Here is a 144,179-nt window from a genome sequence, read left to right as displayed (position 1 = left end):
TGTGAAACATCTTCCCTTGCAGCCATCCATCAGGATCTTCTGAAGACTCTCGAGTGCACATGCTCACTGGTCCTTTCATCAGGAAATAAAGCGTGTCTGTAATGACACTGTGGAACACATGTAAAGTGTAGAGCCTCAGTATTATGGCATGGCATACATAACATAAAAAGTACCACTTCTGGTACATGTAGTTTATTTAACCCATGCTTTACATATTCCATGCAATGCCAACCTGTAATTTTTCTTTTTTTTTTGACAATCAATGGTATTTAAGATAACTCTTGCTTTTAGTGTTTTAGGAGTGGATAGCTCAAGCGCAACATGCCTGCGAACAGGGTGCTGCCATGTGACATGCGTTCAATACACCTTTCAGGTCAATCATGCCTTCATCCTCCTGAGGTTGATAATTAAACGGGCAAAGAGGATGACAGTGATTATTGCAATACTTAGAAACTGCACAAATCCATTATGAAGTGCTTTTTAAGTCACCAAATGATAATACCTGTTGTGATGCACCACATGTGCATGCCAGGGAGATGAATACAGGAGTTCTGTTGTTTAGCTATTAAGAAGATGGGTTTCATCCCTGGAGAGGGCTTTATTGTGGGGATGCACATCTATGGCTGCTTGAGTTTAATTCACAGCAAACTCAGCACAAAGGCTGGCAACGTTGTGGCCTGGTAGCCGCCAGTTGACCATGTTGGACCTATGAATTGGACAGTTTCTAGACTAACGACTTGGTACACATTTTCTCCTCTTTTCACCACGCTGTTTTTTCTGGCTGCATGTTTAGTGGTTTGTTCTAAGTCCCCAGGAAGTAGGACCACAAGTGGAAACACAACTAAAGTGTCCTCTGCGTGTGAACAACCTGGAGGCAGCCCTTCCCCCACTGCATTTACAAAAGTATAAGGTTTAGCAGATACTATGTGCATGGGCTAATCAGGAACAAGGGGTCTTTTTTCTCTAGAACCAGGGTACAGATAGTACAGTTAGTACTTTATCTGTTATTGTCTAGGAAGAAGGTAAAACGTATTTGATTAGTAGACTAGGGGATAAAGTGCCAGGAGGAGCTATCTGGCAGGGTTCAGATACTAGATTGAAGAGTACGTGTAGACCCCAGAGTAGACTCAGTTGAGTACATCCTTATTCTTGTTGCCTGGTCCTGTACTCCTCGGATACTGGCATGGTGATAGGTAGAATGTCTGGCATCCCAAAGCTTGAAAGCGGTGCTCGCAAAATAAAGAAAGCGCTCTACTACCACAGGCACAAAGAGGGCTGCCTTTCAGTAATTCGAGATGACGTCATTGATGCCCACAAGTTAGAAAAAAAGATGGGCACCACCGTTAAATTCTTATTAACGTGACTTAATTAGTTCACTTCAATTAATATAGGAACTGATTCATGGAATTATTTGCGCCGAAAAACGTGGATTTGTGCGCCATTCTGCCAGCAAATCGCTATTTGACAAATGGGGATTTGCGGGCAGAATGGCGCACAAATCCCCGCTTTTTGGCGCAAAAATTCCATGAATTACCCCCATAATCTAACATGCTACAATATAAGGGCAGTTCCCCTAAAGTAACTGTAAAATCAAGAGAACATTTTTTGCAGAAAAAGACCCCACAACCATTTCCTTCTTTAGCATACATACCTAGAGACTCCCCTCAGAATTGTACAATTATGCCGATTATTAATAAACACGGCCATATTTTGACTTGTGATGAAAAAACGGACACCTTTAGTACTTTACCAGTGTTTGTGAACACAAGAAGTAGTAATTTAAAGGATCTGTTAGTAAACACTGATTACAGAACCTGTCAAACTAATTGTGTAGCCAGGACAGGTACATATCCATGCCTTCACTGCATCAATTGTACTAACATTGCGAAAGGGGGCACATTTTTTATCCTAGAACATGGAAACGTATTCCACTCAGACATACCGCTACATGCACTACTTTCAATAAAGTTATTGGTGAGGTGCCCATGTGCATGCAGACACTTCAATGAGAGAAGAAATCAGATCAATCCGATGTGATTCCACATTTTGGAGGTAGTAGATACAGGGGCAAAAAGTAATGGTTACAGAGAGAGGCATTTTGGATAGACAGGCTTGACTCTGTTATCCTAGGAGGCATAAACGAAGAGTGCAACATACATTGTTACTTATGAGTTTCTTTGAACACTTTCATCAACAGTTCTTACACTTCTTCACTATAATGTCAAGATAGAATTTGATCACATAGGATTGAATAGGCTTTCCTAGTTAAGGTATACATACGATCGATTGATCTGTGTTAAAAATATATATGTTGAGTAAGTCATCTGTTTAACAGAATGTATTGATGTACAACTTTTCTCTTTTCCTTGGTATTGGCACTTTCAAATGTGACATAGATATATTCTGCTATATAGTTACTTGAGTTTGTTTGCAATATGTGTGCAGACAGGTATTTGTGATGTACTATGGATTATGGCTACAAAGGAATGTGCCGCACTGCTGATGGTCTAATTACATTCTTAAATGCAGAGAGTCTGCTGACGCAGAAAGCCACAATATAGTATTTGAGTTGAAAGCTGTAATTATCGTACAAATAAGATTTTGGAATTAGAGGCTCATGCATCCATTGTTATATAACAAGCTATGTGATATAGACTACTTTATGTAAACTGCATCGTTTTTGTGTTAGAATAGAAGAGTGCACATTTAATAAGCTTTTCTTTTTTTTCGTAATTATATGTTTTTTGCGTTACAGACCCCGCAATGATGTCATCATGCCATTAGGTGGTGGCGTCATGGTGGGTAACGCGTGCTGACTCATCTTGATCTCTTTGGCGTCCTTCTGTGCGCCAATTCAGTTTTTACTCAACGACCATAGCAGAATACCAGCAAATGTGTCCCAGTGTATTGGTAAGTGTTCTTAACACTGGCAACATTAGTTGCACTTTATGGAAACACGGTAGTTTGTAACTGCTAACTGACATGAGAGAAATACATGTTATTTATGTTATTTTCAGCCCCGCCCTGTTGTTGCTGTGTTGCTGCACAATTGCTGTGAATTTATGAGGGTTGACAAATTGATCTCTTTACTGAATGGTAACGTATATACAAGGTATGATCTTAACTTACATTCAAATTGATATTTTTGCTGGTATATTCAGATTAAGTGTTTACTCCTTCAATTGTGACTTTATCTTTTATATTATTATTATTTGTAGTCATTTTTGAACTACAGACCATCCACACAGGTATGTGTGTTCACTTATTTCTTGGTGGTTTTGATGACATAGTTTATACGGATGTTGCTTTGGGTTTTCTAGTGATATATTGTTATGTATGTCCTCTGGAGTCTGCCCTGATGAAGGACTATCTGGTCCGAAATCGATTGGCCAAACTTCCACCTTCCTCTTTGTAATTTGGATGCAGACAATAAGAAGAAATCAATAAGGGATAAGAATACATATGTTGTTAAAAACATTGTATTTTTTGTTTTGAGGAATTGCCTGTATAGTGCAGCATTTATTTTGCTTTGTGTGCAATCAATTTCTAGGCATTTCTCTGTGGCCCTCGTCTCAGTCAAAGGTAAGAGGATGTCTCTTCCTCCCTCCAAGTGATTAAAGTAGTTTCAACTCACAAGACCTTGTCATTTCGCTGGCAGTCCAAAAAATGTTAAACGCTGACCCAACCACCAGGTCCAGGTTCCAGTCAAGACAGTGTAATTTTGTGTCTATGGATCATCACAGACATAAAGGAATTTCCCCTACGGCGACCTAGGACATACTAGAGGTAAGTTATTTAATTGTAACCCCAAAAAATGAACAATAAGATTTAATTTCCCTGGATATTCAGATTTGACCTCCATCTGCTGATCCCCCTCGAAACAGCTGTAATTGTAATTGTAATTGTAATTGCTTATGTATACAGAACTTATGCACAATGAAGTGCTTCAAAGCGTTTTAAGGTGGAAAGGGAGCAAGGGTATTTGAATGATCTAACAAAAAAGTAACTAGTGTACTAGGCGTGATGGCCTTTCTCCTCGTTCAAGTGCATGAAGTGTTTCAGGCTCAACCAAACTAGCGAGGGGAGACAATGGGGACTGGTCAGAACTTACTAGCCTAGTAAATTCAGGTCATGCATGTGTACAGACGGAAGTGCATGGGAGCGGGGGTGAAGTGTGGCTAGTCCAGAGGGGCCTTGGGATAAGGGCAGAGAGGTTTCCCCTCTCATGGAAAATATGCTGAAAGTGCAGTAGTCCTGAGCATAGTGCAGAAGACCAGAGGCAAATGCAAAAGACTGGCGGGAGAGCCTGGGACCTCAAAGGCTCTGGAAGTGAACCAGGAAACCAGTCAGCAAAAACTGAACAGGGTTAGGGAAGAGAAGGAGTGAGGCTGGAAGAAAAAGAGAGGATGTTAGCAGGGGAGAGGGAGAGAGAAAGAGGAAAATAAGAGGAAGGTCTTGAGGAGTTTTTGAAACTCAAGGCAGAGAGAGGCAGGGAGGCTGTTCCAGAGGGAGGCATCTGCAGAGGATAAAGATCTAGCCCCAAATCTCTGCTTGGAAAAACGGCTCACCCGCAAAGAGTTGGAGGACGACGAGCGGAGGGCTCTTGAAGGGGACGATTTTGGAAGAGGGCGTAATAGATAGTGTGGCCCTGGCCCCAGAATGCATTCTGGATTATGCAGAGGGTCTTGAACTTCATCCTGGCAGCCATAGGGAGCCAGCAGAAGGATGTCAGCACCTGAAAGATGTGTCCCTGGGCTTGAGGCCAAGGATAAATCTTACGGTTCTGTTCTGGATGAGTTGTAGCGGACGGAGAGTAGAAGTAGGAAGATTGAGAAAGAGGCTGTTGCAGTAGTCCAGCGTCGAGAGAACCAGGGCTCTGGAGATGGGGAGCCTTTGAGGGAAAGTGAGAAAAGGTAGCATACCTCTGAGGAGGTGCAGCTAGTAGTGTGACGCTTTGGAGATGTCTGAGATGTGAGAAGAGGAGAGAGTGGAGTTGAAAATGACCCCCAGATTTTTTGCCTTAATAGCAGGTGGGGTGCAGGGCCAAGCGAGGCTGAACACTGAGAAATCAAGGGCAGGGGTTCCAATGAGGACAATCTCTGTATTACTGGCATTGAGGCCGAATCATTAACAGCACAGCAAGACTGAATTGCCGACAGACAGTCAGGAATGAGCGAGGAGGAGGAAGAGGCTGAGAGTAGCCTGAAAGAGAGCTGCGTGTTATCCACATAGCACGGAATGTTAGACGTGAAGGTAGAGATCCTGTGGGCCAGAGGAGCCATGTAGACATTGAAGAACCAAGGGGATAGGTTAGATCCCTGGGGGACACCACAAGTAGAGAGAGTGATGGAGGAGAGAAAGGACCCAAGTACCACCTGGGAAGGACGGTCAGAGAGAAAGAAAGCAAGCCACGGCAGGGCCAGATCTGTGATGCCCAGGGTATCATGGAGACGGGGGATCAGGATGTTGTAGTTTACTGTGTCGAAGGCAGAAGAGAGATCGAGAAGAATGAGGACAGAAGGAGAGTTAGAATCAAGATTAGAGAGCAGGTCTTCAAGGGTGTTCATAAGAGCCGTTTCCGTGCCTAAAGCCAGATTGATGGTCAGAGAGACAGCCAACAGATTCAGTTTGCCGAGTAAGCTGAGAGATAGCTAATTTCTTCAAGAGTTTGACCAGGAAAGGAGTAATAGAGATCAGGCGATAGTTTCCCAGGTTAGAAGGGTCAGCAGAGGGTGCACAAGAAAGTGCTTGAGAGAAGTGGGGAAAACTCCAGTGGTGAAAGAGAGGTTGCAGAGGTTGGCAAAGGCTGTAGCAAGAGAATCAATGTTTTCCTTGATGGTTTTAGGAGGACATGGGCAACCTGTTTGGAGGAGGATTTCATGGACCGGACTTGTCTAGAGACCTCCTCAGGTGTTACAAGGGAGAGGGAGGAGAGAAGAGGAAGGGATTGCCGAGCGGCGCTCAAGAGATGTGGGTGCAGAAGAAAATGCGAGTGATAGAGAGGCCCTGTTTTTGGCAGTGAAATTTGCAGCCAGGGCCGAGAAAAAGGCCTGGGTGGGTTCAGTAGAGGAAGAGGCTGCAGTAGGATTGGCGAGTTCCTTGCAGACTTTAAAGAGTTCAGCCCTGTTGTTAGATGCCGCTGAGATGCAGGCTTGAATATAAACTCTTTTCTTGTAGTGGATGCAGCGTCTATATTGCCTTTGAAGAAGGCGGCAGGCCAGTTTGTCAGATGGTGCATCAGAAGATCCCCATTTCCTTTCCGCTGCTCTGCACTTTCATTTAAGAACAGCCAGCTCGGAGTCGTACCAAGAGTTGAACTTTTTGGAAGGCTTCAAACTGACCCTCATGACAGGGACAAGAATGTCAAAAGTGTTTGAGATGGAGTGGTGAAAGTTAGAGAGGGCTGTGTCAGGTTGGGTGTCAGCTGCAGGAGTAGAAGGAGGAGAGTAAGTAGAGGCAAAGGCAGTCACTGTCACTCTTTTCATGGGTCGGATGACCTTGAAGGTAGAAGGCAGTGGAGGGTGTGCCAGTGGAAGAGGAGAAGAGAGCTTCAAGTGGGAGAAGAGAAGAGAATTATCAGTCCAGAAGAGTGAGGTAGTGAGAGGGATAGAGAGAATGATGTCTGTAGAGATAAGAGCATCTAAGGTGTGGCCAGTGGTGTGCGTCGGGCTAGAAGGAACAATGGAGGGAGATAGAGAGTCTCACAGGTTGCAGAAAGGACTTGAAGACTCAGGAGAATCCAGATGGATGTTAAGATCCACCAGAAGGAGGAGTTGAGAGGAGGAGGAAAGGAGAGAGGAGGCCAAGTCAGCCAATTCAGAGAGGAAGATGGTGGACTGGCCCGGCTGCCGATAGAAAGTGGCCGGGGTAAGAGAGGAGACAGGAGAGAGTGAGAGCCTGCAAACCAGACATTCAACAGTATACCTGAGTGGGAATAATGGAAACAGGGATCCACACAGGAAAGATCAGGCCTACTCCTCCTCCAGTTAGGCCTGGGTACAGAGAAGATCTTGTAGCCTTCAGGGAGAAGTGTGTCAAAAATTCGTGACAGAGCTGTCCTTGAACCATGTCTCAGTAATGGCAAGGATATCAAAATCCAAGAGTTCAAGGAGGTGGCAGATATCAGAGCAGTGCTTCACAGCAAAGCAAGAGCTAAGCAAGGCAACGTGGAGCAGATTGCTGTTTTTGAAAGTATGAGGAGGTGGGTTACAGGGGATAGTGGTCGCCCCAGTAAGCGGTGAGAGTGCCTGAGAGATAGAGGTCAGAAAGGACAGAGGGGCCAAGGCTGACAAGGATGTCAGTGAGTGAAGTGTAGGCAAGGGAGCCATAACAGTAATAGATAACAATGGGGCTAGTGTAGGAAGGGCCACAGGGGGCATGGAGCCCCTGAAGCAGCGGCAGTGAGTGTCAAGGGCATCAGAGTGGTGGAGGCTGACAAGGTTGTCAGAGCAGTGTGTGTAGGCAACAGAGCCTGCACAGATGCAAGCGACAACGGAGCAGTTGTGAAAGAGGCGGTGAGGTTAGACGGAGGCAAGGTAGCCAAGGTGTGCATAGCTGGCAAGAGAGCCTGGGTGGCCATAGAAACAGATGGCAAGGCAACCCGTGTGGCGGAAAGTGGAAAGTTGATAAGGTGAGGGAGAAGCCTATCAAAAAGTAAGAGGTTGGGTTGAGGACCTTGTACCATGATGGTACCATTTCGATAGACATTTATGATGATCCTGGAGGAGGATAAGGAGGCAAGAAAGACCTCCCACTGTGTGAAGAAGAGTGAGGAGAGAGCAGAGTGACCATATGAAGAGTCCATAGGTCAGGGGAGGGAACGACAAAGAGGATGTCACTGAGAATCTCTCTGGTGGACGCACTGACGTAGGTGTCAGCGATAGGCAGGCCTGGGTTGGATCCCAGTGTGTCCTACTTAAGTTTCTTCTTGCCAGACCTAGTGAGAGGAGAAGGATAGGAAATAGAGAAGCAGTTAGAGAAAATAGGAGATGTAAAATGCCCCATAGTGAGGGGCACACTTAACCCAGGCAAAGCTGCTGAGGTCCATGGGAGGAAGACGGCAAGAAGGGAGCAGGTGCACAAGGAGACACAACAGGACTGTGAAGAATCAGTGGGAGCTAAAGAGGCTGAGGGAACAGAAAACTGCCCAGAGAAGAGGGCAAAGGGAGTAACAAGTCAACGCAGTCCCAGGAAAATGCAGGATGAGCACACACCTAAAATCAATGTTTAGCTAGCAGCAAAACAATGTAAGATGAGCACACACCTAAATTTGATTTTTCACTGTGTGGGATGTTTTTACCCATGCATCCAAGCCCTACCATAAAACTGTGCAGTACTGGCATGGAAAACATCATGATGACCAGAACTCCCCAGGTAGTGCACAGGGAAAACATGAAGAATAGGCTGCCACCCATTTTTGCCTATGTTGTGAGCACAGGAGGGCACTGCCTAAAACCACCATTGGGCTACACACACAGTAGCCTGAAACCATTGGGAATGGCAATGCTGATTGCCAAAAAGCAATTCAGAACTGTGGGAAATTAATTTTCTTAATCCCAAAAATGGTTGCATTACCAGTACTCACCACTATCAGAAAGCCGGCGTTTTAAAACCACCAGACTTTTGTGTAAAACTGAACAAATGAAACAAAACCAGACCAAGGAAAGACTTGCTAAGAGGTGGATACAATGTAAACTATATTCTGAAATGACTTGAAGGAAGTAATTTTTTAATGTACATGTAAAAATTGTAAGTTTTGATTTAAACTGGGAACTAAAGTGACATTTAGCTGAAACCTGGCTTAATGAAACTGGATTCTGCCTGACAACTACCCCCGACAGGAGTTGAAACTGGATCAACAGCCACTCTTCCCAGGCCTAGCTGCATCCTGCTGCCCCTTGCCAAAAAGAGTTCACCTCTCTGATTAGATCAGGGGTGGAGCACCTGGGAACTGGAAGGGACAGAACAATGCAACTTCCTTGACTCAGGCAAATGTTATATTGGGGGCGTCGTAAAATAGCTTCCTCTTGGGAGAAACTGGGGGGCAGCTGTGCCTTTGTGAACAAGCTGGCTTGGGGGAAGTGGATAAACCAGTTATTCCACCATGTGATGTGGGAAGCCACACCCCTTTTTGACCAGGGCATAATTAAAAAAAAGATGGATAATTCATAGTACGGACTTGTCAGAATTATATAAGTAATACCATTATTCTTGTGATTTTTCGGTGCACATTTTAAGAGGCGTTAGGACCCTGTGGTGTATTCTGGGGGGTTGCTAGCGGAAAATAGGGTCTTACTCCAAATGTCTGCATGTTAAAAATCTGACACTTCAACAATTAATGTCCATACACCTTGCGCACATGTGTGTAATTTTGGGTAAATGTCCGATATTGCAAAACCAGTTAAAAAGCGCAAATTGTTGTCATTTTTTAATGCAAGCCCCCAGGAAGATCAGAGGCGGACAAGCATGGACCATAAGGAATATATAATGTGTACATGTAATTTCAACAAATTGTGTATCCGGGAAAGATGTATTTGAATCAAATATAGATTTGTGGGCAAACTGACCAGGGGAGGATCCTCTGACCCATAAACAGACCTCATCATGATGACAATCCATTTTCCTTCTCCCAATCATGGGAGAGGGGAGAATTGGGCCAATGACAAGCAGAGAGGGGCAGGCTTAGCTAGGCCCAGGCACACACCCATTTTCAAAACACATAAAAAGAGACTGGTGGGACAGGTAGAGACATTCAATTCCATTTGCTGCGGAGCATGCTGACCGACGACTTCACATCCAGAGATCCAGACTTCAAATCCATCAATCTCCAGAACATGTAGCAGAAATTAACTCCAGAAATTGTAGCAGAGAGGCCTGAATCCACCAGCTGAATCCTCTTCAGCAGGCCTCAAAACCAACCAAACTATTCAACAGCCGGGCGAGCTGTTTGAATTTTTGCCGAGAATTTTTGCAAGAACATGTAGCAGTACCCAGAAAGCAGTGTTACATCCAGAATCCAGAGAGGCTAGACCAGCAGAGCTGACCCAGATCGCTGTGAGCAGAACCGGTGCCTGATTGACTCGCCGAGCAGACAGAACCACAGCCGGACGAGTTGACCAGATCCGTGACGAGGCCTGGTTCAAATTTATATTGTGACTACCTAGCAGAACTGTGCAGAACCAATCTCTTAGTTAAAATAATCTAATCCAAACTATTTTAACCTAAGTAGAACTGCCTCCTAGAAATCGTGTCATCTGTCATTTTTAAAGCTGCACAACTGTCACCTGTCAATTCTGCAGCTCCAAGCTGTCACCTGTCATTTTGAGTTTACTTTAAATCCGAAAAACTACCTTTATTTAATCGTCCGTATCTCTGGAACCGTTTGGGCTAGGAACGGAATTTAACTTTCCCACCGACTCCTTATACTTTTTCCGCAATCACGATTTACGCACTCGCGAAATTTACTGCGATTTGCGATTTTGGCTCAATTTCTCCACTTGTCAAAATAGCAGCTCCATTCTTTCTTTTGTTAAAATTCGTTTGCAACTTGGTAATAACTCATAGAGCATCGCTAAAGTGAGCCTGAACTAATACCAACACGCATCTCCCACTCACCCTGAATCTCTAGAGGGAATTAAAATCAGTTGGCACATTTTCCCATCCATTGCCATCACATTTAAAAAGCATTTTGGGCCTGTGTTTCAAACTCCTACCTGTTTCCTCTAATCTTGCTGGGGGGAACTGAATTTCGTATTGTATTTGATTGCATTCCTGAGAACTGTGTGCTCCTCTTTCCATCTCCTTCCATTTCTTACATTGCATAGGGGAGGGGGGTGAATTGCCAGAGAAAAAGTGATTATCTTATTTTTTGCTAAAATCATATCAAGTATTTCTGTACTGAATTTTATTGCATTTCCTTGAAACCATAAAGCATTCTCAGCTACCTCATCCTCTATACTACTCCTAAGTAATCAAGTGTACCACTGTAACATTACCCATTGTGGATCCACATCATATGTCTCAGTGTACTATCAGATATTAATATATTATAAAAGTGTGATAGATATATATTGTTGAATTGTCCAAATAAACCTTTTAATTTGCCAAACAAACCTACTTCTTGGCTCAGTGGGGTCAGGGGGATTCTAAGAGGGGGGTGTTATACAAGGGTTGTCATCCAGAGTACTGAACTGGATATAAAAATACATCAATAAGGGTTTTCCTCAGCATCCCAGACTAGGCATTGACTTAGCTGTAGTGTTGATTGAATATCGCTTACAACTGACAGCAGAACAATGCAAGATGAGCACCCACCTAATTCGATTTTTAACCAGCAGCAGAACAATGCAAGATGAGCACACTCCTAATTCGATTTTTTTTAACTGGCAGCAGAACAATGCATGTTGAGCACAGACCTAATTAAATTTTCAACTAGCAGCAGAACAATGCAAGACAAGCACACACCTAAATTAGTTTTTTAAGTGGCAGAAGAACAATGCAAGATGAGCACACATCTAATTTGATTTTAAGTAGCAGCAAAACAAAACAATGCAAGATGAGCGCACATCTAAATTCGATTTTTTATTTGTTTCTATTTTTTTAGTAAAAAGGTATTGCAGCAGCAGCAGTACAAATGTGTAGGCAGTGGAAAGGTGAGCACATGAAGGTAGACAAAGTTAGTGTTTGTGACCATGTGGAACTGGGAAGAAATGCCTGAGATGAATTAGAGAGAGTGTCAGGAGTGGCACAGGCAAAGAGTCAGGAGCGGTGCAGCAGGCAAACGTGCAACAGTCAAAACTCACGTGATAGCCAGGGGGGGAACACATAGACCCAGGGCTCATGGATGAGGTACCAAGCCTCAAGGTGCATATTGCTGATTGTAGAATCCAAAGGGCCCACAGAGCCCAGCCAGGCCCAGACAGGCTCACACAGGGCCTTAGCTGTGGGCTTGGAGTGGGGCCGGCTTCCTTGCCAGCTGGCCTCCCTGATTCGACCTATTCCAAGGTGCTGGCCAATCAGATCGACTGCCAGAGTGGGAAGGCAGGCCCACTGAGGATCCCTCAGATGGTGGCCATGCTGGAGGGGGCACAACCATACTGCCCAAATGGGTTTACAGGCAAAAAAGTATAATAAAAAGGTGCACACACGTGTTGGTATGCTGCTGCCTGCATGGATGGTAAGGTTTGCAGGTGAATGCAATACAAATTTGCAAATCACAGTTTTCACAGATGATGTGTACCTGTTCACCTCATTAAAGCCCGACTGGGTTTATGGACGTGCCATGGTGCGAGCGCTGCTCCTGCAGCCTCGTGGGGAGGTTAGAAGGCCTCTGCTGTGCATCGAGTGGTGCCACTGATAGAAAGAGGAAGCAGCTGATGATCAGGGCCTAGCTTTTGTCCTTGAGTGGGACCCGGCTTACTCTCCAATCGGCTTCCCTGATTGGCCATATCCGGAGGTGCTGGGCAATATGATCAGCGGCCAGAGTGGGAAGGCAGGCCCACGGATGATCCCTCTGGTGGCAGCCATGCTGCAGGGGGCACAATCATACTGCCCAAATGGGCTTACAGGCAAAAAAGTATCATTAAAAGGTGCGCACACGTGTTGGTATGCCGCGACCTGCATGGATGGCAAGATTTGCAGGCAGATGGAATAAAAATGTGCAAATTGCAGTCTTCGCAGAGGATATGCGCTTATTCAGCTCATAATAGCCCAACTGGGCTGATGGACATGCCTCGGTGCGAGTGCTGCTCCTGCAGCCTCCCGGGAAGGTTAGAAGGCGTCTGCTGTGCATCGAGTGCTGCTGCCGATAGAAAGAGGAAGCAGCTAATGATCAGGGCCTACCTGTGGGCCTGGAATGGGGGCTGGCTTCCTCGCCAGCCAGCTTTCCTGATTTGCCCTATCCAGAGTTTGCATGTAATCTATTTCCAATAATTTATTAATCGGAAAGGATTCATTGCATTTTCTCTCTTGGAATATAGCCAGGTTAGGCAATAGCTACCAAACTCTGACTGGCATCATTTTGTTTGGCTATCCTATTTGAAATGTTTAAAAAATTGTGTTCCTTAGAGCCTGATTTTAAAGTGAATTATGTCACATTTCCCCAAACAGCTGTCAACGTCCCAAAGGGGAGAGTGAGTGAGGGCTGCTTATATTTTGTTACTGTCGAGATACCACTAGATAACACATTAAATTGGTTCTATGAATATGCGGCTGTTGAAATGTGCTCTGGTTAAACATTTGGTATTTTCTGTGCTGAATGTCTGCACCAGGACTGGAAAACCAGCTAGAAGTAAATTGGTATCTGTGCTGTCATCCCTCGAGGATACTTGTATTTCATCTTGATCAGTTCATATTATTGAATGGGTGATTTAAATGCACAATTTGAGCCTCTATCAGCTTTTAATAGTTTTCAATAAGAATACAATGGGCCACATTACGGGTCCGGCGGTAACCATGCCGGTGATACTGGCAGGTTGCCACCGGACCCGTAAATATTTACCGGCGCCTGACAATTACGGCAGACCGGAAAGTCAGGCGCCAGCAAATTGTAAGTCCCCATTCCCATAGAGTCCAACAGGACTCTATGGGAATGGGGACCACGGAGGCACCAGCACCGTTGTTAACAATGCCGGTGCTTCCGTGAAAACTCTGCGGGCGGGACGGCACCAACCTGCAGAGTTGTAGTATCCCGGTCCGGAAACTACGGTGCAGGTAAGGTCACTGACACCATTGTTTCCAGACCAGCACACTTAGAACGAGGCTTAATGTCTGGGGTATTCCGATTCTCCAATCATGCTAATGATTTTGTTTCAGCTTCGGTTGTGAAAAATGCTTGGTTATGAGCCTGCAATGGTCGGCTAAAGAGGGGTACCATAACAAAACCCACTTTTATATATCGTTTCAAATCTAATCATACAGACTGGGGTCCTCATTAAGACCCTGCCGGTCCAGAAATAACGGTGGTGGTAAAAACGCTGCCACCGTTCTTTCGGACATGTCTGACCTGGCGGGAGTAACGCCACTCGCCTGCAGGCGCAAATGCAAGCAATGGCTCCGTCATAGACGGAACAGGTGTTTCCATTGTCCCATCCCCATGGAGTCCTATGGGACTCCATGGGAATGGGGACTTACAGAAGTCTGTCTCTGGAATTCCCGGGTCACCGGGGTCGCAATGCCCCGGTGTTTCCGGGAATCACGGAGACGGAATGGTAATACGGGTCCGGCAGTAGCCTGCCGTTTTTTCCAGCACGGTTACTGCTGGACTCGTAATGAGGCCCTATGTGTTTTTTAACATAGCAGTTTGGGGTCTATTTAAGTACTTTCATGCCATGCCTAGAGAGGAGAGTGATCATGACTCTCATATTCTGTCCACTAACATAACTTGGAAGCAGAATTTGTTGGTCACAATTACTTTAAGTGAGATCTGTTCCCTTTTATATAAAGACCTAATGCCCATGCTAGAAGATTTTCTTACAACACCTTATAGCACGTGAGACTTAGATCCATGTGTTATGTATGGTATTATTAATGAAGCCTTATTCAGATAACAAATACATATCCATAAAATACTAGCAACACCGCCACATTACACAATTATAAAACTATTAAAACCAGTAATTCATAGGTCAAATTTGGTTGTGTATGAGCAGTTGCTGGCCTTGTTTAAGCGCCATGTCAACATAGCTTTTAGAGCATGAAGAGAATGAGCATTCAAAACCAATTGTTGGTTTCACATGGAATGCAAAAATAATTAGAATGAGCTAATGAAAGTTATACACAACTCTACTGCAGTAACAGGTGACACCCTTAAGTAAGCTAAGAAAACATCCATTATTTGTGGCTAGGAAAAAGAGTAAAGAGCAGGCTCGCACTTGGGAAATTCTCTTGGAGGCAGTGGCCACTAAAAATCAGCATGCCTCCTGGCAGGTATTTAAGAGTGGCACATTTCTGGCTACAAACCCTCACAGATGCAATATTATGAAACACTAATGGGATATTCATTATAGGTTGTTGTATTCCTATGAATCCGATATCTCTTTCGATGTGACATGTTATTGTATTTTGTATTTATATTTATTTATATTTATTTTTAGAACAAGGATGTCAATTTTGATGAGAAATGATTAACAATAAGACATTAACAGGTGGCGGAGGAATTACCTAGAAGAGCGACTAGTACAATAGCACAAAGATTAGAATAAATAAAGAGTAAATTTAGGAGCGTGTGATGTGATGGATTTTATGATGTCATCACTCCTTTCCCAGTTGTAGCCCCTCCTCATGTGACCAGGGGACTGCACCCGCTACCTTATCCTGACCCTAGGGGTGGCTAGTTGAGGGAGGATCACATGGGGGAGGCGACCCTCAGGGGGATGACATGACATCATCAGGTGAGGCACAATATCCCTCTTTCCCTTTTAGGGATATTCCCTCCATCACTCATGCACTAATAGCATATTGCAATCGTATCCTCTTCAACAACTTGGTCATTTTACTGACAGTAGCCCTCAATATCAGAAAGCAAATGAAGGAACAAAAACTGAGACAAGGAAGAGGTGAGGAGCAATGATGATTACTCCTAATACGAACCAATGCCAGCAGTCTAGTGGAAGAATGCAATTGGCCCGACATGGTTTAAAACCATGCTGGGAAAAATGGCTTGGAGTTCATCCGCTTACCCAACTGGGGTCAGGATAGCCGGGGAGAGAGACCGAGATTACGTCAACTGATGGCACAGAAGATTCTCTGCTTCTGACTTGGGTCGGAGCAGCCAGAGGAAGCAATACGGTCTTGTCGGGTCATGGAAGGCCTGGGAATGTTGTCCAGCTAAGCTCACGGGTCAGAGCACTGCCACTGAGACGCCGAGAAGAGGAAAGGCTGCCAAGGGGAGCCAGAGGTGTGGTGAAAGCTGACGAGTGTACAACGCGCTCTGCAGACCCGACAAGCCGCAGACCAACACAGGAGACATGAGGGTGTACTGCATATTAAAGGAAAAACAGTGTAAGAGCTGGGGGGAGCCTAAAAAAAGATAACAGGGCCTCTGGGACATTTGATAACAAAATGAGAAGTCCATGGAAAAGGGTCTGGGACCCATAGCCATATTATGAAATACATGTGGGAAAAAAACAGTTTGGCAGAAAAGTCTGAAATGTAATGAATTTTAAAAGTCCTGGCAGGAGAGTATAGCAGACAAAGCCAAGTGGGTGAAGCAAATTACAGTGAATGTGAAAAGGTACCTGGCAGTATACCAGGTGGTTTTGTGAGTTAAAGAATTCCAAGGAAAACCCATGCACTAAGGATTCTGAACTACAGTGAATGTGTAAAGAGAAGGAACCTGGCAGGAGAGTATACCATGTGTTTCTGCGAGTCTGGGACCTGCACCTAAATTGTATCAGCGAATCATATGAAAGAGCCTTGCAGGGAAGTATACGTGATGTTGTTGTGTGCGTAAGAGACCCAAAGGAAGATTCATGCCCTTAGGTTTTCTGAATTACATTGAATGTGAAAAGGGCTTGGGGAAGGGCAATGTTTCCCCTGGAATAAGTTGCCACATCAAGAGATGGGGAGATATCCTCTTGAGCTAAAAAGAGCTTGGTTATTTTTTTGAACTTCTGTTTTGGTGGAGAGGACCCTGGGAAAGGGAGTCCTTCCCTGCAGCTATGAACATTATTCATGTGGAACTTTTGTTGGATTTACCCAATTATTTTACTTGAACATTTGTGCACTTTACAAGTCAGAGACATTACCCTTAGCACCTTAGAGTTACTTTTAGAGTATGAGGGCTAGGATATGATTTCGGACACAGACCCATGTGTCACAAAAGAACTGGTGTCACACTGAAAAAAATGCTCTCTTTCCTGCAAGCTGGATTCAGGAAAGGTGTAGCACGATGGAGAGAGTTATGAACCAATCAGGATGCGTGAAACACAAACATGAACTGACAGTGACAGCCTGCATCCATATCATCCTTGGCCACTCCCCCAAGTCTGACATTTTGTGTCCCTGTACCCCGGGCCTTCATTTCCTCCTCTTGTAACATTCCATCCTCCATCCCTGCACATCCTTTTTCAGCCCACCCTATCCCTTTACTTATTTTTGTTTCACAACAAACTGTTTCCTCACCAACTCCTCTCAGCTGGCTGCCTGCACTCTGCATAGAAAACAGAGAAGTCAACGGTTTTCATCACCGGTGGACATATTTAGTTGATAGCTTTTTTTAAAGCGAACCAGGCACACATACACTGCATGGCCCATTTCCCCTTTAAAAACACTATTTGAACCCCCAGACTAAAGGCCCTTGTGCTGATAACATTAACTCCCTACAGATAGTGTTTAGGTGGCCATGTATTGCCCTGAGCCCTTACTCTGTCCTTGCTTCACTTGGCACTGCCTGGCTTGGGCTGGCAGGCCATTAACAGGCACGTAAACTGGGGATTAATGCTACATTGATTTAGTGGTCTGATTCCATCTTATTGCAGAAATATGTCCTGTTTAGCAATCAATCTCTCATTTGGTATATGGTATGTTATTAGGGTGTGTACTGTATAGTACAATTATTTGCATGTTCTCTGGGCACTCTTGTGGATATGGAATAGAGAAGGTGGTTTAGGTTAGTTGGGAGGAGAAGGACAAAGAACAGGAAGATGCAGAGCTTTGTGTTGAGATTGCAGGTAGTAAGTACCCTGAACTTGGTGTGCTTGTAAGCATTCTAGATGATAAGTGTAGGAGGCATTGAAGCTTTGTGTCCAGGGGGGCAGACTTGTGCTTTTAGTATGGGCATGTGCTGGCCAGGGGCTTAGTATGTTGGTTGTAGTTAGAGTTGTAAGTTTGTGATGTTCAAAGTTTGGGGAGAGGTTTTTGTTAAATGCCATTTTTGAGTGGTTGGTTTGTATTTGTGTGGCGATCATGGTGGAGAGAAATTGAGGGTTAGTCAAAAGGTAGGAAGTATTCTTGGGATTTCCATAGTGCTTTCATATTATTGGTTCTTCTATCAGGTGTGTTATGTTCAGAGGTGTTTGGCGTTAGTGGTTGATGTGTGACGATGTCCTCTGTTGAGGTTTAGATATTCTGGCAGACAGGGAATGTGCTCTCTAGTGGTTCTAGCAGTGCCTTGATGTGATGTCTTCTAATCAATATATATCACTGTATTTCATGATTTGGTTCTAGGTGGATATTTGGGAGTCACTATAGTGTTGTGTCTGTGCATGACAGTGACATTATTGAGGTTTGTCATTTCTGCAGCTTGGTGAGTGTAGGTTGAAGTGTATGTTCAGAATTGAAGAGTCAGGTTTTTAGACATTGTCTGCATTTCAGGTGGTCCTCCACGGTGCAGATTTCCCTTGGTAGTGTGATCCAGTATTGGGCCACCACAGTGGAAGAGGCAGATCATCAATGTCTTTCTCTGCAAAGTCCTCTGCCTTCTGTATGTTGTTTCTTGATCTTATGTCTCTGGTTGGTTGGTAGAGTGAGATTTTGTTTTAGAGGAATTCTGCACCTTGACCTTCAAGTGCTCTGTGGGCCATGCAGAGGCCTTGAATTGGATCCTTTTTGGATTAGTAGCCAGTGGAGTTCTAAGATAGCTTTTGATTTGTGTTTCCTACTGTTCAGTCTGAGTTGCAGTCTAGATGTTATCTTAAGCCAGCTTTTGACTAATTTCCCTATTTGCTGAGTTAGCCTTAGCTAAGAAGGGTATCTACAGCCATACCTAAGCTGTGGTCCTATGGGGACCAGGAGATGAAACTACTCACCCGTTTGCCACCACAAAGGGCATTATACTGGGGTGTGTGTTAGCACCATCACTGGCTTGACAAAAATGTAACAATTTAAATTGACCAATCATTTGACCGCCAAGCCAAGTAACTTTTTAGCGCCCAGGTATTATCATTGGATGTATATGGGTGTGATGTCTGTATTTGCTGCTAATTTAATCAGGAAGAATGCATGTATGTTCTTGACATATATTTGAGTTCTCCTGCATTATACTCTGTAAAATGCTATTTTCTTGAAATTGGTTCACGCTGAAGTTACATATCATACTAAACTAAAGATCCTGTCAGACTGTGGAGTACAATGGAGCAGCCTTTTTATTGAAAACCCCTACAAGATTAACAGTCTCTTGAGGGCACATGCGCTAGAATGGTTCTGTTTTGAACGTTAGTATGAACTAGATGTAAGGAGTTTATGGGATTGTCCAGAAACAATTTCCTCCTGAGATAGTGTTGCTTTGAGCAACATCAGAGTAATTGGTATATGAGGGAACTTATTCTTTATTCTTGCCCTTGCGGTCTTTCTAGTAACTATTTAGTATCTAAGAAACCAACTAACTGAGGCTTACTTAGATCACTTGCAAGGGCATTATATATTTAAGATGGGTGGCTATCTAGACAAAAAGTAAAATTGTTTTTTGTCCTCCTATAACTCGAGTTAAAGATGCCAAGCCTCGTATAAAACAACTCATTGACCCTATTATTGAGTAAGCCCTAAATGAGGGCTATATCAGCCAAAAATAACATGAGTTTTTAAGCTCTTCTTATCCAGTATGTCCCGTGTCTTAAGCACTTCCAAAGGTCCACATGTGGATTAACCCGCCACCTGGATGTCCATTTGTATCTGGGATAGTATCTATTTGAAAGGGGAAGTAGTCAAGATGCAGTCCTATATAAAGGGTATCAGGTATTAATATCCCCAACAAAAATATCACCGTAAGTATGGCTGTTTGGTTCACCATAGGCAATATTTTTATTGGGGATATCATGTGGGAGCAGGGGTTGTGGGGGTGTCCCCCGCAGGGTCCATTGTGCATTTCACCGCAAAAATATGGCGATATTTTTGTATCGCGATATTTTTGCGCCGGAATTATCCCATGGAACCATATAAAGGACATGACAGCCATACTCTAACTGGTTCCGAACATGCCCTGCTCCATGGAGAGACAATATTTTGACACTTTTGACATCGAGGCCCTTTATACAAAGATACCACAAGAATAAACATTTGTGGTCATCGATAGATTCCTACAGGAGAGAGATATTCCAGTGGAGATTCCAGTAACATTCATAATGCAGTTAGCGTAGATAGCCTTAACAAGAAATGTCTTTATCTTTGAAAAATAGTATTTTGAACAAATATCGGCCTCTGCCATAGGGGCCACATTTGCTCCCAGACTGGCAAATCTCTATGTTGCTGAATTTGAAAAAGCAACCATCATTTACGTGCGGAGCCCCTTTGCCAATAACATAAAAAAGGGTACTTTACATAGTTGATGTTTTAATAGTCTTTGAGAGAATAAAAGACACTCTTGGAGCCTTTGTGACATGGTTAAACCAACAAAACAGGTATCTGAATTTTTCCATCAGCTACAACAAGTTGAAGGTCAACATTATGGATGTAACTCTGATTACCAGCAATGGTAGGCTGGGCACGACTATCTACCAAAAATCCACTGATAGAAATTCATTACTAGAATTTGAGAGTTATCATCCTAAAAATCTTAAACATAATTTACCATTCGGACAATTCCTGAGGTATCAGAAAATTGCTCCAACCTGTGGGAATATGACATACAGTTGAAGCATCTAACACAGAAATTACAGACGCAGGGTATCCAAAGGAAGTTGTCTGCCATGCATGGAAACATGCCAAGAACATCCCAAGAGACGTTAGCCTTGTCCAGAATGTTTCCAGAAAAGAGACCACTGATAAAATCACAGCAGTCCTAAATTAATCTCCACTCGTTAATCAAAGTAAAAGAGAGATCTTAAAGATGTGGCCTGTCCTAAATGTAGGTAAGACAAGCATTGAGGTCCCCAGATTTGCTTTTAAATGCAGGAGAAACCTGAGGGGCTATTTAGTAACAAAAACTGTCATAATAGAGTAGATGTTACGCAACATACCTTGTGGACAAAAACAAGACCAACAGGACACACTCCCTGTGGATAATGTTCAGTCTGTGCCCAAACCAAGTGAAGCACATTGATTCACATCAGCTGGCAAACACCCTGGGTACAATGTCCGTTTACCAACTGCTGATTTCATTTATCTTATTATGTACCTATGTGGTTTAAAATATGTGGGCATCTTGCCCAGTAAAGATAAGAATCTGTGAACAAAGATCCTGCATAAGGACAAAACATCTAACAACACCCATGGTGGAACATTTTTCCCACTTCCAACATACACACAATGAATTTACTGGGCCGGTACTTGAGAACGTTCATATCCCTAGGAGGGGGGGTGAATTTTCATCCCTCCTCTTTAGAAGAGAACAGTCATGGATCTTTTGGCTGAGGACTGACACTGCAGGCCTCCTTGCTACTCTCTAATATGACTCTAATATGACTTAAACATTTTTAAAGACGGGTAGAGACTCTTTACTCCCTAATATCATGTGGCTGTGATTAAAACAGCTCATGGTTTTTTCAATAAGATTCCCATATCGCAGCCCTTGCTTCGAAAATCTGTTGGTAATATTTGAATGTATTAATATACAAACCCTGTATATTGTTACAATGTGTAGATATCCCTCTGTGACGATTGAGGATGCTGTTTCTCTATGAGCTTGGCAAAATTATGCATTGATACCTCCGGCTTAGTATCTTGCAACAGGTATACCCCCGATAGGGACTGAGGACACTGTATACACAATGGGCTCATTTTTACTTCTTTGAAGCCGTTACTGATCAACACAAAAACGTATGATATAGAACAGTACAAAGTAAAATGAAATCAACTGGTTAATGCAGTAGCTGAGTTGCAAATGCCTGCTGGCACGCACATATTAGCTTACAACTTCTGTGTCCACCAGCATGAATAAACATAGTGAGGTAGTCCATTTAACTAAGGTGTTGCCATGAGATTCAAGTACATTGCCAAGCTGACCTTGGATGTAACACGTCCCTACGTCACTACACCAATACGCCAATGCAATGTTTACGTGTTTCTGGAAAACACTGAGACACTTGCGCTCAGTGGACAGCAAATCCAGTATTTCAGCCCATGAGGCATCAAACATGAATAAAGTAAGAGAAAAAATTGGCTGTGTCTTTTTTGGGAGGTTTCGAAATTGATGCGGTTTAAGTGTGACACCTCTGATTCACCATGTGTCATACATTTTGTATAGGTGCACAAGGAGCCCCGTGCATTATAGCTGGTCTACCCCAAATGGGATACAATTAGTCAGCCACTTGGTGAGTAGGAACTACTATTGCTAAACGGTAATTATATAGTGCCTGCTTAATATTTATATTGGCCTAAGCCTAGTCGCGCTACACGGAAAACCGCATAGCAAAGTTCTGATTTTAGGTTAACATCGCAGCCATTCTAAGATTCGTCCACCATTTTGATTTCTACTTGTGTGTTCTTCATTCTAAAATGGTGGACTATGTTTTGAACTTGCAACCAAGCCTCCCGACCTTTGAGTTCTGTTAATGTTTAGGCTGTCCAAGAGCCTACTGTTTAGACTAGGCAATGAGACCTTGTGCTGCATATGAACTGTTGTTTAAGTGTTGTCTGCGCTCACAAGACTCATCCTTGTATACACATTGAGACAATGTAGAACAAACTCAGACCGTGTGTTTTTGCTGAACTGCGTTGTAGCGATTCTTGAAACAAGGCTTACCGCGGGATTCGAGAACATACATCACCATTGTGCCTCCATGGAAATGCAAACCTATGTAATCCTTTGCATAATATTGTGTAATCTGTACTTTAACTAGGCACGAACTCTAGACCATGAATTGTTAATGTGAAGAGAGGCTGGACAATAATACACAAAATTGTATAAAAGCACGAATGTTTAGATGTCCAGCACTCTCTCACCTCTCTCTGTTGGGGTGGTACACATTGTGGGGTGTTGGGAGCCAGATAGCTATCTGTGTTGCTTTGTAAACTGTACAGTAATAAAAGTTCTGTGAATCTTTTTAGCCCGTGATTGGTTTATTTCCTTTGTGCTACTCAGCCTCGATATTTCCTTGTTCTTTCAGATGGCGCCCGAATAGGGACCCTCAAGATTGATGCCACCTCGTTGAAGAGTTGACGGGGCTATCGGACCGGAATTGGACGGTGAGAAGGGGGGCCCCTTCTTGGATGAGATGTGACACCTCAACAGTACTGCACGACCCGATCCCTGGACGGTGAGCTCGCGGTCGAGACGGCATCTTGTTGAGGGTCCATATATCGAGGCGGGCAGTTTTGCTGAAATCACCAACCACAAGGGTCCTTTGTTGTCCTTTGTAATCCGATCGGACCTCCCTTAGTCCTTTGAATCAGGTGAGTCGTGCCCTTATTCCTAAGTATCCTGATATTTGGTTGCAGTATTGTTTTCGCAAGCGCAATCGGTGCCAGGTAACACGAGTAATCTGATATGTCTGGGAAATTGTCTGCCTGTTTCAGGGCGTTATTCTGCAGAGACAGACAATCTTTGGAATTTGGCCTCCGGCACCACAGGAGGAGTCGCCGGCATTTACTATGTACTGTAAGTACGGCATTGGTAGTATAGTATTCATTGATATTTGGCACAGACAAACTAGACATGCTTCCGAACTTCAGTGGCCAATCAATGGTAGTTTTTTTCCCGAATAGTGTATTTAGAATCCATATTGTTAAAGAAAAAAGCTAGACCTGCAGAATTTGATGTAATACAAAATTGGAAAAAGGAAGCTATACAGCAATTTAAGAGTAAAAAGAACCATGCACGACGGCATATGTCAAACTCTGAAAGGCATTATTATATGACCAACAAAAACAGTCATAGTCTGTTAGAAACATGGATAGGGCTTTTCAACTTGGTATACAGAAAATATATCCATCTAAAGATTTTCATGCATCAAATGAACTAATTGATAAACTCTTAAAAGAGCTTAGGCCTGGTGCAACTGCACCACCTCCTTATGTACCTATTCCTGCTGTCTTACCTATTCTTGCTGTCGTTCCTCCTCCCGTAGCTATTCCTGTTCTTCCTGTTGCTCCTCCGCCACCAGTTATTGCTCGGCTTCCTGTTGTTGTTCCTTTACCTGTACCTCCAACTTTACCAACTATTACTGTTCCAATAGATTTGTCTGTGTCGCCAGTAGTAGTGTCTCCACTACCTGCTGTACAGGATTTGTCTACACTTTCTTTCCCAAGCGGTTCTGCTCCGTTTGTAGCTGATAAAGGAGCGAGTGTTGAATCAAAAGTTGCAACTCAAAATACAGTTTCCAAAGAGAGAAAGAGAGACTTTAATGCATGGGCTAGACAATGTGTAGAGAAAGGTGAACAATCTGCTGTTAGCTACACTCTCTAATCTAGAAAGTATTCCTGATCAGAATGTTTTTATTGAAGGGATGGGGATACATTTGACTGTAATGTGGAATAGTCTGACAGACACAGATATCCCACAAGGGTTGAGGGATTTGAATGTTTTAGCTTATTCAAGAGATACTGCGGAGAAAGTACATGAGCATGTCTAGAGGGTTTTTGAGTTTAGAAGGGAGTTAAAAAGGTTGCAGAATGATGAAATAGATGGTGATAGTTTGGATGCTCTTTATGTACAGAAGCTGTTCCTTCCTCTTTGTAAGTCGATGAGCGAAGAAACGCGAATTTGCACGAGAGATGCACTTAGGTGGATTTCAGATATGTCGATATCTCCCGTAGAAGTATATGATACGTATAGTCAGTAAACTCCAGAAATGCAGAGGAAAATTATACAGGTAATGGTAGAATACCTGCAGGATGAATGTATAAAGAAAAAGATTTGTTGTCCCGCAGAATTATTGAATATCTATAAGAGAGCTTTTGCGTCTAACACTACTTCTACCACTTTAGCGCTTGATTTTGCTCTGTTGCTTAGTTAACATTTGGAGTTGCCTACTTCTCAGCTGCCTATGAGAGAGGTTCCTCTAACATTTGTTCCCAAAGTTGAGGTTCTGCATAATGTTGTATCGGGTGCAGCAGCCTATGATATTGAAGCTCACTACGTATCACAGTTTGTTCATGTCCCATTCTCAAGACAGGAAGTGAATACTGTCAGACAATCGATTCAAGACATTAGGAAAAATCCAACAGGGTTTTACAAAGAAATATAATCTGTCTTGCATTCGTCAGTTTTTACTCTGGGTGATATAGACTTGTTGTTTCCCGTGATCCTACCTGCTGATTTATGGAATCAGATTAGGACTGTAGATGATGCAGTGGGGTTAGGTGACACATGGGTTAACTTGGTTAGGCTAGAGGAGAAAGGACAGCTGGTGAAAGACCACCACAGGTGACACTGACTTTGCCAGATAGAATAGTAGCAAAATTGAAGACTTTAATTCCCGAAAAAAGGATTGTTTGGGACAAACTCACTGCTTGTACCCAAGGAAAATCTGAAGGTGCTACTGAATTCTTTAATCGGTTCGAACAAGTATTCTCAGATTTTAGCAGACAGGATTTAAGCACTGAGTCAGGAAAAAGATTATTTGTGGATAAATTTGTGCATGGATTGTTGCCTGATATCCAGTCAAAAATTATGACTTCAGAGAGTGCTTGGCAAGCTAAATCACAGTCCGAAGTATTACATATGGCTCACTATTATGAGAATAGAATCAATAATGAGAAAGAAAGGATTGAAAAGAAGAAGGGAGATCTGAAAACTAAGGTATTATTGCAACAGATAGTTAGAGGCCCTAGAGGGGGTAGTACACAGTTTAGAGGTAGGTTTGTTCCACAAAGTAATGTGCCGTTGGGATCACTACATGCAAACCAATGTGCTTATTGCAGACAAGATGGTCATTGGCGAGCCCAATGCCCGATCCTCCAGCAAAGGTCGAATAACAGATATGGGTAGCCGATCCAGAGGCCGTCCTGGGGTAGGGGGTCCTGGAAGAAGCCAGTTTGCTCAAAATTCTCAGACCTTTTCGCAAGATAATCAGCAACCTAGTTAAGATAGTAGAAATGTCTTTGATAATCCTTCCACTGCCTATCTTTCTGAAGATCTTGTCTTTGATGATATATTGTTTCATTAGGAAAGCTCGAAGTAGGGTCTGGAACCAACACCTATTCCCGTTAATCAGAAAGGTCCCTAGGTTGAGATGATGGTGGGGAATAGGAAGCATCTATTTTTGACACACACAGGAGCACAGAAGTGTTCCATTGATCATTCACAGGTTCCAGATTTTCAAAAAATGTTTCTGTAGAGTTTTCTGGTACACCAGTGGTTAGTCCGGTTTCTCTACAGGTACCAATTTCACTGGGTCCATTCCCGGATTACTGTCCATTTCTTTTGACAACAAACTGTGGAGAGAATTTGTTGTGGTTGAATCTGTTGAAGTAATTAAATGCGGTAATTAATTGCTCTTCGGATAGAGTGAGTTTGACGATTTTACCTCAGCAATCTTCTGCCTCATAGTTTCTGACTAGACCTTTGCCACCAGAATTTAGTGAACTTCCAGCGTGTTTATGGGCAATTGATGACAATGATGTTGGTATTCCGCAAATTGAGCCTGTTAAAATCATTTTGAAACCAGGAGTTAAGTTGCCACGAATTCCACATTATAAGATTTCAGTTGATGGTTAGCAAGCTTTGGAGTGTATAGTTTCTGATTTTGTATATCGTAGAGTAATCAAAGAAATTGCAGGAAGTTTGTTCAATAGTCCGATTTTACCGGTGTATAAGAAAGGGGATAATGCAATTCCTTTCCGTTTCATTATTGATTTATGCGCTATCAATAAGATTGTTGCTCCACAATTTCCAATTGTGCCTGCTGTAATGATGATACTAACAATGATTCCAGCTCCTGCTACTGATTTCAGTGTTGTGGATCTTAAGAATGCCTTCTTTAGCATTCCTATACACGTGGATAGTAGATATTTGTTTGCGTTCACCCTGGGGGGACGCTCGTTAACATTCACATGTGCACCACCAGGGTACACGGAGAGTCCGAGCATTTATAGTAGGGCTTTGAAAGAGCAGCTCCATAGACTTGAGTTCCCTACTACTTGTACATTGCTGCAATATGTCGACGATCTTCTTTTAGCTGCAGACTCAGAAAGTGCTTGCAAGGAAGGCACTGTGTTATTGCTTATTAATCTAGCAAAACATGGACATAAAGCCTCATTGAAAAAGTTTCAGTGTTGTCGACAGGAGGTCACCTATTTAGGCTATCTCCTGTCAAAGGAGGGAAGAAGATTGACACCTGAACGGATTAAGAGCATTTCTAGCATGACTGTCCCAAATACACAGAAGGAAGTCAGAGCCTTGATAGGAATGGCTTCTTACTGTAGGCGGTGGATCCCTAATTTTTCACTAGTGATCAAACCAATGTTGGCATTGACAAAGAAGGGCATTTCTTTGCCATTACCGTGGAACTTGGAACACCAGAAAGCTTTTCATCTGCTAAAGACTGTACTGTGTTCAGCATCAGTTCTAGGCACACCAAATTATGATAAGGCCTTCGAGTTGTATGTGCAGGAACTTGATGGATGTGCTTTGGCTGTGTTAACGCAGGAACATGGGGGTAAGAATAGACTGTGCGGTTGCTTTTCCTCCACCCTTGATCCTGTTGCATGCGCTTTGCTGAGATGTTTGAGAGCTGTCGCTGCTGCTGCGTCTGTAAAACAGAGCAAGGGTATCGTCCTAGGCCATACTTTAACCTTGTTGGTACCTCACTCTGTGAACCTCTATTAAATAGAACGCAAACAAAACACCTTACTTTCGCACGATTAACAAAATATGAACTGATCTTGTTTGCACTGCATATTCAAATTAAAAGGTGTTGCATATTAAATCCGGCTGAACTGTTACCTCTTCCGCAAGATATTGCTTGCAATGACGAAATGTCACACGACTGCCTTTATACCACAGAACAAGAAACTAAAGGCAGAATTGATTTAAAAGATACACCTTTGAACGATCCATAAGGGAGCTATTTTGCGATAGCTCCTGCTTCAAACATCCAGATTGTACATCCACTGCTGCTTATGCCATCACTACATTAAACACGATTGTTGAAACCAAGAGAATTTCGCATAACTCCACACAGGCCGCAGAGATTATTGCACTAACTCGAGCTTGTGAAGTTTCCGAAGGCCTTAGAGTTAATATATTTACTGACAGCCAGTATGCCTTTGGGGTGGTTCACAACTTCGGTAGACTATGGGCAGAACAAGGTTTCTTGACCTCACACGGAACAAAAATCCAACATGGCACCTTGATAGTTCAGCTACTTTCAGCGCTTGCGCTTCCCACTCAACTAGCAATTATGAAGTGCGCGGCACATCAGAAAGTAGTAGATAATGTAGGAAAAGGGAACGCTTTTGCTGACAGGATAGCTAAATAGACTGCTACTGATCTATACTCAGATATGTATGCTACAAAGGAAGCCACAAACACTTGTATTATAGATGAAGGGATCGACTCGATTAAGAATATTCAAGCAGATGCCACTCTAGAAGAACTTAAACAATGGGCCGAGGGTTTGGCAAGATTGGATGAATAATGGTATTGGGTAGATAATCCAAAACAAAGATGGATGTTACCCAATGCATATGTCACCGCTATGATCACGATGGCCCATGGTCCGACTCATGTATGTGCTAGGACGATCTGCAAAATGTTAGAATCTGTCTGTGAAAATATCAACATCTCAAAAACTGCTGAGCATTTTGTCCAGAATTGTATGGTTTGCCAACAGCATAATGTGGGGAAGGGTACATCGACACTGAGGGGCAGTTTTGGTCCACCCTCTGTGCCTTTTGAAGTAATTCATTTCGACTTCGAGATGGAGCGCTGTCGATAATTACAAGTATGTCCTGGTAGTCATTTGTGCTTTTACCAAATGGTTGAAGACTTCCCTGTGAAAGATGCCACAGCAATGACAACGGCGAAAACCATGATTAAGGAATATTCTCCTAGGTTTGGTTTGCCAAGGATCATCTGGTCGGATAATGGTCCACATTTTATCGCTGCTGTTATTCTGCAAGTTTGCACGGGATTGCAGATCGATAAACGGTTCCATTCGGCTAGACACGCTCAAAGTGCTGGACTCGTAGAACACCACAATGGTATTTTAAAGAACAAAATTGCTAAGGTCTGTGCCAGTAGTAATTTGAAATGGCCGGACGCTTTACCTATAGCACTACTGTCAATGTGAACAACCCCACAGACTAGAACTGGGCTCTCCCCATATGAAATCATCATTGGGAGGCCAGCTAACATTTGGAACCTCCCCAAATCCTGATATTTGAAGGATGTAGAACATTTGCTTCTTTCTGAATGCTGTGACCGGTTAACTCAAAACTTGTATTTGATTTATCAAGAGGTGCGAGAAGCACTCCCAGTTAAATACGATGGGCCAGGTCACAGAATTCGACCCGGAGACTGGGTGCTCACAAAGTCAAAGAGGATACCTTTACATTTGCCACACAACGGAGAAGAAAAGAAGAAAACTACTTGCTCTGTTTCTGATGATCAATCAGTCTTGAACAACATCCAGGGTGTTTCGGAGACACTTCCTGAGCCCGCAGGGCCTGGGGAGACTGCTGCTTTGTCTCTGAATTCTTCTTCCGATCGTTATGCACCCTTGAATGATATCTCTGTTTCACCACTTTCATCAGGAAGCAACGACACACTGTTCACAGATCACACAGTACCTGGAGTCGTGAGGTACGATCTGCGTCCATGGCACTAAACTTACAGGACAGCACAGCTGTGCCCACAGGAAATGACTATTGAGCTTGTCCTTTGCCACTTTTGCGCTGAAACATAAGCAAGTGGCTGGGGACCGGGGAAAAGCTATCTTCAATCAAGATCACATGATCAGGAGATCACCAGCAAATGGACTATGGAGTTTTTTTGCAGGAACTTTTCGGGAAAGAGCTTTGCGGAACAATGCCTGTCGTTATCTCTACTCGTACGGAACAACCGATCGATTGTGTGGCTAACAAAGACATTGGACAGACAAATACATGGTCCTTGAGGACGTATTGTTTTCTTGTAATTATCTTCACCGGTCTTACAGTAGTAATTGCTCTTGGGTTTTGGTATATTGAAGGAGTGCGTCCACTTGAAACATTCTGCCTTCTGAGAGTATTCCCACTATGTCTACACCTTTCGTGCACCTGCACACTCTATCTCGTAGGGACTCCCAACACAGAGAGAGCTATCACAACAACACACTTATATTAATAATGAATGTGACTCATGCAATTCAAAATAGAACTAATTGTTGGATCTGTTCGCATTGGCCACAGCATGGGGAAAAAAGGTTGGGCTGGTATATTCATCCTTTGCCTCTAACTACTGCATGTTATCCCTTTCTAAGGGCACTATTCTTTGGTCGTTGGAATGATAGCATCTCAGGGAACTTTGACGGGACTAATTTAAATGAGTTTGAAAGGTGAGTCCTGATGCCTCTGGGATGCTCACTTTTTGCAAATAGGAACAAGCTTAATTTTGCTTCTATTAGGCCTTCCGATAGACTATCTAGACCTTTTCAATCGTTAATTTCTTTTAAGATGGCTCCCATAGGCAACCGGGCCGCCACGCCACCTTCCTACACTATCAATCATAGCCCCAACTCTGTCTCCTTCTGCATACAAAGGAATGGTTCTCAGTCGATGGGTACTTTTGAGGGTTGTAATAATGTTGCGAACTTGACCAGTAAGGACAGACCTTTGTATGTAGGCAATCCTGTTCATTTCATTTGCGGTAATGAAGCTTCTCCGTGGCTACCTAGGGATTGGCAGGGTACTTGTTATTTGGGTATCTTGCTACCAGGGGTATATCTAGCTAGTACCACTGAGGTCTCTAGGGCTCGTCCAAGGCGGGACGAGAACCGTGATACTCCTTCACAAGTCATGGGTGATGTCGCGAAATCCTTTGTACCATTTTGGGGACAGATCATGAATTCCAAGGGTATTAGGAGACTGACAAGAGTATTGGAGAGAACCATCAACCGGACCACCAATAAACTCTACAACATGACTCTAGAACAGAAAGCAATTACATTAGTGGCTTTACAGAAACGGATGGTGTTAGACATCATCCTGGCTGAGCGTGGTGGAGTATGTAAATTTGTGGGTGTAACGCCCACCTGGTTCCCACGGGGGCGCTGATCTAGTCTGGATTACTGCAGCCTCTTCTAGCGTGATGCGCAGGACCCGGAACACCGATTGGACAGGACCTCCAAATCGTGCTTCCTTGGCCCGTAGGAATATCCTTCTGCAGATGAGAAAGGGGATTAACAGTCTGCAGAATGGTGTGCTAGCTCTCCCCTTCCCCCCTCCGTTCCTCTCTATTCCTCCAAACCCGGTTTAAGCTCACCTTATGGTTTGGAAGGTTGAACTCTCCATCCTGCTTCTGGTGCAGGGGCGCGCGTTCGTCCAGTTACTTCACTGGTTTTCAGAATGGCGCTGGCAAAATCCACTTGACTTTCCTGAGTGATGCGCCGTAAGTATGAAAGTTCAAAGTTCAAGTGAGGCCCCCTTTATGCTGTCTTTCTCACCTGTGATCTGTCCTTTATTTCAGGTGCAGAATGAAGGCGATGCGTCGAGGGGTTAACCTGCCGAGGTGAGTAGTAATGAGGGCGATCCCTCTAGATGTCCTTATCATTCCTCTGAAATGTCTCTAGTCCTTTCCCCATAGGGGCCGGGGTATGGTACCTGCCAACGGGGCGACGCCGACCCGAAATGTGGAAGAAAAGCGGGTAAGTATTTTGGCTGTTAATCAGGCTTTCCTTCTGTGTGTCCTTCTGCACACCTTTTGTTTCTTCCTCTCTCCCCTAGGTGCAGAGATGTGGCGTCCGATGCTGACAGCCGCGATGGAGCCGGGAGATGTCTCGAGGGCAGGACAGGTGAGTGAAGCGTGGCGCTGCAGCGAGCAACGCGATGCTGTTAAATTGAAGTCTTCCTTCAGGGATGCTGGCGAGAAGATTCCGGATGCAGGTAAGAAGCATGAAATAATCCTTGGTTTTCACCTTTCTCTTCTCTTCCTTCCTTGCAGGTCTTCCAGGTTCAAGACGGGCGTGGCTGTAGTCCAGGAGCAGGAGCAGACACGGTGAGCGTTAAGCTGCAGGAAGCAAAACAACGGGAAGCATGAGCTGCTGTCTGGGCGTGGCTTAAATAGCCTCCAAAGAAGTCTCAGGTATGTATCCTTCCCAACTAGGTATGTATCCTTCCCTGGCCACGCCCGAGTGAAAAAATAGTCCCTATGAGAAAATAGTCCCTTTCAGGTCTCAGGGAGGCCTGAAGCGTGCAGCATGGTCTGCATCAGGTAAGTGCACAAAACACCTCCCTTTATGAGCCTGCCACCTATGGCGCCAGGACTGATGTCCAACATGAGCCTGGCGCCAAAGGCGCCAGGACTGAGTCCAAAGAGTCCCTATAAGGGGCCGCTGGGCTTTTACCCGAGGGCATGATGCCTGCTTCCGGGGGTGCTGGGCCTGGTCTGATGCTCCGGGGGTAGGCATCATGACAGTGGGGTCTGCTTGTTGTGTTTTCGTACCTGACTCCTCCCTGACCATATTCTAGGCAATACACAATCTGCACGTCCTAAGCTCAGAAGTGCATATTCCTGAGGGAAACTTGGATCTTAGTACTTGGTTTTGGGACTTCTTACGGTCTTGGGGATGGAAACTCCTTTCAGTCTTAAGGGTAATCCTTGGTATTCTGTTGTTCTGTTGTTGTTGCATACAATGTCTTCCTGCCATATGTTCGATGTTAGGGGGATGTTGTGCGCAAACTGTAGGAACATTAGGACCGAAAATACACTCACCTAAGAAGATGACTAATGTTTTTGTGATGAAGGATATTAATGTCAAAGATCGAATGGCAATTGATATATCTGATGAATGCGATTCAGGATGTACGGACATTGAAACGTGGAGTTACAAGTAAAGCGCTATTTTAGTAAAGCTCGTGGCTTACGCCAAAAGGAGGGTTTGTTAAACAGTAAAACTGTACAGTAATAAAAGATCTGTGAATCTTTTTAGCCCGTGATCGGTGTATTTCCTTTGTGGTACTCAGCCTCGATATTTCCATGTTCTTTCACTATAGCTATTTTGCCAACTGTATACATAGATAAGTGGTGACTCACGGGGGTGTTTAGAATGAATTGTTTCATGATCCCCCATCCAGGTTATATTGAGCCGTCAACTGAGTGGGTTAGAAATACCGATGAATCAAGCGCAAGTCATTAGAAAGTTGGCAGTCTTTCTGAACAAAGTTTAGACTGGTTCTCCAACTTCTAAAAAGTGATAGATATTCAGTAGGTCCTGAAGAAAGCGGTAGTGAAGTTATCATATAATCTGCTAAAACTGGTTGACCATTTTGTGATAGGAATATCCAGGAGCTGTGCGGACACCCTTGTCAAAATAATGTGTTTCATCATTTTATAATGAAACAATTGAGGGTTCCCGATTGATTTTCTCAATTGAGTAGATGAGAGGGAGGAATAAAGTTTGATTTTGCACTCCCACTGTGCTCAACCTCTGTCGCAGGGCGAGAGGTTTTTAGCTTTGATTATGTTAATTAATTTGTACATTTGCTCATTCATAGTTGGCTTTGATTGAGAATCTAGGGTCAGTCTCTTCTCTCTATCCCCTCACACTATATAGGAGGCGCACCATTGCTCCCCAGGGATAGGCACCCCACAAGGGAACGCTAGTTTCTTTATGAGGGACATGTGAGCTAATAAGCAGCTGGTGTAAAATTGAAGCAAATGTATTGACCACCATCCTCTGTGTGTTATATAGTATTATACCCTCCATCTTTGATGCTTTATCAATGTCTAGAAAGACAACCTTTTCCGAGGTGACTTTATGGGTAATTAGGTTCCACCCCTACGCTGGTGTTTGAGGAGCAAGACTGTAAGAGTGGTAGGTTAACAATGTGGTACTGTTTAATTGTATGTTCTTAGTCATTCTATATTTATAATTTTTAGTGTGTATGTATCTGTGAACATCTACAGTTTTAGTTTTGGATTAATTTGTATTGCTTGAATGTAGTATTTTTCAAACTATTTGTGAATGACATTTTACTTATGTGTTGATTGCCCAGCCCAATGTTCTAGAACTGGCTTTTTCAATATGTGTATGTTTTATGTCATAATGTATTTCTGTAATTTTGTTACTGCTGTGGTTTGATGGATTTATATATTTGTTTTGAATAAACATAATGCTGATGATGATGATGAATATTTAGGGATTATGAAGGCATTCATTATACCTTGACTTTTCTACCCTCTTTCCCAAACCAAGGTCAGTCGCCTACAATAGGGTACAGTGATGCTGGAGCATTTGCTCATCCATAGCATCCACCAATGCCATGATGTTCAGCTTCCCACAACAAATGGTCATCTAGCAAAACCAGCAGTGCTTGTCTGCATGATGCATCATTTGGTGCCTCCTTACCTGCCCAAATAGTGGTACATTGATAGTGCTAACACAATAGGATTGAGGCAAACTAGCATTGATGTCATGTGCTCAAAGAGTAAGTGCAAAAAATGCACAATAATGTGTACTGTTGTTGGGAAGGCAATGAGCCTATACCACCCCCCTAGGCACTTCCATATAAGGTGCAACCTATATGAAGCAATCTAACGTACAGGGGGGAGCAGCCGATGCCCCGGGCACCATATAGAAACCTTGTAGCGCTTAGAAATGAATACTAACACTAGAAATGCCCACACTTCACAATGCCATTTTCTAATAGGCCCCAAACCAGACAGACTGCAGACCCATTCTGCTCGCGTTCCAGGTTCACAGAATCCAATATGTACACAGCATGCTGGCTCCGCTTGAGCCTTGTTCCCACAGAAGTCCATTTCCCTCTCGTCCCTGCAGTGTTGCGAATAATCAGTATCACCTTTGGGAATGTGCCAGACACAGAGCGTGAGCGACAGTGCCAGGCCCCGGGATGTGTCTATTCATCTCCACTAAACTGCCATTGAGCCTTCAACCCCCACCCAGCCAGCCCAGTGCTGGCCGCACATCACTAACCTAACCCCCACTCCCCTGGCTCTCTAAGAAGTACCTGACCCCCAGGTCCTAACGTCCATAAAGTGCCCACCGAAGATCCAAATCCCACAGGACTGTATTTCTCCCTAGCAATAACACACAACCACGCAACAGGAGATCCAGAGAAGGGTCAATCAAAGATCAATCCCCAGAGGGGAGACCTTACGTTTGGGGACTGTGGGATCAATGGAACCCTGGATGAACGGGTCAGCATGACTGTATCTTATCCTCCCCCCGCCACCTCCTTTCCTGTGCCACCCAGGTGCCTGCCATAATGAATGATTAGCATGTAATAGTTGTTTAGTTTAGATTGGAAACATTGTATTTTCTTAAGTGACCTGACCTTCACCGCGAGGATGAGCCCAGCTGACCCACGTGGAATCAGATCGACCAAGAACCAGTCAATTAGGGCTTGGCATCCCCTATGGAGCAAGCCCATATGTAGGGTGCCTCCAATCGGGAGCACCAAAATGTCTCGTATAGCTGCGACCTGATTTTTGCTTATAACCCCCCTGTTCTCTGATGTAAGCCCAGAGCACTCTCGAGCAGTAGCGTTCTTTGCTGATATTTGTATTTTGTACGAGTAAACCTTGTTATCCTTGCAGAGCTATCTCTTGGCTTATTTCCCTAGCAGGTTTTATTTACGCTGGTGTGAGCGTATTGTGGGACTTGCCTTCACTGTCAAAAATGGAAATTCGACGCCTAAATACTCAACAGTCATAATACACAAAAGTAATTCTATTAGTAGAAACACAATGCAAAGTAAATAGTCAGAACAGAGAATAGAAAGCATGTCCAATGCATTTCGAATGGAACCCTATCCTTCATCAGGGCACCTCTAGAACAAATATAAAAATATCAATAAAATAAAAAAGGGAAACAAAAAAGACAACAGACAAAATGAAGAACAAAAATCTGGAGCAAAGGTAAACTCGCACATATATATGGTAACAACTCAGAGCCTCTGGGTCAACATCAGATATAGCAATGTTTACAGACTAAAGGTGATACCTGTCTCTCTATTGAGTACCAGCCATCTCTGTCTTTAATGCTCGCTTATGAGAATTATATTCTAGCACAAAAAAATGACCATATCATATAAGAATGATCTGTATATTAGACAACTCCTGGTAATGTAAGACTGTATAAGGCCGGAGAGCGAAGGTAAAAGGAGTACCTTGAAGCACTGCCAGAGGAGTGAGAGGCTGCAGTGCACATGGGCACAGCGGTCAGAAGCTGAAATCAGGAGAAAAGTAAAAACGGACAAGGAAAGAAACGTTCCCTCAAGTCGTAAAGAATAGCTAGAGGGACAGAGACTGAACTGAACGGAAAGTGGAATCGAAACTGGTACGTAGGTGCCCAGCAAAGCAGTAGATACTGAGTGACGAGGAGAGTCCTTAATAGCATAATACATGCGTAGTGACGTCATCATGTAGAGGTCTGTGATGACATCATTGTGTTCAGCATTTATACCACAAAATGCAATGTAACCAAAGTCATAAAAAAGATGAAAGCAAGCACCATGGAGATTGCCTTCCCCAGTATACATTTCCTGGAGATACTCATAACACCTCAGTTTCGACGGCCTGCAAACTAATATATACAGTGACACACTGACAGAAACAATCTGCTACACAGTTTGGGTTTTCACCCACTTAACCTCATCAGACATTGATGCTACTTTGCCTCAATTCTATTATGTTGGATTGTATTTACCCAACGCTGCTGGTTGGATTGTCACAGTGCTCCTCACACATTGATTAATGTGAATTCATACCTTTGTACTTGGCCTCGAACTGAACTAGGCTGTGCCGGCCCATTTCCATTGGTCTACCATTTTCCTCTGGCACATTGAAAGGCTGCAATCATCGACAAGCTGTGGTGGTGGTGTTGGTGGTGGAAAAAAGGCTGTGCTGATGGAGAGTGCGCAGAAGCCATATGCAGGGACATGAGAGGATAGTGTGCCGATAGAGAGGACAGGGAAGGAGAACTACTTCTCATGGTGTGCCTTGAATCAGCCATGGGCACGTGTGCCCTCACTGCCATCCGCACTGCTGCATGATCTGGATGGATATGTATGATTGGAAGCTGTCCTGCATTTACTCGGGCCATGCTTCCCTTCATTTGGTTGTTCTTTGTGGTGGTCCCCAAGGATTAACCCTTATTTGATGTGCCCCATGTCACATGATTTGTCTTACGACCTCCTCAATTTATTCCACTCCAACAACCTAAAGTACACCCAGATCCTTGGCTAGTTGTGTCCTGTCTGGATCAGGCATGCCCCCTGCCCTGCCTGAGACTTGAGGAGTGACACCTGTACGTTGCCTTGCCCCTGTTCCAAGAGCAACAAAGGTACAGTTGGCTCAGCCACATCAGTGTTTTGCAAACATGGTGCTGGACTACCTATGCCTCCTCCATTTCTTTCTCTTCCTGCACTGCCACCTGTCCCCATTCCTTGACTAGCTCTGCACAGCCCCAAATCTTCTGCTGCCATCTCTGTAATAACTCCAAAGGGTGTTAAAACAGAATGACTCTAGTGGATCTGAAACTACAACGCCCCTCTCATGCAATAAGTCACATATTGCCTGCAAAACCTCCCTAGTCATATCCAATTTATTAAGCACACAGACTCCTTGTACCAGCCCTTTATCTTCCATCTCCCCTCTACCATCTCCTCTTGTGGCAGTGGCAACCCCTCTGTGGGTGTCATCCCTATCTTCCAATCCTCTATATCCCAGTGACAGTAGAAAACACTCCATCAGCCCGGCCTCCATATTCTTCCTGAGCTATCCCCAAAAGGCCTAAAGCATCCGCAATAGACTGTGAGCGTCTGACACCTGCAAGCCCGGAAACCATAAGAGTCAGACCATTCTCATCCAACAGTTTGCCTACCGATTCCATCATCATCCCAAGAATAACCAGCCTACCGATTCCATCATCATCCCAAGAATAACCAAACACCTCTTCCACTACCAATGCCCTCCCCCACTTCAGTATTTTAATTCCCTTCTTCTTAGGATGCACTAACAGGCAAAAACACGAAAAACTATTGACTGACTGAGGAAACAAACGGATTGCCACATGGTTCGCAGACACATAAAGGGCCTCATTACAAGAGTGGCGGAATGGGTTAACGGGTGCCGCAAAAGGATGCAGACCCGTTAACACCATTCTGCCACATTACGCGGTCCCCTTGCGGGGCCCGCTCTGCACGTATGGTTCCACCAGACGTGCAGAGTGGGTCCCGCGAGGGGAAGAGGGTCATAATCGGTCCGTTGTTAGCACCCTCCACCATTCCCATTCAGCCCTATGGGGGCTGAAATGGGAATGGGAAAGGTCCTGGCCCGGGTTCCAGGAGGGAGGAATTACCGGGCCCTCCGAACTCGGAATGGCCCGGTAATTCCCCATTCTGGGAACCCAGACTCGATTTTGGCGGCAGCCATGCCGCCAATACCGGCATGGCTACCGCCAAAATCGTAATGAGGCCCAAAGTGTCTGAAACAGTAAGGTGTCTCAATGTCACACACAAATGGAAAGGGTTTTTTATTTTGGTTTTACAAATAGAAAAGCAACTGTTTGTTTTTATGTTTTGGGATTAATATCAATGCAAGTCAATCAGATAGACCAAGTCACACAAAGAACGTAGAACAAACACAGAGCCAGCCAATTATAATGGGGAATGCAAAAGGGAAAGAGCTTGTTGGAAATTAAGGATAAAAAGAAATTAAGATAGAGGGGGTTCTAATAGGCGCACAAATAGACAAAAGGCACTAAAAGGAGACCGAAAATCACTCTGATATGCAAATTAAAGTCTATAAAACACATGTCGTGGGCACAACTGTAAAGGCCGGCTCTACAGCCTAACAAAACCCACAAAGACAATGTTAAAGGGATGTGGCCATTTGTAGGGCTCTCCAACTCCCCAGCAATCACTGAATCTCACGAGGTGATGTGGGGGTCTCTGATTGGCCCACCAAACAGAAAAAGCAATCGTTGCGAATGTCATCATTGTAATTGGTTAAACATATACTTTGTGTTCTAAAAATGTCCTGAATTGAGGTGCAATTGGGTATAGGACGTGTTAATAATGAAGCAGACATGTGGAGGAATACTATGTGTTACTATTTTCAGATAAACATGGTGATTGTTCACTAAGGCAGTTGTAAAATAATCCAGGCTATCTTGATTGCTGAGGTCAGTTCAGGATTGTTCCATTTTTGTGATGAATCAGATCGTGAGTACTCACTGAGTTTTAAGGAAAAATAATAGTTTCTTTTGTTTCGTTTACAGACACGCTCTCCATTTTATATAGAAAAAAAATCGAATAACCCTTTGCAACACAAGAGCTAAGATTATCCTATTCCTGCTTGAGGTCAAACCTGGAGACTGAACGAGCTCATGTTTTTAGGTGAGTCATAACACTGAAGATATGGACATTTCTGGCATCTAATGCTCATCTCCACTGTGCATTTTATGTCACTCTGTTATTTCTATGTTCATCATAAAATGTAGATGAGGTTAATGCATGGCCCAATAAAATGAAGTCACACTTCTTGGTGATTGTTCATCTTGGGGTTAGCAAAGTGTGACTCTTTGCTGCAGCACCTGCCACTAGGATGCAGTGACAGTAGCATTGCACTATACTTGATATGATATGATAGGTTATGACGCGCTTAATACCCAGAGATTTCTAAGTGCGAACCCGAAAACTTAAAGATAGCAGTGACAATTCCAATCTATTGTAACTCCATCAGTAGAAGACACAGGAGAGACTGGTTTTAAACTACAGCGCCCATCAGCTATAAATGACATATCGCACCCTTGCTCAACATGAGATAGCGTATAACTCTTTATATGCAACCGCTTCGCTTAGTCAGCCCACTATGAGAGAAGGGAAGCAGAGAGGATTTCAAGGTATCCGGTCATTGCATCCACAACCAAAGCATCGACAACTATACCATCTAAAAAAAAAGCATCTAATGCATTTTTTTTAGATGGTAGAGGGTTTAGTTTAATAAAAATGGGTTTCAAATGTTTAAAAAGGGGGGTTGGGGGACCCCCCCATTAAAGGGGACCCTCATTAAAAGAAAATGAAAAAAAAATGCATTAGATGTTTTTTTTAGATTTGTTTTAAGATGGTATGGCATTAGATGCTTTGCTTGTCGGTGGAATGACTGTAAACCGATTTCAACCCTTTTCTAAGAAATATCACGATGTGGAGCCCTGATAACACAGCCTCACACTAAATCACTACCCAAGTGGGTGTTTATCACACTCAGAAACTTAGCGGTCAAAGAGGGTGGGGAAAAAGAAGAAGTTATTTGGGCACGGATAATGTAATTGAGGTGGGTGCTCCTCCGTGGAAGTGGGCCTGGGAAATTATGCCTCCTTCCCCCTTTCTGCTGCAGATGCTCATCTTCCCCAACAGTTATTTTGAGTTTGGGGTTCAAGGCAACCTTTCTTCTTTTTCAGAATGGCGTGGTTGTTGGCCTGGAAGAAGCCTCTCTGAATGTTATCCATCAATGGTCGTATCAATTCAAAACAAGAAATAAATTAAACAACTGAAAGTCACTAAAATGGCCCCTGGACAGGAGGCCCAACACTTTTGCTTCAGTCGCTTTGGAAGGTTCAAAGTGCTTCCTAAGCCACGCACAATCTCCTTAGCCTGTAGCATCTCTGTCTGAACACTGGTGCTCTGGGTGATGTTCTTGTAGGTTTGGTGTGAAACAGGAGATCTGCTCATCGCCCTCCACCCTAGACCACCAAGAAAAGGTCCCGTTTATTCTAAGAGTGGTATATTTACAGGGTCTAGAATTGCCATCAGGTTAAGGATTTTGAGTTTTATACTGGATGTTGGTGTGGGGCTCTGAGCACCTTTCTCACCAAGCGTCCTTGTACTATTCTCCACCAAACCAGCCTCTCTCTTCCTTGATGCCTCACAACATGCTAATGTGTGAGGGGCTTTGCCCTGAACCTTCTTTCTTCTTCTTTTCCCTCCTGCATTCCCCCTGCACCTCTTTAATGTTCACCCTTTCTGAACACAGGGTTCACCAGCTTCTCCTCCTCTAGGTCTTTGTGTTGTGGCATAATCGAGACTCCAGCCTCCTCCTCCAATCTTTTAACTTGTTTCTATCTTCTGCCCACCTTACTATCGTTGTTCCACCTCTGTTCTATTGTGACTTCTTCCTCCACTTTCTTAATACTCCTCTACGCCTCCTTGTCTCTCCTGATATTCCACCCCTCCTTTACCAAACATCTCTCCCCCTTCTCAACTACACACATCTCCACCACCTCATCCTTCTTACCACTGATGTTCCTCCACTCCTCCAACAGATATCTCTCCACCACCTTCTTAACTATAGGTGTCTCCACCACTTCCTCCTTTTCACCCCTGATGTTCATGCACACCTCCCCCACACTTCCCTCCACCTCCTTCAACACTGCAGGTCTCTCTTTAACCACACCCTTTTCAACACTGATGTTCTCTACTCATCCTCCGCACTTCTCATTGTTTCAACCTTCTCTCCTTCTCTGCTCTCCTCTGTCCAACCTCCAACCCCTCCAACACACACCATTTTTTTTAATGAATCCCAAACACTCTCCTGCTCCATTATGAAACATCTACCAGGTTAGCTTTCCTACTTGGAATGTTGTACACACTGAGTGGGTTAGAAATACCGATGAATCAAGCGCAAGTCATTAGAAAGTTGGCAGTCTTTCTGAACAAAGTTTAGACTGGTTCTCCAACTTCTAAAAAGTGATAGATATTCAGTAGGTCCTGAAGAAAGCGGTAGTGAAGTTATCATATAATCTGCTAAAACTGGTTGACCATTTTGTGATAGGAATATCCAGGAGCTGTGAGGACACCCTTGTCAAAATAATGTGTTTCATCGTTTTATAATGAAACAATTGAGGATTCCCGATTGATTTTCTCAATTGAGTAGATGAGAGGGAGGAATAAAGTTCGATTTTGCACTCCCACTGTGCTCAACCTCTGTCGCAGGGCGAGAGGTTTTTAGCTTTGATTATGTTAATTAATTTGTACATTTGCTCATTCATAGTTGGCTTTGATTGAGAATCTAGGGTCAGTCTCTTCTCTCTATCCCCTCACACTATATAGGAGGCGCACCATTGCACCCCAGGGATAGGCACCCCACAAGGGAACGCTAGTTTCTTCATGAGGGACATGTGAGCTAATAAGCAGCTGGTGTAAAACTGAAGCAAATGTATTGACCACCATCCTCTGTGTGTTATATAGTATTATACCCTCCATCTTTGATGCTTTATCAATGTCTAGAAAGACAACCTTTTCCGAGGTGACTTTATGGGTAATTAGGTTCCACCCCTACGCTGGTGTTTGAGGAGCAAGACTGTAAGAGTGGTAGGTTAACAATGTGGTACTGTTTAATTGTATGTTCTTAGTCATTCTATATTTATAATTTTTAGTGTGTATGTATCTGTGAACATCTACAGTTTTAGTTTTGGATTAATTTGTATTGCTTGAATGTAGTATTTTTCAAACTATTTGTGAATGACATTTTACTTATGTGTTGATTGCCCAGCCCAATGTTCTAAAACTGGCTTTTTCAATATGTGTATGTTTTATGTCATAATGTATTTCTGTAATTTTGTTACTGCTGTGGTTTGATGGATTTATATATTTGTTTTGAATAAACATAATGCTGATGATGATGATGAATATTTAGGGATTATGAAGGCATTCATTATACCTTGACTTTTCTACCCTCTTTCCCAAACCAAGGTCAGTCGCCTACAATAGGGTACAGTGATGCTGGAGTATTTGCTCATCCATAGCATCCACCAATGCCATGATGTTCAGCTTCCCACAACGAATGGTCATCTAGCAAAACCAGCAGTGCTTGTCTGCATGATGCATCATTTGGTGCCTCCTTACCTGCCCAAATAGTGGTACATTGATAGTGCTAACACAATAGGATTGAGGCAAACTAGCATTGATGTCATGTGCTCAAAGAGTAAGTGCAAAAAATGCACAATAATGTGTACTGTTGTTGGGAAGGCAATGAGCCTATACCACCCCCCTAGGCACTTCCATATAAGGTGCAACCTATATGAAGCAATCTAACGTACAGGGGGGAGGAGCCGATGCCCCGGGCACCATATAGAAACCTTGTAGCGCTTAGAAATGAATACTAACACTAGAAATGCCCACACTTCACAATGCCATTTTCTAATAGGCCCCAAACCAGACAGACTGCAGACCCATTCTGCTCGCGTTCCAGGTTCACAGAATCCAATATGTACACAGCATGCTGGCTCCGCTTGAGCCTTGTTCCCACAGAAGTCCATTTCCCTCTCGTCCCTGCAGTGTTGCGAATAATCAGTATCACCTTTGGGAATGTGCCAGACACAGAGCGTGAGCAACAGTACCAGGCCCCGGGATGTGTTAATTCATCTCCACTAAACAGCCATTGAGCCTTCGACCCCCACCCAGCCAGCCCAGTGCTGGCCGCACATCACTAACCTAACCCCCACTCCCCTGGCTCTCTAAGAAGACCCTGACCCCCAGGTCCTAACGTCCATAAAGTGCCCACCGAAGATCCAAATCCCACAGGACTGTATTTCTCCCTAGCAATAACACACAACCACGCAACAGGAGATGCAGAGAAGGGTCAATCAAAGATCAATCCCCAGAGGGGAGACCTTACGTGTGGGGACTGTGGGATCAATGGAACCCTGGATGAACGGGTCAGCATGACTGTATCTTATCCTCCCCCCGCCACCCTCTTTCCTGTGCCACCCAGGTGCCTGCCATAATGAATGATTAGCATGTAATAGTTGTTTAGTTTAGATTGGAAACATTGTATTTTCTTAAGTGACCTGACCTTCACCGCGAGGATGAGCCCAGCTGACCCACGTGGAGTCAGATCGACCAAGAACGAGTCAATTAGGGCTTGGCATCCCCTATGGAGCAAGCCCATATGTAGGGTGCCTCCAATCGGGAGCACCAAAATGTATCGTATAGCTGCGACGTGATTTTTGCTTATAACCCCCCTGTTCTCTGATGTAAGCCCAGAGCACTCTCGAGCAGTAGCGTTCTTTGCTGATATTTGTATTTTGTACGAGTAAACCTTGTTATCCTTGCAAAGCTATCTCTTGGCTTATTTCCCTAGCGGGTTTTATTTACGCTGGTGTGAGTGTATTGTGGGACTTGCCTTCACTGTCAGAAATGGAAATTCGACGCCTAAATACTCAACAGTCATAATACACAAAAGTAATTCTATTACTAGAAACACAATGCAAAGTTAATAGTCAGAACAGAGAATAGAAAGCATGTCCAATGCATTTCGAATGGAACCCTATCCTTCATCAGGGCACCTCTAGAACAAATATAAAAATATCAATAAAATAAAAAAGGGAAACAAAAAAGACAACAGACAAAATGAAGAACAAAAATCTGAAGCAAAGGTAAACTCGCACATATATATGGTAACAACTCAGAGCCTCTGGGTCAACATCAGATATAGCAATGTTTACAGACTAAAGGTGATACCTGTCTCTCTATTGAGTACCAGCCATCTCTGTCTTTAATGCTCGCTTATGAGAATTCTATTCTAGCACAAAAAAATGACCATATCATATAAGAATGATCTGTATATTAGACAACTCCTGGTAATGTAAGACTGTATAAGGCCGGAGAGCGAAGGTAAAAGGAGTACCTTGAAGCACTGCCAGAGGAGTGAGAGGCTGCAGTGCACATGGGCACAGCGGTCAGAAGCTGAAATCAGGAGAAAAGTAAAAACGGACAAGGAAAGAAACTTTCCCTCAAGTCGTAAAGAATAGCTAGAGGGACAGAGACTGAACTCAACGGAAAGTGGAATCGAAACTGGTACGTAGGTGCCCAGCAAAGCAGTAGATACTGAGTGACGAGGAGAGTCCTTAATAGCATAATACATGCGTAGTGACGTCATCATGTAGAGGTGTGTGATGACATCATTGTGTTCAGCATTTATACCACAAAATGCAATGTAACCAAAGTCATAAAAAAGATGAAAGCAAGCACCATGGAGATTGACTTTCCCAGTATACATTTCCTGGAGATACTCATAACACCTCAGTTTCGACGGCCTTCAAACTAATATATACAGTGACACACTGACAGAAACAATCTGCTGCACAGTTTGGGTTTTCACCCACTTAACCTCATCAGACATTGATGCTACTTTGCCTCAATTCTATTATGTTGGATTGTATTTACCCAACGCTGCTGGTTGGATTGTCACAGTGCTCCTCACACATTGATTAATGTGAATTCATACCTTTGTACTTGGCCTCGAACTGAACTAGGCTGTGCCGGCCCATTTCCATTGGTCTACCATTTTCCTCTGGCACATTGAAAGGCTGCAATCATCGACAAGCTGTGGTGGTGGTGTTGGTGGTGGAAACAAGGCTGTGCTGATGGAGAGTGCGCAGAAGCCATATGCAGGGACATGAGAGGATAGTGTGCCGATAGAGAGGACAGGGAAGGAGAACTACTTCTCATGGTGTGCCTTGAATCAGCCATGGGCACGTGTGCCCTCACTGCCATCCGCACTGCTGCATGATCTGGATGGATATGTATCATTGGAAGCTGGCCTGCATTTACTCGGGCCATGTTTCCCTTCATTTGGTTGTACATTGTGGTGGTCCCCAAGGATTAACCCTTATTTGATGTGCCCCATGTCACATGATTTGTCTTACGACCTCCTCAATTTCTTCCACTCCAACAACCTAAAGTACACCCAGATCCTTGGCTAGTTGTGTCCTGTCTGGATCAGGCATGCCCCCTGCCCTGCCTGAGACTTGAGGAGTGACACCTGTACGTTGCCTTGCCCCTGTTCCAAGAGCAACAAAGGTACAGTTGCCTCAGCCACATCATTGTTTTGCAAACATGGTGCTGGACTACCTATGTCTCCTCCATTTCTTTCTCTTCCTGCACTGCCACCTGTCCCCATTCCTTGACTAGCTCTGCACAGCCCCAAATCTTCTGCTGCCACCTCTGTAATAACTCCAAAGGGTGTTAAAACAGAATGACTCTAGTGGATCTGAAACTACAACGCCCCTCTCATGCAATAAGTCACATATTGCCTGCAAATCCTCCCTAGTCATATCCAATTTATTAAGCACACAGACTCCTTGTACCAGCCCTTTATCTTCCATCTCCCCTCTACCATCTCCTCTTGTGGCAGTGGCAACCCCTCTGTGGGTGTCATCCCTATCTTCCAATCCTCTATATCCCAGTGACAGTAGAAAACACTCCATCAGCCCGGCCTCCATATTCTTCCTGAGCTATCCCCAAAAGGCCTAAAGCATCCGCAATAGACTGTGAGCGTCTGACACCTACAAGCCCGGAAACCATAAGAGTCAGACCATTCTCATCCAACAGTTTCACCTACCGATTCCATCATCATCCCAAGAATAACCAGCCTACCGATTCCATCATCATCCCAAGAATAACCAAACACCTCTTCCACTACCAATGCCCTCCCCTACTTCAGTATTTTAATTCCCTTCTTCTTAGGATGCACTAACAGGCAAAAACACGAAAAACTATTGACAGACTGAGGAAACAAATGGATTGCCACATGGTTCGCAGACACATAAAGGGCCTCATTACAAGAGTGGCGGAATGGGTTAACGAGTGCCGCAAAAGGATGCAGACCCGTTAACACCATTCTGCCACATTACGAGGTCCCCATGCAGGGCCCGCTCTGCACGTCTGGTTCCACCAGACGTGCAGAGTGGGTCCCGCGAGGGGAAGAGGGAGCTAACAACGGGCCGGTCATAATCGGTCCGTTGTTAGCACCCTCCACCATTCCCATTCAGCCCTATGGGGGCTGAAATGGGAATGGGAAAGGTCCTGGCCCGGGTTCCAGGAGGGAGGAATTACCGGGCCCTCCGAACTCGGAATGGCCCGGTAATTCTCCATTCTGGGAACCCGGACCCGATTTTGGCGGCAGCCATGCCGCCAATACCGGCATGGCTACCGCCAAAATCGTAATGATGCCCAAAGTGTCTGAAACAGTAAGGTGTCTCAATGTCACACACAAATGGAAAGGGTTTTTTATTTTGGTTTTACAAATAGAAAAGCAACTGTTTGTTTTTATGTTTTGGGATTAATATCAATGCAAGTCAATCAGATAGACCAAGTCACACAAAGAACGTAGAACAAACACAGAGCCAGCCAATTAAAATGAGGAATGCAAAAGGGAAAGAGCTTGTTGGAAATTAAGGATAAAAAGAAATTAAGATAGAGGGGGTTCCAATAGGCGCACAAATAGACAAAAGGCACTAAAAGGAGACCGAAAATCACTCTGATATGCAAATTAAAGTCTATAAAACACATGTTGTGGGCACAACTGTAAAGGTCGGCTCCTACAGCCTAACAAAACCCACAAAGAGAATGTTAAAGTGATTTGGCCATTTGTAGGGCTCTCCAACTCCCCAGCAATCACTGAATCTCACGAGGTGGTGTGGGGGTCTCTGATTGGCCCACCAAACAAAAAAAGCAATCGTTGCAAATGTCATCATTGTAATTGGTTAAACATATACTTTGTGTTCTAAAAATGTCCTGAATTGAGGTGCAATTGGGTATAGGACATGTTAATAATGAAGCAGACATGTGGAGGAATACTATGTGTTACTATTTTCAGATAAACATGGTGATTGTTCACTAAGGCAGTTGTAAAATAATCCAGGCTATCTTGATTGCTGAGGTCAGTTCAGGATTGTTCCATTTTTGTGATGAATCAGATCGTGAGTACTCACTGAGTTTTAAGGAAAAATACTAGTTTCTTTTGTTTCGTTTACAGACACGCTCTCCATTTTATATAGAAACAAAATCGAATAACCCTTTGCAACACAAGAGCTAAGATTATCCTATTCCTGCTTGAGGTCAAACCTGGAGACTGAACGAGCTCATGTTTTTAGGTGAGTCATAACACTGAAGATATGGACATTTCTGGCATCTAATGCTCATCTCCACTCTGCATTTTATGTCACTCTGTTATTTCTATGTTCATCATAAAATGTAGATGAGGGTAATGCATGGCCCAATAAAATGAAGTCACACTTATTTCACTTCCAATATATCACCATTCAAGCACTTCTTGGTTATTGTTCATCTTGGGGTTAGCAAAGTGTGACTCTTTGCTGCAGCACCTGCCACTAGGATGCAGTGACAGTAGCATTGCACTATACTTGATATGATATGATAGGTTATGACGCGCTTAATACCCAGAGATTTCTAAACGCGAACCCGAAAACTTAAAGATAGCAGTGACAATTCCAATCTATTGTAACTCCATCAGTAGAAGAAACAGGAGAGACTGGTTTTAAACTACAGCGCCCATCAGCTATAAATGACATATCGCACCCTTGATCAACATGAGATAGCGTATAGCTCTTTATATGCAACCGCTTCGCTTAGTCAGCCCACTGTGAGAGAAGGGAAGCAGAGAGGATTTCAAGGTATCCGGTCATTGCATCCACAACCAAAGCATCGACAAACATACCATCTAAAAAAAAGCATCTAATGCATTTTTTTTAGATGGTAAAGGGTTTAGTTTAATAAAAATGGGTTTCAAATGTTTAAAAAGGGGAGTTGGAGGACCCCCCCATTAAAGGGGGCCCTCATTAAAAGAAAATGAAACAAAATGCATTAGATTTTTTTTTTAGATTTGTTTTAAGATGGTATGGCATTAGATGCTTTGCTTGTCGGTGGAATGACTATAAACCGATTTCAACCCTTTTCTAAGAAATATCACGATGTGGAGCCCTGATAACAGAGCCTCACACTAAATCACTACCCAAGTGGGTGTTTATCACACTCAGAAACTTAGTGGTCAAAGAGGGTGGGGAAAAAGAAGAAGTTATTTGGGCACGGATAATGTAATTGAGGTGGGTGCTCCTCCGTGGAAGTGGGCCTGGGAAATTATGCCTCCTTCCCCCTTTCTGCTGCGGATGCTCATCTTCCCCAACAGTTATTTTGAGTTTGGGGTTCAAGGCAACCTTTCTTCTTTTTCAGAATGGCGTGGTTGTTGGCCTGGAAGAAGCCTCTCTGAATGTTACCATCAATGGTCGTATCAATTCAAAACAAGAAATAAATTAAACAACTGAAAGTCACTAAAATGGCCCCTGGACAGGAGGCCCAACACTTTTGCTTCAGTCACTTTGGAAGGTTCAAAGTGCTTCCCAAGCCACGCACAATCTCCTTAGCCTGTAGCATCTCTGTCTGAACACTGGTGCTCTGGGTGATGTTCTTGTAGGTTTGGTGTGAAACAGGATATCTGCTCATCGCCCTCCACCCTAGACCACCAAGAAAAGATCCCGTTTATTCTAAGAGTGGTATATTTACAGGGTCTAGAATTGCCATCAGGTTAAGGATTTTGAGTTTTATACTGGATGTTGGTGTGGGGCTCTGAGCACCTTTCTCACCAAGCGTCCTTGTACTATTCTCCACCAAACCAGCCTCTCTCTTCCTTGATGCCTCACAACATGCTAATGTGTGAGGGGCTTTGCCCTGAACCTTCTTTCTTCTTCTTTTCCCTCCTGCATTCCCCCTGCACCTCTTTAATGTTCACCCTTTCTGAACACAGAGTTCACCAGCTTCTCCTCCTCTAGGTCTTTGTGTTGTGGCATAATCGAGACTCCAGCCTCCTCCTCCAATCTTTTAACTTGTTTCTATCTTCTGCCCACCTTACTATCGTTGTTCCACCTCTGTTCTATTGTGACTTCTTCCAGCACTTTCTTAATACTCCTCTACACCTCCTTGTCTCTCCTGATATTCCACCCCTCCTTTACCAAACATCTCTCCCCCTTCTCAACTACACACATCTCCACCACCTCATCCTTCTTACCACTGATGTTCCTCCACTCCTCCAACAGATATCTCTCCACCACCTTCTTAACTATAGGTGTCTCCACCACTTCCTCCTTTTCACCCCTGATGTTCATGCACACCTCCCCCACACTTCCCTCCACCTCCTTCAACACTGCAGGTCTCTCTTTAACCACACCCTTTTCAACACTGATGTTCTCTACTCATCCTCCGCACTTCTCATTGTTTCAACCTTCTCTCCTTCTCTGCTCTCCTCTGTCCAACCTCCAACCCCTCCAACACACACCATTTTTTTAATGAATCCCAAACACTCTCCTGCTCCATTATGAAACATCTACCAGGTTAGCTTTCCTACTTGGAATGTTGTACACACATTAGTTAAATCCCATTGTGGCAGGCATTTCTGAAGGAGCTGCAGCTGGGTATATTAATTACTACGATTCTTGAATTATTTATTTGTTGTTGATTTATAAGATGCCAATAGTGAAACACACTCTCTCTGGGGTGCAACAAATTGATGGATTAAATAATCCTTACAGTCTTCTTGAATTCTGGACAAGTAACTGCCAAAGATACGCAAATAATCTTCAAGCTTAACTCCCCGGTGTTAGGACCATCATCGAAGCTGAAATCCTATCTGGAGGAGATTGGCTGCTGAATGGCCCAAAATTGGCTGAGTCTAAATGGCGCTAAAAGTGAGATCCTTGTGATCGGTCTGCCACAGACCAGTTTACTTTGGCATACTGATTTCTGGCCAGAATCTTTAGGGCCCTGCCCAGCGCCTAGCCCATCTGTCAAGAGCCTAGGGGCCACACTTCTCCCTTCTAGTGCTAGAGAAGAGCACATTGCAGCAATCTGCAAGACCGTTTTTTTTTTCAAACTGAAACTTCTTAGGAAGTTGCTTCCTTTTGTTCCACTGCAGTTACGTGCCACAGTGGTCACAGCCTCCATAATTGGGGCACTGGACTGCGTTAATGGTATCTGCCTGCGACAGCTGGATTTCTTGATCCAACTGCTTCAGACGCTACAGAACTCTGCAGCAGGACTGGCATTGAATGCGTTGCTTCTATTGGCTAAACTCCATGGGCTGCCTGTAAGAAGCCGTATAAAGTTTAAGGCACTGTGTATTGGCCATGAGGCTTTCTTTTTGATTGGGCCGGCTTTTCTTCAGTCAAAACATATTCACTATGTGCCTTCTCACGCTTTACACTCAGACTCTGCAAATTTGTTGCTAGTTCTGCATTTTTGTAAAGCTCAAGCAGGAGGTTGTTCTGTTTCTGTCCTGGTACCGGCACTTTAGAATTCCCTACCAACATATCTGTGGGAGATTCTAGACCTTTTCTGCGTTCAGAAGGCCCTCAAGACACTGTTGTTTTGAGGTGGTGTGGGGTTATGTTTGGTCCTTCTTCACGGTTTGGCTTCTTGGCGCCCAGATACCTTCTGGCCTTGGTCTGCGCTCAATAAATGTTTATACATACACACATACATACATAGATACAAAGAGATGGTGAGCGGATAAATGCAATGGTAACGTGCAGGAATGTGGTGTTGGTGCAAGAGGATACATGTAGGTACCCAAAAGCAAACTAGGCACTGCAAACAGGAGATTGCCAGATAGAGCAATGTGAGAGCCCAGGCACAGCGGTATACTCCACAATATACACGTTTTTAGGCAAAGGCCAAATAAATAACAATGTAGCAGAGAATAGAACCCAGAAGGAGAGTCCTTAGGGGTAGGGCATCCACCACCCTGGGCCAAAAGTAGGGTGTAATGTCATAGACCCAGGACAGAACAGAAAGGGTTTCACATTATTAAGACCTCATCAAGGCTAGCAGAGACTCAATATCAGAGAGGCCTAGCACAAGTCAAAGTAATCCCTGAAAAAGTGAATCTTAAGATCTTTCCTGACACGCTCATTCATAAGAAGGGAGGCCGTCCTACAGGCACATGCAAACCCTAACTGGGGGTGCTACCGCAAACTTGTTTTTATTGGAGTGGAGGAAAACACGGGACGTGTAAGTGGAGGATCTAAAGGGACTGGGTTTGTGATACTCGGGCACTTTTCATTGGAGTAAAGGACATCAGCGCTTCAATCTGGAATCAGTGCAAGAACCTCAAGGCCCGGATGATGTCATCCATGGGTCTAGCTGCTACAGGTTACATGCCATTGGGTCCCCTGTATGCAATGTTAAACATTTACAAAGTGCACTGTAAAACTGCAGAGTTTTACTCTCTTTTTTAAACAGTAAACACTGCCTGCAAATTATGCTTTACAAGCAATGTTTGCTAATTGATTCTTAAGAATTATACCAGCTTATTAGCAGCAGCTAATCTGAGACAGAATCTATAGGAATCAAATTGATTTACAACGGCATAAATATCTCATGTTGGTGTAAAATGTTGTGCTTGAAGTGGGAAAATGGGAAAGCACCCTCCCCCCATTCTCATCCAGACCCTGGCCTAGAGGATCACGGCCCAAGCACCCCCCGCGAGAGGAGTTTGACCCGTTCACTCCTTTACCTGACGACACAAGGTACCATGTGTCCACGGTCCCCACAAACGAGGAGCATGCCCAATAGCATGCCCTGGTCAAGCCGACGTCTGCGGCATGGACCAGCTCGACTAACGCAACAACTACGAAACCCAACATCGTTAGAGATAGCATGACGACATAGCTAACTGACAAGAACACACGTGCCACCAAGCACACTGGTCACTCACACACCAACCTACACGAAGAACATACTCAGTGCTATGACGTAGTGGACTGGCACACCCACGGACATGCATCGTTGTTATTTTTCACATAGGCCTCCTACCACACCGCAGAAACGCAAGATGCCTGTAGAGCTCGTGTATACGCTTGCAGATGCTTTGCCACCCAATCCCCATAGATACGCCATCACAAATGTCTACTGCTGCTTGTGACACTCTGCCATCCTGCGACACCCACATTATGGATTATGTACCACCACCCAGAAGCTAGGCCCGAATAGGCCGCAAACAAGAGTCCCCAGACAGGAGCCTCTCAAACAAAAATCCTCCTAAATCAAAAAGCAAAGCGCTGACCATGCAGAACGAGCCCTAACGAGAGCTCGCAGCCAAGGTCGCAATGTTGCAACCTACATACCGCGCTCTCAGCGCCAAGGTACACCTGCCACTGCCAAGCGTCCTCAGAGCCGAAATACAAATCAAATGCTCATAATTCTGCTCCAGCTATGGTCTCTCCACACGTGACCAAGCCGAACTGACAAAATGACAAGCTCAGGAGACAGAAAGTCACAGTGGTCCCACGTCTGGGACACAGGTTGCAACAACGAAGCAACAAGTTGGACACCTAAACTGATGGGAAAGGCGTGATCACCAGCCACTAGCAAAACCTGTCCATTGTCCACCATTTACACATAATTACACATTGTTGCCAATACCAGGTACATCGCAAGCTGGGTACGGTGATGGTCCCAGGCTTGGAGGCTCGCGAGGGGACCAATCAGAATACAAGGGGCACCTCACTGATGCCATTTCAGCTAGCCAATCACCAAGTGTCCCCTTGTAACCAATTTGTTTTAGCAACTTTTAGGGACAACCCAAGTGTACCACCTGACCCGTCCTTATCCACTAATATTCTTTCATATAGGTAGCTATACTAGCCCTACCACTCGGAGGGCCAACCCGAAGTGGTGATAGGTTTTGTGACAATTTTTTCCAGGTGAAACGAGTAGCGCGTCATACTACGGTAAAAAGGGCCTGCGAGCCCCACTAACGACGAGAGCGTCTCCCCAGATGCAAACGGGCTGAGAACAATCCCTGTCGTTATTCTAATAAACAGCAGCAATTACTTTGCTCTTGTGTGTGCCTCATACTCCTTTTTGGGCGCGGGAGGAGTTGGGGCCTCCCCAGCCCCAGAGGTCCACGGACAGCTCTGCCGGCCCCCGGGAAATCACCCCGACAAGTTGGAGGCACTGATGAGATCTGTCTGAGGTCTATCTAACCTAATTTCATCACTGCCAGGCCTCTTGCAATGAGGCAGCCCAGCAGCGCGGCCCCCTCTGCCGTTGCCCCCTTTTGAGGACTGCAGGACCATCGCGGAACTGCGAGAAGACCGGATAGCGCAATCCGGACATTGGCCCTCGGAAGCCGACTTGAGAAGTATCCCGCCCGTAGGTTGGCGAGTGTCCAGACGTGGTCCAGACGAGGGGAGGTGGCGAGCAGCTTTGGAGGGGTGCCCGCGGTCAAGCGACCCCGGCTCACGAGGACTTGGTGAGTATGGCACACCCAACTAGCAACGTAATATTGTGTGGGAGGGGGGAGGATTTTTAAAAAGGGAGGTGGGCGGTTGTAGCAGTGTGTGGAAATTGATTTTGACTGGTCAGCGGTGATAGAGGTGTGAGATGTAGCGGGACAGACACGAGGGCCGTCCCCTACAGCGTCACAAAGCGAGTTGGGTGGGGCCCCAGGCACCCACCTACGACTGTTGGAGGGTGCGGATTGGTTTGAGATCGCGGACACCTGTGAAAGAGGGGGGTGTGGCTTTCCTATGAGTTGATGTTGTAGATCAATGAATAGATGAGGATCTCTGCTAAATGAGTGTTGAAGCTCGTTAAGTAGATGACGTTTTCCCGCAGGGGGTATCTAGGTTGTTTACCGAGTGCGGAAGATAATTGGCTGGTTAAGCTCCTCTGGAGAGGGGGTGTATCACACATGAGGCGACGCAGCGTGCGCAGTCCGATTATAAAAGTTTATTGTTGATTACCTTGCTCCAGACGAGGCGAGAAGATAGCTGTGAGGTTAATGGGGGTCAAAAGTGTGAGAAACTATGCGCATTTGTAAGGATTTGGAAATTGTAGGTACTTACAGGATCTTGTAGAGGTTGGTGATGTCACCCAAAAGGCTTGTATAAGACACCACGACTATCTCGCGTCAATTCGGGAGTGGTCAAGAATTGGGGGAACAAAGGGGGAAGGGCGAAAGGGGAAAGGCGGCCGTGCACGGAGAACACCGGCCGCACTTGACAAGGGGCTGAACAAGAAAAGGGGGGGTGGCCTGAGCAGACAGCGGAAACGGGAGAAGGAGGAGCTAAATTGAAGGTGTGCCGAGTAAAGGAGGCGCAGGAAGGTGAGGCAGCCTAGAGGCATGCCGCACAGGGCACAGAGCCGCAGGGGGCCACGGCCAAAGGGGGCCATAGTAGTAACATCGGAAAGAAAGGAATAAGAAAAGTATATTCGTGTAACATCAGAAGTGCTTTTCCTTTCAGCGGACAGTCGGAAGTCCCCAGCTTACAGGGCCAGGGAAAAGGTTAATGTTGAGAAAAGATAAAAGTGTAACATGGCAATGTATTACGGGTCGGGGGCAGGATCAAGATTGGGGTTCAAAGCAAACGCTTTAACTACACCACTCCAGCAAATCTGCACGACACTGTCACCAGACAAGGAGAAGATAATAAAGTATAGTATTGAGTGGACACAAGGAACGGACAATAAAGTAGGGGTACCGTGGCCGCCCAACGGCAGCTTTGATACGTTTACCCAATGCTGTCTGCTAACATATCTTCACAACACATACAAGGGGAAGAAATTGGCAAACCACTTAGAAGTTTTTAACCTTTGGAAGATGTTCCAGGGAACTAGACCAGGAGACCCTGGTATGTTTACAGTACAGGGGGTAAAGGAGGAGAAGGGGATGAGGGAGGAAAAAACGGTAAAAGAAAAAAAGGTGAAAGGAGGGGGTGGGGGTAAGGAAACAAAGAACCCCCCCAGCGCTGAAGAAAGTGAGGGGGAGACAGAAGGATCATTTGCGATAGCAGAGATAAAAGTTAAAAAAGAAGGGGCAGAGGACATTCCTATGGCTAAGGTAGTGAAGAAGGAGGAAGGAGGGTTGTACCCAATAACAGAACTTAGAGAGGCAGCGCGGCAGCAACTAACGGCTGCTGAGGGATACTCCAACCCCGCGTACAGCCCCCCACCATACGCACCCCCAGACGATTGTCAAAAACGTTGGGGGAGGCAGGTACGGTAGATTCCACCACAACACTGGTAGGAATGGGGGGCGACAAGAGCGCCCTAGGAAATTTTGCAAAAGTAGGGCAAGATGAGTGGGTAGCGGCACAGGTACTTCTGAAGCTACGGGGAACACTAACAAAGGAAGAGGAGGACACAGTGACAAAGGTGAATAAGGAAGAGAAGGATGACACACAAACAGGGAACGAGGTAAGTAAAGAGGGAGAAGGGCGACTTTCACAGGAGGACGAAGACATAGTGGAGGAAAGGTTGGCGGAATTGAGGAACGTACGAAGTGCACTGATCAGACAGTTCGAGAAGGAGACACGGAAGAGACAGGAGGAAAAGAAGGGACATAAGCAAGAGGTGGCGAGAATGAAGGAACAGGTGGAGGAAAGGAAGAAGAGCGCATAAGGGCAATAGCAGAAAGAATGGCACGCAGAAAGCATATTAAAAAGGGAAGGGAGAACATGGGGGAGAAAGGAAGAAGAGGAACAAATAATAGCAAAGGTGAGTGCGGAGGTATTGGAAGAGCTCCACAGGAAACGAGCGGAAATAGGTGGCGAAGTAGTGGAGAGGAAGCAAGAGGAGAGAGGAGATAGGAGAATGGAACATGGAGCAAGGAAATACATGCGCCAGGACAAGGAGGGGGCATCAACATCAACGCAGGGGACTGAGGTTTAAGGAGGTGAGTACGCAGATGTGGATTTAATAGATTTGAGAACAGTAACCGTAGGATAGAAAAACACAGAGAGGGAATTGACATTTCCAGACGGATTCTGCAGGGAAGAGGAGGACGGTTCGAGCACCAGTGGAAAAGATGGCAATAGGGAAGGTTTAGACAAACTGTACATTACGCGCACTAACTGCGAGTCACCGTGGGCATGCGAGAGGCGGGAACAACAAAGCGCAGGAGAAACAAAGGTGAGGGAGGCAACTAAGAAAGCGCCGCGCCCACTAACCCCCACACCTGCACCAACACCACGCCCGCTGACACCAACCCCCGTGCACACCCCATATGTTGGTAGACTTAGCGACCTCCCAGGTCGCAGGCAGGAAGAACGAGCAAACACACCAATGATAGGACAAGAAGGTAATAAGAGGGGAAGGAAGGACATAGGAGGAGAAAGGATAAACTCCTGTAACATTGATAGTATAGAAGAGTTACCAGAAACAGAGGAAGATGAGTATACTAACATAACCACACATGGGCGGTTGAGGGGAGAAGAGAAGGAGCACAATCTAATGCCACTACTAGAGAGAGGAGGAGCCAGACCACAATATATCCCCTGGAAACATGCCGATAAGGAAAATATAAAATGCAGGCTCCCGTCACTGAGTGCTGGAGCTGGGAAGTGGATATATGAGATGGAAAAGCAAACTGCGGGGCAAACCTTAGCAGCGGGAGACTTGAAGGGCATCCTGATTTCAATACTGGGGGATGCCGCTGATGACATTTGGAAAAGGGCGGGGTTCCCAGGGGTAACAATACACGACACGGCACATGATGGTGCTCCATTTGCCAACTGCAGACATGCGCTCTGGCAGGCATTGTGGGTCCAATATCCAAACACATCAGACATAGGAGCAATAACATCAAGAAAGATGCGTGAGAATGAAAATCCTGTTGATTACATCCAGGAGATTCAGGAGAAGTGGCGCTTGGAAACGCGGGAACAGTGGGACAAAACACCAGCAATTTTCTACCACATACTAGTACAGGGGCTCCCGGAGCAAGTACAGCGACAATTGAAGAAGTTGGTGGGAATGGAAGCTAAAGCATGGCCAGAAATACAACTGACAGTAGTGCACTACTGCAGAATGTGGCAGGAAAAGATTAAACAAAGGAGGAAGATAGGAAGGCAGAAGAAGCGAAATTGGTCCAAAAGAAGTTATCAAAATATGCCATGGAGGGAGCACTGATAACAGCACCCACCCTCACACAGGCCACAGTGACGCAAAACACAACACAACAACAGGTATCACCAATGCAGCAAGCACAAGTAATGACACAACAAATGCCTCCACCCCCACCATACACAGGAGGGGGATATATGCAAACGGGAAATGGGTACTGCAATAACTACAGAGGGAGGGGCAGACATGAAAGGGAGAGGATATGGCCAACCCACACAACAACAAAGGGGAGGGTTAAGGGGTTACAGTCAACAGGGACCAGAGGGGTACCAAGACAACACAGGGGGATTTCAATGGCAAGCACGGGAACTACCGACATGCTGGATACATGGGTTGGTGGGACACATGTCACGCACATGCAGAGTGAGGAATGGGCAGGCAGCTTGGGGAGAACAAGGGCAGCAAGGGCCTATGGGGAAACAACAAGGGTACCCACAACAACAGGGGACACAGCACCCAATACCACCACAACAAGCACCGATGCAACAACAACAACAAGCACTGCAACCACAACAGCAACAACAACCACACATGCAAACATACACGCAAACTCAACAGCAGCCACTTGAAAAACAGCAACAGCAGGCCCAAACTGTGGAGCAGCTCACACAAATACAGGACAATGAAATAACATCCACGGACACACCTGTAGCCCAAACACAGCTAGGGAAGGTGACAATACTGGGTCACAACCCGTACAAGGGAAATGGACAGTCACTGTACCCACAATAGGACAGCCCACAGACGTCCTTGATGTGTCCCATCCTATCAGTAACACCTAACCCTGCGGAGGAACCACGCATACAGGTGACGATAGCTGACAAAAAATGTTCCTTCTTAGTTGAAACCGGGGCCACTAGGTCATGCATAAGGGAGGGAAAGTTTCAACTGTCAGGCAAAGCTATGAACACTCAAGGATTTTCAGGGGCTCGAGGGTTGGTTCCTTTCACTGATAGCATCTCTATATCTGTAAGTGATCACGATATGTCCCTCCCATTGCTATACTCAAAACAGTCACCAGTAAACATTCTAGATAGGGACATCATGAGCCGATTGAACATGACTATATTCTTTACTGACAAGGGGATAATATGCTCCACACAAGGCATAAACATGCTCACAGCACGACAAATACTACAAGCCTATTGCGGCAAAACAGTAGCCAGAGCAGAAACAGTAGATGGAGAACTATTTCAATATGGGACAGACATGGCAATAGCATGGCTATCAGGAATTGAAGGGAAAAATTGGAGGCCAGCAACCTACCTTTTTAGACCCGAGACACCAGCCAACGAAAGGGAAGGTAAAAGGATGTCACTGAGCATTGAGAGCATTGTAGCAGCACAAGACTACATTGCAGTACACACCCAAGACAGGGAAGGGAAAGCCTTCACTAATAGCACTAGCAGTAATAGCACTAGCAGAGGGGTGCCGACTAACACAGGTATCTGATGAGGAGCTCTTTTCAGACGATAATGGTGAGAGGGAGATGGTGTTTGAAATGAGCATCCACATCTGGGTGACAGTGACATACAGAGACGTAGCGCAGAAGATGGCACTGGTGCTAGAGGCACCAGCTACTACTTCTATACCATTTCTGGAGGAGGATTTGGCTGCAGTACCTGCATCTCTATGGACCACTAGTCCATATGACATGGGCTGCATCAAGAGCATTGGAGGGTTGAAAATAAAGTTGAAGAAGGGAGCTATACTGCCAAGAGTAAAGCAATACCCCCTATCAAAAGAGGCAGATGAGGGGATATATGAAACAATAACAGCACTAATAAACAGAAGTATATTAGTACGATCAGAGTCTCCATGCAACACTGCTGTGTACCCTGTGCGCAAGGCTAAGGGAGGGTCTTGGCATTTCATCCAGGACTTAAGACCCCTAAACCACATTGTGGAAGCAGAATACCCCATAGCGGCTAACCCGGTCACCATACTATGTGGGATACCAGCAGAGGCTTCACGGTTTACCGTGATTGACCTCAAAAACGCATTCTTCTCAATGCCTTTACACCCTGACTCTCAAGACTTGACAAGTTTCACATACCACAACACAAAATGGAAACACACCAGGTTGCCCCAGGGGTACTGCGAGTCACCAACTATCTTCAACAGAGTGATACAAATGGACTTAGGTAACATTGAAATGGAAAGCACGGTGCTGTAATATGTAGATGACCTAATCATCTGCAGCACAACAGAAGCACAGTGCAGGAGGGACTCCATCACACTGCTCACAGTTTTAGGAGAAAAGGGGTACAAAGTAGACAAGGAAAAGCTGCAGTACTGCCAAGAACAAGTGCTCTACATAGGCCAGCACATTTCACAAAATGGAAGGAACATTCCACCACAAAGAGCACAGGCCATAACCAACACACCCCAGCCACAGACAGTGAGAGAACTGCAGCAGTTCTTGGTCCTATGCAGCTACTGCAGGGCTTGTTTTTTTTTTACTACAGCTCGTACACATGACCATTGCTTGAGGACCTCAAAGAAGCGCAGAGGGGGGAGAAAAAGTTGAGGTGGACCACAGAAATGACAGAGGCATTCCAGGAACTAAAACATGCCATATCCACAGCACCAGTGCTTGATACCCCAAATTATGAAGCACACCTTTTTCACATTAAAGCTCAGCAGTAATGAGGGCAGTGCTGACACAAAAAAACTAGTATGGGACACAAACCAGTAGCCTTCTACAGTGGACACATAGACCCTGTAATGTTAGATCACTTCCCATGCGAACAGAGTTTGGCTGCCGCAGCATTTGCAGTAGAAAAATCATCATCAATAACAATGGGCTGTCCAACCACACTGTATGTGGAACATGCCCTTTTTGCCATACTGAACAAACCAAAATCAACCTTGACCACTCAGAGGGCGTCAGGGTATGAAGTTATTTTGTCAAGACCAGAGTTAACAATTGTAAGATGTAACAATGTGAACCCAGCGAGGTTCATAGCAGAGGTAGTTGAAGATGACAAATACTCTCATGACTACTCACAAGCCATTGACACCTACTCCAGCACAGGAAAGGTTGTGGAAAACACCCTAGAGGGGGGGGGGGGAATACTGTATATTGATGGGTCTTCAACAATTGACCAGGGTGATGGGATACGCAGAACAGGAGCAACAGTGGTGAGACTGACAGAGGATTTAACATATGTCCCAGTGAAATGCGTTCAGTTGCCACAACACTACTCTGCCCAAGCAGCAGAATTAGTGGCCCTAATTTTAGCACTAAAAGAAAGCATTGATAAAAGAGTGACAATATATTCTGACAGTGCATACGTAACAACAACTGTACATTCTGGATTAATTAAGTGGCAGCGAAGAGGGTTTCGAAGAGCAGACGTCACGCCAGTGCAACATGCCCTACTACTTGCCGAATTAATTGAAGCAATTGAGGATCCCGAAGAAGTAGCCTTGGTGAAGTGTCAGGCCCATACCAACGGGGATGATCCTATTTCCAAAGGTAACGAAAGGGCAGACGCACATGCTAAACATGCTGCATATTTTGGAGAGATTTGGACCCCCCTAGAAAAAGGAAAAGATAAGAGGAGGGTGGGGGCAAGACAGATGTTGTTGAAGGATGAGTACACCCATATCCCTGAAAATGAGATAATGGAATTACAGGCAGCAGCACCCATGGCAGAAAAGGAGCTTTGGGTAAAAAGAGGATGCACAATGTCCCCCACAGACACATTATGGCAACAAAACAATACTGGCAAAATAGTGATGCCCCTGGCCCTATTGAAAACAGCCCTAGCACAACTACATCATCCCGCACACACAGGAAAAGAAGTGATTGCAGCAAGGATAAATGAGGGGTAGTTCTGTCCCGAGCTAAATTCACATGTTGCAAACTTCATTAGCAATTGTCTTACTTGTCAACAATTTACGGCCGGTCACACGCTGCAAGTGATCAAAGGTGTTATACCCCGGCTGGAAGGACCCTTCCTACATCTCCACATTGACTACGTTGACATGATCAATGTATGTCAAGGATACAGGTACATGATTGTGGTATTATGCCCATTTTCAAGGTGGATCGAGGCCGATCCATGCTCCCATGCTGACACCTTCAGAGCAGCAAATTTCTTAGTGAGGGTGGTTTTTCCAAGGAGGGGGGTATGCAAAGTGTTGCGGTATGACAATGGCACACACTTTGCCAATGAAATGTTCCAAACATCACTGCTCTCCTTGGTATAAAGCACAAGTTTGCTTGTGCATACCACCCACAGGCGAATGATGTTTGTGTACGCCTCAACGGTCTCCTAAAAGAAGTGATAGCAAAAATTCAGCAATCAACAAAGAAAAGCTAGTTGTACTGTCTCCCCTTGGCCCTATTTGAATTAAGAAACAGGACAGGGTCGGATCACCACCTCACACCCCATGAGGTGGTGACCTGACGCCAAATGCATCTTCCACTGACATCTCCATCAAGGGCTATAACAGACTGTCATTCGTCTCAAACTGTCTTTGGTGAAGAAATGTATGAATACGTCTCTTCCTTGATTACTAGTATCGCTTTTTTCTCTCTACAGCTTGAGCGGACGTGGGGCAGGTTGAAGAACACCCAACAAGAAGAAGGAGCAAATGAAGAACAGGAACAAGCAACACAGTGGACAGTAAGTGAAGGGGACAGAGTGCTGATGCGGAATTACAACCGCCGGTGGAATAGCCCCCGGTTTACTGTACCCCACCTGGTGGAAAAATCAGCTCCTAAAGCGGTCAAACTCTAAGACAAGAACGTGTGGACACATTTGCATGACATCAAGCCCTACAAAGATCAGACCCACCCTTGCGTCGACGACAGGGCCAACGCAGCAGCAACAGCAACAAGCGACAATGGCAGCACAGCCCCTGACCCATCCCAAACTCCAAACACCCACAAGGACTCAAGTGAACAACTGCCCATAGCCCACCCCATGGTCACAAGATCCCAAAGTAAGAAGAACACTGCCCCAATAAGCCCCATCCAAACAAGCCCTGCCCCTGCCGCCACCTAAATAAAGGACATTGCCTAACAAGCTGTCAAATTACACCACACTTGTAGACACGTGAATGTCCTCTTTTTATTTTTTGTCTCGCACATGCAGGTATCGCAAAGTACTGTTTATGTGTAAAGATAAGTGCAATAATTAAACGCTTACATTTTGCCCGGGGTAAATGCTGCCCACAGATGACGATACCCCTGAAGCGCTATCGCACCAATTTGTATACGCCAGAAAAAGACCAAAATATCTAAAGAAAGGAAAATATGTGTGTATTATAACACGTTCATTTTGGCCATAGAGCAATCATTCGCACATCTACACGAGCACTTACCAGCTCTGAGAGATAGGGCGCTAAGGTACGTGTGGGAACAGCTTTTTGCCTGGGCATTAAATGATTACATGATAGGGAGAGCTTGAATAAACAAAACTAACAAATTAACGCTTATTTTTGGAGGTTTCCAGGCGGGCATCTATAGCATCAAAAGAAACAAGCTGCAGGACCGCAGCAAAGGTAAGAGAAACATGCCAGTGATATTAGCTATTGTAATAATATTAATAGGTCTGTTCTTTATCACTGGTCTACTTGCTGCCACTGTCTGGCATGCACACTATGCTTCCGATGTTATGGCTGCACCACCTACTAATAAACACCCCACCTCGGCTGCAACAGGTACGATATCAGGTGTACAAGTAACACAAAAATAAAAGGGAAGAGGGTTAAACGTAGCACGGATATTGATAAAAATGGGGTAGACACATATCTTAGAGTCCCCACACGTCTCAAACAACATGTGGTGCCAGCACATGTCCGGAATTGGTAGGGGGACAACTAAGGACAACTGCTATGTGTGCTCACTGATACCATACGCCATGAGCGCATCCAGAACATTTGTGGCTACTGAAGTACCTGCAACATCAGTAGAGTGCCTGAGATACCTGTCCCTGTTCCAAACAAAAGAACGATTTCAAGCCAGAATGGCAATAACACAGTGGAAGACGGGGGACACACACCCGTATGAAAATAACTTCATCAAGACACTCCCCATGTACATTCACTACTGGCAACTAACACAAGGCCTCCAGTATATGACGGATGGAACAGAAAAAGGGGAAACAAAGGGAGTAACATTGAATTACCTACCATGTGAATGGCGTGCAAGAGAAGTTCGTGGAGTACTAGGGTGCTGGGAAAGACCACTGATAGTAATATATGGAAAGGTGTACACAAAGGAAGGAGGGAGGGATGGGGCTGTGGGGAGTAATATGGTAACATTTACAAAGGCAACGGTGGCAAAGATGGATGAAGTAAATAGCAAGTGCTACGATGGATGGATTAAGAGTGCAGGACTGGTAACATGGCTAGAGAAGGACGAGGATCCAGTAACAATACTCCCACTAACTGCCCCTACACTTTGTTATCAACACAACGGTGACGTTCATGTAGGGGGAAACAGCAACTGCAAAAGAGTAGTAATGATAAATGAGGAGGGTGCCGGTACAGCAGTATTAATGGACGACTATTGGGCCTGCGGAGTAAAAGCATACCACAGCTTGCCACCATCGTGCGATGGAATATGCACTATGGTACACATAAATGTACCATCCCTAGTAGTGCCACAGAAACATGTCAACCTGGGGAGCTTCCCTAAAATGGATGAAGGGAACAAGAGGAAGAAAGAATCAGTGAAGATTGGAGGAGGACAGAGAAAAAACAACACGGAAATATTGTCGAGAGTAAAAAGACAAGGAGAACCATTGACGGGGAACTACCTGTGGGGAAGATCGGAAACAGCACTTAGTGACATTCCACCGGGACACAGGCTATTCAGCAGAGCAGCAATGTTCTTTTCATCTATAATACATCCAGATCTGCAGGCATATGCAAATGCGAAGTGGCTCCAGATAACAAGATGGGAGCTAATGATGACAATAAACTCCACTGTCAATGGATTCAATGCGATAAAAGAAGAATTGAGAGCAGTACAAATGGTGGCACTCCAGAATAGATATGTGCTGGATCTCCTTACAGCAATGGAAGGAGGAGTTTGTGCAAAAATTGGGAGATCGTGTTGCACATTTACCCCTGCCAACGACGCAGATAATGGTACGCTTTCTGAGGCAGTATCACAACTTGCCAAGATGCACGCTAAGATGGAAGAGGAAGCAAAGGGTGTGAAGAGAGATGGTAGCTGGTATTCATACCTATGGTCTTGGATGCCATCTTGGCTGTCAGATGGGCTTAAGATAATAGCTGGATGCATAATATTGGGTAGGGCCGCCCTATTAGGTCTGAGATTGTGGAAAGCAAGGACAGCACGTACAACTGACGAAATGATGGAAATGATTGGCATGCATGCCTTAATGCCAGCAGAAGACGACAAAAACACAGACATCTTCATAAAAGAAAGAGAGAGATTGTGCAAGCAAATATTAGAAGCAGACTTGCAGCCGCCATCAGTGAAGGTGGAGAACCAGAGGAACCCGAAGAATTATGCGGGGAAGTGGGTCTACTGCAAACCCGGTGGTGGATGTGTGTACATGTACTGGTCATTTGAAGACCATGTGAACCAGTAGGGACACCTTGCCGGAATAACTAAGGTGTGGAGACCATGCAGAGACAAGAGAGCAGATTATTTTGTGGTCGACAAGTCGACCAGAGGGACGACTGAAGTGGGAAAAAGGGAAAGCACCCTCCTCCCATTCTCATCCAGACCCTGGCCTAGAGGATCACGGCCCAAGCACCCCCCGCAAGAGGAGTTTGACCCATTCACTCCTTTACCTGACGACAAGGTACCATGTGTCCACGGTCCCCACAAACAAGGAGCATGCCCAATAGCATGCCCTGGTCAAGCCGACGTCTGCGGCATGGACCAGCTCGACTAACGCAACAACTACGCCAAAGGGCATAACCTGATATTCATAAAGGCTATATTTCCTGTGAAAGGCTGTCTTCAATTCGTCTCCTTTTTTGACTCTTACTAGAGGATAGGCCCCTCGTAAGTCTAGTTTTGTATATATCTGAGCGTTTTTGACTTGATCCAAGAACTCAGGGATAAACGGTAACGGGTACCGGTTGAGTGCTCTGTAGTCAATGCAAGTTCTCAGGTCTCCCTCCTTTTTAGACACAAAAAAGAGGGGTTAGGATGAAGGGGACTTGGACGGACGAATTAAGCCATTTGCCAGATACTGATCGAGATAGGATTTTAGAGGCTGGTTTTCCTGTTCTGTTAGGGCATAAATCCAGCTGCAGGGAACTTGAGCTCCAGGTACCAGATCAATTTGGCAATCATACGGTCTGTGCAGAGGTAGGGTGTTTGCTTGCTCTTTTTGAAAGATATCTTGGTAATCCAGGTATTCAGGTGGAAGTGAACTGGTGAGGCCCAGTACGGTTTCTTTCTTCTACAAACCTGGGTTGGTAAGACCTTTTAATGAGAATCCCTTGCTATAACAGGTGTCGGCACAGTCTTGGGGAAAGGTCAGAACTCGTTTACGCCAGTCAATCCTGGGATTGTGGGTCTCCAGTCAGGGCATTCTCAATATCATTTGGAACTGAGGAGCGCCGATGAGATTGAAGGTGATGTGCTCTTGGTGACCGTCCTGACACAGAAGCGTGACCTCCTCAGTGTAATGCAACACTGGGCCGGGTCATAGCTGAGATCCATTAACTGCTGTGATGTTTTCCGAATCCTGCTTCTGTCGGAGAGGAAGGCCTATCCGGGTAGCCAGATCTTGGTCGATGTAATTTCCCACAGACCCACTGTCAATGTATGCCTCCAAGGCAGGTATTTCAACAGTTGCTTGTGGTTTACCAGTAGCACAGGGATGACTAGATGTGAGGTCTGTATAGGTTCCTTTTCACTGCTCGACAAGTGTACCCCTATGCTTGCCGGGCGTTGGAGTTCGCCGAGTCCTGTTCTTCTTCACCCTTGTCAGTTACTCCAAATGCTTTCCTGGGTGGTTTCACCGGGCATTCTTGGAGATAGTGACCTGCCTTACCACAGTACAAACAAAGCTGCTACTGCCTCCCTTTCTCCCTTTCTGCCTTGGTGAGTGGGATCCGCAAGCCTCCGATTTGCATTGGCTTGGACTGATTGTGGGATTTGGTTTGATTCTCACAGAGTCGCACATAGACCGACCGCCCTTCAGCCTTGGCCCGATCCATCTTCCGATCCTGCAATCTGTGATCGAGCTGCACTGTCAGGTCGATGTATTCAGCACATCTTTCTGGGGGATTTACTACTTGGGCTAATACGTCCTTAAGTTCCCCTCACAAGCCTATGTAAAAGAGCGTAGTTCTTTTCTCCTCTGGCCAGTTAGTTTGTGCTATCAGACGATTGAAAGAAGTGATATATGTTAGTCGGTCTTGATTACCCTGCCGTAGTGATAACAGTTCATTGTCCAGAGCCCATCCTTGAGTATGCCATGCAAATAGTTTCTCCATTTCACGCTAGAAACCTCTGAAGTCTCGAAGCAAAGAATCATTCTGGTTTACCAAGGGTATTGACCAGTCCGCTGCACTATGAGAGTACAAATGCCACTCTCGCTTGATCATTGGGGATCCCCCAGGTCTTCACAAGAAATGTAGGCGACATTGATTCATAAAGATGGTGTACTTATTCGGATCACCTGTGAAGCGTTCTGGCGGGGCCAGGTGAACCCCCCCCCCTGGAAGAACCACCTGTATTGGCGCGGGCTGTGGAGGCGCGACAGGAGGGGCATACCCCGGCAGTGGTACCTGGCCTCCCTGTGACTGGAGCATTTATCTTGATAGTTAATCTGTCCGCTCCCGGTTCACAATTAGATCCCTCCTTAGGGCATTGGTTTCCTGTCTTGAGGCATGAACTTCAGCCCGTAACTCTCCTAGTAATCGGGCCAATTGGTCCGTTTCAGAAGTTTCCATAACACCCAGGCAGAGATTCGAAGAGGCTTTGCATTCTGTTACGCTCACCTTGTCTCTGCAGAGGCGTTGGGGCACGGTTGCAGCCCTACCGGGGGTGAGGTCGCTCGGGTCCAACTTTGCCCTCTGCGCTTATGTGGTGACTGGTGGTAATAGGTGATGCTGCTCGGAACTGCTCCTCCGTGGATAATAGGGGGTTTGAGTATGCCAGCTTGTGCCCCTGATCACCTTCCAGACCCCTTATCCCAAACCGTGGTACCCGTGGGATGCGCTGTCCCTGGAAAGCTCACCTGTTGATTAATTTTGGCAAGCACTCCGTCCTGCTTCTTCTAGCAGGGACGCTTATATGATCTGGACCGAGTTCCTTCACTGGTCCCTTGCACGTGGTAGTCCAGTCCTGCTGCGACTAAGCCACTATACTTCAGGTAAATGTTCCTGTTTGCCTTTGTCTTTTCTCATCTGTTTTTGTTGTATATTTAAAGTTTGTTATCTTTTATTGCTGTCCGTTCCGCTTTTGATGTTTGCTTTTTTGCTTTCTTCCTTTGCAGGTGATGTTGCCGGCCCGGCAGAAACTGCGGAGCTTGAGGCGACAGCCGGAGGGAACGAGGAACGAAGCTGCAGCAGTACAGTAGCTGGTAAGTTGTTAACTAGGGGGCACGCAGGTTTCAAATGCGGCACGGCCCTAGAGCAGATGTTCTAACCTTGTCATGTCACGCGGGAGACTGGGGTCTGCCGCTCCCATTTCCTCCTGGCGAGTCTACCCGCGCGTTCGCGTCTGGGGACTCGCCGGGAGGGGAGCGACTGGTTACGGGGCCGGCGGCCTTCGGCGCATGCGCGGAAGACCTCTGTCTCGGTTCCGCGCATGCGCCGTGGACTGGGCTCGCCTCCTTGGAGGGGCTTGTCTTCCAAGCCTCGTTGTGGGTTCGCCGGCGCCCGGAAACGGAACGGCTTGCGTTCCAGGCCTCTCGGGCGCCGGCGGCCCATAAAAGAGGCCGCGAGTCAAAGCAGGTCGCGTCTCAACGCGGTTCGCTTCGCTCGCCTCGTTGTTCCTGCCTCCAGCACTTACCTGGGTCCTGTCCTGGGCCAGCCTGCCTTCAGCTCTTACCTGGGTCCTGTCCTGGGCCTGCCTGCCTCCAGTCCTTACCTGGGTCCTGCCCTGGGCCAGCCTGCCTCCAGCTCTTACCTGGGTCCTGTCCTGGGCCTGCTTGCCTCCAGTCCTTACCTGGGTCCTGCCCTGGGCCAGCCTGCCTCCAGCTCTTACCTGGGTCCTGTCCTGGGCCTGCCTGCCTCCAGTCCCTACCTGGGTCCTGCCCTGGGCCAGCCTGCCTCCAGCGCTTACCGGGGTCCTGTCTTGGGCCAGCCTGCCTCCAGCTATTACCTGGGTCCTGCCCTGGGTCAGCCTTCCACCAGCCCTTACCTGAGCCCTGTCCTGGGTCATCTACCACCAACTGTGTATCTGGGTCATACCCTATGCTAGCCTGCATTCTCCTGTTCCATCCTGGGCACGTTTAGACAGTTCTTTATTTGGCCAGACAGCAAGCTCCACCTGACCTCCCTCTTTCCTGTCTTGCCTGACTCCGAACTTTATCCTGTGTACCATTGGAACCATCAGCAACAGCCAAGCTCCTTTTGCCTACTGCGAATACCCTTTCTGCCACACTGGTCTATCTACCAACTGTCGCTGCACAGAGGTTCTTGGAAGATTCATGGTCTTGACAACAAGCTCCACCTGGACTATGGTTCCATCCATCTGAGCCTAACAATCCTCTTATCACGCTTATCTGGAGAGTGCCTTTCGTGACATTGGGAGTTGGTCCATCCTCCACCCAGTTCCTCTTTTGGGTGGTGGAGAGGCTGGTTCCTCGTGCCGCTAGTTCATCAGTTCCCGGACTCCAGACTGGCGACCTCTGCGAGACCAACCACCAAGACTACAGGTACGCGGTCCTCTCGGGCCAACCAGCTTGACAGATTGAGACGCCTGCCTTCTGATTCAGAGATGGATGATTCGCAAGACATGAGGAACGAGTTGCTAGCGCTCAGGGCCGAGATGACCGCCCTGCATCAGGAGAATCAAACTTTACGTCAAATGATAACGCAAGGAGCACCCAGTACCTCTCAAGTAGAGGGATCATTGGCTCATACAACACCCATCAAATTCGACGGAGACCCTAGACGGGTGGCAGAGTTTTGTAACCACTGCAGGATACATTTTCTCTTCAGGTCTACCTACTTCAACAACGATAGGGCCAAGATTGGGTACATCTTGGGGAACCTAACTGGGAACGCATTAGCTTGGGCAACTCCGTTTGTGGTTACGAACAGTCCTATTTTGAATGACTTTGCTGCCTTTGAAAAGGCCTTCCTTGAGGTGTTCCAGACGCTGAACCTGGCCTCCGTTTCACAGAATCAATTGATGGACTACAAACAGGGAAGCACTGACATCATCACCTACATCAGCCGCTTCCGACTTTTGGCTACCGACTCCCAGTGGCCCGAAATTACACAGAAGACACTGTTTCGTCGAGGCCTGAGAGAGGAGTACAAGGATGAGCTACTCCACATCCCTGAACCAGAGAGCCTTCAACTCTTGATTGATCAAGTACTCCGTATTGACCAAAGGTTAGCCGAACGAAAGACTGAGAGACGTCGGCTTGACAGAAGCGGTCCCAGGACGACCAACTCACCCGCAGGTTCGTTCGGGTCGACCGAATCCGGACCTGAGCCCATGCAAGTAGGAGCCATGAGAGGACCTTTGACGGAAGAAGAGAAGAAACGAAGGAGGTCTTTGCGTTTGTGTCTTTACTGTGGAGCAGCTGGGCATTATTTGGGTACGTGCCCTTTGCGTCCGCAGAAGAAGAAGTCGGGAAACTAAGAGACCTGTCTTATACGGGAAGGGCAACGACAGGTCCTATCCCTTCCTCAGACCCTTCTGTTATTTGTTCTATTCGTCTGCCCATGCAACCAGCGGTGCTACAGACCCTGAAGGTCCAAATTAAGTTACCAGACAAGAACCTGGAAGTATCCGGTCTACTGGACTGTGGGGCTTCTGGCAATTACATTGACGAAACGTTCGTCTCCAGACATAAGATACCACTCATTTCCAGACACACACCTCTGTCTGTGGAGCTTATTGATGGTACTCCCTTGTCTTCTGGACCCGTTAGTCAGTTCACAGTTGGACTAGCTCTTCTGATTGCTGATCATTATGAAGAACTTGCCTTTGATGTTATTAAGTCACCGAACTACAAGGTGGTCTTGGGATTACCTTGGTTGCAACACCACAATCCTTTAATAGACTGGAGAACCCAGACCTTGACCTTTTCATCTGCAAGGTGTGCTCAAGAATGCAAGCTACCGGTTCCCACCATGGCCGTTTCGACTTCTCTAGAAACAGACTGAAGTGGGGTCCATCTATGTTCCACGTCTCTGGTCCCACAGGAATATTCCGAATTCAAACAGGTTTTCTCTGAACCCGGCAACATACCCCTTCCTCCACACCGTTCCTTTGATTGCTCCATTGAACTGCTGCCGAACCACGTCATTCCCCATGGGAAAATATATGCTTTAACACGTGACAAGAAGCAAGTTCTTCAGGAGTATTTGTCAGAGAGTCTAGGAAAGGGGTACATTGTGCCGTCAAAATCACCCGCAGGATTTCCCCTGTTTTTTGTAAAACAGAAAGAAGGTACATTGAGACCCTGTGTCGACTACCGGCAGTTGAACGACATAACAGCCAAAGACCGGTATCCTTTACCTTTAATTCGCAGTATCCTTGAAACCCTGCACACTGCGCGAATCTTCTCCAAATTGGACCTCCGCGGAGCTTATCATTTGGTGCGCATCAGGAGTGGGGACGAGTGGAAGACAGCTTTCAAGACATCTTTTGGGCATTTTGAATACAGGGTTATGCCTTTCGGCTTATGTAATGCCCCCGCTGTTTTTCAACGATTCATGGACTACATCTTTGGTGATCTGCTAGGATTATCCGTCTGGGTTTATCTGGACGACATATTGATTTTTTCTAAATCCTTAGACGAGCATGTGGAACACGTTCGTGAGGTCCTTCGTCGGCTGTCCATCAATAACCTGTTCGCCAAAGCAGAGAAATGTAGCTTTCACCAACCCAGCATTGAGTTCTTGGGATTTGTTATCAATCAGGAAGGTATTGGGATGGATCCCAAGAAGGTGCGAGCCATACAAGAATGGAAACATCCACACGATATCAAGGCTCTCCAACGCTTTTTGGGATTCGCAAACTTTTACAGGCGCTTTATTCCACAGTTCTCGCAGATCTCGGCGCCTCTCACCAGGCTAACCAGCAGCAAGATCACTTTCGAATGGGATGCCGTGGCTTCTCAGGCTTTCGAAGTCTTGAAGTCGGCTTTTATGGCTGCCCCGATCCTGCGCCATCCCCAGGAAGAGTTGCCCTACATAGTGGAGGCCGATGCTTCCAGCTTCGCGGTAGGAGCAGTCCTTCTTCAGAAAGATCCAACCACGTTAGTGGAACATCCAGTGGCCTATTATTCTCGCAAGTTGAGTCCCAGCGAAAGAAACTACGCGGTGATTGAAAAGGAACTGTCGGCCATCAAGACCGCATTCGAGGAATGGAGACATTTTCTCCTCGGAGCTCGCTTTTCTGTGGAGGTGCGGACAGACCATCGCAATCTGCAATATCTTCGCTCTTTGCAATGTCGGACTCCTCGTCAAGCCCGGTGGGCCTTCTTCTTCTCTCCGTTTGAGTTCCATGTTACTTATATCCCGGGAACCTCCAATTTAAAGGCGGATGCTCTTTCCAGGTCCCTGGAAAACGTGGAAGGACGCCTTGTCCAGATCTGCCACTGATTTTTCCTCGCCATTTTTTGCTGGCCTTGTCCCCTCACCTTAAGTCCATCGCGGAAGCCACTCGGTCGGATCCAGAAAGAACGACCCTTCTTAGTCGGCAATTGGTTTCAGAACGAGATGGACTGTTGTTTTTTCATAAAAGACTCTACATACCTAGAGGAGCTGTTAGAAGGGGCATTCTACATGGATTCCATGATTCACCCATAGGAGGACATCGCGGGGTCAGAGCCACTCGAGAGTTGATATCCCGACAGTTCTGGTGGCCTGGTTGGGCGACTGAGGTTCAGAAGTACATCGAAAGTTGTCCAATTTGTGCCCAGTGCAAGGTTCCCAGAAGACGACCATTGGGTTTGTTAATGCCCACTGAAATAGCACCCTATCCGTGGCATACTATCGCTACCGATTTCATTGTGGATTTGCCTCCATCAGAAGGGTACACCTGTATAATGGTGGTTGTGGACAGCTTCACCAAACTGGCCCATTTCATCCCATTCCAGAAAATCCCTACGGCTACTCAAATGGCTTCAGCATTTCTGCACGACATTTACCGGTTGCACGGCTTACCGGAGAAGATCATATCGGATCGGGGAACCCAGTTCCTTTCATCATTTTGGAGACAGGTGTGTGGTCATCTGGGAATACATAGAGCTCTAAGCTCAGGCTACCACCCACAGACCAATGGGCTAACCGAAAGGACCAATCAGACTTTGGAGGGGTACCTCCGCTGTTTTGCCAATGCCACACAGTCTAATTGGAAAGATGGGTTAGATCTGGCAGAAGTATCCTACAACAACACCGTTCATGCTTCCATTGGAGTCAGCCCATTCTTCTGTTCCACTGGTCTACATCCTCGATTGATGCCTTTTCAACCAGTTCCATCTAGTACTGTTCCCTCTGCTGATGGCCTGGTCTTACACATCCGGGAACAACAAGAACTGGCACGCAAGATCTTGAGTGAAGCCAAGGATCGGATGAAGAGACAGGCAGACAGGAAGAGGAGTGCAGAACCTAATTTCAGGGAGGGTGACAAGGTGTGGTTGTCCTCAAAGAACTTGCCCCTTCGCAACCTGCCCGTCAAACTGGCCCCTTGATATTTGGGGCCATTTGTTATCACCAAGCGGCTGTCCTCTGTAGCCTTCCGTCTTCGCCTACCCCCTTCTTGGCGTGTACATCCCGTTTTTCATGTGTCCCTGTTGAAACCCTATGTGGTTGATAATTACGGCCGCACCTCTCCTCGCCCGGCCTCTGTTCTGGTGCAGGGCGTCCCAGAGTTTGAGGTACACGAGATCTGTGATGCCCGTTACCGCAGAGGGGTGCTCCACTATTTGGTTGATTGGAAGGGGTACCCAGCCTGTGATCGTACATGGGAACCGCGCCAGCACGTGCATGCGCCCCGGCTGATACGTGAGTTCTACGTACGATTTCCCTGGAAACCTGGGGCCCCGGGTCTTCCTGGGAGGGGGCATAGTGTCATGTCACGCGGGAGACTGGGGTCTGCCGCTCCCATTTCCTCCTGGCGAGTCTACACGCGCGTTCGCGTCTGGGGACTCGCCGGGAGGGGAGCGACTGGTTACGGGGCCGGCGGCCTTCGGCGCATGCGCGGAAGACCTCTGTCTCGGTTCCGCGCATGCGCCGTGGACTGGGCTCGCCTCCTTGGAGGGGCTTGTCTTCCAAGCCTCGTTGTGGGTTCGCCGGCGCCCGGAAACGGAACGGCTTGCGTTCCAGGCCTCTCGGGTGCCGGCGGCCCATAAAAGAGGCCGCGAGTCAAAGCAGGTCGCGTCTCAACGCGGTTCGCTTCGCTCGCCTCGTTGTTCCTGCCTCCAGCACTTACCTGGGTCCTGTCCTGGGCCAGCCTGCCTTCAACTCTTACCTGGGTCCTGTCCTGGGCCTGCCTGCCTCCAGTCCTTACCTGGGTCCTGCCCTGGGCCAGCCTGCCTCCAGCTCTTACCTGGGTCCTGTCCTGGGCCTGCTTGCCTCCAGTCCTTACCTGGGTCCTGCCCTGGGCCAGCCTGCCTCCAGCTCTTACCTGGGTCCTGTCCTGGGCCTGCCTGCCTCCAGTCCCTACCTGGGTCCTGCCCTGGGCCAGCCTGCCTCCAGCGCTTACCGGGGTCCTGTCTTGGGCCAGCCTGCCTCCAGCTATTACCTGGGTCCTGCCCTGGGTCAGCCTTCCACCAGCCCTTACCTGAGCCCTGTCCTGGGTCATCTACCACCAACTGTGTATCTGGGTCATACCCTATGCTAGCCTGCATTCTCCTGTTCCATCCTGGGCACGTTTAGACAGTTCTTTATTTGGCCAGACAGCAAGCTCCACCTGACCTCCCTCTTTCCTGTCTTGCCTGACTCCGAACTTTATCCTGTGTACCATTGGAACCATCAGCAACAGCCAAGCTCCTTTTGCCTACTGCGAATACCCTTTCTGCCACACTGGTCTATCTACCAACTGTCGCTGCACAGAGGTTCTTGGAAGATTCATGGTCTTGACAACAAGCTCCACCTGGACTATGGTTCCATCCATCTGAGCCTAACAATCCTCTTATCACGCTTATCTGGAGAGTGCCTTTCGTGACATTGGGAGTTGGTCCATCCTCCACCCAGTTCCTCTTTTGGGTGGTGGAGAGGCTGGGTCCTCGTGCCGCTAGTTCATCAGTTCCCGGACTCCAGACTGGCGACCTCTGCGAGACCAACCACCAAGACTACAGGTACGCGGTCCTCTCGGGCCAACCAGCTTGACAAACCTTGTCTTTTTTCTTTTTCACAGGGTCAGAGTTTGTGGATGCGGAGCACGGTGCTGCAGCGTCGGGATCAAGATCACTGGATGTCAGGAGATAAGCCTGCAGATGAAGCAATGAAGCACCAGTTTCCTGGGGGTGAGTATGCAGGAGAATGTCTGGTTTCAAAGGTAAGTAAACTGGTCCAAGTGGTGGTGAGTGTCACGTTGCATGCGAGTGCACAGTAACGCAAAGAACCGGCCATAAGGATGGAGCAGCTTATGTAGCTGAGCTTCTGAAGCCACGACCACCAGGTTCAGCCTGCCTGCCACAACCTGCTACACCCGATGAGTCAGCATATGAATACCAGGCCTAGGGAGCCACACCTGATGAGTCAGCACATGAGGATGTTCTCTGGAATAAAGGCTTTCAGCTCTTGGAAAGTTCTTGTAAAATAAAAACACTCCTGCACTCAAATAAAGTAAAAGCACTCCTGCACTGAAATAAAGTGTTCCTGCTCACATCTCTATATGAGCCTGGCACCAAAGGCCCCAGACTGAGTCCAGCCAGGGCCCTTGTGTGTATGGGTCCCAAAGGGACATAAGTGAGTCAAGTGACCCATTGCCCCCATCACTAGATGGTGTGGTTTTTGTGTTCTGGGGCCTGTGGCCATGACAGTTTGTATGTGTGTCCGGCTATACAAATCAACACTGTTGAACACATGTCTACCACATTCTGCTTGGAATCCTCTTTTGTCTAGAGCAAGATCATAGTCTATGTTTGGATGCAAACATTTTAGATGCAAAAGAAATGTTGGAAAACAGTAAAATGTGAAATGTTCTATCGCGCCACTTCAAATATGGAAAATGGCAAGGCTACAGTTTACTTAAGTTCATTCACAAGAGGAGAGCACAATCAATCACTCTTTCTTGCACATTTTCTCAAATGTGCTGAAGCCATTGATAGACTGAAACATGCCACACGAAAAACGAACATCACTTGGAAAAGCTCCATTCAATGCAAAGCGAAAATCAATATCAAGAGTTTCTGAAACACAACAACAAACAGCAGCATGACTTGCCGACCAGAGGACAAGAGTAGCTTTCTCCAGGGCAAATGAGATGCCAGAGCAAACTGAAGCAAGACTTGCTGACACAAGGACAAGAACAACATCCTCAAGAGCACATGAGACACCAGAGCAAACTGAATTGTTTTTATTGTGCCACTCCAAATATGGGAAATGGCAAGACTACAGTTTACTTAAGTTCATTCATGAGAAGAGAGCACAATCAATCAATCTTTCTTGCACTTTTTCTCAAATGTGCTGAAGCCATTGAGTGACTGAAACATGCCACACAAAAAACTAACATCACTTGGAAAGCTCCACCTGATGCAAAGCGAAAATCAATATCAAGAGCTTTTGAAACACAACAAACAGCAGCACGACTTGCCGACGAGAGGACAAGAGCAACCTTCTCCAGGGCACATGAGACACCAGAGCAAACTGATTCAAGACTTGTTACTGTTAACTGTTATGGTTAACTGGTAACACTGTTACAGCTACTGTTAAGGTTATGTACTTTGCTGATGACAATCTGAAATTCCGTAGGAACGAGAGCACTAACCTGAACATTCAGCCGTGACCGGGAAGGCAATGGAGCGGATGAAATTGAGAATTGTCCTACAAGCCCAGCCACTCTCTACCCGGGCACAAACCACCAGGAGAAGAGAGGACTGCGCCCCCAGGGAAACCCTATATGGGAAGAAAACCCTTTGTAGTGGTGAGTGCAGTCTGACGTCGTCTGGTCTTCACGAGCGGGAATCCTGCAGGAGCTCGTCTTTGTTTCAGTGTTTCGATAGCTGCAGAGGAGATGTTCTGCGAACGAAAAAAGACAGGTAAAATAGGTTTGAAAAATTGGGAGCTGGAAGGGAGTCCCACGGAATCAGTCACTCACCTAATTTTGGTTCAAAAGCTCTAAAGTGGATCAATTATACTTGCTACGTTCTGTGAGTCGGAAGGCTGCAAGAAAGGGAAAACAAAATCCCAAAACAGGAGAGTGAGAAGATCAGTCGAATGGGAACAGATCAGAGTGGCATGAAACAAATAGATCGTAATACAGTTAGAGGGAAGGGCGAGAAATAATGAGTACCACGGTGTGAATTCAATGGCGGGTAACTGGTAAGAGTTTCAGGCAATGTTCTGAATAAGGACGGGAAGGAGCTTCGGAGGGCGGAGCCAAAGATTCCCTGCGATCTGGGAATGTCAAATCTGAAGCGAACAAGAGGTAAAAAGTTAGAATTTAGGTAAGAGTCAGAAGGTAAAGATCCCTAGGTGGCGATCACTTACGAAGCGTCTTGACTTGGAGTAGTGACGCACTGAGGCAATAAACTTGCTTCCCTATATTCAGTCACCTGAGCTGCCGGCACCGTAGGGGAAATACGTGCAACAACTAGACCGGTGCTCATAGAAGGACAAGAAAGAACACCCGCCATCTTAGAAGGACTCAAAACAGCGGCATGGCTAATTCGGCCACAATGCCAAAGAGACCAACGTTTATAGCAAGATGTAACAGTATGCTCCTCCACAGGGGCAGGGAACCCGGCTTCCCGGGATGGAGCTGGAAGAATCTGCGCACCAAACGAGGAGCATGAACCCCTGAAGCTGGCTCCCAGGACCTATCTGCTGGAGAAAACCCCTACCAATCAATCAGGAATTAAAGACGACCTCTATGGTAACGGGAATCACAAATGCCAGCAACTTCGAATTCTGGTCCTGTTGCAGTGGAAACAGGAGCTGGATGAAACACAGTGGATCGTTGAAAATGATCGGGCACTCCCATCTTGATCTGAGAGAGGTGAAAAACAGGATGGATCGGAGACCAAGAAGGAGAAGGAGGCAGCGAGAGTTTGACTGCTGCAGAACCCACCAGGGAAACAACCCTGAAGGGCCCAAAGAACCGGGGAGACAATTTAGAAGGAGCCAAGTGGCGAGGAAGAAACCGAAAAGACAACCATATTTCATCACCAACAGTTATCTCAGGAGCCGCCCTTCGGTGACGGTCTGCAGAAACCTTGGCACGATCCTGAGCAGACTGAAGAGCCTTACGAGCGACTTGGTGACCCAGTTGAATGTCTGCAATGAGCCGATCCACCCCAGGACATGGGGAAGGAGATGGTGCTATGGTCGGAACGTAAGCCGGATGGTATCCATAGGTACAGTAGAACAGGCTAGTTTTCAAAGCTGAGTGCTTGGCATTATTATAAGCAAATTCTTCCAATGGTAAAAGATCAACCCAGTTGTCGTGTGCGGCCAATATGAAACAACGTAAATAACATTGCAATGTCTGATTTAATCTCTCTGTTTGTCCATTAGTCTGTGGATGGTACCCCGAGCTCAGTGCTCTTCTGATTCCCAAATAGGCGCACAACTTTTGCCAAAATAGGGAGATGTACTGAGGACCCCGGTCTGACACAATTGTGTCTGGTAAGCCATGGTGAGAGAAGATATCCGAAATGAAGATTCGGGCCATCTGATCCGCATTAGGCAGTTTGGGCAAAGGGGTGAAATGAGCCATTTTTGTGAAATAGTCTATTGTTACCATTATTGTAGTTTGGTGAGAGGATGGAGGGAGATCCACAATGAAATCTGTAGAAATCAATTGCCAGGGTCTATCAGGAATAGGCATACGAATAAGTAGACCCAAGGGAGGTTGTCTGCGTGCTTTAGATTGTAGACAGGTAATGTAAGCCGAAACATGGTCTCGCACATCGAGCGAAGATTAGGCCACCAGAAATGATGTTTGATGAGTTCTAACGTAGATTGATATCCCCGGTGACCAGCAGCTCTGGAATCAGGGCATATAAACAGCACCTCTTTCTGGAGAGTGGTGGAAGGCACAAGTACTTGCTTACCATGAAAGAATAAACCGCGATCTCTGGCCAGTTGGTAGCTTTGTTCGAGATCTTCGCAGGACTGTAGGTGTAGATCTGTGTCTCGTTGAATTGCCTGGAGAAAATCAGTCAGGACTGAAATGAACTGAGCCTTGGGAAACAGGCTTTCAGGACTGAATCTAGCCTTAGGGTGGTCCTTCCGGGAAAGAGCATCTGCTCTAAGATTCTGACTTTCGGGTAAAAAGGTAAATAAAATGGGATAAGGAAGGAAGAAATGTGCCCAACGTGCCTGACGACTGTTGGTGGTTTGGGCATGTTGAAGTACTTTCAAGTTTTGATGATCTGTGTGGATTTCCACAGGAAACGGAGACCCCAACAACAAATGTGTCCATTCTTCGAAAGATCTCTTGATAGCCAGTAATTCCTTTTCCAGAACCGAATAATTGACTTCGGAGGGATTAAAGGTTTTGGATAAATATGCCACTGGGGATTCCACTCCTTGACTTGATCTTTGCAGGAGAACAGATAATAAAGCATAATGGGCCTCATTACACGTTGTCCGGTAAGGGAATACCGGTACCGTTAAAGAATTACCGGCACCGGTAATTTCCCAAGCCAATCACGACCCTGACCCACCGCTATTAGCGGACCCGGTAAGTAGTGTGCCACTAATAGCGCCATGGCGCTAATATCACCGCATCACAAGCCATGCGGACATGGCATTACAGCATGGAAAAGACCCCAAAATCCCTTACTGGCATGGCGCAAATAACGTCATCTAAAAGCACCCGTTAAGAGACCTGAGCAGTGTTCCCATCTGTCACAAATGGACACAATCTGCACAGGTGGAGGCAATGGAGACACGCAGCACAAAAGAGCACACCAAGATGGTCCCAATACCACCAACATGACATGGGCTTCAGTACATGATTGCAGTGCAGCACCAACAACAACAGGCCGCACTAGAGGTGACCCGTAACAGGTACCCATTCCTCACACCATACAGACGATGCCAGCTATCCACTGAAGAGATGGCTCCTAACCCCTGTACGGAACCCACAGAACCAGCAGGAAGTGGACTACAATATCGCACATATCCGTACCCGCGTCGTGATAGAGCCATCATTCGGCCTTCCAAGCGGCCTGGGTGAGGCTCTCCTGTACGGCCGTGACAAAGTGGCAAAGACAACCATGGCATGTGTAGAGCATCACAAAATGTGCATCTGATGGAATGTGCCTATGCCACTTGACATTGACATGCAACCACCAGATGAGGATGATGTGGATGGGGCTGAGTATGGGTGAAATGCTCCGGCAGGACATGCTAGAGGCGATGTCAAGGAGGCACACGATGTGCGTCAGCATCTGAATCAGGAATTCCATCAGGTACAAAGGTGAAATTACATGGATGGAGATGGGTATTGTTGCCCTGGTGCATGTTATGAGGCCCACAAAGGACCCTGTCCACAATAAATGACACATACACAATGATGGAGACGACGCCTGGTTTTCAACTTCAGAACAGTGTATTGTGAACATAATGTGATAAAAATGTGCATGACCCCAACTTTCCAAACGCCTCAACACCCCCAAGAACACCCTCTCCCCCCTCCCCTCACAACACCCCCAAGAACACCCTCTCCCCCCCACAACACCCCCAAAAACACCCTCTCCCCTCAACCCCCACAACACCCCCAAGAACACCCTCTCCCCCCTCCCCCGACAACACCCCCAAGAACACCCTCCCCCCCTCCCCTACAACACCCCCAAGAACACCCTCTCCCCCCTCCCCCACAACACCCCCAAAAACACCCTCTCCCCCCTCCCCCCACAACACCCCCAAAAACACCCTCTCCCCCCTCCCCCCACAACACCCCCATGTGAGCCTTATACTGTCTATGTGTGGTGCTCAACATGTGCCACCTAGTCCTTGCTGGACCTAAGCCACAGGGCTTCCTCCACCATTGGGTGGTTGTGACGTGGGGCGCCTCAGGTTGCGCAGAGAGCAGCGCAGGGGGCTTGTCTGCAGGGAACCCGAGGAGGAGGAGGTGCCCGGTTGATCCCGTGTTGGTGGTTGGTATTGCCGCTCCATGATGTCCCCAATACGGTTAATGGCTTGGCGGAGTTGGCCCATTTCCTGGCAGATCCTGTCAGTGCAGGCCTCAATGGCCTCCCTTGTTTGGCCTGCATATTTGCTGAGGTCATCCCTCAGACGGCCTGTCTCGGCCACATGCTGGGCGACCATTGCAGTAATGTCTGCTTGCCTCCGGCTGATGGTTGCGAGACCAACCACCAAGACTACAGGTACGCGGTCCTCTCGGGCCAACCAGCTTGACAGATTGAGACGCCTGCCTTCTGATTCAGAGATGGATGATTCGCAAGACATGAGGAACGAGTTGCTAGCGCTCAGGGCCGAGATGACCGCCCTGCGTCAGGAGAATCAAACTTTACGTCAAATGATAACGCAAGGAGCACCCAGTACCTCTCAAGTAGAGGGTTCATTGGCTCATACAACACCCATCAAATTCGACGGAGACCCTAGACGGGTGGCAGAGTTTTGTAACCACTGCAGGATACATTTTCTCTTCAGGTCTACCTACTTCAACAACGATAGGGCCAAGATTGGGTACATCTTGGGGAACCTAACTGGGAACGCATTAGCTTGGGCAACTCCGTTTGGGGTTACGAACAGTCCTATTTTGAATGACTTTGCTGCCTTTGAAAAGGCCTTCCTTGAGGTGTTCCAGACGCCGAACCTGGCCTCCGTTGCACAGAATCAATTGATGGACTACAGACAGGGAAGCACTGACATCATCACCTACATCAGCCGCTTCCGACTTTTGGCTACCGACTCCCAGTGGCCCGAAATTACACAGAAGACACTGTTTCGTCGAGGCCTGAGAGAGGAGTACAAGGATGAGCTACTCCACATCCCTGAACCAGAGAGCCTTCAACTCTTGATTGATCAAGTACTCCGTATTGACCAAAGGTTAGCCGAACGAAAGACTGAGAGACGTCGGCTTGACAGAAGCGGTCCCAGGACGACCAACTCACCCGCAGGTTCGTTCGGGTCGACCGAATCCGGACCTGAGCCCATGCAAGTAGGAGCCATGAGAGGACCTTTGACGGAAGAAGAGAAGAAACGAAGGAGGTCTTTGCGTTTGTGTCTTTACTGTGGAGCAGCTGGGCATTATTTGGGTACATGCCCTTTGCGTCCGCAGAAGAAGAAGTCGGGAAACTAAGAGACCTGTCTTATACGGGAAGGGCAACGACAGGTCCTATCCCTTCCTCAGACCCTTCTGTTATTTGTTCTATTCGTCTGCCCATGCAACCAGCGGTGCTACAGACCCTGAAGGTCCAAATTAAGTTACCAGACAAGAACCTGGAAGTATCCGGTCTACTGGACTGTGGGGCTTCTGGCAATTACATTGACGAAACGTTCGTCTCCAGACATAAGATACCACTCATTTCCAGACACACACCTCTGTCTGTGGAGCTTATTGATGGTACTCCCTTGTCTTCTGGACCCGTTAGTCAGTTCACAGTTGGACTAGCTCTTCTGATTGCTGATCATTACGAAGAACTTGCCTTTGATGTTATTAAGTCACCGAACTACAAGGTGGTCTTGGGATTACCTTGGTTGCAACACCACAATCCTTTAATAGACTGGAGAACCCAGACCTTGACCTTTTCATCCGCAAGGTGTGCTCAAGAATGCAAGCTACCGGTTCCCACCATGGCCGTTTCGACTTCTCTAGAAACAGACTGCAGTGGGGTCCATCTATGTTCCACGTCTCTGGTCCCACAGGAATATTCCGAATTCAAACAGGTTTTCTCTGAACCCGGCAACATACCCCTTCCTCCACACCGTTCCTTTGATTGCTCCATTGAACTGCTGCCGAACCACGTCATTCCCCATGGGAAAATATATGCTTTAACACGTGACGAGAAGCAAGTTCTTCAGGAGTATTTGTCAGAGAGTCTAGGAAAGGGGTACATTGTGCCGTCAAAATCACCCGCAGGATTTCCCCTGTTTTTTGTAAAAAAGAAAGAAGGTACATTGAGACCCTGTGTCGACTACCGGCAGTTGAACGACATAACAGCCAAAGACCGGTATCCTTTACCTTTAATTCGCAGTATCCTTGAAACCCTGCACACTGCGCGAATCTTCTCCAAATTGGACCTCCGCGGAGCTTATCATTTGGTGCGCATCAGGAGTGGGGACGAGTGGAAGACAGCTTTCAAGACATCTTTTGGGCATTTTGAATACAGGGTTATGCCTTTCGGCTTATGTAATGCCCCCGCTGTTTTTCAACGATTCATGGACTACATCTTTGGTGATCTGCTAGGATTATCCGTCTGGGTTTATCTGGACGACATATTGATTTTTTCTAAATCCTTAGACGAGCATGTGGAACACGTTCGTGAGGTCCTTCGTCGGCTGTCCATCAATAACCTGTTCGCCAAAGCAGAGAAATGTAGCTTTCACCAACCCAGCATTGAGTTCTTGGGATTTGTTATCAATCAGGAAGGTATTGGGATGGATCCCAAGAAGGTGCGAGCCATACAAGAATGGAAACATCCGCACGATATCAAGGCTCTCCAACGCTTTTTGGGATTCGCAAACTTTTACAGGCGCTTTATTCCACAGTTCTCGCAGATCTCAGCGCCTCTCACCAGGCTAACCAGCAGCAAGATCACTTTCGAATGGGATGCCGTGGCTTCTCAGGCTTTCGACGTCTTGAAGTCGGTTTTTATGGCTGCCCCGATCCTGCGCCATTCCCAGGAAGAGTTGCCCTACATAGTGGAGGCCGATGCTTCCAGCTTCGCGGTAGGAGCAGTCCTTCTTCAGAAAGATCCAACCACGTTAGTGGAACATCCAGTGGCCTATTATTCTGGCAAGTTGAGTCCCAGCGAAAGAAACTACGCGGTGATTGAAAAGGAACTGTCGGCCATCAAGACCGCATTCGAGGAATGGAGACATTTTCTCCTCGGAGCTCGCTTTTCTGTGGAGGTGCGGACAGACCATCGCAATCTGCAATATCTTCGCTCTTTGCAATGTCGGACTCCTCGTCAAGCCCGGTGGGCCTTCTTCTTCTCTCCGTTTGAGTTCCATGTTACTTATATCCCGGGAACGTCCAATTTAAAGGCGGATGCTCTTTCCAGGTCCCTGGAAAATGTGGAAGGGACGCCTTGTCCAGATCTGCCACTGATTTCTCCTCGCCATTTTTTGCTGGCCTTGTCCCCTCACCTTAAGTCCATCGCGGAAGCCACTCGGTCGGATCCAGAAAGAACGACCCTTCTTAGTCGGCAATTGGTTTCAGAACGAGATGGACTGTTGTTTTTTCAGAAAAGACTCTACATACCTAGAGGAGCTGTTAGAAGGGGCATTCTACATGGATTCCATGATTCACCCATAGGAGGACATAGCAGGGTCAGAGCCACTCGAGAGTTGATATCCCGACAGTTCTGGTGGCCTGGTTGGGCGACTGAGGTCCAGAAGTACATCGAAAGTTGTCCAATTTGTGCCCAGTGCAAGGTTCCCAGAAGACGACCATTGGGTTTGTTAATGCCCACTGAAATAGCACCCTATCCGTGGCATACTATCGCTACCAATTTCATTGTGGATTTGCCTCCATCAGAAGGGTACACCTGTATAATGGTGGTTGTGGACAGCTTCACCAAACTGGCCCATTTCATCCCATTCCAGAAAATCCCTACGGCTACTCAAATGGCTTCAGCATTTCTGCACGACATTTACCGGTTGCACGGCCTACCGGAGAAGATCATATCGGATCGGGGAACCCAGTTCCTTTCATCATTTTGGAGACAGGTGTGTGGTCATCTGGGAATACATAGAGCTCTAAGCTCAGGCTACCACCCACAGACCAATGGGCTAACCGAAAGGACAAATCAGACTTTGGAGGGGTACCTCCGCTGTTTTGCCAATGCCACACAGTCTAATTGGAAAGATGGGTTAGATCTGGCAGAAGTATCCTACAACAACACCGTTCATGCTTCCATTGGAGTCAGCCCATTCTTCTGTTCCACTGGTCTACATCCTCGATTGATGCCTTTTCAACCAGTTCCATCTAGTACTGTTCCCTCTGCTGATGGCCTGGTCTTACACATCCGGGAACAACAAGAACTGGCACGCAAGATCTTGAGTGAAGCCAAGGATCGGATGAAGAGACAGGCAGACAGGAAGAGGAGTGCAGAACCTAATTTCAGGGAGGGTGACAAGGTGTGGTTGTCCTCAAAGAACTTGCCCCTTCGCAACCTGCCCGTCAAACTGGCCCCTCGATATTTGGGGCCATTTGTTATCACCAAGCGGCTGTCCTCTGTAGCCTTCCATCTTCGCCTACCCCCTTCTTGGCGTGTACATCCCGTTTTTCATGTGTCCCTGTTGAAACCCTATGTGGTCGATAATTACGGCCGCACCTCTCCTCGCCCGGCCTCTGTTCTGGTGCAGGGCGTCCCAGAGTTTGAGGTACAAGAGATCTGTGATGCCCGTTACCGCAGAGGGGTGCTCCACTATTTGGTTGATTGGAAGGGGTACCCAGCCTGTGATCATACATGGGAACCGCGCCAGCACGTGCATGCGCCCCGGCTGATACGTGAGTTCTACGTACGATTTCCCTGGAAACCTGGGGCCCCGGGTCTTCCTGGGAGGGGGCATAGTGTCATGTCACGCGGGAGACTGGGGTCTGCCGCTCCCATTTCCTCCTGGCGAGTCTACCCACGCGTTCGCGTCTGGGGACTCGCCGGGAGGGGAGCGACTGGTTACGGGGCCAGCGGCCTTCGGCGCATGCGCGGAAGACCTCTGTCTCGGTTCCGCGCATGCGCCGTGGACTGGGCTCGCCTCCTTGGAGGGGCTTGTCTTCCAAGCCTCGTTGTGGGTTCGCCGGCGCCCGGAAACGGAACGGCTTGCGTTCCAGGCCTCTCGGGCGCCGGCGGCCCATAAAAGAGGCCGCGAGTCAAAGCAGGTCGCGTCTCAACGCGGTTCGCTTCGCTCGCCTCGTTGTTCCTGCCTCCAGCACTTACCTGGGTCCTGTCCTGGGCCAGCCTGCCTTCAGCTCTTACCTGGGTCCTGTCCTGGGCCTGCCTGCCTCCAGTCCTTACCTGGGTCCTGCCCTGGGCCAGCCTGCCTCCAGCTCTTACCTGGGTCCTGTCCTGGGCCTGCTTGCCTCCAGTCCTTACCTGGGTCCTGCCCTGGGCCAGCCTGCCTCCAGCTCTTACCTGGGTCCTGTCCTGGGCCTGCCTGCCTCCAGTCCCTACCTGGGTCCTGCCCTGGGCCAGCCTGCCTCCAGCGCTTACCGGGGTCCTGTCTTGGGCCAGCCTGCCTCCAGCTATTACCTGGGTCCTGCCCTGGGTCAGCCTTCCACCAGCCCTTACCTGAGCCCTGTCCTGGGTCATCTACCACCAACTGTGTATCTGGGTCATACCCTATGCTAGCCTGCATTCTCCTGTTCCATCCTGGGCACGTTTAGACAGTTCTTTATTTGGCCAGACAGCAAGCTCCACCTGACCTCCCTCTTTCCTGTCTTGCCTGACTCCGAACTTTATCCTGTGTACCATTGGAACCATCAGCAACAGCCAAGCTCCTTTTGCCTACTGCGAATACCCTTTCTGCCACACTGGTCTATCTACCAACTGTCGCTGCACAGAGGTTCTTGGAAGATTCATGGTCTTGACAACAAGCTCCACCTGGACTATGGTTCCATCCATCTGAGCCTAACAATCCTCTTATCACGCTTATCTGGAGAGTGCCTTTCGTGACATTGGGAGTTGGTCCATCCTCCACCCAGTTCCTCTTTTGGGTGGTGGAGAGGCTGGTTCCTCGTGCCGCTAGTTCATCAGTTCCCGGACTCCAGACTGGCGACCTCTGCAAGACCAACCACCAAGACTACAGGTACGCCGTCCTCTCGGGCCAACCAGCTTGACAAACCTTGTCTTTCTTCTTTTTCACAGGGTCAGAGTTTGTGGATGCGGAGCACGGTGCTGCAGCGTCGGGATCAAGATCACTGGATGTCAGGAGATAAGCCTGCAGATGAAGCAATGAAGCACCAGTTTCCTGGGGGTGAGTATGCAGGAGAACGTCTGGTTTCAAAGGTAAGTAAACTGGTCCAAGTGGTGGTGAGTGTCACGTTGCATGCGAGTGCACAGTAACGCAAAGAACCGGCCATAAGGATGGAGCAGCTTATGTAGCTGAGCTTCTGAAGCCACGACCACCAGGTTCAGCCTGCCTGCCACAACCTGCTACACCCGATGAGTCAGCATATGAATACCAGGCCTAGGGAGCCACACCTGATGAGTCAGCACATGAGGATGTTCTCTGGAATAAAGGCTTTCAGCTCCTGGAAAGTTCTTGTAAAATAAAAACACTCCTGCACTCAAATAAATTAAAAGCACTCCTGCACTGAAATAAAGTGTTCCTGCTCACATCTCTATATGAGCCTGGCACCAAAGGCCCCAGACTGAGTCCAGCCAGGGCCCTTGTGTGTATGGGTCCCAAAGGGACATAAGTGAGTCAAGTGACCCATTGCCCCCATCACTAGATGGTGTGGTTTTTGTGTTCTGGGGCCTGTGGCCATGACAGTTTGTATGTTTGTCCGGCTATACAAATCAACACTGTTGAACACACGTCTACCACATTCTGCTTGGAATCCTCTTTTGTCTAGAGCAAGATCATAGTCTATGTTTGGATGCAAACATTTTAGATGCAAAAGAAATGTTGGAAAACAGTAAAATGTGAAATGTTCTATCGCGCCACTTCAAATATGGAAAATGGCAAGGCTACAGTTTACTTAAGTTCATTCACAAGAGGAGAGCACAATCAATCACTCTTTCTTGCACATTTTCTCAAAAAAGCTCCATTCAATGCAAAGCGAAAATCAATATCAAGAGTTTCTGAAACACAACAACAAACAGCAGCATGACTTGCCGACCAGAGGACAAGAGTAGCTTTCTCCAGGGCAAATGAGATGCCAGAGCAAACTGAAGCAAGACTTGCTGACACAAGGACAAGAACAACATCCTCAAGAGCACATGAGACACCAGAGCAAACTGAATTGTTTTTATTGTGCCACTCCAAATATGGGAAATGGCAAGACTACAGTTTACTTAAGTTCATTCATGAGAAGAGAGCACAATCAATCAATCTTTCTTGCACTTTTTCTCAAATGTGCTGAAGCCATTGAGTGACTGAAACATGCCACACAAAAAACTAACATCACTTGGAAAAGCTCCACCTGATGCAAAGCGAAAATCAATATCAAGAGCTTTTGAAACACAACAAACAGCAGCACGACTTGCCGATGAGAGGACAAGAGCAACCTTCTCCAGGGCACATGAGACACCAGAGCAAACTGATTCAAGACTTGTTACTGTTAACTGTTATGGTTAACTGGTAACACTGTTACAGCTACTGTTAAGGTTATGTACTTTGCTGATGACAATCTGAAATTCCGTAGGAACGAGAGCACTAACCTGAACATTCAGCCGTGACCGGGAAGGCAATGGAGCGGACGAAATTGAGAATTGCCCTACAAGCCCAGCCACTCTCTACCCGGGCACAAACCACCAGGAGAAGAGAGGACTGCGCCCCCAGGGAAACCCTATATGGGAAGAAAACCCTTTGTAGTGGTGAGTGCAGTCTGACGTCGTCTGGTCTTCACGAGCGGGAATCCTGCAGGAGCTCGTCTTTGTTTCAGTGTTTCGATAGCTGCAGAGGAGATGTTCTGCGAACGAAAAAAGACAGGTAAAATAGGTTTGAAAAATTGGGAGCTGGAAGGGAGTCCCACGGAATCAGTCACTCACCTAATTTTGGTTCAAAAGCCCTAAAGTGGATCAATTATACTTGCTACGTTCTGTGAGTCGGAAGGCTGCAAGAAATGGAAAACAAACTCCCAAAACAGGAGAGTGAGAAGATCAGTCGAATGGGAACAGATCAGAGTGGCATGAAACAAATAGATCGTAATACAGTTACAGGGAAGGGCGAGAAATAATGAGTACCACGGTGTGAATTCAATGGCGGGTAACTGGTAAGAGTTTCAGGCAATGTTCTGAATAAGGACGGGAAGGAGCTTCGGAGGGCGGAGCCAAAGATTCCCTGCGATCTGGGAATGTCAAATCTGAAGCGAACAAGAGGTAAAAAGTTAGAATTTAGGTAAGAGTCAGAAGGTAAAGATCCCTAGGTGGCGATCACTTACGAAGCGTCTTGACTTGGAGTAGTGACGCACTGAGGCAATAAACTTGCTTCCCTATATTAAGTCACCTGAGCTTCCGGCACCGTAGGGGAAATACGTGCAACAACTAGACCGGTGCTCATAGAAGGACAAGAAAGAACACCCGCCATCTTAGAAGGACTCAAAACAGCGGCATGGCTAATTCGGCCACAATGCCAAAGAGACCAACGTTTATAGCAAGATGTAACAGTATGCTCCTCCGCAAGGGCAGGGAACCCGGCTTCCCGGGATGGAGCTGGAAGAATCTGCGCACCAAACGAGGAGCATGAACCCCTGAAGCCAGCTCCCAGGACCTATCTGCTGGAGAAAACCCCTTCCAATCAATCAGGAATTGAAGACGACCTCTATGGTAACGGGAATCACAAATGCCAGCAACTTCGAATTCTGGTCCTGTTGCAGTGGAAACAGGAGCTGGATGAAACACAGTGGATCGTTGAAAATGATCGGGCACTCCCATCTTGATCTGAGAGAGGTGAAAAACAGGATGGATCGGAGACCAAGAAGGAGAAGGAGGCAGCGAGAGTTTGACTGCTGCAGAACCCACCAGGGAAACAACCCTGAAGGGCCCAAAGAACCGGGGAGACAATTTAGAAGGAGCCAAGTGGCGAGGAAGAAACCGAAAAGACAACCATATTTCATCACCAACAGTTATCTCAGGAGCCGCCCTTTGGTGACGGTCTGCAGAAACCTTGGCACGATCCTGAGCAGACTGAAGAGCCTTACGAGCGACTTGGTGACCCAGTTGAATGTCTGCAATGAGCCGATCCACCCCAGGACATGGGGAAGGAGATGGTGCTATGGTCGGAACGTAAGCCGGATGGTATCCATAGGTACAGTAGAACAGGCTAGTTTTCAAAGCTGAGTGCTTGGCATTATTATAAGGAAATTCTTCCAATGGTAAAAGATCAACCCAGTTGTCGTGTGCGGCCAATATGAAACAACGTAAATAACATTGCAATGTCTGATTTAATCTCTCTGTTTGTCCATTAGTCTGTGGATGGTACCCCGAGCTCAGTGCTCTTCTGATTCCCAAATAGGCGCACAACTTTTGCCAAAATAGGGAGATGTACTGAGGACCCCGGTCTGACACAATTGTGTCTGGTAAGCCATGGTGAGAGAAGATATCCGAAATGAAGATTCGGGCCATCTGATCCGCATTAGGCAGTTTGGGCAAAGGGGTGAAATGGGCCATTTTTGTGAAATAGTCTATTGTTACCATTATTGTAGTTTGGTGAGAGGATGGAGGGAGATCCACAATGAAATCTGTAGAAATCAATTGCCAGGGTCTATCAGGAATAGGCATACGAGTAAGTAGACCCAAGGGAGGTTGTCTGCGTGCTTTAGATTGTAGACAGGTAACGTAAGCCGAAACATGGTCTCGCACATCGAGCGAAGATTAGGCCACCAGAAATGATGTTTGATGAGTTCTAACGTAGATTGATATCCCCGGTGACCAGCAGCTCTGGAATCAGGGCATATAAACAGCACCTCTTTCTGGAGAGTGGTGGAAGGCACAAGTACTTGCTTACCATGAAAGAATAAACCGCGATCTCTGGCCAGTTGGTAGCTTTGTTCGAGATCTTCGCAGGACTGTAGGTGTAGATCCGTGTCTCGTTGAATTGCCTGGAGAAAATCAGTCAGGACTGAAATGAACTGAGCCTTGGGAAACAGGCTTTCAGGACTGAATCTAGCCTTAGGGTGGTCCTTCCGGGAAAGAGCATCTGCTCTAAGATTCTGACTTTCGGGTAAAAAGGTAAATAAAATGGGATAAGGAAGGAAGAAATGTGCCCAACGTGCCTGACGACTGTTGGTGGTTTGGGCATGTTGAAGTACTTTCAAGTTTTGATGATCTGTGGATTCCACAGGAAACGGAGACCCCAACAACAAATGTGTCCATTCTTCGAAAGATCTCTTGATAGCCAGTAATTCCTTTTCCAGAACCGAATAATTGACTTCGGAGGGATTAAAGGTTTTGGATAAATATGCCACTGGGGATTCCACTCCTTGACTTGATCTTTGCAGGAGAACAGATAATAAAGCATAATGGGCCTCATTACACGTTGTCCGGTAAGGGAATACCGGTACCGGGAAAGAATTACCGGCACCGGTAATTTCCCAAGCCAATCACGACCCTGACCCACCGCTATTAGCGGACCCGGTAAGTAGTGTGCCACTAATAGCGGCAAGGCCGTGGGCGCGCGACCCCCATACCGGAAATAGCGCCATGGCGCTAATATCACCGCATCACAAGCCATGCGGACATGGCATTAGCAGCATGGAAAAGACCCCAAAATCCCTTACTGGCATGGCGCAAATAACGTCATCTAAAAGCACCCGTTAAGAGACCTGAGCAGTGTTCCCATCTGTCACAAATGGACACAATCTGCACAGGTGGAGGCAATGGAGACACGCAGCACAAAAGAGCACACCAAGATGGTCCCAATACCACCAACATGACATGGGCTTCAGTACATGATTGCAGTGCAGCACCAACAACAACAGGCCGCACTAGAGGTGACCCGTAACAGGTACCCATTCCTCACACCATACAGACGATGCCAGCTATCCACTGAAGAGGTGGCTCCTAACCCCTGTACAGAACCCACAGAACCAGCAGGAAGGGGACTACAATATCGCACATATCCGTACCCGCGTCGTGATAGAGCCATCATTCGGCCTTCCAAGCGGCCTGGGTGAGGCTCTCCTGTACGGCCGTGACAAAGTGGCAAAGACAACCATGGCATGTGTAGAGCATCACAAAATGTGCATCTGATGGAATGTGCCTATGCCACTTGACATTGACATGCAACCACCAGATGAGGATGATGTGGATGGGGCTGAGTATGGGTGAAATGCTCCGGCAGGACATGCTAGAGGCGATGTCAAGGAGGCACACGATGTGCGTCAGCATCTGAATCAGGAATTCCATCAGGTACAAAGGTGAAATTACATGGATGGAGATGGGTATTGTTGCCCTGGTGCATGTTATGAGGCCCACAAAGGACCCTGTCCACAATAAATGACACATACACAATGATGGAGACGACGCCTGGTTTTCAACTTCAGAACAGTGTATTGTGAACATAATGTGATAAAAATGTGCATGACCCCAACTTTCCAAACGCCTCAACACCCCCAAGAACACCCTCTCCCCCCTCCCCTCACAACACCCCCAAGAACACCCTCTCCCCCCCACAACACCCCCAAAAACACCCTCTCCCCTCAACCCGCACAACACCCCCAAGAACACCCTCTCCCCCCTCCCCCGACAACACCCCCAAGAACACCCTCCCCCCTCCCCCACAACACCCCCAAGAACACCCTCTCCCCCCTCCCCCCACAACACCCCCAAAAACACCCTCTCCCCCCTCCCCCCACAACACCCCCAAAAACACCCTCTCCCCCCTCCCCCCACAACACCCCCATGTGAGCCTTATACTGTCTATGTGTGGTGCTCAACATGTGCCACCTAGTCCTTGCTGGACCTAAGCCACAGGGCTTCCTCCACCATTGGGTGGTTGTGACATGGGGCGCCTCAGGTTGCGCAGAGAGCGGCGCAGGGGGCTTGTCTGCAGGGAACCCGAGGAGGAGGAGGTGCCCGGTTGATCCCGTGTTGGTGGTTGGTATTGCCGCTCCATGATGTCCCCAATACGGTTAATGGCTTGGCGGAGTTGGCCCATTTCCTGGCAGATCCTGTCAGTGCAGGCCTCAATGGCCTCCCTTGTTTGGCCTGCATATTTGCTGAGGTCATCCCTCAGACGGCCTGTCTCGGCCACATGCTGGGCGACCATCGCAGTAATGTCTGCTTGCCTCCGGCTGATGGTTGCAAGGTCAGGTTGGGTGGCATGTGATGTTGGGCTGGCTGCTGCATCCTGGTCCGTTCCCCCGGCGTCAGGTGAGGACACCTGAGGGCTCCATGCCCCTTCAACGGTGTGGGTGTCATGTGCTCCATGGCTACCTGATCTGGACGTTGCCCTTGGACTTTCTGCAATGGAATGTGCCGGGCTGGGTAAATGGCATTGTTCTAGAATGTCAATTGTGTCCTCCTCGTCAGTGAGTAGAACTGGTGGCAGCGGAGTGCGTGCCCTCCGTGCGCATTTCACCTATGATGGGGCACACTGGCGTGGGTTCAGCAATAACAGCAGCCGTGCCCTCAGGCTGTGGGGAACTGGTGCTCCGGCTGCCTTTGGGCCTCTGCTGATGGAGACTCCTCCCAGTTCCCCTAGAGGTGGTGGCGGTGTCACCTTTCTCACTCATCCTGGCCTTTTTGGCTGCTGGGGGGTATGTATTGCAGTGCATGTGCCTTCAGTGTCTGTCGGTGATCCTGTTGAGGACAAAAATAGGGTATATCAACGTTAATGGTTCTAGGTGCCTTATGCCGAATGTTCACGTCATGCTGCTCTATGCATTGGGGCCTCTTTATCATTGATTCTAGTAATGGGGATATCGGGTTGGTCATGCATGGATGGGTCTCTGTTGCATGTGCATATGGTGATGCATGCATATATGTGTGTGGCAGGATCAATGGCCTGGTCATAGACATATTTTTGGGGGACCCCTCACCCTTAACTGTGCATTGTTTGATGTATACACTCACCTCCATCGGATGAAATGGCCACACCATGCTCCATATCTCCGACTCCCTCTATGGATTCGAGTCCAATTGTGGAAGCACATGTCTCCTCCCACTCCTTCAGCTTCAACGGGGAATCTGCGCCACCTCCTGTGGCCATTGCCAGGTTACGGTTGGCCGTTAGTATGTTCCGCACACGGACCCGGAGGTCGTCCCACCTCTTGCGGCAGTCCTTGATACTGCGGGTGGTAGTGCCCACCGCACTGACTTTGCGGGCAACTTCGGCCCAGGTGGCCTTTTTCTTATTGATGGCCTCCCGCCGCATATCATTGGTGAAAACAACTTCAGGATTAGCTGCAAGTGTCCCGGTCAACATGATCAGCTCCTCATTTGAGAATTTTTCTTTCCGCTGACGATCTGAGGATTTTATTAGCGCCTTGGGCATCTTCTGGCTTTCCTGGATGATTTTTTGTCGGAGTTCGCCGGAAAGAGGTCCTGGATGCAGAGGATGGCAATGGATTGTGTTTTTAAAGATGGCCGCCGTGCTCTTTCACGTTCCTGTGCGATGACGCTATTTCCGGTTCCGCTTTTTTACGGTGACCACTAATAGCGGTCACCACTAATGGCGGTGACCGCTAATAGCGGGGACCGCTATTTGCATGTAGCATGGGGGCAGAGGTGCTATCAGCACTTTGGTCGAAGCCGGTAAGGGGCATTTTGGGGACTTTTGCAGCATGGCGGTACGGACTTTTACGGCATGGCGCTATGCTCGTGTCCACGAACTCGTAATGGGACGCTATTAGCGGCCTCTTGCGAGGGCGGTTACGCTAATAGCGCCATGCCGTAAAATTCCGATTTTTACCGGACAACATGTAATGAGGCCCAATGTGATGCGTCGGTCTCTAGTATAAATTGCTTGGACTGATCGGGGGTTGACAAAATTGGAGCTGAGGAAAACAATTTTTTCAGTTTATTAAAGGCTTGTTCAGCTTTAGAATCCCAAGAAAAGGGTACTCCCTTTTTCAACAACCTGGTAATGGGAAGAATGATGTTGGAAAAACAGGGTATAAATATGCGGTAGAAATTGGCGAAGCCAAGGAACCGTTGTATTTCTTTAATATTTGATGGAGATGGCCATTCCAATACTGCTGACACCTTTCTTGGGTCCATAGACACACCTTGAGCCGATAGCACGAACCACAGGTAATTGACCTGAGTCTTGTGGAATTCACACTTTTCTGCCTTACAATACAAATGATTTGCTTGAAGTCGATCCAAGACTAATGTTACATGACGGATATGTACGGCTTCGTTTGCAGAGAAAATCAGAATGTCGTCCAGGTATATGACTACAAAATGTAATAGAACATCTGCAAACAGATGGTCCATAAATCGTTGAAATATGGCTGGGGCATTCGAGAGGCCAAAGGGCATTACTTGATATTCATAATGTCCAAAAGGTGTTCGGAAGGCCGTCTTCCATTCATCTCCGAGAGCAATGCGGATGAGATGATACGACCCTCGGAGATCTAATTTGGAGTAAATGGTGGCCCCTTGTACTGCCTCGAGAATATCTGGAATCAGAGGCTTTGGATATTTGTCTGGTACAGTAATCTTGTTGAGGCCTCTATAGTCTATACAGAGTCTGAGCTCTTCCGTGTCTTTTTTTGGTATAAAGAATAGAGGCCCCAGCAGATGAGGTGGATTCAGTAATAAGGCCGTTTTGTAAGTTGGTATGAAGGTACTCTTTAAGGGCGTTCTTCTCTCGCTGGGATAGCATGTACATGCGCCCAAACGGAACAGGCTGATCCGGAATCAACTCGATATGACAGTCATCCCTCCGATGAGGAGGAAGAGTAGGAAACTGCGTTGTGGAAAAGACCGATTAATATTTTTGGAAACAGACTGGGAGGTTTCCTATCTGGGAAATCGTTGTTATCGGAGTGTGGCTGGGGACTTGTGAAGGAACTCGAAGTCCAACAGATTCATGAGAGAGACAGTGAGTCACACAGTATTCAGATCCTAGGAAAAGGGTGCCAGCTGACCAGTTTATAAACGGATTGTGTAACCGTAACCAGGGCAAGCCCAATATAACGAGAAAGTGTGCTGCCTTAATCAAATCAAGTGTGAGGGCTTCTTTATGTGAGGCAATTATGCATGTTAAGGGTTTAGTTTGTTCCCGATAGGACCTGAACTTAAAGGACTACCATCCACCCATTGAATAGGCGGGATGCAAGTCTTAGGAACACGGGCAATTCCCTTGTCTTCTGCCCATTTATCGTCAATGAAGTTCCCGGCTGCCCCACAATCAACTAAAGCCGGAACTCTTTGAATGACTTGGTCTCGGAACACTATAGTCAGAGACAAAACTACCATGGAAAGATCCTGTGGGGGAGACGCATGGGACACGTCAATCTGAGTTGAGGAACCATCATTGCTTCCCCCAGCCGTGGTTCCTCCTACGACTGGGTTCTGGAGTTTCCCGGCGTTTGGAAACCAGGTCTTCGGGGCAGAACAGTCGGGCAGTCCCGTAACACATGGGTGGAGGAACCACAATACATGCATAGTCCTAACGACTTGCGTCGTTCCTTTTCATGAGTAGACAGTGGACGTCGGGCTGCCCCAATCTGCATGGGTTCTTCTGTCTGTGGTGATTTGCTAGTTGTTGGGTAGTTCTCAGTACGATGACGAAAAACGTTTCCCTTCCTTCGTTCTGCAGAAAGAAAAACATTTAGGTGAACTGCAAATGGGCAGATCCTCTATAGTCTTAATAAATAGCTAACTTAGCCTGACTAAGCCAACGAATTAGTCAAGTATCCTATATGGGAAAGAGGTCCCACAAATGTAATCCTGTGTACATACATTCTATTTTTGCTAAGGAATTACAATTGTGGGTTCGTGGAGTAGAGGAAGAAGTTTCCTAAATTGTGGATTGTTTATAAAAAGAAAGCAAACTGATGAATGTATGTTCCAGTCACTTTCGGGAAGACTGTCAGTGAAAGTTCTTGATTTTGCATCAATGATATAGACCTAGGACGATGAAAAAAAAGCTGTTATATCCTTGGAAAGTGGACACAAGCAACTGGTACAATTATAACTGATGCACTGTGTGGGTGCTCCTATGGGATACATCCACATGAACTGAAACACACTATTTTCAACATCCATAGGTATTTTGCTTAGAGGGTGCACCCGAATAATCCAAAATAAAGCACCTGCACGATTGGACATGAATATAATGTTAAACATTATTTTTTTGATGGCTGTTGTGCAAGTAGACTTATATCAGTTTTCTTTACTAGTAACAAGCGTCCGCCATCCCACCCTGAAGAACGAAATTATGGCAAATCACTTCAGACCGGGCATAAATTAAAAAGCCCCACTTTCCACTAAGAAAGCAGTGTAACATAAAGCCAGCCATGACAACAGTGAAAGCAGTGCATTCTGAAGTTATGAAACCCAAAATTGTTCCAATAAATTATTAAAGACACAACTGGGCTCAAATGGGGACCCTGATATCTACCTTTAGACCTTTTTCCCAGTCTTTACAAATGATGCACATATCAGTGCAAAAGTGACCACAGCCAGGCGCATCCGTGATGGCAATTCAAGTGTAATTGTGTTTTTATAACACGCTTAATAGCGAAGAGGTTTCTAAGCGCGGGCACGGGCTTGGAGCCTGTGTTGCTCTGAGTCGTCTTGCATCCAAGACGAGCACGTTGTCACTGAGCTATACTACCCATGTCAAATACGTATAATGGCCCTACATGCGCGTCTATAAATATGTCCTGATTTCCTTAGAAAAGCATTGACCACCCAACAATGAATGGCTAAAGAAAGTCGTTGACCATTGAATCAATAGTTCGTACACTAGAGGCGTGAATGGCTCTTTGCAAATGATAATAACGTTTTGTCATATTCTTTGCACAGCAGTTGCTCGGCATTGGCTCCATTCTGCTGTGCTGTTTCACAAGAGCAGGCGAAACATGCTTAGAAGAGCACGGAACTTACAATGCCCCAGTAAGGGGCTAAGATTTACACTTGCTTCTTCACAGAACTTGCCCATTTACAGATTTCAGCTGCATGTCTAGCATTTGTAGAGAAGCAATTTGTCAGCGCCGTGTGCATTCTAACACAGGAAACAATACTGTGCAGGGAGGCGGGAGCCTGCTTTAGCTCTCATTATCTAGATCTAGAGGAGGTACCGCTGGCTGACCTGTGGTTCCAGAAATAATGAATCGGTTACAGTCACTCCCCTGAATATTTCATGAAGGCCAAATTCGTGATATTCTGACTGCCTGCATAAAGCCAAGCTGTTGTTATTAGGTTGGTTACAGATATATAATTACATCCACGTCCCTCTTCCTCAGCTCAGTCCTTACTTATGAAGGCAGTCCATTTTCCTGAATTGATTCACAAAATTACTTTTCCAACCGTCGAAAAAAAGTATTTTCACATAACCTCTTGGTTTTTGTTCTATCCTCCAGACAGTGCTTCCTAAGGGGCCTGCTGGGCTTGTCCTCTCTGATTTTAGAAGAGGTGCCACCAACCACCCCGTTGGGCTGTGGGTAGCACAAAGTCTGGTTCTCCTGTGATTCATGTGGCAGTGGCACTAGCAGTTGAGGTGAGTGGGTTGGGTTGGGTCCTGGGTAAGTAGAGCCCCCAGTAGCCTGAACTGGGCAGTCACGTGAGGCTTAGATCCCTTGGAATTAGTGTCAGCCGTGGTGCTTCAGCTATGTTTCATGGTGTGGACCACTGTTTTGCAGGGGGTACTTTCTGATACAGCTATGAAGTGTGTAGGGCTATGGTGTCCTGCACCAGAATGGTGAGCCTTTCCCTGGAGCTAGCGATAAAAGGATCGGGGTCGCTACAAGATAGAGGCTCATGGTGGCGCATGCCTGGTTGAGCCATGGGTAGACTGGTGCTGTGCATGTATGTGGAAAGAAGCTCTGCTCTCCGGCTTGGTTACTTTAGTGCGGGATTCTGTTATGTATTGATAATACATATTAGTTGGGGACAATCTAAATAGAATATGGAGTGTGGAAGGTTGGGCTCTGGAATGTGGGAGGCGGGAGTTCAGTTGTATTATGAATAAAGATGGATAAGGACATATGAGATGGCGTGCTGGCTTATTAATGAAATATATATACCTATCTAACACCATAACATTTGCGACGAGGATAAACTGGACGTGATCGATAGAAACACCCTGAGAACTAATGAAACAAAGGCATACGAAAATACAGCACGAATTTAATCACATTCCAGGTAGGAGGACTGAAATATCATTCGTAAACAAAAGCATACAAGGAGTGGTTGCACAAAGTGACAAAATATTAAAAGCATTTTTTTAACAGAAACGAAACGTACCGGCGGGCGGGAACTAGCAGGCGAGCGTGCGCGCTACAACGAGGAAGCATCAGGAAAACATTAGATAAAAGGACCCGGCGGCATGAGAATACATGCCGCCATTTTGAGGGACTTCACATAGAACAGAATACGCCGGCAAAGGCATTTCGGATGAAAGGAAACTAACGTTTTAAAGCACTGATACTGCAAAGGCAAACGAAATTACAAATCGGAATGAATGTAGCACGAATTGAACTGCATGCAAATGGAAAGTAAATGTCACATGTGCTAAAGCATTAGTGAAGAAGTAAGATACAAACAAAAAAAGGGATTAGAAACAGAGATAAGAGACAGATTCTCATGGGCAAAGCATAGAGAGTGAATGCACACAATACGCTGAAGCTATCAGCTATTTGTATTCCTGGCATCCTTTTGCATCTGCAGCGTGAGAATGGACAAGAACCTGGAAAAGAAGAGACACCAGGATGAGGAACTCGCCTGTACCTCCTCAGAGTCTTATAATTCCCCTCCTCAGAAGATAGCTTGGACTGGGAGTTCATTCTCTTAGCGAAGAGAAGACTGCTTCATGTAAACACAGAACTAAAAAGTATAAAAAGGCACCGTCCTCCTCTTCGTCATTGTCCTTCTCCTCCTCCTCATCCCAGTCATTGTAGGAGGAGTATGGTAAACATGAAGGGAAATTCCTCAACACAAAGACTGTAAGAAATGTGCTGGCCCACATTCAGAGGGTATGAAGTGTAGGGGTTCCACCGCTCAGGAAGCTAATGAAGACTCTACTCTGCAGGAAGATGTGGAAGATGCTTAGAAGGGGCTCTCCCTTATCACCCCTTTAAAGCTTTACAGCAGTAGTCATTTTGTCACAACAGGGAACTTCCTTCTTGCCCTTTTTTCCTCAGTGTGCCACTAGTCAGCTGAATGGGGATGGGCGCTGTGTCCATCCAATGGTTGAAGACTTACCTTGATGTCTTGCCCTAGTTCCTCAGACTCCCAGCACTGCTCAGAAGAACAGGGACAAGTCTCTGGGGATTTTACTGATGACCCTGTGTCCCAAATAGTCCTTTCTCTGGATTCTGGCTTCCAGGACCCTGTTAATTCTTCCTCATACCCTACAACCTGTACGTTGGCTGGAAATGTATGATCTAGTTGATTGTGTTTGGGTTCCATTTGGTAATGTGGAGTGCAGACTTGCAGAAAAGTGAGAGTCGAGGGGGACTATGGTGGGGGTGAGGCTGCAGATCCAGTGGGTGGTCACTGTAGGGCATGGTGAGTGGGGAACAGGCTAACTGAAAGGCTAAATGGCATTCTGGTGAGAGGGGAAGATGGCCAGAATCAAATACAAGCTTTCATTGCCAGGTTCCACCACCGTTCCTGGCCTCTTGATTATCAAGTGCCTCTGCCGCAGGTGCGAATAATGCATGTGTGTAATATTTCCTACACATTTGGAAATGTGAACCAAAACAGGAATGTTACACCCACTGCCATTCTATTGTTTGGTGGACAATGTCGGTTTTACTTCACTATCAACAGTGTTTCGCATTCAGGCTATTGAATGACCATCCTGTAAACTGAGGCGGATGACAGGGCCTCATAAATGTTCACTCGCCAAGCCTTTCTTCTTTGCCTTGGGGATTCCCTTGGGCAGCGCAAGCTATCAAGGCAACAGGTGGACTAGATAACAGCCTAATGTCAAAGGATAAAGAGGAAAACATGACAGCAGAGGCAATAGTGCAAGAGACACCTAGCAGCAAAACCAATTTGTGGACAGGTTGGAGAGCTTTCCATTTGTTTATTGTTCCCCCAAAAACTATTTTGCTCTGATGGAGGCTGATTAGGGTCATTCTGTTTATTCTGAACGTAAGCACGTGGTCAGCATTGGAATTCCCATCTCTTGCGGAGGCTGGATGCACTATTTCATGAAGTTTGACTATTTGATTCTGCATGGGCCTGCAACCGACGACTCGCCAGATGTTTTGGCCTGCAATTTCCATTCGAGCTAGTCTGCATAGTCAATGGAGATACAGGATGTGAATTGTGCTCCAAAATATCTGAAGAGCTCAGAACAATAGGTAATCTCTGAGCACACGATATGTAGAAATAGCCCATTCTATCTGCTTACCCAGACCCTGGTAGGATTGAGGACATACCCCATCTGAATTAAAAAGATCAAATGACTAACTAATGACTCATTGACACATGTATTGAGACAGTTGGGCTCTAATTCCGTGGACGCATTGGGGAAGAGAACAAGATTTCTGCTCTCTATGTTTTACCACACTGGAAAGGGCAGTGCTTTAATTGGGAGACGAAATTAAGGGGGAGCTCTAACGATGAGGCATAGCCTAGGTGATGGCCATAGCCGAAAGGGGATCACATGGCCCAAACAGTACATCACAAGACCCTTCAAACATATAGTTTGTGCCACACAGCATGGTCTCGGGTGGTCTTTTGAGCATCCATTCTACATATTGTAAATGCTCTTCTCTTGCAGGGACGCCATATGACCCTTGACCTCCCAATAACATCACAGGAAGTGATGTAATTTGACCCCCCTCAAGTGACATCACAGGAATGGCACACATCCTTTCGCCACTTGACATCACAGGAAGTGGCGTCATCGGCTTTCATACACAACTTGAATGACACTTCGCACAACATTTCTGCCATATGAACGCAGCTAAATTTCACACCAAAAATATTGATTAGTAGCTACACACATAATGACTATCCTCTCACGTGCCCCCTCTAGACTACCTCTCTAGACTACCTCTCTAGACTACCTTTCTCCCCCCAACCACATGCCAACTAGAAATGGTGGCTTGCAGTGATCTGGCCACCACTTCATATCCTGGCATTGGCGATAATTGGCTATAATTCACACAAGCGTACTAGCACCTCCTCGAATTTCCCATACCTTAGAATTCAGTCCCCCCAGAGAGCGTTCAAACTACAGTGCAATGTGACCATACCAATGGTGAAAGTTGCTATATAAATGACGCATTACATGGGGGGCACTGTTGAGCGCCGAACAAGATGGCCGCCTGAACGTGACTCTCCACGGCAGGCAGTCACAGGATCCTCTTTTGCGGCACCTTTCTGGATTCGCACTGGACTCCGGAGGGCACGACTCGATCGAGGACGATCCGTGCTCCATTTGGACCGAACCCCGACGCGAAACGGGGACGGGGTCCCCTAGATCTGGACATCTCTCCGCCCCTCCCCCACCTGCGAGGCGGCTTCCCGCCAACGTCCTTCCTCGGCTGCGGGACGTGCCGGGCTTCTTGGATTTGCTGGAGTCGCCACAAGCTCCAGCGAGGATCCTCACCCGCTCCCGCCGGGGCTCGCTGACTGTGGGGCCTCCCCCGGAGCCCGGACCCTGTGCTCCTTCCCCTCGCGGAGGGGCGGCACACATACGGCTGCGGCCGCGGCGCAACCCGGTGCCGCCTCGTGGGGTGTCCTTGGCGCCGCTGTGGCCTGGCCCTTCCCGGACTGTGATCCTGCTCGCCGACGGCTGGAGGCCCCCCCCCTCGGGGACACTTCAATGGAGGGGTCGAGCTGCGGTGCCCCCCTGGACGCCTGGCGCCGCGCTCCCCTGCTGACACACACCGTAGGGCCCCGGGCCCAATAAGGTACGTGGTGCGTGGGGGGGGTACCGTCTCACTCCGTGGCCCGAGTGCTGGTGGTGCCAGCCTCAGTGACTTGGGGCTCACCTTGCTGTGCGCTGGCGCTCTCACCCAGCGCAGTCGGCCTCGCCCTGAAATTACATCACCTGGGTGCCCCTCTCTCCCGCGGATCCGGCGATTGACTTGGGGTGCTCTGGGCCACGCCAGTCACCCACATTATTATCATCTACTTTGAGGGACCTCCTGAAGATCCTCGGGGTTTGGTTCATCCCACATCACTGTTCTGGAGTCTCAGCCTGTCCATTTCATCGGGGGGACACAAGGCCTGTTGGGGCTCTTCCCTACCCCTCCTACAGGCTCGCTTGTACTACCATTCCTTGACCTCCGCTCTCACGGCGGCTACTACACACCACCACTCTCGGCCCCATGGGTCGCCTACACCTGATCTCTCCGGGCTTCGCCTCCCGCACCTGCGGGGGCAGGTTGCACCTCCACGGGTCCCACCGGCCGCCACAATCCCCACATAACGGGTCTACAGTCGCTGACCTCCCCTCTGAAAATCACCTGCTCTACATCACGTCTCGCGAGGTTCCCATACCTCCCTCTCTTGAGCTGCTGGGACCCCCCACTTACTCTATTGAAACTCCAACCTTGCCAGGATGGCCAAGGGGGCCTCAAAGAAACAGAGCTCCATCAATATGTTCGCGAAGTCATCGGTGAGACCGCCAGAGGAAACCACCGAGCAGGCTCAACGGCGGCATCATCCGCCATAGCTCTGGAGTCTCAAAACATGATGGATTTTATCCGGGAGGGCTTCACCGCACTCCACTCAAAACTAGATGACATGAACGGCACTATATCCTCTATCAAGGCCCATATTGAGAGGACGGATAGCCGGGTGGCGGAGGTCGAGACAAGGGTGGGCTCCGCTGAGGATGCATTGGGTGCTCTGCGCTCCGAGGTCATCGCCCTTTCCAATCGAGTCCTCGACGTGGAAAAGAAGAACGAGGACTTGGAATCCCGATCAAGGCGCAATAACCTTCGTATCATCGGCGTTCCTGAGAATGAAGTTCATGAATCAATGGAAGACTTTGTCGAACATACATTGCTGACACTCCTCGATTCACCCAAACTTTCCCCGCAATTTTCCATAGAGCATGCGCACAGAGCCCTTACGGCTAAACCCAGGCCTGGCGCTCCTCCTCGGCCCATCATAGCCCGTGTGCTGAATTTTCGTGACCGCGATGCCCTCCTCAGGGCCGCGAGGCTCAAGGGTGAGCTCTTACTGGGCGGTGCGAGGATCCACCTCTATCCAGACTTCTCGGTGGCCGTCCAACGTGAGCGCAAGACTTTCCTGGCGGTAAAACGCAGGCTGCGTGATCTCTCAGTTAAATACGCCATGCTCTACCCCGCCAAACTCCGTATAGAACACGCCAACTGGGTGTTCTTCTTCACTCTTCCAGAAGAGGCCTCTAAGTTCCTGGACGAACATTTCCCAGGCTAATACCCCCTCTCTGTCCAAGGTCCTACTGCTACCCTTTAGCCCGGTCAAGGAGGGCCCGCACCCTGCCACCTTCCTATACTGGAGTCACACTGGTTTTCTATTCTGTAACCTGTTTAGAATGTTCACTGTCACGAATATGTGCCACGTCAACATGTGCAACATCTCCGCCCAAGCTACGTACAAGTTCTCACTGTTGGCACCTTTCATTTCACTTTGACCTGCCGTGCCCGGAGAGACACGGCCAATCCGGCCTACAGGCCCCCAGGCGCTGATGCCTTTGGTTTGGTTTTTGTTGAGGGGTTTTGGGATTGTCATCCCTCTGTTTGGGGGGGGGTGTGGGTGGGGGTGGAACATGTTGGGGGTTATGTTACAAAAAGCTTGGCGTTGGCAGCAATTACGGACCGCGATGTGGTAGTCAACGACTGTTACTGCAGGGTTGCTAAACTGGCCCATTGGCTATTGGTATTTTCTCTGATATATTTGTCCTTGCATCAATGTCTGGGAGCGACTTGACTTTTATGAGCTGGAATGTTCGGGGGTTGGGTAACTACAAAAAGATGAGGCAGCTACTGCTACTGGCTGAGCGTCATAGATCCAAGGTTCTCTTCTTACAGGGGACACATGCCCGCACGGAACAGTGCATAAGATTTGCCAAATCATGGGGCCCCCACAGATTCTCCACCGATTTCTCTTCCCAAAGCCGTGGGGTCATGACCCTCATCCATAAGAGTCTCAAGTTCACTCTCATCTCCTCACACATAGACCCTCAGGGCAGATATGTACTGCTTCATGCTACGCTTCAAAATAAGGAGATAGTCCTGCTGAACATTTATGGTCCCAATATAGATGATCCAGAATTCTATGTACAGGTCTCGTCCCTTCTCGATGGCTTCCCCCTTGTCCCCATCCTCTGGGGGGGGGTTTCAACACAATTTTCGATGTAACCCTCGATAGGTCTGGGTCCAAACCTCGTCAACTCTCTAGAACAGCCTACGCTGCACTATCGTCCCTTCCCCGTCTCGCCATGGTTGATGCATGGAGGTTCTTTTACCCGGATTCCCGCGTTTATTCTTTCTACTCTTCGGTCCATGATTCTTATTCCCGTATTGACAGATGGGTGATCTCCAATGTCCTGGTTAAGAATGTCATACAGCTACAAATTCTCCCCAGGACCCTGTCTGACCACTCTCCTGTGACCATTACCATGAATTGGGGACCGGACCCGGGCTGTACCCGACGTTGGAGGCTGAAGCCTCTTTCCCTGCTAGACCCGGAATTTTGCTCTGAGCTCGAGCTATCCATCGAGGAGTTCTTTGAGACAAACACAGGTTCGGTAGCATCGCAGGCCATTCTGTTGGAGTCCTTCAAGGTTTACATTAGAGGGATGGCGCTGTCGAAGGAGAACAGTGTTCTTAAATCGATCCGTAGAAACCTCGCAGAGAGCGAATCCAAATTATCGACCCTTGAGGCTCAATGTCCACTTCACTCCACTCTGGGAACCCTGGCTGACATCGGGGTGGAGCTGGATACGTTCCGATCCCTGGCGGAGCGCGAACAAAAATTCTTGGATAACCCTGGCATGGCGAGGAGATACGGGGAGGGTGAGCGCCCTGGCCGATTTCTGGCGAGACTTATCCGTCACGAGATGGGGTCCCCGCATATACTTGGGATTGAGAGACCGGACAGCTCTATGGCTGTCGCCTCACAAGACATCAATACTGAATTTTTCAAGTTCTATGAAACGCTATATTCCAACTCTGATGAGGTGCCAGCGGTGGAGATCGACTCCTTCCTCGATACCCTTCCTTTGACGACTCTCTCTCCGGAGTCCGCGGGTTCTCTTGATTCCCCACTTACGCTTGAGGAACTCTCTGATGCGGTGAACTCCTTACCCTCGGGGAAGGCCCCTGGTTCGGATGGTATCCCAGTTGAATTTTATAAGCGCTATAAACAACTATTGCTCCCTCACCTGTTGGCTCTCTGGGAGGAGTCGGTTGAAGCCGGGGTATTTCCCCCCTCACTCCGTGAAGCCACAATTACGGTACTACTTAAATCTGGTAAATCCCCCTCACAATGCGGTTCATACCGCCCGCTCTCACTTATAAATTGCGATGTCAAAATATTCGCTAAGGCACTGGCACTCCGGTTGGCTCCCCTCTTGCCATCTGTCATCCATCCAGATCAGGGGGGCTTCATCCCCGGTCACTCTACCTCCCTGAACCTTAGGGGTCTCTTTAATATAATTAACAGAATAAACCCCGAGACACACGCGGTAGCAGCCACCCTCGACATGCAAAAGGCGTTTGATTCGGTTTCATGGAGGTATTTGTGGCGGGTCCTCGAGAGCTGTAGGTTTGGTCCCTCTTTTCTCTCCTGGGTCAGATTACTCTACTCTGACCCCGTGGCTAGGGTCCGTACCGGTGACCACTGTTCCCCCCTCTTTGGGATCGCCATTGGGACAAGACAGGGATGCCCCTTCTCTCCCTTGATCTTCGCTATAGCAATAGAGCCCTTCGCTGACATGCTCCGTCAATTCCACGCACATAGAGGACTCCGTACGGCGGGCCAGGCGGACATAGTGTCTCTATATGCCGATGATGCTTTGTTGCTTATATGATCTCCCTCCGTCAACTTATCCCCAATACTGGAAGACGTCAAGCGCTTTGGCCAAATCTCTGGCCTCAAGGTGAATTGCTCGAAATCTACACTTTTCCCTCTTACAGAATGCACTCTCCCCCCCCTGGACACCCAGGGGTTCACATGGGCTCAGTCTACTTTCACCTACTTGAGGATCGAGATAACGCGCCATCGGGCGCTGACTTTCAACGAGAACTATCAAAAGTATCTCACACATTTGTCATCTAAGGTTCTAGCCTGGGACAAACTCCCAATATCCCTCGCAGGCAGGATAGGCCTACTGAAAATGGTGGTGTTGCCCCAGTTACTCTACAAGTTCGCCAATATCCCCCTGTGGCCGGGGGGTGGTTTCTTCCGGGAACTGACTCGCACGGTCAATTCCTTCCTTTGGCATTCGGGCGCGGTCCGCCTTAAACTGGATACCTTATCTACCCCTATGGCTTATTGGGGCTTTGGTGCCCCTGACTTCCTTAAATACTGGCTGGTATCCCAAATCCAATATATATCCTACTGGTTTAACGCAACGGACCCCCCCCCACATGTCAGACTTGAGAAACTTGCGGACTGTGACCGTGACATTCGCTCCTTGGTGATACAACCCACCCCTCTGGAGCTGGACTCACAGAGCCCGGTCTCCTGCACATCCCTGGCATTGGCCAAAACATGGAAATTGTCTGGTACTGTCCACACCTTCCATGGTAACCTCCCTCTTTGGAACTTCCTACCTGGGGTCCCGCGGGTGCCATCGGCCATGGTCCGATGCTGGGCTGAGGCGGGATATGAGTTGCTCCGCGATGTGTTCGATCAGGGAATATTTGTCGAATGGCCCGACCTCCCATTGTCCTTGAGAAGAGGCTGGAGTGTGTGGCTCCAATATTCATCCCTTCGCAGGACCCTTAAACGTAATTATCCGATGTTTCCGGCTTTACCACCGGATGACCCTATCATCGAGGAGCTCACCTCCCCCTCGCCCAGTAGAGGTAAAATATCTAGACTATACACCATGCTGCAATCCAGATCTATTCCAGAATTCACTAAGCTGAGGCGGGCGTGGGAGGTGGACCTTGGTGTTGAAATGTCTGATGAGCGATGGGCGCACTTGTGTGATCGCATACACCGGGTGTCTTTCAACTCCCGCTTTAAATTGATACAGTTTAAAATCCTACATAGGTTCCACTACACCCCTATCAGATTGCAACGCATGTCCGGTGATCACCCCTCTAGCTGCCCTAGGTGCGGCCTTGATGCGGCTGATTACATTCATATGATTTGGTCCTGCCCCCGCCTTTCACAGTTTTGGGAGGCAGTCTGCTCGACGGTGTCGGCTATGCTCGACCACCCCATCAGTCCCTCCCCGGTGGTATGCCTCTTTCACGACCTCCCGGGCCTCCCCCGGAACTCCAAAAAACTAGCGGGCCTCTGCATGCTTCTTGCTGTTCGATCAATCCTACTGTGTTGGCTTCGCCCCTTGCCTCCCACGCACGCCCAATGGCTAAGAGCGGTCACGTGGGCCTCGGACTCGGAGGAAGCCTGGTCTCACCTACAACCTACCCACCCTAGGCCCATGAATATCTGGCTCAGATTCCGATCTTATATGTCAGATCTGAATATGACACCGGCCACATCTCCTCTAGCCACCTCTCCCCACCGACCCGGGCTCTCGCCCCCATCATAGCTTCCGGACTTTTTGTTGTTTATGTTATAAAAGTGCCCAATGGCTGTGTTCATCTCCGATGTAACTCCTGTTTACCTGCACTGTATATTTATTGTACTTGTATTGTACCTGCCTGGCGATGTTCGCCTGTCCTTTTTGCTGCCACGTTAAATGAATAAAAAGAAGTTTAAAAAAAAAAATGACGCATTACATTACATAGCATCTTGTATTTATAACTTGGCGAGATAAGTGCTCAAAACTCAACATGGTCGCCGCCTTGGTGCTTCAACCTTCCGGGTCGGTAAGATGTGTATCTGTAAACTGGGTGATTGCAGAAGTTATTACAGTGCTTAGAAGTGGGGCGTGGCCATGACCAGCAAGAACCGCAATACTGTACAACAGTTGATATTATTTATTATTCCCATCTGTGCCCACTGTTTGAAAAAAAACAGAAGAAGGTTAGAGGCAATTGATACATGGCAAGGAGTGTTTTGCCCATGGAAAAAACAATACTGTCATCTGATATATAGAGGCGGTCGATTTGTAAAAAATACATTCATAAAAAGGTAAAAGATGTACATACAGGTCAACAACATAATTATTATTAATATCCCCAATATGATAGCAGTATCACATTCAGATACCGGAACACAGCACGCCTGCCTGTCACTGAAGTCCTGGGCTGGACTGGCTGGCAGGCTGTTAAGCGGCTTCACTTCAACACTACAGCTAAGTCAATGCCTAGTCTGGGATGCTGAGGAAAACCCTTATTGATGTATTTGTATGTCCAGTTCAGTACTCTGGATGACAACCCTTGTATAACACCCCCCTCTTAGAATCCCCCTGACCCCACTGAGCCAAGAAGTAGGCTTGTTTTGCAAACTTAAAAGGTTTATTTGAAAAATTAAACAATATGTATATATCACACGTTTATAATAAATTAATAATTGATATCACACTTATGAATATAATGTTGATCAGCAATGGGTAATTTGACACTAGCACACCTCTTTACAATCAATGAGGAGTTGGTATAGGATGGATAAGGTATAAGGTAGCAAAAATACTTTATGGTTTCAAGGGAAAAGCAATGAGGAATAAAATGCAGTACAGAAATACCTTGATATGATTTTAGCAAAAGATAAGATAATCGCTTTTTCTCTGGCAATTCACCCCCCCCCCCCTATGCAATGTAAGAAATGGAGGGAGATGGAAAGAGGAGCACACAGTTCTCAGGAATGCAATCAAATACAATACGAAATTCAGTTCCCCCCCAGCAAGCTTAGAAGAAACAGGTATAAGTTTGAACACAGGCCCAAAATGCTTTGAATGTGATGACAATGAAGTAAGAAATGTGCTAAAAATGCTTTTAATTCCCTCTAGAGGTTCAGGGTGGGTGATATCTAGTTTATATTAGTTCAGGCTCACTTTAGCAATGCTCTATGTGTAACCAGCAGGTTAAAACGAATTTTAGCAAAGGAAAGCAAGAAGCTGCTGATTTTTACACGTGGCTGAAATTGTGCAAAATGTCAAATCGCGGCAAATTTAGTCGCGTGCGTCAAGCGCGATTACGGAGGGACTATAATGAGTAGGAAGTCAGTTTAAGATAAAAGTTACATTTCGCTCCTAGCACAAATGGTTCCAGAGATACGGCCGATTTCGTGAAGGTCGTTTTTTTTCGAATTTGAAATTTAAAAGTTCAAAATGACAGATGACAGTTTTCAGTTTTAAGGATGACAGAATGACACGATTCTAGGAGGCAGTTCTAATAGGCTAAAATAGTTTGGATTAGATTATTTTAAAGTAAGAAATTGGTTTTGCACAGTGAGTACTCACACTATATTTTTGAAATAAGCCGTCAAGTTCTGTTCAAGTTGGACAGGACTTCCGGCGGGTGGTTCTGAACAGCGGTCTGGTCTCTGGTTCTGCTCTCAGCACTGCACAGTTCTGGTCTCTCTGGATCTCTGATCTCTCTGGATCTCTGGTCTCTCTGGATCTCTGGTCTCTGGAAGTTGATGGATTTCAAGTCTGGAGTCTCTCGGCAAAGCGTCCCGCAAGAAAGTGGAAAGTGAATCTCCTGTCTGGCTTCCAGTGGCTCTTTTTATGTCTTTAGAAAGTGGGTGTGTGCGTTGGTCATAACTAAACCTGCCCCTCGCCACTTGTCATTGGCCCAATTCTCCCCTCTCCCTTGATTGGGGGAAGGAAATGGATTGTCATCATGATGAGGTCTGTTTATGGGTCAGAGGATCCTCCCCTGGTCAATTTGCCCACAAATCTATTTTTGATTTAAAAACATATTTCCCAGATACACAATTTGTTGAAATTACATGTACACATTATATATTCCTTATGGTCCATGCTTGTCCGCCTCTGATCTTCCTGGGGCTTGCATTCAAAAATGACAACATTTTGCGCTTTTTGACTGGTTTACCAATATCGGACATTTACCAAAAATTACACACATGTGCGCAAGGAGTATGGACATTTATTGATGAAGTAGCAGACATTTGGAGTAAGACCCTATTTTCCGCTAGCAACCCCCCAGAATACACCACAGGGTCCTAACACCTCTTAAAACGTGCACAGAAAAATCACCAGAATAATGATATTACTTATATAATTCGGACAAGTCTGCACTATGAGTTATCTATCTTTTTAAAATTATGCCCTGGTCAAAAAGGGGTGTGGCTTCCCACATCACATGGTGGAATAACTGGTTTATCCACTTCCCCCAAGCTCAGCTTGCTAGCAGAGGCACTGCCCCTCCCAGTTTCTCCCAAGAGGAAGCCACTTTAGGCCCCCCCAATATAACATTTGCCTGAGCCCAGGACAGGGCTTTGTTCAACCTCCTGCAGTCTGCAGGTCCCCTAATCTAATCAGAGAGGTGTCATCTCCTTTTGGTGGGGAAGCAGGAGGCAGCCAGGCCTGGGAATGCAGTTTGATCAAGTTTCAACTCCTGTCGGGGGTTGTTGTCAGGCAGAATTCAGCTAAATGTCACTTTAGTTCCCAGTTTAAATCAAAACTTACAATTTTGTACATACACATTAAATAAATACTTCCTTCAAGTCATTTCAGAATATAGTTTTACATTGTTTCCACCTCTTAGCAAGTCTTTCCTTGGCCTGGTTTGGGTTCCTCTGTTCAGTTTTACACAAAAGTCTTGTGGTTTTAAAACGCCGGCTTTCTGATGGTGGTGAGTACCGGTATTGCATCCATTTTTGGGATCTGTCTTGAATTACTGCATTTCAATAGAGTGGTCTTTTGCTTGATAGTAAAGGACCCTTGCTTAACATTGTTTTGATGGCATCCTTGCAGTAGAGTGGTGATGTGGAACCCCCCACAAGAAGGTTGTATCTTTGGAGTGGTCTTGTGCCAACTGCGCAGTTCTCCTGGATTCTGGCGTGAATGTGGGCGGCGACAGCTCATCCCCACATCCACCCAGTCTATTGATTTAGTTTGTTCTGGGATAGAATAATGGGCGGCGACAGCTCATCCCCACATCTACCCAGTCTATTGATTCAACATGGGTCAAAACCCTTGACAAGGCCGCCTGACCCAACCATGATGAGGGCCCACCCGACCCAACCATGATGCTGGCCCAACCATGATGTGGGCCAAGGCTGGCGTGCAGGCACAGCAGTAGGCCCAGGCCCTGCTGCATATTCCTGTCAGCCCATGGCCCTATGGCCCACATCATGGTTCGGCCACATGCACGAACCAACATTTCTGACTAAACTGGTCAAGAGCGCACTGTCGACGGGTGTGCCTCACCCACGCTCTTCCTGGTTAGGGGCTACTCACCAGGCACAGGGATGCTGCTCTTCACACATGTGCAATTCTGCTGCTGCTGGCGTGGTGTGGCTGATAAAGAAAATGGAGCCCAAAAACTGGCCCATGCTCCTTGCTTTTGAATTAGCCATGCCCCCAACATTGTGATTGGAGGATTGCCAAGGGTGGCAAGGCACCGTTACATGACATCCCTGTTCTCTTGCTTGATTTGTGAACAAATCACTGTCTGTCAATATAATCGTCTCACTCAGTTATAAACAATGATATCAGTGAGTACATGATTTGGTTTGATTTGATCAATTTACAACATGCACAACCACAGCAGGTAGCAGACAGAATTCACTGCATCTTGGCGCCGGTTGAAATTACCATTTTACATGAACCAAGAAAAAGAATAAATGGGAATTAGCCAAAAAGGAATGTTCTCAGGTTATACCAGAATGCTAGCAGTGATTATGTGGAGCAAAGTTGAAATAGAAGTTTATTTTGCAGGCAAGGTCCAGTTATGGAAAATCGCCAGTCTCCTAGATGCATAGTGAAGAAGAGATAATTAGAAGATATGAATGTGTTGAAGTAAGAGGACATTGAGGTTGGTACCATTTAATTTGTTTTGCATTAGATATTGTATTATTGGGCCATGTAAACATCGAAATATTAAACAAAGTATTGTGAAGATGAATTGCTATTTGACAAGTAACCACTGTAAGGAAAATCTTAGATCCAAGACAGGGTAAAATATAGGGGGATGAAAAATAAGGCAAACAGCCTCAATTTGAGCACTCTGGAGTCTAGTCAAAACATGATTAAGAATGTCTTCATAAAGGGAATTGGCATAATCAAAAGGGGAGTTAATCAAAGCACTATCCACCTTGGCACGATGGTAGGAAAGAGTATGTCGTAGTAGTCAAAAGATTAAAAAAAGACTGATTTGACTACTTTGTTTGTTTGTGTAACCAATCTCATTTCTGGCTCCAAGATCACTACAAGGTTTTTAATCTTATTGGAGAAGGAGGTCAATAGGCCAAACAACGTAGGACGTGAGGAATGACACATAGGATCATTTAGGTTTAGGCTCTGTTTTACTGGGATTTAATAGAAGATTGTTATTGGTAAGCTAAAGTTTTACCTCTGTCAGATGAAGGTGAAGTTTATTTAAAGTATCCCTAGGACCAGAGACCTTTGGAAAATGTTGGGTGTCATCAGCATATGAATGGTAGTGGATGTTATGTTTCTGAATAAGGGACATCAATGGCAGAATATATATATTAAAGATGAGTGGTGACAGTACTGATCCCTGTGGAATGCCACAAGTGACCGTATATGAGGAAGAAGTGCATTGGTCAATCTTCACCATTTGTGTTCTCTCAGAAAGGAAAAAACAAAACCATTCTAAAGTTGTACCAGTGACACTGACTAAATCTATTAGCCATGACTAAAGGATATCATGGTCGACTGTATCAAATGCAGTGGATAAATCAAGTAAAGACAATGGTTCTTGGTCAGAGTGGAATGGAAGGTCCACCCATACAGAGGCTAGAGTCTCAATTCCTTGTAAAGAACGGAAACCAAACTGGAATTGATCTAGAATTTAATTTGAATCCACAAACTCTGTAAGTTGTAGTAGTGCTACATTTTCAAGTATCTTAGATGTCCATAGGGTGTCCGCTATGGGATGATAATTGCCCAGTTTTAATGGATCAAGAGAAGATATCTTGCTCAAAGGTGTAAGGATGGTGAACATTAGCCATGTAGAACAGTCCCTTGCATAAAAAGTGAATTGACAAGATGTGTAATGTGTAGAGCCAAAGTTGTAGACCCTCATTCTGTAATTAAATCAATAATATAGCTTCCTGACTGCTTTGCATAAAATCAAAGAACCTTTTGGGAACATAAGATTGACCATAGCTTTTTTATTGGGCATATGACTTTGGTATTGATTTAAGGATGAAAGCCTTCTGAGGAATAAGCACGCTGAGCCTGTGCTGATTCCATTTGTCACAACACTCACCCTAATAGTAAAATGTTTGAAAACCACAAATCATATATATTCCTTGGGACATCTTCAGCTTTAGTTGTGAGGCTTTGGCTGCTCTCCTTGAACTGAAGGCATTCCCTTTTTCTCTTCTCAATGGTTCGCTTGACTGTGCCCTGCAATGCTCTAGATCAAGACACAAGATGTGTTCACAAGAAAAACAGTCTCTGATGTATGTTAGTGAGAGACAGAAGGAGCCATGAAAGGCAGGGCTCAATCCCAGCTATTCCTGACCCAATGAAAGTCATGGTGAAGGGGCTCCACATGCATCTATGCTTACATCCTATTTTGATTTTTCAAAGAGAGGCACGGTTTACTATACAAGCTACCTGTCCTTTTGCATGTGAAAAGTGCAAGTGGGCCTATAGTTTGTACATGGTGGCTGTCATTACTGATTAATACCATGCATGTCTTGCATTCATGGTACCCAGTGTTCCAGGTAGAATATCCACATCGAGCAGATGACTGCACTAAATCCCTGCGATCGCACCAATGCCCAGGTTGTTATCTGATCCATGTGTTTAATGATCACTATCCAGCGGTGTAGACCACGGACACAGGTCAGAATGGAGTCTGGGTCAATGTCACTGGATATTCTGGGCTCATCAAAATTAACCTGCTTGTGTAAAGTAGTATGTTTAGTTTCAATTTGTATTGCTTTGCAAGAAAGGAAGCCAATCATTTAAACAAATAAATCCCAGCAACACATTACATCACCAAAGCTCTCACACGCGTGTTTTCACCCGCCATTGTGACACAAAATGGTTAAGAGCTATGCCTCACAGTCAATCAAGCCGGTGTACGAATTGTGCATGTTGATGCATAGAGAACTGCAATACAAGGCAATCTATGCATTGCATGAACCTTGTGGATAGGTATATTTTACAACACCCAAAGAAAAGGACATACTATTTGTGTTCATACAGACATAGCCACTCATCTATAATTGGCTGTGCTATTGTGTCTAAACAACTGGAGAAGAAAATTATGAACTCTAAATATCATCCTAGAAAAGTTGTGGACCATCGAGGTCAGAGATTAAACAGAGAGCTAAAACAACACATTAAAATTGGAAACAGTTAGAATTGGGGATATGAAACATATGGAAAGGATAGCTAGAAAAAGATAAGAGAAGAATGTAGTAATATAACAGGGAAACAGGTCTTTCGTTCAAGAAAACTACTATCATCAGTTCATTTGAAGAGGGTAAACATTGAGAGCTAAAACATTTATCACAGGGTAATTTATAACAAAGGATATTACAAGCAATCAATTTGAAAATCAAAAGGATTATGAAAAGTATTTCCAGGAATTTTGTTTGGAAAACAGACCCAAACCTGGAGGCAAATGAAGAATACCTGAGGAGGTTGAATTTGCTAACACTACTAGAAGAAGCCAGAAAACTGCTTAAGATGAAAATCAATCTGCGGACGTGAAAGGGCCAATCGTGGGGCAACATTAAAAAATCGACAGATGCACTTGGCAGCAGGACACAAATTATATAAAATACCTACAATGCACACTCTATTTAATAGGTTGATGATGTCGGGACTCTCCATCATCGCTGAAAATTGATTATATTAAATTGAAACTAATAAGGGAAAAATACAAAATGTCCCAAATCATACATAGACTAGTCTCATTTTTTATCTGGATGAACAAATTGTATCCACAACATTATTATAAAATATTAATGATTTCCATTGGAAGGTGGGCCATGCCGACCCAAAGGTTTTCATTCCTGAGAGGCAACTTTCAAGCTTAACTCATTTAAAATTAGAAATAAAAGCTCTTGAAATTTCAAACAAGCCACCTCTATTAACATTAACCCTCTGCATGCTTAAACCCACAGGGGTCCAGACTGCTGTGGCTAAAATAAAAATTCTGGTCTGCTAACAGTAAGACTTGGGGGGGCACACATATCTATTCAACCCCATCCCACTCTGGGCTCTCAAATTTGGAAGGGTTAAACATGATACTTTTTCGCAAATGCATGCTTAAACATCCCGACAGCAGTCAAACGAGTAAAATATGAGATATGAAAAGCTTTAAAATGAGTGTGTTGATATATTCGAGTAAAGCAGATTTTGGGGCAAACTACAGAAGATGCTCAGCAGCCATTCATAAAGATACCATGCCACAGATTGCAATGCATTATTTTTCCTCTAAGAAGGCTTAGTATAATGTTGGACCGTGTTTACTAAAATTAAAACTACTCGGTGTAAGATTCTTGACAACAAAGCCAAATGCAAGAGGCAAGGATGACTGCTTACACATTTGTCAAGCCACCTATGGTCAGCTGGCCAAAAGGAAAATAAATAACTTTGGGGTCTTAACAGCAGTACCATAGTGAACAGACACCCTGAGAACTATTCGCTAAGGCCTTCAGAATGGTTCTCAACACAATCAGTAATTCTTATCTGGATCAGAATAAATTGTGCTTGTGACGTATTGTGAAATGTACAAATTCATTTGTGATATTTACTGATAACCAGTGGACTTTTCTTGCTAGCAAAGTGCGAATCACCAGTATAACCAGATAACTAATATATAATATATGATGTCCAGGGTAGAACCTCAGCATACTGGTGATCAGGGCTTTAAGTGGGCCGGGGCCTGCCGGGGCCCCCGTCCCACCACACGCAACATTGGCGGGATGCATTATCCCGTCGCGGCGGCAACCGCGACGGGAGATGCGCCTGCCATGAAGTCAGGCGATCTGACAGAAGTGGCAGCCAACCACAGCGATGCTGTGCCTGGCTGCCACTTCTGTAAATCATAGTAACTGCCTCTGGTGACCTCTCGCGCGAGGGGTCACCAGAGGCAGTTACTGTCCCTTTGTTTCCCCAGGTCGCCGAGGCGTCTTTAACCCTCGGCGAACCTGGGGATTCCTTGACATTTTTCGAGGTTTATGAAAGAAGGCTTGAAAAGTACACAATTTGCCAACGGACAATTTTGTCCGTAGTCAAAGCTTTATAAAAGATGGCTTGAATTGTGTACTTTCAAAGCCATCTTTTATAAAACCGAAATGTTTTTAAAAAAAATGGCCTGAAAAGTAGGCAAACCGTAAGGTATGCACACACACCTATATATGCATGTTATATATCTGTGTGCGTACCTTACTATGGTTTGTGTACTTTGCAAGCCATCTTTTCTAAACATAGAAATACATATTTCTATGTTTAGAAAAGATGGCTTGCAAAGTACACAAACCATAGTAAGGTATGCACAAAGATATATAACATGCATATATATGTGTGTGCATACCTTACGATTTGCGTAAGTTTTAGGCCACGCCCCGCAAGCCACGCCCCCAAATGAGGGCCCCCCCTCGATTTCTTACCCCACTTAAAGCCCTGCTGGTGATGCAACAGGCCACACCTTACTTATTAGGGCATGAGCGCACCCATAAGTGGGTGTACCCTGACTCACCTACCCTATTATTCCTGAATCACTAAATAAACTCCTGAGATGAGGCATTCGCATTTTCCACCAATGCTTTTGGTGGATACACATTTCTGGGCATGACATTCAGATGAGTGTTTCTCTCTGTTTTTTACCATTGGAAAAAGCAATGTCTGTCTGGATATGTGGCTATTTCTAAGACTATGGACCTGATTTACAAAAACACTTTTGAACGGGAAAACCTTATTGAAAAAGGCTTTGTAAATCAGGCCCTGTGTGTTGGTGTGTGTAGATAAAGAAGTGCACTTCGTGAGATACTCATGCAAACAAAAAATGTTTTAAAACTTGGTACTTTTGTTCCTGGTCCCATGTCTCCAATGCTTTTCTGAATCCTGCAGTACAGATAAAAGCAGGAACCTTTCCATGACACAATGGAGGTTTAGGCATAATGGTGGGCATTGCCCCATAGCCCATTATGCACTGGTTGTCAGTGTCAGCAAGTATACAAAGAAACTACCTTTTTGAGGCAGAGTAAATGGTGAGAGAGTTGGCATGTACACGTCCCCAGAAATTACCTAATATCTGCTATTGTATTTTTGAAAGTTATTTATTGATATTACACTCATTATAGTATGCTTTTACATCTACTGTGATCATACCAGTATCAAAGTTTTTTGTCATGTCATTTCCTATGGTGCCGTTGGAGTTTAACAGGTTATGTGGGTGGGTGGGGCACACCAGTGTCATTCTGGAGATATGTCAGTGGATTCTGGAAGGAATCCATAGAGGGTGGTAAGTGACGCTGAAGGTTTTGGATCCAATGCAACCACGTCAGTTTCTTTAGGATTGGCTGATTTCGATGAACATATGTTGAACTAATGAAAACAAAATTGCTTCAAAGTACGAAAATATAACATGATCTGGTGTAAAGATGAAGAAATGTGTTTTTGTGTGCAGGGTTCGTCATGTTCAGAATATTAACAACAAACACAAATATCCTGTATTCAATATATTTTTGTATGCATTTTATTTAAATGTCAACAATTCTCTGAAAACAAGCATACTGTGCCTAAAAGAATGGTCGTGCACACTGACATTTTCATATATTTCCCAAGAGCAAAATAATAGTATTTGACTCCTTTGATCATAAATGCTGGTTGGAAATGTAAGAATATTACGGCCACATAGTTATTTAAAAAGACTGAGAAATGTACTTTTTCCAAAGCAATTCTTCTTCTAAACTGCAGTTTCCATGTCATAGGTCTTGCCTTAACGGATAAGAAAAAGTATTTAGAGTTGTTTACTACTTATCAAAAGCTAAAATTAAATTCAGAAGCTTCTGAATCTTGAGTAATGCATTAGAAGTACAATGTAATTTCTTGCCAAAAATATATATATGTTTTTTAATTCCATATGATTAAAGTGAAAATGCTAACATTCAAAAGCCAGATATGTACCAGGAAAACAAGTTGGGCAGCCTATTAGAAGTCATTTTGCATTCCAAAAACATGAGATAGCCTTTGAAGAAAATTCCCCTTACTTTGTCATTCTGCAAAGTTTACAGACAGTGCTGACAATAGCTCATTAAATGATGAGGCAACACCGCCACGATGTTCAGAATTGTGAGTTGATTTCCCCAGACTGCGGTGTCACCCCATCTCATATGTGTGAACCAGTATGAATGCCTGTTTTGGAATGCCTAGCAGTCATATTACCAGCTCTTAGTGTCATGCTCATTAGTCTAGATGACTGTCAGTGGGTGTCACGTTACGATTGCAGATTGTATGAAGGACTCCAGCTATCTCAAAGCAAATGCAGTCGGGGTCATCACTTATACTCGGTATCAGGTGATATTATCCCCACCATAAATATTGCTGTGTATATGCTCGTCGGGAACGTCCATAGGCGATATTTTTAGTGGGGATAATATTAGGGCTTTTTGGGAGCGGAGGTTGCGGGGGTGTCCCCGCTCCTTTTAAAATAATATGGGGTTTGCAGGGGTGTTCCCCGCAGGCTCCATGCCTTAATATCACCGCAAAAATATGGCAATATTTTTGTATGGCGATATTTTTGCGGGCATATTAACACATGGAACCTTATACTCGGATTGGCAGCTGTTTGCTACACTTGAACGCGTTTTAATGCATTAATGGATGAGATACGATGCTGCTATTCAGGGATACCTAAGCAGCTGGGCTTCGGCCATGGGCTCTGTGATGCTGATTATGAGACTATGGGCCTCATTATAAGGCTGGCGCTCCCGGAATGAACGGGGCCGGTGCAGCACCGGCCCCCTTCATTCCGGGAGCGCCGATTACAAGCTTCCCATCGCGGGGCCTGGATCGCACACCTGGTAAAACCAGGCGTTCTTTCCCGGTCCTGCGAGGGGAAGAGGGAAGCACTAACGGGCCAGATGTAATCTGCCCGTTATTTCTCCCTCCCCATTGAGCCCTATGGGGGCTCAAATGGGAATGGCGACAGGTTCCTGCAAGGAGGAATTACCGGGTCCTCCTATGTCGGAGTAACCCGGTAACTCCCCATTGCAGGAACCCGGTAATGGAGCCCGGAACGGAGGCAGCCATGGAGCTAATAGCTCCATGGCTACCTCCATTCTCGTAATGAGGCCCCATGTCAGTTGAAGGCTTGCAGGCACCTTCAGATATATGGCTTCAGTTACATGGGTGCCACTTGATTCATAGGGGTGTGTTCATCCTTGTGTAAATAGACCATAGGATCCAGGACTGCAACTCCCAGGTGTCTTGGTAACACTAGTGACATCCTGGGTGTAATAGCCCTGTCTCAACCACCAATGCTTAGGTTTGATACAAACAGAAGGATAAATCATCCGCCTGCCATTATCTGATCTAATTATGCCTGAAGCCTTGCAGCAGGTCTCAGCATCAACGAGAGATAGAAAGAGAGAGAGAGGGAGAGAAAGAGAGAGAGCCTAGGTGTGTGCGCGCGCGTGTGTGTGTGTGTAAATAGACTCTACTTAGAAGACCAAATCAAACGACTACCAATCATTGCTGGTATGTTTGGATTGATTGTGTCAAGCATTTAGAGGTTATAGCAATGTACTGAAGTGAAATAAACTATTGCATTAACATATAGTGCTACTTTTAGCGTTAGATGTATAGTAAGCATACCGTAACCAACAGGTGAGTAATTGGATGCTAACAAAATATATGTGCTAGGTAAAGAAACAGGGTAAATGTCAGCAATAAAATTGCATAATTCGAGTATTCCTATAAAGCCAATATATTGCCATAAAAACACCCCGCACATGTACAGACTCCCTAAGCCTTTTTCTGGTGTTCCTAAATCCCCTAACTTGTGCAATTCCACACCCTTAGCACCTTTCACTTTTTGATTCATCAATGTGTCGCTATATGCTGGAATTAAAACTTCTAGATGGACTGAGACATCTGTGAGTGTAAACAACTGTTTACCATTGAGCAGTATTGGTAACTGACAAAGATACAAGTGCTCCGGTTCCTTGGTGTATCCAGTGAAGTAATTCTTTTGCAAATTCATGGTTAGTCTATTTCTCCACCTCACATTCACTAAATCACTGTATTCATTTTGCAGGAACACCCCAGTCTTAATGTATATCAGCACCTGGTGAGGGACAATCAGATTGTTACAAATAATCTAATTGGTACTCGCCACGTCCTTACCAACCTGACAAAGCACTGGTCGCAGCAATGTCCCTCAGTGATTCTTTTCGCGACTGGCAGACATCCTTTTTTTTTTTTTACTCACAATTCAATGGCCTCCATGCAAAGTTAGAAGGGTATATGTGTAGTCACTTCTCACCTTTTCATGGTGGCCATCTTGTTTGTTTCTTTTCTTTTCTTATTTTGCATGGCCGCCATTGAAAGGGAAAGGGACCATGTATAGCCCCATTACCCCATTCCACGGCGACCATCTTTTTTTTGTCTTCTTTTTTTCAGTTGTGAAATGCTGCCGTTTGCATCTAAAATAAAGACGCTATTGGTACCCTGGTGTAACAGGCTGGAGTGCTAATAGCAATAGGCGTCTGACTGGAGGGCATTACCTCATCAGGTAATGCCCCATGGCCTTCGTTAAGACCCTTTCTTCACTCCGGCCTGAAACGTTGGGCCTAGCAAGGGGTATTACCTGACAAAGTAATGCCCCCTGGCTCGGATCTTACTGCTTAATTACATCACTCACTGCTGGAAATATAGATAACCTTAGTATTTTCAGAGTAAAGCCTACTCACATGAGAGGCTTGTTACATAACCTGCCATCAGAACATCTTATATGAGCATCTGGATTTTCCAGAAGAAGCATAATTTGCACTTGGCCCAGTTTTGCCAAATTCGGTGTTGATTTTTCTTTCTTAGAAATAAGGTTTATTTTACTGATAGCGGAATCATAAAGGACCTAAAAAAGCACATGATTCCCATCAATCATTGGAGATAATCTGTTAAAAAGGGGAACATTCAAGGCTATGGGCCTCATTACGACCCTGGCGCTAAGTGTTTTACGGCGCCGTAAAATGCTGCGGCGCCGTTAAACACTTAGCGCCTTACTACGAGGTCCCTTTGCGGGACCCAACCTTAATGGCTGGTCTACACCAGCCGTTAAAGTAGGGACCCGCAAAGGGACCTTGGTGCTAAGTACGGTACCGCAATTTGCGGTACCGTACTTAGCGCCTTCCCCATTCCCATAGAGCCCTATGGGGCGAAAACGGGAATGGGGAAGGGCCATGGTTCAATGGGGAATTACCGCTACGGCAACCTTGGAATGGGGTGGTAATTCCCCATTGAACCATGGCGGACCCCTTACAACACCGGCACCAACCATGATGCTAATAGCGCCATGGTTTAGCGCCGGTGTTGTAATGAGGGCCTATGTGAGATAAGATGAAGAAGTATGTTGGAGTCCATTGAGATTGGCATAAACAGAAAAAATAGGACTGCTCTAAAACCAATGTACACTCATTGGTGCTGACTCACCTGGAGTAGTGGGTGTAGTTCTGAAAAACACATCTTCACAAAGCTAAAGACAGATTGGAGACAATCAAGAGATAAAGGGACAGAATGGTTGATGCAATACATCACAGGTTTTTGTAGGAGAGGCTTAGGAATCTGAATATGAAAACAGTAGTAAATGGAGGGAGAATGTAATATAATTAACACATTTTATTGTTTTCTTGTTTTAAATGGTTGTATTGTTTTCAAAGCAGAAACAAATGTTGACATCACAAGTTAAAAGTGTATATGAAATGTTAAGTTATACATTATCATCATTGTACATTTATTTTGTTACTGGACCATAAAAGTGCAAATCCTCAAACAAACAAAATACAAGCAATCAATTAGGATGAGTCAATCCATCTAATTACGAAATTAGACCCCAAAAAATATATAAGATCAGCATAGCCGAATATTGACTGAAAGGTTCTGTCTCTAAAATCGCATGACTAAGTTTCATCGTATTTCAAAAGTAAAATGTAGACACTCTTTACACACTTAAGCGCCTCTCCCTCCTCTGCCATACCTTCTCAATATAGCTTGATACAGCATAAATTACATCATTCGTGCTTGCTTTGTTGCAGACATCTTAGGGGGCACCATAGAGCAAATGCCTCCATTATTCTACAATAGTTTTACGTTTCTCCTGCGAATGTCAGCATACATTGGGCACCAGAACAAACTGTGTTGTAAAGTCTATGCCGTTCCCGTGGCAAAACATGTCTGTGCTTTATAAGCGGATAGATATACCCAATTGTAAAGGAGAGGCGCTTGGAGACACATTGGCCCATAATGAAGTCTGCATGTGCATCAGCAACTTCTTTTTTACTTGCCGTGATGATGTTCTCAGGGATTTGCCAGAACTCTTCAAGATTTAACAACATCATGGATGTTTTTACAGTTTTAAACCATGGCAGGAAAAGGGCATTATGATAGCTTAATGAATCTATTAGGGCTGCTCTGTATTTGTCAAGGGTATAGCCTGACCAGATTCGTACCAAGTAGAGCAAGGGTTCAAGTAATACTTTTTAAGCCCATCTCCATGTATAGGGGAATATGTGTAGTATTATTTGGTACACATAATAATATCTTTAGAAATTTTGATTTGGATACAGCCAAGACTAAGATCTTTCTATGACTCCAAACCTCTGCTCCATGTAGAGCGGCAGTAAAAGCCTGGTCACGCTATACTTCAAGGGCTGGAGTGAGTATATTCTTCACAAATGATTTAGAGAAGATCAGAATATCATTGCATTTCCTTTGAAAATATGTATTAGCTCTTCCAAAGTGCTTCATCCATTTCTCGCCCTGTGAGAACCTGACCCCAAGATAATCGAAATGAGACACTTCTTCAATACTGGCATGACTTATCTTAACTTTGGCTCTTGAGCGTGAACCAAGCTCTTTGCCACAACTCATCAGCTTTGTTTTTTCCTTATTAATTTCTAGGCCATGAGCATCACAAACATTAGCTGAATTATTGGCCAGTCTCCAGAGGCCAGAAGGAGTTTGGCAAACAATGGCTGTCGGCAAAGAAAAGGGTGCCAATCTGCTCTTCTCCCAGGACTGGAGCATCTGAAGAGCTTGTGTCAAGGTCAACCAGAACCTCATCAAAAAGTAAGTTAAAGAGGGTGGAGGATAGTATAGAACCTTGCCTCGCTTCCTTCTCCACAGGGAATATCTCAGAGGTTTTGAACTGGGGTGTCAGACCCAGCCCTTTAAGACGAGGCAGCAATACTTAGAGACAAATGGAGATGGAGAATATTACTCAAACATCAGTAATCAAAACTGACTCAGAAAGTTAGCAAAGTGTGACTGTTTTAATATCAATTATCTAAAACAGGGAGTTACAACGGACATCAACGCGTTTGCTCAATTTTCACACTCAATGCAACACATAAGCAAAGCAGGTTATATACTAAAAACTTGTCATTATTGATGTCAATCTACGTTGCAAACTACAAAAACCCTTTGGGATGATGATAGGCTTACAGGGAGCATCTAGGTATACGTTCCATACTTTTCAGGGAAGGTGATTAGGTGTATAACATCAGGTGAGGCAACTAAGCCCTCTTCTAGTGCAAGATACATGACATCCCATTGGTAATACAAACTATAGAGCTCTCTATTATGTGTCCCTCTATAATTGGTTGGCACCCTTGAATCCCTCTGTAAAATTACACCTACGCATGCAGCCCACAGGTGCTGGTGGGCTGGTCGTAACCATAGCTTCCCACCAATTTAGCCCCAGCATTCATCATCACTCTTGCAGCCCACTAGTCAATTAAGGCTTTGAACTCGGCCTTGGAAATGTTCTCTGTGCTTGAGAATACAACAGAGTATAGCATTCTCTGTCTTCTTGGTTTCGATACAGCTCATCATACTGTCTATTTTCATCTGACCACGTGACTGTAGACCATGTTTTCGAGTTTTACTGCATTTAAAATACTATTATTTGATGAACCGCTGACGTCTTCAACGTTCTCGCTCCTCACCTAATGCAGCAAGTTTCTTCTTTTCGCACGTTCTGTGAAAGTTTTTATGCAGATCCAGGCACACTGTGGCCTTGACTTCTTGGCGTTGATCCAACCAAACCTTTCTTTGATTTACCTCCATGGTTAAGTTTTCCGGTTTCTAACTGAGACACACTGAAAAAGTCTTTCTGCTCACGCGATCCAGCTCTGCTAAAGTGCATTGTGGAATCATCCATAGTCCTTACATTTCCTGTGTGTATACATTGGCGCATTGCTGCAATCTATTCACTACATAGCTAGCCTTTAAGAATACTTTGTCTACTTGCATCTGCACAGTTATAAAAGTACTTGATATCTTCTTCATTATTTCTGTAGCATGAGTATCTTCATCTCAAGCCCAAAATGTTGCTCATCTTTAACACCACTAGAACACAGATGAAAGGGTCGAGAGCAAAACCTGTTGAGGAACCTCCTCCCTTATAGTCCATTCGAAGTTTCAGCACAATGATGTGTAACAAATCACACCTGGGGTTACAAAAAACTTATGTTTATACAGTTTTTGGTATCTACTTTTTACAAAGTTTAAGAGATACTTCTGAACATCATTGATGACAACAACACAAGCAATCAAGAATCCTCCAGGAGCCCTTCTTTATATTCATCTTTAACACCTCCTCTTTAGAGCTTATAGAATTCTTATGTTCTCTCGTCTCTGCATCTCTTCTGGGTGCATCAGCTCTGCTTTTCATGATGTCACTAGTCTTCCCTTTTGCTCAGTTTTCATGCTTCCTCCGGGATTTCATTCAAATGGCCATCATATTCTCGTGTATGCATGTGTGGCTTTCTCAATGGGAATCTTACTTCCAGGACTCTCTTTGGTATAGGTATTCTTACTGGTAATGCACATGTCTCACACTCTGGCTCACAACATATAGGCAACATGGGGGAGGAGCTTTGGATGGGGGTACTTGGTTCCACCTTTACACACCCCCCTCTGGGCGATTCATCGACCACTCTCTCATCACTTTTCACATCTAGACATCCTTGTCTGAAGAAATGCTTGTTTGGGATCCATATCTTTATGACTACTTTCAGGCATCCTGCTGATTTCACATGCTCATCCTTACTCCAAAACATGAGCATGCATTGCCCACTTGGACTGCAATAAATCCATTTTCCCACATACATTTTTTGATTCTTTGGATACAGGAGTTTCGTTCCTTCAGGTGCATGGACACTAGTTTTCACATACTCTCTGATCTCTTCATCTGTCAGCTCTTTAGTTTTCTCTCCTGATTCAACACCAATCATGATCTTCATTCCCACAGCTTTCTTTGCAGACTTCTTACATTGTGAGTTTATTACCCTAATCACACAGAATCCAAGCAATATCGTCACAAACAGGGCTCCAAGGAACTTGATCTACCATCCATTGTGGAACACACAAAAAGAGTGATTCAAACCAACCATCATCAGCGATGTCTTCCACTTCGTCTATCATTTGGAAGTGTAACTTTGTCAGCATTTCTATGACCTCTGTCAAGGTGCCATTCTCGTCATCAGGAGCAGGTGTGAACGTGCAACATGATTCTCTAATTTTGGCGCAAACAACTCCATCCATGGCTGTGATCATGTCAAGGACACATCTATTCTGAAGAGTCATCAGTCAAATGACTGTCAGGTCCTCTTTGATTGCATTAAATCCCTTGATAATAGTGTTGACCGTCTGCAGCAATTCCCATCTGGTTATCTGTAACCACTTAGTGTTTGCATCTATCTGGATCCTGGGCATGAAGATTATCGTGAATATCGATGAAGTCCTGCTAAACAATCTGTGTTCGTATGGAATAGAATCAAAGACTTCTTGGCTGAGAAATAGTTCTCTCTCTTCATTCGATTCAAGGTTTCAGCAGATCTCTTCTTCTTCGGGTTAGCGTCTGCTTTTGGAAACTCGTCAATGTTCAGGTCACTTTTAGGAATCAACAATGCTGGAACATGAACATTCACTATAGAACACAGTCCTCCCCTATCCCTGGGTAGCTTCATGTAAGCTCTAGTTCCAAAAGCCCAGTAGTGATCCATTATCACTGCTGTTCCAATGTTCATTCCTGGCACGTCAAAGATTCGGCCACAATTCTGATTTCCTCCAAGCTTTCTTGTCCCATTATTTCTGAAGCATTGCTTTGCACTTTCCAGAGGCACCATCTGCAGTGGCCCTCCTTTGTCTTTGACCCATGTCAGTAGTTTAGCAAGTCTCGGCCGAAGAGATTTGCTTGCATTTTATACAATGTCAATGGTTTGTTTGCAGGTTCAAATTATTACCCATGCTCTGCAGATGACCACTCCTTCATCCCATCCATCTGGAGAAGGTTCTGATCCCCAAATCTGCATCTGGCCTCTGTTCTTCCATCTTTGAATGGCTTCTGCTGATTTTCTTGGACTTTCAAGTCTTCTGTTTACTTCCCATCTAATTCCAGCCCCTTTCACTCCAGGCTGTTCATATCTTATTACATGATTTTTAGTGTGGGCTCTTGCTCTTGTCTTTGTATCTTGCACATAGTCATCTCAGTCTGGATCTTTCTATTCAGTTGCTCCTGCTAAATAAGCTGTTCGGCCCATGAACGAACCCCTTACTTGGCAGAGTGCAATGTGAGATTTGCAGTGTGCTGTCTGAACATCTATTTCAATAGATATGAATATATTAGACTTCCCCATACTATAAGGCAGGAGTGCACATACATAGCATTCCTCCTTTGAGGTTCTCTTGGCTACCTCTTTCATGTTCTGATATCATACATTGTTTCCCAAATGAGCGGTGCCGTCTAGATAATCATTCAAGTTATGATCATCTTCCCTTGTACCCCTCTTAGGTCTCCTTCTCGCCTCATGAGCTTTTATAATCATCTCATGAAGTATATCTGCATAATTCCTTCCCACTGGGGAATCATAGGGACATTCGTCAGTACAATCGGTGTCTTTACATGTGCTACTGGTGTAGTAACAGCCACATAAGGTATCTTCCTATTGGCATAATACAAAGGTAACCAAGAACCATGAATAGCTTGCAATGCTGACCTCCCTCCAAAAGGAAGCTTAGACCTATCTGTCACAGGACTAGGTGCTTTCATATGCACCCCTGCAGCAGAAACAATCACATACGGCCTCAGTGGTCTTACACTTGCCACATCTGTATCCTCCTGCTGCATAGGAACATACACAGGAACTACTGCCTTGTTTGGATCTACATAATAGACAGTACGTACTGTGAGAGAAAGTAGAATCATAATGAACATAATGCATGTGCAGATAATGTACCAGTAAGTCCAAAGTATACAACAATAGCCTCTTGCATGTTGTGGCGGTGTCTCGTTGTTTGCCACATTATTGTTCCTATCAATGTTGCCAATTTTCTATTTTTACGTTTAAGGAAGGAAAAACCAAACTTTAATCCCATACAATATTCTGACAATAGCTGGATCTGCTCCACAAGCTCCACAAACTGCTGGCTGTATGCAGGACGATTGTTAGAATTTCGGACAAAGACAAAGTCGTTGTCTTGTCACCAAACAAAATGAAGATGAACTTCCAGCAAATAGCAAAAGATCAAGGTCTGCAGATTATGGATATCCTCACTCGATAAACACATCAGGATGCTCACTGTGTTGTCTCAGACAATTGACGAACTTGCTCAATTATATCATGTAGCAATTGAGTAATTGCCCATTGATTCCTAGGGTCTCTCATGAATACCCAAGTGTTGGTTTGACATCCAACAAGGTACGGTCATTCCTCTATCAAGAAATAAAAGACCATTCCAACTAGTTTTTGAGCGTCTTCGTCAGACAGAGGCATCTGTGTTTTCCATACAGTACTCAGGCAATTGGAGGATTTGTTCTATTATGGCTGTAAGCCATCTCCTCACGACTGGAGCATATTTAGGATCTTGCAAGAATGCACGAACATCAGTAGTTCTTCCAACCAAATTAGGATATGCACAAAGAATGAAGAAGAAAACAGTAAGCATGATCTGATGAACTTTGCCATTAGGCACCACCATGGGTACTTCCAATGAAAAACTCTATGAGAAAGGAATCGCGGTACTGCTCCCTTTTCCAATTGTCAAAGATTAACTCTAAGTCTGGCATTTCTTTTCCTTCAAGACTTCAATATGTCCAATGTTAGCAGGCTCCTGTGGCACAAGAACAATAGCTTTTCCTTTCACTCCTTGTTTAGCGGCTACAAAGAGTGCCTCGAATGAACCACAGTCCAATGAACTCTTTATCTGTCTACTGGACAGTCTCTGTGTCCTTCTTCCTCGTCATCGATCTAGTTTGCACTTGCTGAACTACTTCTCAGTTGCTTGCTTCCGAATGTGTGGGGGAGCGGTGGTCTCACCGGTATAGATCTTCATGTCTCCCAGGAATATCCAACACATTGACTTCTGATGGAGTAACGTTCTCGACAATGAAGGGACGATTAAACCTGGGTTGATGCCATTTGCATGTGAAAGGAAAAAAGGATCCAAAGTGGGAACCCTCCCGTCCCTTGCACACTATCTATAATCCACCAAATAGTGGTAATTAGTCATAAATGTTGATTCATTTTGAAGGTTGATTCATACAAGTTAATTATCTGAATTCTCTGAGAGCAGTTCACTGAAAATGAACTCACAAAGAATGTTCTAGAAACACAGACTGTGTAAAAATGACAAGTATTTTAATCACATATAAACCAAAAATGTGATAGCGAGCAAAAACACATTTCTCAAGTCCAACACAATGTGGCTTTACGCGTTTCAAGGAAAGCTCCTCTTCATCAGAAGCCTATATTCAACTTTTGAGCAGCTTCTTTCCTTTTCTTATCTTCTTTCTTATGTTTCTTGTGTTCAATGAACTGTTCGTCCCTATCTCGCTCCTTTTCTCTAGGAGTTGCTTTCCTCCAGCGTCTCTTCCTCATCCGACTGCATGGGAAGGATGTTTGACAGACAGTCTGGAAACAGACAGGTGCTTTCAAATGGCCTCCTGGTCAGCGAGGGTCGACACAAACCAATCCTTGCTACATCACAGGGAGCGCTGATGAGGCGAAACCGTAACGCAAGTGTGTCCCACTGGGTTCTCCTCAAAGACCACGCCTCCCTCAGCCTATGACACAGAAATCTGTGCGTAAACACCCCATGCTCACTGCACCTCCAGGGTTTTTTCAGTGTTTTTTAAATTATTTATTTTATGCCCCTCTAGCCTCCGCCACAACACAGCGGTGCTCCCTCAGGAGCGGTCTTGGAATGCCATTAGCAAACAAAGTTCCGGATCAGAGCTTGATCCCTGGGAAAAAGCTTTGGCAGTAGAAGTTCATTTGATCCAGTTGCTGTATGGTCTTTATCTGTGTTCTGAGACCGACACCCCGTCTGTTTGACTTGGTCTGAAATTACAGCGATACTTGTAGACATACATGTTAAGTACACACGTAGCTCATCTCCTAACAATTCTGCTGTTGTCTGGCCATCACTTCTAGTCCTCGATGGATGAGTGAGAGGCATTCTCATTCGCCTCCCCATTACTAGTTCATGGGGCATAAGATGATGGTCAGAGCCTGGTTGATTCCTCAACGCATATAAAGCAAGAGTCAGGCAATGTAGCCATAATTTTTTCAACGTTAACTTAAGCTTGGCTATCCTCTCTTTAAGCAGGTTATTGAGTCTCTCACAGATTCCGTTTGCTTGCGGGTGATAAGACAAAGAAAACGTTTGCTTTATACTGACCAATAAGCTGATCTGCCCGAATACTTCATTCACAAAATATGGGCCATTATCTGATCTTAATACTTCACATATTCCCCATCTAGGAAATACTTCTTGAACTAGGAACTTCACAGCACAAGTGGCGTCTGGATGTGTGCATGGGCCAGCTTCGACCCACCTTGAGAAGGGGCACACCACCACTATCCTATATCTATAGCCATTACAGACTTGCAGCAAGACAACATAATCAATATGTAAATGCTGAAAAAGACCATTAGGTCAAGATATGGCTCCTCTGACTGTTCGCAGCATGTGCCCAACAGTAAACTTTTGACATACAATACAATTTACAACATAAAATGCAACATGTTCTAACAAATTTGGTATGACTCATTCCTCTCCACAATAGTAGCTGCAAGGTTTTCCCTAGCGACATGCACAGGGTAGTGTAGCTGTTCCAATGCCACCCTTAATAAGGCTACAGGCATCACCGGTTTACCAGTGCTTTCCTGTCGCCTTAATGCCTCCGAAGGAGATAAAGAACACCCCATCTGTGTCCATAGATCTTTCTCATCCTGTGGTGCTTCACCCTGAACTTCCATTAACTATGTCTTCGACAAGTTATTAAAACTTTCATTTATAACCATCATCACCACCATTCTTTCATTCACATCAGGCGTATCAAAGCTCATAATATCTTTTGAATATGCAACTCATTTTGCTTCTTCGTCTACGGCTTGGTTTCCGCGTGAAATAAAGTCTGTTCTCTTAGTATGCACTGCGCATTTAATGATCACAATGGCTACTGGGAGCTGTAATGCTTTAATAAGTCTGTCCAATAAGGTGACATGTTGCACTGGAGTGCCGTCCGCTCGGAAGTAGCCCCTCCTTTTCCAACGTGCTAGCCCTGCATTTACTGTCAATGTCACATAGGTGGAGTCACTGTACATGGTTACTTCCTTGTCTGTGTCGTTCTCGAGCGCGACAATCAGCGCCACTAATTCTGCAGCTTGTGCTAGAAAGTGAGATAGTAGTTGTGCGTTTGTCATTACTTCAAATTCCCTGTTAGCCTTACCACAGTGGCAGCTGAATATCTTTGCCCATCGGTTTGATCGATCTGTGACGAACTGTCAATAAAGAGAATCTCCCCAGCTGCCAAAGCACTTTCTTTCACTCTCAGAATCTCGCCATAAAATTCCTTATAATTTGAGCAATCACTTGCATGCTCGTCTTCTACCAGTGGTTCAGCTACAAACGTGGCAGTATTCACTGTTGTACATCTGACTATTTTAATTGCCGGATTCGATGTGAACACCTCATAAGCAGAATCTCTTTGAGACATCAGTGTACCTTTAGGTTTTTCCAAAACAGCAAATAATTCACGTTCAGCAAACATCATCATGGAGTATCCCATTACTATGCTGGCAGACTTCTCAATAACGAATGCAGCGGCTGTAAAAGATTGTTTGCAGGGGAAGTGACCTCTCATTACTGAGTCCAAAATCCCACTGTAATACGCTGAAGGCTTGTACCCCAACGTAGTTCTCTGCGTGAGTACTGCCATCATAACTGTTCCATTTGTGTGCGAGAATAGAAAAATAATTCCTCCGAATAATTCGGGATCCCCAAAGCTGAAGCTGTGCAAATTGCCTTTTTCAACTCACCAAACCCTTCCTCCATTTCCTCGGTCCATACAATTGTTTCCTGGCTCTGTTTTGCCTTTTTCAGGACCTGCAACAATGGCCTTGTGTATGAACTATAATCAAATACCCATGCCCTCACATAATTGCACAGTCCCAAAAATGTCTGCATATGCTTTATCATTTGTGGTTTCACTGTCTTCAAAATTGCCTAAGCCCTTGCGAAATTAACTTGCCTATGTATAACACCTCTTCTTGGCAATACTGACATTTTTCTTTGTCCACTTTATATCCTTTCTCAGCTGAAATAACCATTAGCGGAACTGAATCACGTCTGCACTCTTCTTCTGTCATGCTGCAGACCAAAATGTCATCTACGTTTTGCAGCACTATACTTGGCAAATCAATATTGCTTAAGTCCATCTGCAGGACTCTATTGAAAATCGATGGGGACTTACAGTACCCCTGAGTTAATCTTGTACTTTTTAACTTAGTCTGTTTGAATATAAATGCCGTCAGATCTTGAGAATCTTTATGCAATGGGATTGAGAAAAACACGTTTTTCAAGTCAATCACAATGAAGTATCGCACCTCAACAGGGATACTACATAAAATCGTCACTGGATTAGGAACTAGAGGAAACTCAGCCTCTACAATCTGATTAATCGGGCGCATATCTTAAACACCACAACCCCCCCTTTGATTTTTTGACAGGATTACAAGGTGACTGTGAAGTCACTAAAATACTTTGATCCATCATGGCAGATATCGTCTTAAAAATACCCTCTTCTGCCTCTCGAGATATAGAATACTGTTGTGCTTGAGGCAAAATTTCTCCTGCCTTCAGTTTAATCTTAACTTCTCCAACCCCTTTTAATAGGCCTATGTCACAGGGGCCCGTAGTCCATAAAGAAACTGGCACTTTACCCATGTCTTCATCAAAAAATGCAGGACGCTGTCTCACTATCATCATTCTGTGCGGGATCTCGCATTTTTCTGATTCAACCTAATATGTAATGCTCATCTCGAACACCACTTCATCATCAGATGGCTCATCTTTAAACATGTCCTGATCGGTGACATCAGTTAATCTGTAACCTTCTCCGATAGCGATTACTGTGCTCCATGATCTGCCATTGTCATCAAATCCTATGAGCATAGCCAAAACACCTCGTACTACAGCTGATTATAGTTCTAAGGGAAAAATATGTCCCCCTTCTTCGTCCATAGGGATCTCTGGTCTGAAAAGAAACTCATCAGGTATTCTCATGGTTTTACCTACTAACCCAGGCAGCCATGTTAACAGAATACATACCCCACAGTGAAACACATCTGGCTCCAACGGTACTCCTCGTATGGCTATTTGCCCTGTAAATGCCATAATGAATTTGCTCACATTTAAATAATGTATTCCTGGTGTTGAACACACTATGCCTTCATCAGTAAACAAAATCGTCATATTCAGCTTTGTCATTAAATCTGGACCGAGTGTATTAACTGTTGTCTGCTTTGAATACAACAATGGTACAGACATATCACATGCTCCTAAAGAGACTGTTAATTCTTCAGTAAAAGGAACTCTACTTGTAGCTCCTGTGAAACCTTGAGCATTCATGGCATTACCTGAGAGTAAACATGTTCCCTCTCATATACATGAGCGACTTGCACCTGTGTCTACAATGATCTGCCTCCTATTGTGATGTCAACCCTTGGTTCCTCTTGAGGATTTGGCGTTCCTGATAGTACTGAAAACATCAAGTCACCCAGTGAGCTGTCCTATTGCGGTTACATGCTTATTCCTGTGCCCGTGAAAGGATTCCTCCATCGACTGTGACAACCCCTATCCTAAGAGTCAGACTGTCCTGTTTTTGTACTTTGCTGTATTTGCATGGGTGCATGCAGTGACTGCCCTTGTGGCGGACTCAATGGTGCTTGCTGTGGTTGCAAAGCCTGCTGTATTCTCTGCGCTTGTGCTCGATACACTGTTTGATTTTGAGCAAACCCATACCTATTTTGTGCGCCATATGCAGGTGGATAGTCGGTCCCCGCTCTTGAGAACTGCCCATTCTGTACATATCCTTGGCTCCCACATGTTTGTGCTATATGCCCTGTCATTCCACATGTTCAACATACAGGAGTGAAGTTTCTAATTTGTCCTCCCTGCATGCCTTGATTATCATTCTGTATAGGCTGAAACCCACCTTGGTTATTCTGGAAGTTCCCTTGACTGTTCTGAAAAACTCCTCTTCCGCAGAAGTTTCCTCTACCTCACGATATAAATCCATTCCCTCCTTGATCAAACTGCTGTTGGTTATTCACCTGCGGCATACCTACTGCTTGCTGCAATCACTGCACTTCTCCACTAGTTAACATTGCCCCTTCTATAGCATACTTCGATAGCTTCTTCTGTACTAACTTAGCCTCCTCAAGCTTCCTACCTTCTTCTTTCTTTTGGCTTTTTTGGCCAAGGTTTTGCCTCCATACCCACCATTTTCTTGAGCTGTCTCTGCACCTTGTCTGGCAGCCCTTGACATAATATATGCTAGAATGCAGGTTTAGATTACCCCCATGGCTCATGTGTTTCCAAGCTCGATTGCTCTTGGAATTCTGAATATAAATCAACGGATCCTCCCCTTCTTGCGTGCCTTTATAGCTCCCATGTCTGACGTGTCTGGATACTGTATTTGAAGCACTTTCCAGACTACCACTCTACAATTTTTAAACAGTGCTCCATCGTGAGTAGTGTTCTGAACAGTGACACCTGCGTATCCTGCTCTCGACCAAATGTCATCAGCTCTCTCCCCATGTATAGCTGCTAGAAGACCCTTAATGTCCCCTATTGCTAATGTATTTCCTCCCGTCATTTTCTCTAATTCATAGATCTATTTTCCAGCGCCGATGTCAATCTTGAGAGTTCACACCTTAAATTCTCCTTATCCATCTGGGGTCAAAGAATATGCTGTGGTCTGACCCCCTCCTTTCTCTAACAATGGGAATTGTGAGATCCCAAATTCGCATTCATCCCCCATCGTCTGTCTGTCCAGACAAGGGACAATGGTTCCACACTGTCTTCTTCCTGGTAATGACCTTATTCTACTCACATAAGGTGGCGAGTCCCCCCCTCACATTATGGGACCGTCCTTTAGGTTGATCTAGCCGCTCCAGAGGTTCTGACGCTCGAGATTTAAGCAGGTCTAGATATGATAATTTTACTTCTCTGTCTATCGGAGGACACCCTTCAGAACAATGTACATTAGTTCCCTCCTCTGCACTGAATGTTTCTCTATCTTTGTCTGACATATCCTGTCCCCAACTCATGTGACTTCCCTCTTTCTCATCTCTATTCAGAGTCAGCCTGTCCAAAAACAAAGCTCTGTACTCAGGGATAAACAAACTTCCCTCTTTGCCTTGCAACTGCGTACTTTCAAATCAATTGTTTTTTCCTTTTTTTTAATTCACTTTTGGTTCTCATGTCATGATAAACCTTATCAATGTTCTCCCCAATGTCAAAATCATCTTCTAGATTTGCTCTAGATGGACCTGGCATTGGTTCGTGTGTGGGGAAGAATTCTTCTATGTCCTCCCGTGCTACTACTGGATTAGGTTCCATTAACTCTTTCTCTATGCGATCAATGTTGCGTGCCCTTAGTCTTCTCTTAAGTTCTATTTCCTCGTCAAGCTCTCTTTGTTTCCTTGCGTCCTCTCTTACCCTTTCCTCTTCTTGTCTTTTCACCTCTCTTTTCTCGTTTGCCCTATGCACTTCTTCATCTCTTTGTCTTTGTATCCTTCTATCCTTTAACTTCTGCTCTTCTTCTTCCTCCCTTTTCCTTTCTAGCTTATATCGTTCTTCGATTGCTCTTTGGCTATTATCATACTTTCTTTGCTCCTCTGCTCTTTCTTGTTTTTTCAACTGCTCATCTTGATACAGTTGTTCCTGTCTTTGCCTACTCTTTCTTTTAGCCTTGTCCTCTTTCAATCGTTTCTCTCATTCTTCATCTTTTCTATCTTGCCCGTCCTGATCTTCCTTTTAACTTATTTCCTCAATGCTCTTTCCATCAAGTTTGAGCAATATCTGACCGCCCATCCATTCATTTTGTATGAGCACTACCTTGTCAGCTTTGTCTTTCTCTCCTTTCTATCTTTTTTATTTCTCTCTCTATGGGCCTCATCACGACTTCGGCGGTAACCCTTAAATCCGGCGGTAGCGCTATTACCGCCGGATTTAAGGGTCCGCCGAATCAGGGCTTCGGCCGATTTCGCCCCAGCTCTGAGCTGGGGGGAAATCTGCCGAATATTCGCGCTATTACCGCCGGCGGGAAATCCGCCGGCGGTATTAGCGCGAAGATTCCCCATTAAGCCCAATGGGGAATGTTCGGCGGTAGGGCTAATACCGCCCGCGCTAATAGCGTTACCATTACCACCCAAGTCGTGATGAGGCCCTATGTCTAAAGACATGCCTGGTCGATCACTTCTTTCCTTTTCCCGCGGGACTTTAGGAATCACATGTCTTTCTGGAGTCTTTTCAGGACTTTCATTGCTGCTACATGCAAGTGACTTATACGTTGGGTTACTATATCCTGTCGCTGCTTTGAGCTCTCTCAAAGGATAGAATCCTTCATCTTTTATAGTATTGCCATTTACTTCAGGTGCGGTGGGGGGGCAGAATGCTCTTCACCCACCTCTTTACAGTGGTTCAGCTTCCAGTCCTCAAGAGGCTAGTCTTCCCTTTCCTCCTGGTACACTTTCAGAGCTCTAAGCTCGCTAACCTTTTTTCTAACTTTTTGCCCGTATATGCTGCATGCAAATATGTCATCATATGTTGCAGGACTGCTTTGCACTCGATCCCCCTTGTGGCCATGGCATGAACATCTTATCTGCCTTACCCTTCACCCATTCTGCACTGTATAGTTTAAGCTTGTGTGCGTGTTTTGTCAGCTGTCTGCACAAGTGTATGAGTGGAGTAATATTCTCCATCATGACTTCGTCACAATTGACTGTAACTACTTGGGGACCAACTCCGTTGGTGATGGTGCACGGTACAAATACCTTTAACATTTAAAATGTAACTACTTACCGTTATTTCACAAAATAAATACTTTCCAGAAAAATAATACAATATGAGCGTGCACCAATCGTCGCAGCTCCAAGCCTCTACATCACGTTTTACTTCAATCTACCTATTCCCTGAACAATATCAGTTAACTAATAAATAAATAATCAAATTTCAGATCTCATCATTTCCACCACAGTCTGTTTCTTCCATATTTCTCAATATTTCATTTCTTTGTCACATATATCATATACAATATTCAGACAAACAGACAATACTTGACAGACTGACCGGCCCACATACATCTTAGTCCATGCTCCTCGTGACTATATCTGCTCCTAAAAATGGCTCTAATGGAGTATGAGCTGTCCTCTTTAACGATGCCTTGATCGTTTGTAGCCTATATATGTCCGCTTGGGACTTTAGGACAAGCTCCTTCTAAACATCCTTGACGTAGGTCTCCGAGCTTACTATATAGTTCGCTCCTCCTCTATATACCTTATACTATGACGCTCATCGTCTCACACTATGACACTCCTCGTCTTTCAATAAATAATAAAATACCCCAACCAACCCTCCGTTACTCTATCCCTGTTATCACTCTTCCCCACTCAGTGCTCATTCAATTTGCCACCTCACTCAGCCTACTCACCATTCGCGTTTTCGACTTCCGACCCTCTGGATCGTCTCCTCCTCAAACCAGCTGCTTCTGCCTTCAGTCCCCTCAGCTTCCTGTAGATGTCAGGAAGGGATTTTGCTTAAAAACGAGGTTTTTAAACTAACGGCCGCTATCTACAGGGTGCTTCACTTTCTTCCAGTTAAATGGCGGAGGACGTCCGATATTTCTGGGACCCCAAAGCCTACTAGATCAATGGATTTTTAACCAACCTCTGCTACCACGTGAACTGGGGTGTCTGACTCAGCCCTTTAAGACGAGGCAGCAATACTTAGAGACGGATGGAGATCCAGAATATTTCTCAAACATCAATAATCAAAACTCACTCAGGAAGTTGGCAAAGTGCGACTGTTTTAATATCAATGATCTAAAACAGGGAGTTACAATGAACATCATCGCGTTAGCTCGATTATCACACTCAATGCAACACATAAAAAAGCAGGTTATATATAAAAAAAACATCATTATTGATGTCAATCTATGTTCCAAACTACAAAAACCTACTGGGGATGGTGATAGGCTTACAGGGAACATCTAGGTATACGTTCCATACTTGTCAGGGAAGGTGATTTGGTGTCTAACATCAGGTGTGGCAACTAAGCCCTCCTCTAGTGCAGGTTTCATCAAAAATTATCAAATACACAACGTCCCATTATTTATACAAAATATAGGGCTCTCTATTACATGTCCCTCTATAATTGTTTGCCACCCTTGTACCCTTGCACCCCTCTGTAATATTACACCTATGCAAGCAGCAAGTAGGCTGGCACACAGGTGCTGGTGGGCTGGTCATAACCATAGCCTCCCACCGATTTAGCCCTAGCATCCATCATCACTCTTGCAGTCTACTAGTCAATTAAGGCTTTGAACTCAGCCTCAAAAATGTTCTATGTGCTTGAGAATAAGAGGGAGTATAACATACTCTGTCTTCTTGGTTTTGATACAGATCATCATAGTGTCTATTTTCATCTGACCACGTGACTGTAGACCATGTTTCCGAGTCTAACTGCATTTAAAATACTGTTATTTGATGAACCTCTGACATCTTCAATAATCCCGCCCCTCGCTTAAGGCAGAAGGTTTGTTCGTTTCACACGTTCAGTAATTGTTTGTACGCACATCCAGGCCCACAGTGGCCTTGACTTCTTGGTGTTGATCCAACCAAGCCTTTCTTTGATTTACCTCCATGGTTAAGTTTTCCCAGTCCTCTCTACGACACACTGAAAAAGTCTTTCTGCTCATGGGATCCAGCTCTGCTAAAGTTCATTGTGGAATAATCTGTAGTCCTTACATTTCCTTTGTATATACGTTGGTGCATCACTGCAATCTATTCACTACATAGCTAGCCTTTAAGAATACTTTATCTAATTGTGTTACTGCATCTGTACAATTATAAAATTACTTGATATCTTCTTCATTATTTCTGTAGCATGAGCATCTTCATCTCGAGCCTGAAATGTTGCTCATCTTAAACACCTCCTCTTTAGAGTTTATAGAATCTTTATGTTCTCTCGTCTCTGCTTCTCTTCTGGGTGCATCAGCTCTGCTTTTTATGATGTCACCAGTCTTTCCTTTTGCTCAGTTTTCACACTTCCTGTGGGATTCCATTCAAATGGCCATCATATTGTGGTGTTTGCATGTATGGCTTTCTCAATGGGAATCTTACTTCCAGGACTCTCTTTGGTATAGGTAGTCTTACTGGTAATGCACATGTCTCACACTCCCAACATATAGGCAACATGGGGGAGGAGCTTTGGATGGGTGTACCTGGCTCAACCTCTACACTTTCCCCACCTAGTCCCCACCTTACCCATGTGCTTGTATTAGCATAAATATCCTTTATGGATTTAAGGAGGTATAGTGCATGCGATTATTTTATTCAGAAGAGCTTGCCATATCACCGGCCTTGGTATAATGTCAAAGGCGGCCTTGAGATCTATAAAGGCCATGTTGATCTAGCCTCCTTTAATTAAAATAATTGTCAAGAATATGGGTAAGTCCGAACACCTGCTTGACAGTACTTTCACCTTTTCTTAACCCTGCTTGAAGATGGATCATTGCATTGGACTCAGTTGCCCAAATTGTAAAATCTTCCCATACATTTTACTGGCTGCATCTAAGAGTGCAATTGGACTGATGCTACTTGAAATGCCAGACTACCCCTTTTTAAATGTAGGCACAATCTCTGCCACATACCAAGATGTCGCTATTTTACCTGTCTCTGGGTTCACTTCTATACAAGTCTACCGATCAGCAGCTTTCCCCTTGGCTTGGTTAGCAATAGCTGCAGTGACCTCTGCCAGTGTGATTTGTAAGGGAACAGTATCTGTGCCAATAATAGGCAAGCCAAATGGATCACTTTGTTGAGCCTGGAACTCGGTTCAATTTTCTTTATATAGAACAGAAAAGTGGGTAACACGAACTTTCTGTGATAGCCGCTTGTAAGGAATTAGAGTTCCCTTGGAGAACAAGACCGACAATTTTCCAAAAGGCCTTTGAATCCTTATCTTTTGCAGCCTTAATGAGTGCTTCCCATTTTTTCCAGTGTCTTCGATTTTCTTTCTTTTAAATTAGAATTGTATAATTTTAATATCTGAATCTGAAAGCAGTGGAATAAGCAGGGAGAAGGTAATACAATGGACACATTTTAGTTTATTTTTCATTGAAATGGTTTTATTGGATTCAAAGTAGAAACAAATGTTTACAACACAAGTGAACAGTTTATATGAAATATTAAATAATGCATTATAAAGAAAGACATTCTAAAATCTTCACTATATATTACCCAAGAAAAAAGAAGTAAAATTCCTTAAAAGAATAGTTTAGCTTTGTTTAGTTTTGTGTACTGTCTGTGGGGTGGTCAATCTTTAAACTGCTTTACCCAAGAGAGATACAATAAAAAGTAAGATATTTCCCATAAGCTATTTAATTGAGCAAGTAGGTCATGAAAACAGGAATGGTTGATTGCTTATCTTAATAGAAGATGGTAAATTGAACAAACCATTCCCCATTCCCAATTGAGCCCTCATGGGGCTCAATGGGAATGCGGAGGGCGCTAATAACGTGCTCGCGACTAGGAAGCCCATTATTAGCACCCTGGTCCCTTAGCGGGACCCGTAAGGGACGTGTGGTCAGACCACACGTTCCTTACGGTTCCCGCTAAGGGACCTCGGAATTGGGCAGTAAGGGATTACCGGCACCGGTCTCCTTACTGGTGCCGGTAATCACTTACTGCCCAACTCATAATGACCCCCTAAGTGCCTGATTCACAGGGCATTTTTCAATGGGGTTGCTCCTTTATAAAAGGCTTCTGTGAATCAGGCCTTAAATGTTGTTTTCATAAACACTGGCCAATGATGTAAAAACAGGGTCTCCATCGGATTCGCATAGTTATGCATCTTGCATAGTCACTCCCTTCTCTGGCAGGTCGTGTTCACCATTTTGCAAAATACTTTTGCATGAATCTTTGGAGTTCAATGCTCAGTGGGCAATAATCAAACACAGCTATTGTTTGATTATTGCCTCCACAGCATTCAATTCGAAAGATACTTGGAAGTGTTTTTTGTTCTAAAAGAACTTCCATGTGTATTGAATGCTCTGTCGGCAACAATCGAACACCACTCCCTCAAGATAATGTGACACATGGCATGTTGCGTTATTTTTAGAGTGCTGGTGTTTGATTAGTACACCCAGAGCACTGAGTCCTAAAGATAGACAACAGAGTTATGTGATGGAACCCTACACATTGGAACAAAAGGGGGTTCTGAGGATATTAAAAGTAGGCAATGCTCAGGAGGAAAATAAATGTGCACAGGTTTGCTTTAACTTGTGGCAAGGTGCAGGCAGTGTTTAAAAAAAGATGTACCATCCCTTTTAAGAAATGGTTATTATACCAAACAAGGCTTTTTTGAGATAGAGCTGGTCTAATGCATTCTCATTGATAGATATCTTCCCATATTAACATAATGTGATCTAAAATTGTGTTGTGTTTTGGGAGTTGCCTGTATTCATCCAGAAAATCTATGGTAGACAAAGGTTGCAGCAGATATCCCTGGCGTGTATCGCCATTCAAATCAAAAGATGCAGGGGGCTTGTCCCATTTTGATGTATGCTGTCAGTGATATGTGCACATTTTCTACCCAGGATATACATGTAATGTGTCACCCAAATGCGTTAAGTGCACTAATAAGGAATTTCCATTCAACTCTATTGAAATCTTTTTCTGTATTGATGGAAGTCAACGTCAGCTTATCCCTCAGTTGATCTGCTAAGTCAATAATATGTGCCATGTCCTAAGATGATCAGAAGAAGATGTGTTTGTTCGCTTCACTTATACCCCCTTCCTGCACTTCCCCTCCTCCTCTCCCCTGCTCTCATGCTATAGCTCTTGCGCGTTCCGAATGTTTCAAGACCTTTTAAGAACATTGTGTTTTTGTTTTATTTTCCTTCAAACACATTTCTGCTATATACTGCACATTACAAATAATCAATAAATAAAACATAAAATGAATAAGATCTATGTGTTATGAAACCAACTTGATCTGTATGTATTTATGAGAATATTTAAGTCAGTGATGAGAGGTTTTCCCTTCTTTGAGGATGAGTAATATGGACGCCCTATGCATAGTGTCCTCTGTTCCAGGAATCTGTCATGTAGGGGTTAAGTGTGGTACTAGGGTGTCCTTGGTTGCTTTATAGAATTATGCAGAAATCCCATAGGGGCCATTTTGTAGGGAGGACATTAATTTAAGGACTTCCTCTTTAGAAAGTGGGCTGATAATGAGCTCACTTCAAAGGTCTGGTTGTGTACTGCATGCTCTGATGATTGTAGGGAAGAGCAATATTGTTCAAAAGCTTTACAAATGGCTATGTGGTCAGTCAATATTGTACCAGATATACCTGTTATTACTGGAATGAATTTGAAGAGTTGCTTTTTCTTAATCAGGTGTGTTTAAAACCTTCCAGTTTTATGTCTTTGTTCGTGAAATGAACAGGCAGTTTTCTTGTGCAGAAATAAAGCTGTCTTAGTGTAGATCCGATTTAGGTTGCACTTGGCTTTGTTGAGAGAAGTCAGAATCCTGTTTTTCAGGTGATTTATACCGGCAGCAAAGGCTTTATAGCATCTCTTAATCTGTTAGCCTTTTTTGATAATCAGCCCTATCCATCTTGCTTTGGCTGCATCAGTGATAAACCTGTGAAAATGGGTCTCCAATCTGGTTTGAATATATACAATTGTGTACACTTTTTGGGAGGAGCTCCTTATCAGTCGTTGTCATGTGTAGGGTAGGAATGAATTTCCATTCAGTGAGAGCTGTTGTTCCTCAGACAGTTGAATTGTCACTGGGTGGTGGTCTGATATTGCTGGTGCTAGACATTGAGAATCCAAAAGGACATGTATATGTTCTTTAGAGAGCATAATAGCATTCAACTTGGAGAATGTATTATGTTGGGCTGAAAGATTAATCCAGTCTCTGTGTGCAGGATTCCACAGGCATCAATAAAAGCTTAATCATTTTCTGAAAAGCTCTCACCACTAGGCAAGTGAGACATCTTGGTACTTCAGATGTATCAATGGTGAGGTCCAGAAGTCTCCACCTATGACTTTCTGACATTCCTGACGTTATTATATCTGTAATTGTACTATCGTGAAGACAGATCGCCCGCTGTTGGACCATAGATAGATCTAAAA

Source organism: Ambystoma mexicanum, chromosome 14, assembly GCF_040938575.1.
Source record: "Ambystoma mexicanum isolate Mex_15411 chromosome 14, UKY_AmexF1_1, whole genome shotgun sequence".
Classification (NCBI taxonomy): domain Eukaryota; kingdom Metazoa; phylum Chordata; class Amphibia; order Caudata; family Ambystomatidae; genus Ambystoma; species Ambystoma mexicanum.
Note: the sequence above shows the minus strand (reverse complement) of the source record.